The sequence below is a fragment of the Trachurus trachurus genome, assembly GCF_905171665.1.
Source record: "Trachurus trachurus genome assembly, chromosome: 10".
NCBI lineage: Eukaryota > Metazoa > Chordata > Actinopteri > Carangiformes > Carangidae > Trachurus > Trachurus trachurus.
The window spans coordinates 14,716,952-14,861,130 of NC_139894.1; the positions used below are offsets into that span (position 1 = coordinate 14,716,952).

Sequence of the window (144,179 nt, forward strand, 5' to 3'; positions counted from 1 at the left end):
GTCATACGTGTCTGCAGCTTTGTCACTTGAACATGATGCCAGCGGAGAATAAATGAAACATCGTATTGATGTATATGTTGCTCAGAGCGGTTGCCCCCATCAGCTGCCACATCTATCCATCACTGAGAGAAACCCTCCCCTTAGCAACAGCTCCACCAAGAGCAGCCAATCCGTTCGCAAAGGCTTTTTTTTCTCTTTTCTCTCTCTCTTCCTCCCTCCCTCCCTCCCTCTATCTCTCTCCCTCTCTCAAAGGCATAGCTGTGATTAAGAGATTGTGCGATGAAGGGCATCCAGGAAGCGATGGGAGGGCAGACACGGTCAAACAAACTGGTGCTCCCTGGTCCAGCAGCAGCAGCAGCAGCAGCAGAGGCGAGGACACCGAGGGCAGAGAGTTTGCATAAAAAAAAGTGCTGCATGAGCCCTGTGGTGGTGAGAGGCTGTAGTCCTCCTCTGTTTTCACTCACAATGGCCCATACAAATGGCTGCAAATCAAAATGGCTGTGCTGGTCAGTGTGGCTCAGCCCACTCAGATTAACTGGGTCAACCAAACTGGTGACAGCTGGCCAGACGGCAAATGTGAATGGAAATAGGGTTTGTATTCTGTTTCTTTAGAGCAAACCAATCTACATATGTACTAGTCATTTAATCTGTTGATTGAGTCACATGAAGCAAAGATAATCTGTATTATAAAGCGTTAAAGTGTGTGATGCCTTGAATATTACTCATAATTGTGAACATTAGCCTAATATCCACCTAAACCTCCAGCTCACCTGCTTCAGGTGTCTGGTCCACAGCTCTGTTGTATTGGTCCACTCTCCCACTCTTGCAGCATAATTTCCAGCTGCAGCAGGCAGCTGTTCCCACCGAGAAAACTCTGAAAACCTAAAAACTCTGCGTGGACAACCTGCTGAGAACCACACAGCTGACAGACTCATCTACAGACCAGCTGGTGAACACAGTGAAGCCTTGAGAGTAAATTGGTAGAGACCACAATTAGAGCTAAAAGAAAAGTGAATGTTGGATTTATGTTCCCCTTCATCAGAAACATGACTGCAAATAAATGATAATGTTGCTCTGTAAAACTGTTGGATGTGTAAACAGACAGCTGTTCAAATATATTAACCCAAAAGGTGAATGTCAACACTGCAAGTTGAGGACAAGGGGTTCAGCATTTAGGGAAACATGGATACTGGTTTGGGAGATAAGAAAATTGATTCTAGCCTACTCTTGTATCTGTGCAGTAAATTGAATGCTTAGCTTAGCATAAATTCAGAAAACACAAGGAAGTGTCATTTTATAGCTGAGCTGTCCGGCACCGTAAATCTCACTCAGTGATAAGTTATATCTTTAGCCAACAATATGTGCAAAACCAATGAGTTTAAAAAAAGACAACAACAACAATTTACTAACTTATAGACGGTTGTCAATACGCCTGATCATTTCTTGGCTTTAGACGTTGCCAGGCAATCAGCAGAGACTTCATGAAGCTGCTACGCCCAGCCAAGGAACACTCCTGCACAAAAGCCACTGTAAAACAAGATACAACACGTTAATCAGTGAACTGTGAGTGCTGGTAAGCAAAATTTAACTTTCCTTAACAGAGGTGCCAGTCGTTCCCCTCTGTTTTTACTGTTACGCTAAGCTAACCTGCTGTGCTGGCAGACAAGACAACCAGAATGGAATCAGTCCTGAAAAAGGAGCAAACTGCAAAACATGAAACAGTTTCCTTGACACTATGATTTATCTCACTCACTTGTGACATTATTGTAGGTTTCAGAGGTCAGAATCTTAAAAAACAAACAAACATACAAATAAAAAATACATACACAGACAACATCAAACTTACTGAAGTCTGTAAACAAGGGTACCAATAGTGCAAAGATGTGTGGGAGTGCAGAGAGTGTAATATAACAGTAAATTGTTTGTTTACGTGCAATTCTTTTTTTTGCTGTAAATTAGTTACACCTCTTCAGATTTATGCTGTAAATTTGCATTTTCCATTGCGCACTCTCTTCAGACAAATCTCAAAGGGCCCGAACCATGACAGAGATATTTTGCAATACGGCTCTGTCTGCCACTGCACACGTCTCGCCAGTCACATTAATGTCTTGAGAAACCTGAGAGCAAATGGTTGCAACCACTCAGTCTGCACGTTGCAGACTTGAAATGGCTCCAGGTAGAGGATAAGATGTGCCGTTTCATCGTGCACGCCAGACATTTAGAAAAGTGAGGGTGTGAAGCATCAAAGTCCACTTTATTCAGAAATGTTAAAACTCGTTTACTGTGCCGTGTAAAAACCTGTTTACGCCTTCGGCCTCATCCAAATCTGCACTTTAATGTCAAGTGTTGTTTAGTCATGTTGAGCTCATGCTGAGCTCATGCTGAGCTCATGCTCGGGGTGAACTGGGGTGTTGCAAGGGGGTTTTGGGTTCAGTGTAATGCGACCGACATATCTTGGGACATGGGAGACATTCAGTGTTGAAAGGCCTCTTGAATCTCTGTGTGGTTGGCAGCTCTTTGCCCTGCTCGGCCTGCCAACGTGAGGCTGCGCGATTACAGACTTGGCAGACAATGGCAGCGAGCACCCGCATGCTGTCCGTTCCTTGGCAGCGTCCTGCTTCACCTCAGCAGCTCTGTCTGTTGCTCAACGGCTGTAAACCTCCTTCCTGACGGGCATAGAGCTCCAGACAGAGCTGAGATTATTACTTTATGAGGGACAGGTCAAATCAGACCGATACAGGTGCTGGAGGACGGTGACGTCTGAGGGTCAATAATGTGACTCTAAAAAAAGGCTTCTGTATCTGCACGTACAGTAAAATCGCCTACACCCTGCCCGCTCTTATCGCTTGGTCATTTACTCTGCACTTTTCTATATTGACAGAGCTGCTCCCTGAGTAAACACCCAAATGCATTCACTCTGCTAGTTGCTTTACTGTAATATCCAGGCACGTTTTTTTTTCTGCAAAGCTTTGAGTCGACTGTGAAGTCAAACAGCAGAGACAAATATGTGACTGTAAGTGTGTTTAGACAAAAGGCCTCCAGCAGCTTTAACTCACTGACAGAGGTAGAAGAAGGACAGGGGTCTCTTGTAAAAACACCTTTGATAAAGTAAGATTTTGAAAGCAGGATTTATAGGACTATTGGATCATAAAAGCTAATACTAACAGATCAATCATAGGGCAATAAAAATAGCAGATTTTGGGTTACCAAATTCTTAAAAAAAAAAAAAAACATAAACAACCGTCACAACACTTTACTCATTTCTAAACCTGACTCTGACTTCTCTAATGGAAAGTTTATCTTCTGCTGCACATCTGTTTATAAACTAAATATTAACATTTACAGCTCCAGTCATACTACGATAAAACCATTTGTTAATTTACCCATACAGTCTGACTTGCTGTTGATATGTGTGCAAAACTAGTACAAATAAATATCAGGGAAAAAAGGCAAATATTGACTGTTACATTATAAAATGAAAAGGTGATTTCTGTTATCAGTGTGGCCTTTAAATAAAACATATCTGTGTTATATTCAATACAGCAGCTATAAAAATGGATACTAAAGGTTTCACTCTTCATCGGGTTAGATAAATGTTAGTGACATCAGTCGGCAATAAAGGATCTTTGGTCCCTCAATTTTCAAACTTGAGCCATGTAAAAGTATAAAAGTTAATAAATCACTAATAAAAGGTTAACCACTCTATTGAGTCTGCAGTTGCAAGTTTTAGGAAGATGGTGTGTTTTCAGGTCAGATGCCCCCACAGGAGAGACAGTTCAGGATAAAGCCAGCTGTGCAGATTAAGTGTGATGATAAAAAAAAAAGGATTTCGCACATACTGAAAACCTAAAAAATGTTAAATTGTTAAAAGCATAAATAAAGTTTATGTTATTTTTTTTTTTACAGCTTATAAATTCTGTTGCTTCATCCCAAAGTGAACTAGTCTGCAGGTCTCCTCAGGTAGCTGTTCAACTTGGTCCCCAGGCACAGTAATTGTTGCTTGTGGTTAAACCCATGTTGTTGTGCTGTTATGTAACGTGATGCATGTTGCTATATGGAGTGGAGTTAGTGTTGCTAGGCGCTGCCGTGGCGTAAAATCGACTCATGTGAAAGACGGTGGAGCCCACATTGTTGCGCACGGCTCAGACTGACAATGTGCAGCCTTGTGCTGCAGAGGTAATGAGAACCAGCACGCTCACTGATGTCATTAGCATTTCTGTGTGTCTGATGTTTCCCAAACAGCACAAGAGCTGCAGTCGCAGAAAACATCAGTACGGGAAACTCATTTATTTAGAAAGTCATTTCTGTAAGGATGAAATCCATAACTCATGACGCCAGTGCTTTGGCTATGAGTGATGTCATGTAATAAGAAATTAAACTGTCAGCAGATTAATAAAATATTTTCTAAGTATAAATATATATGTTTGTGTGTGTGTGTGTGGGGTCAACATGGCCCAGAAACAGGTCAATCTGAAACTGTTCTGACTTGTTTTTGTTTGTTTAACCCCATGTGAGCTTTGTACTGTGATCAATTAGGATATGAATGTGTTACCTAATGTCTGAATGGATTTAGCTTCAGTCAGAGGACACTGTTTTGATTTGATGAAGTGTAGGTTTAGCAGAGAGAAATGCCATGTGGCTCTCACCTCGGGCACCAAGGCATTCTGGGAGCTTTTGAGTCGGGGCTCGATCATCAGAGCCGACAACACAGTTTATAAAATGATTTTAAACAAGAATGTTAAAAAAACAACAACAATTTATCGACCTGATTCTTGGCACGTATTAACTGTTTGTTTACCTACACTGTTCTTTCAGTTGAATTACTAACTACTGAACAAACAAACTAAATTTAACCAGATCAATAAAGAGCTGCTTTTATGTAACTCCAAAAAAAAAAAAGCTGACAGCTGGTCCTGGACTCATGTCAAAGGCCCTCCGCCCCAAATACAAAGGAGCAAGAAACCTCTAGACAAAGGAATTATATTGTTATTGTTGTGTCTCTTTGTAGTAATTCTGCTGTTCTATGTTTTTTTTAACATATTTTTTTGGTTGTTTTGTATCTTTGTGATCCTTTTTTTGTTGCCTCTTTGTGTTTCGTGTTTCTTGTTTCTTTGTGTTAGGACTGCATGTTAATGAGGCTGGTTTACTGAGCTTCTTGGTAACAGTCTCTCCAGGTATTTCTGGTAGGCTACTTTTACTGAAGCAAAGCACTAGAATCGGGGTTTACTTTTCCTACAGAATATTATCATTTTGACTTTTGGCCGTCTCGTCAGCGTGGAGATGCAGCTGTGGAGCTGGGAACACCATGTTCTCTTCTAGCAGAGCCTTTTCTAACCGAACCCCCACAACACATAGGCACCGCCCCCCTCCCTGCTTTTTCCTCAGTTTTATGATGACCTGGGCCTCAGCGTATCTCTGTGCTCCCTGTTGTTTGGGTTACAAAGGCGTTCTTTTGCTGTCGAAAAACTTAGCCCTCTCACATGCCGGGAGGGGGAAATACCAAATTCATTTAGGAGCACAAGAAGGCCTGTTTTATTTATTTTTTTGCAGAAGAAAATCCCTGCTCCCACGGTGTTACACTTCTAAAACCCCCTCCTCGGAGCACGCCTCTCTCTGCTGCTGCTGGTCACCACCACACCACGCTCACTATGTGCCTGCTCCGTGCAGAACATAACGGGGAGGAATGTATAAGGTTATGTAAGAGCCGAGGCGAGTGGGTGTGGAGTCCAGCAGGAGCAGCTTACAGCCTGACACAGACTGTCTCTGAGTGCAAACAATCCCCTCAGCCCTGCCTTGTCTACTGTGCACACACACTCTCTTAAACATACCGCTTATATGGGTCAATACAACCGTCTGTCATGCTCACAATACACACATGCATATGGAGGCAGGGTGGGGTTGTGTATCATGTCATCATGTAAGATTTTTCCACCAGTGGCTTTGTGTTTTATCAATGTCTCTGTGTTCCTCAGGTCCTCATTCACTCTAATTATCAGGTAGCAGTAAGTGATAACAATCAGGGAGGGGTCAACCCGCAGGTGGATCTTCTGCCCTGAGAGACACGGTCTCACAGTCGGATAAAAGAGAGGACCAGTTCTCTGAATCCCTCTCTCTCGTTGCTGCGTTCAGTTTAATCTGCGAGTCGAGGGCGAGGCAGTGGCAGCGGCGCGAGGCTTTGTGTGCGGGTGTGTTTGCTGACATCAAGGCCTCCATTGTCAGTGGTGCCACTGGCAACCCAAGACAATCCACAGAAAGCACACTGATCAGATTTCCAACATTAAAGTTTTTTTAAACGAGAGGTTTAGTGTTTTTGTTCGTTGGTAAGGAACAGGCATGACCTCGAGAGTCCTGTGAGACAAAGGACAGAGAGGAGCCTCAGGCTGTTGTAAACGTTCAGAAGCTGTTTAATGAACGAATCCAAGTCACAAATTGTGTTTTATTTGTTACCGAAATGTTTGACATGATTATGTAAAACCATGTCTTTTAACTAGAAGTCTGTTTATACATTTGTCTGTTTCACATTTCATCTGAGAAGACATCTACCTGATCTGTGTACTTGAAGGCAGCATGTCACTTTAATGATGTAGGAAACATCTCATGTCTAGAGTTTAACATTTGAAATGAAATCTTTTGCATATTCATAGTTTATTTTTATTTTTTTAGGGGAGACCGGGGATGGTTGTAACAGCATCACTTTCACCAACAAGGGATAACATTAGAGTTATGTGATCAATATAATATAATTACTCTGATTGATGTTATTTTTCTTTATTTACTTTTTTTCTTTCTGGATTGTTACTTCTCTTTTAATGACATGTATTGTCATGTATTGACCGAAATAAACGAAACGAAACAAATATCATATGTAGCCTACCAACTCACTCCCTGATCATGCATGTGAATTTGCATGGTTCTATGAAGAAGTGTGTGGGTTTTACAGCCAAAAAACATTGTTTCCGGTAAGAAACTCATCTTTTGGACCAAGTCCAATTTTGACCAGTATCGATACCGTTGACGTTTGAATTAGGTAACTTGTACAAGATGAAAGAGCAGGTTCGTAGGTGAAATGTGAGTCATTTCATCAATGTTTATTTCAAACCACCTGATACAGTTGGTCAAACAATGGCTGACAGGGGTGGGGATGGTTGTAACACCTTTTATCTTTGTTGTTTTGTTTTATTAAGTGTCAACCATCTGTCCTGGAATTTTACATGATTAGCTGCTTCTGAGTTCCTGCTGAAGGTTTCCATTCATACATGTAATTCGCTGGTATTATCAGAATACACCACTGTCACTGTTCTTCATTTACTGAGTTGTTTTCTAGGTAAATTCATGCAAAACCACTGATGCGCGTTGCCTTCAGGGACAGTTTTTCAGCAAGAAGTCTCTGCATTTACCTCTAAAACAACTCCATCTCGTAATGTTCCGTTATCATCTCATAGCGTGGTGAATGTGCAGGTCACAACTTGTCCACGAGAGCGTTTCGGAGTTGTTGGATTGTGTATTTGATGAGTTTGATAAGGGAAACCAAGAAATCCCATTAGCCTCCGTAGCGTAGCTCTGCAGCAGCTCGCGGCTCTGCTCCACCGTTCTAAAAATAGCATGCCCCAACAATTAAAGGTAACAAACCTACTCCTAAGACTATAGGGATTATGGCAATGGGTCAATTTGCCAAAATGTTGAACTATCCCTTTAAGAAGTATAAGCATTGCTATTTGTAGTGGACAAATGAGGGTAGGCTACTCTGTGTCAAAATTTGAGAGCCCTACCATGAAAACTCTGCAAGTTATAGGAGCTGAGACCATAAGTGTTACAACCATCCCCGGTCTCACCTACAAGTTTTTCAATGATTTTTACTGTTTTGTTTTGTTTTGTAAATGAGGAACTGGTTGTGGCACTAAACGTATGCAGGGAATACTTAACCTTTGTGTAACTAGAAAAACAAAGATTTAAGCAGATTTCATGTCTAGGTGACTGAGCCCTGTGAAACAGGTGCAGGCCTGCTGAAATGTTAACAATAATTCAGGTTCTTTCATACAAACTGGCAAATATCTGTTTTCAACACTGACAATTAAACTGATGCTTCACTTCCACTTCTTTCACTGCTTCATTTTGAACTGAAACATCACAAAAAACATTTTAAGACATTTTGATCAGTTCCTAGTTTTTCTGAACACAACTTTCAGTGTTACCACTTTTTTTTTGTTGCCAGTTGCAGCATTTACACTTTCAGAGCTTTTGTGTCAACTGACATTTTCACTGATTTCGTTTCATCTTTCTGCTCTTGTTGCAGGTGAGCCCACGAACTGGCGACTCAAATTCTCACAGCACTTTGATTTCAGACTTTATTTATGTTTTTAGCAATTAAAACCTCAGCTCCTTCCAGTGATTCAGTGGAAACTGATGCTCAAACTATTTCAGTGTTTCAACTTTAAACTACAACTTCCACATAACATTCATCATGCACGTGCTACTTGCATGATATAGGCTGCTTTTATTTATCACACTTCAGCCGACAGTGCAAACCGCCTCCAACTCGAACGTTTGGACGAACACCCTACTCCTGTCAGAGCCTCACTTCAACCTTGACGAACACTCTTGGAAGAGCTACAACTTCATCTCATGTGGCAAGTCGCCGCATTCGCATCTGCAGTTTTATGTGTCGGCCTCCTCTGGTTTACTTGACCTTCACGTAGCAAGGAACCCAAAGTGCAAAGTTTCTTAATTGTTGCCAGATTTCATTAGTATGTCAGAGTGAGTGGGTTTCTTGTGCACGTGCTGGCTGCATGTAGGGAGCTGATTCAGATGTCAGAACAAGGTCAGCGGCCTTGCAACATAGCCAGGGTCAATTTTTTAATTCCCCCCCCGAGGTTTCTATTTAGAGCTGTAGGGTGAATCCATCATGTCAAATATAGCAGTGGATTAAACACTATTTTATGTCTCCATATTAACACGAACAAAGGAAATCCAACACCTGTATGCAGCCTACTATTTCAAAGAGCTGCAGCTTGTATGATTTATCAGTGCGTTTTAATATAGAGCCATGCTGCGTATCCAGACTCCTGCAGACGTGTCTGGCTGCGGAGAGGGAACACCTTCATCTAAAAGCCTCCTGATCATAACAAAAGAGGGCTGTGCAGTCTCACAGGATGAAAGCGAGTCTGATCTGCCTCAAACACTAAAACATTCCCCCCAAAAGTCCAGAGGACAATCCAGACAGATTTCAACGCTTATTCCTGCGCGTTTAAGATTCTGGTCAGACAGTCTCCAAAGCAATACAACAAACTGTTTTCAATAGGAGCTTAGAGAAAAGGAAGTATCTAGACTGAGCTTTAGATGCAAGCTAAGTGAGCAGGACTTCCCCCTTCTGTGTGTGTTTTTTTCCTTTTTTCAAAGAGGACTGTTGCATAACCTCGAGCCAAGTGCCGTTAACAGAGGCAACAGATGTCCTCGGTGACACCAAGGCGATGTAGGAGGCGTTAAGAGAAACTCATTTCAATGACAAATATTACACAGAAAGGGAAGCATTACTCATTTATAAAGCCTTTTGGAGGATGTGTAAGCACATTGCAGATTATTTTTGAAAGAATTAAAAAAAAAGAAACATGTATTTAGTTAAATAAGAGCCCCCCTCCCCCTCCCCCTCCCCCTCTGCTTACACGTGAACTTCTTTTGATATATTTTTAACATGTACTGCTGCGCTGAACGTCTCAAATGCCTTTGTGTCTCCACATAAGAACAATGCCAAACTCCCAACAGCTTGGCCTCCCTTCCTCTTTCCATGTCAGTCTGTCAGTAGGTCTTGTACAGACTTGCCCTCGTTTTAAACCAATCACACTCTTCTGCCCCACTATAGGAGGCCAATGAGCGGTGGGCCACGGCAGGGGCTTGGTGAAGGGGGCGGACCTGACAGCTCAATACCATGTATGATGTAAGGAAGCTTGATTTACAGGAGAGGCAGAAATTTCCCAACACTCCCGAAGCCCTGAGAGAAACGTGATCACGTCACAGGAACAGCGTGAACCGTCGGGGGAAAGTTTGCCACGGTGAAGAAACAGCACAAAAATACTGAACCTCTGAATTTAAAGTCAACTCCTCAAGCACCAATATGAAGAACATGATTAAAAACAACAAACTTTCACTACACACAGACCCAAATCTGCAGAAAGCTACATGTTTATCAGTGCTGCCTGGGAGATAGAGCCCGGACACAGTCGTGACTGAACTGTAGTAACCTCGTGGGGGCTGCACAGGTTGCACTGTGGTTAGGATCATCTGTACCATGGGGCCCTGCGAGGGGCGACGACTGGTGTGTCACATCTCAGCACAATGAAGCATCTCACACTGAGGCACCAAACAGACGCCCAAACTACCCCCAGGAAAATGTGGAGTTAGTGGCTCAGAGTGTTCATCTTTAATCTAAGATGGAAAAACAGCAGCTGTAATTAATATAATAACACTGATTTTTACTGCAAAACTGCAGATTGAGAGATAAATACAAGAGATAATGAAGTAAAGCCTGATTTAATGGCACATTTATGTCTAACTATCTATGCTGCCACGTTGAGTGCCATCCTATCAGTGTAGGCTTCATTATTGTAAGGGCTCATGATGGTGAATTTAGAGAATTCCTCATGGGAATTTCATGTGGATGATGAATCTTAAAAGGGTTTAGTCACTGAGGGCAGAATTTCCCCAACGTGAACAGCCGCCCTGTGGACTCAACAGAAGTCCTAACATGTCTCACATGATGCCACCTCCTGGTATTTGGATCAGTTACTTCTCCACAGGAGGCTCTGTGCCGTCTGAAACAGCACTGTCACAGCGGCAAGGCTGCAGATAAAACATTTGTGTGTGAGTGTTGTTGTTTTTTTTTTGGATGTGCTCTGAATCCTGTGAAGAGATTCTCACTCCAAAGTAGATGCATCTTTGCTCTTGTGAAGGATTGAAGCCGAGTTTTCAGTGTAGCAGAACACGTCCCTGTGTATTTGTACATGGAGCAAAACAACAATCTTATATGAAGTTACTGGTAACTAATGGTTCTGTGCTTTCTGAGATAAAAAGTGAAGAAGTAGAGAGAAGAAAGTGGGCAGCAGATGATCCTGATCGTTTTACTATTAACTGAGTCACTGTCATTGGTTCCCCCTAGTGGATAAAATAAAGTCAGAAAATACTGACGTACTGTAGCTGCCGGAGCTGAGCTACTTCTTTATTTATTTGTGTGGGTGAAAATTATTATGGACAAGTTGTGATAATAAAGACTCCCTTTTGTCCAGTTTGGGCATTTTCAGCCATATTAAACTAACTGATATATTCAAATAAAAAAAATCCCTTTATTTCATCTGAGTAGCATGAGAGTGACACTGAGAGGATCTGGTTGGCTGCTTTTCAGTCATTAACCTGAGAGTTTATTCTTGACAATGGACTCAACTGCAAGGTCCACTTGGACGCTTGTTTTGTGGCGTTTGACAGTATTGAATACCACACTCCTAATCAGCAGATTATTAGATAAAGAAACTATAATTTTGAGGATGTGGACTCATAGTCGATGTGAGTTTACGTATATCAGTCATGGCACAAACATCACATTCCTCAGTGAGTCTAACTATGGCAGCACTGAGAGGCCACTCCATCAGGTACAGCTGGACAGTCTGATGCAACCCAGTACAACAGCTCTGCCACAGTCTGCTTCTATGACAACTGTGACGTGGGAGAGTTGTGAATAAAATTACATGTTTAAGCATCAAGGTTGAATTTTAGGCTGAGCCGTTGTATTGGAAAGCATTCGATTGTATTGTTACTGAATACATTGGCCTCTTATATATACATATTTAAAACAATACCACAATGTGCAGCAGGGGATCGACCTGAAAAACCATTGGCTACGATGCAGAGAAATCACGTGTGTTCAGAAAAGGCAGCGTCAATGCAGTGATCACTGTTATCAGACATCGAACGATTTATCAGCTGACTGTGATAACGAGCTGCCTCACAAGTCTGGATGAGAAGACTCGTTTTTGGATATGCTGAACGGGTCATGTTCACTTCGCTAACAAGATCAACAAAACGTGTAATTTGATTGATTGAAATGTTGCACAGCAACAGTAATCAGGAAAACACTGTGGAAGCAAAGAAGCGTGTGGATTCCACATTTTGCAGCTATGTAGTCAATTATGTTTATATTCTGGCAGGACTTATAAAAGCTGGACTGTACTGACAGAAAATGAGAGGGGATGATGAGCAACAGAAGTTTCCAGCTGGGGTGAACCAGTAGCTTTGTGATGTGACACCGGTGCGAGTCCTGGACTATTAAACCCCAGGGACAACAATTTATTGGATTTATTTATCATACTACACATTCTGACCCTGTGAAATTAAATGTTCCTGAATGTAAATGTAAATTTTCTCTCCACATCTCCGAGGAACAAATTATGTGATTTGAAAAATATTTATTAATTCAATTGAGGCCAAAGGGATCTTCTGAAAACCGTCGTTCTAATAACCTGATTGACAAAACAAGGAGAAAACTATGATTCACAATCATGCTTTATTCTTGTTGATTTCTTATAAAAGAATCAAATAAAAGTCTCTTTCAAGATCTCACACGCTTGCTCAGTCTTTCAGTCTTGCTGTATCCCGTTTTTTTCTTTAACTAAACTATACTTTTCTTTACACCTTAAGTCTCTTCATCTTAAATATCTTTTATTAGTTTGTGACTTCAAACCAAAACTTCATTGATTGTCAACACAAAATCTATCTTAGCACCAGTACAATAAAACTGTACTTTTGCTGTTTTGAAATACTGTTTTTGAATGAGGGAAGAAAAATCTCAGAATAAAGGGATCCTAATAAGTACATTTCAAAATGAAGCACCAACCATACAAAGCAACTTTTTTTTCATAGATAGGCTTGTCAGATACACAAGAGGTCAAATATATTAATGACTATTAAATTAAGCACAACAAACAGTGTAAATAAAACACTGCAACACAAAGCACTCTAGGATCTGGAAACACCATATCGGGACGTTGGGAGGGGACAGTCGTGGCTGCAGTTAAGAGGGCGTCTCAGCTCCTTAGACACAGGAGCAGGCTCTGGACTCCAGAGATGGTACAACTTTTCCTCTGAGAGAGATCCACAGGATTCTGTATCAGTTCAGGAGGAGTGCAACCTGGGAGGTGGAGAACACTACTGTCTGTCCGGTTCTGTAAACAAACTCTCAATCTCAAGGTCCAAAAATGACATGATTTTATATACTGCGCGTAGGGACTGGGACAGTCAAAAAAAAAAGGGATTAGGTCCGGTCCAGTAGTGATCTCTGGAGGAAGATAAAGTGGAAAAATGAGATGGCGAAAAACAGAAAATGGAAAATGAAGCTCTGAGCTGGGTGGTGTGATTATGTTTGAATGTCATGTGCCATGGGGTCTCTCCTCTGTAGGTCTCCAGGTCTCGTAGGTTGACTGAGAAAACCATCTGGGCCAGTGGCCTCCCTGACTTGAGCGTCTCAGCTTTATACAAGAGTTCACCGAGATAAAAGTCTCGGATCTCCCGTCGAAAAAATATCGCTTTCCCTCAGGAACAAAGTCAAACAACAAGTCCCAAACATAATCCGGCCCTTGCGAAAAGAATCCATTTATATAACCAAATGTGTTACCCCTGATGGCAAGATATACATATACACTACCATGTACATACATAATCATAAAAAAAGGTTTGCTCAATAGTTCTCATGTATTCAAATATACCTATAGATAGGAACCTGAAAGCTGCTTTCCTGCACTGGTACACTCCTGTGTGCAGGTCCGTGTGATCACTTCATCACCTTCTGTCTGAGGTCAAATGTTATCAGTGGAGTGTCAAGTCATTGCTGTAGCTGGAGTTAAAACCCACGACCCTCGTTACAATGGACGGAGAGGTTTCCTTTGTGCTGCTGCTTGCAGGAGGAGACTCGGGGCTGACGTTGCACGGTTCGGAGGAGCGCGCAGCAGGAGAGGCTATCGGCTGCGAGGCTTCCCTGTGTGTGACATCGGCGTCTCTTCCTCCTCTTCCTCGTCCTCTTGTAGGATGTGAATGGACGAGCCAAGTAGTCTCTGGAGCTCTGGGACACAGCGAACCAGATCCACGAGTCCCTCCTCCTCCTCTTCCTCCTCCTCCTCCTCCTCCTTGTCTTTGTCCTTCTCCTCCTTCTTGGTTTTGCCTCTGTAGGGTGAAGCTAAAGCGGAGCTCACCTGGCTGACCGATACCTGCTTCCACAGCTCAGCGTGCGACAGACTCACCACCTCCAAGTGCGGGTAACGTGCCCGGAAGATCCGCGCCGACATCTTCAGACGCTTCAGGACGTCTGTCAGGAGGAACCAGTTGCAAAAACTGCAGGAGAGAAATGTTTGGTGTGAAGGTTTCTATGTTTATTTCATCATCGACATACTGAATTACACTGATCACTAGGGATGGGAATCGAAAACCGGTTCCTCTTCGGAACCGGTTCCAACTTGGATCAATTCTTGGAATCGCGTGCGTGTCTGCTTTAACGATTCCCTTATCGATTCCATTTGGTTCAGAAACTCGCACATTTGCAAAGAAAAAACAAACAAACAACACACGCTGTGTTCGGGTCAGAACAAAGCAAACACGGCGTGGAGGCAGAAGCCTCAGTCTGGGGGTTGAGTGGTGTGACAGCATCGCCTGTGCACCTATAGCACCGGCCGACACTGTGTAGTGTGGACACGTGGGCACTCTAGCGTCAAGAGTTGATGTCACTGTTTAGGGGATTGTTATTTTTGCAGCCTCTCCCCGCCGCGACCCGACGCCCGGCGGGTCGTGCCGGTGTGCTGGCTTTAGTTTATCAGCTCCAGGTGTTTTACAGTTGTTCTACCTGGAGCCGATCGCTAGGTTACACAGTGCCCACAAAGACCCGTTATTCTACCGGACTGAACGAGAGATTAATGACGTTACGTTACGTTACGTTAAAACCAATCATCATTATAAATGAGGGTGCTTAGTGTTTATAGCCACATGTCACCGTTTGTTCTCCCAAAATAAAGTTTGTGACTTGTCCGCGTGGAGCGGAGCTGCTGACAGTGACGTTTCCTCATCACTAACCTGTGAGGACAGGACAACGTCTCCTGAACAGGCTACATGTCTATTCTTTCTGTTTTTCTCTCTTCATTTCCAACCACCTCGTTTCAGGTTTTGCTCGTAGCCACGTGAAATGGTAGCTGCGCCCTGTGTCTTTTCTCTCGCGCGCGCTCTCTCTCTTTCGCTTGCGCACTCGCTCACTCCGCATAAAAAGGAACGTTATGAAAACAATAACTAGTGAGAAGAATACAGATGCATAAAAACCATGTAATGGAAACATTGTTAAATTCCTCCTGTGAGCACAGCTGCCCCACAGCCACAGTGGTCTGGTGTTAACCTGTCCAGGCAGGTCGGTCCTGTCTACTTTTTTAATGTTAGAGCCATTAATGCAGTGTTTTTCAACCTTGGGGTCGGGACCCCATGTGGGGTCGCCTGGAATTCAAATGGGATCGCCTTAAATGTCTAGTAATTGATAATAATAAAAACAAATTAAATAAACTAATTAGGTATTTTTCTAAAATTATGATTAAAAACACCACAGATGGGGCAGTGCGTGGCGCAGTGGTTAAGACGGCCGCCCTATGTAGAAGCTATAGTCCTCACCGCAGGCATCCCCGATTCGAATCCGGCGTCGGGCAGACCTTTCCTGCATGTCATTCCCCCTCTCTCTGCCTCCCCCTTTCCTGTCTATCTCTACTGTCATCACTATCAAATAAAGGCAAAAAAGCCAAAAATATACTAAAAGAAAACAAAAAAAAAACACCACAGACAATCTTTGTTTGTGATTTCAAAATGGGGTCATGAGCCAAAAAAGGTTGGGAACCACTGCATTAATGCAAACAAACCCATTTCTCTTTTATTCCCTCACCCAATGAGAATCGATAAGGAATCGAATCGATAAGCAATATCGATAATGGAATCGGAATCGATAAATTCTTATCAATTCCCATCCCTACTGATCACACTGCACAGATGTAATGATGTAAACTGCAGCAGTGATGACGTTGGTGCAATTCAGTGAAATACTGGAGGCAGAAAAAAATAAAGCTCCGAGCTGAAAATATTGCGATATATCCATGAGTCACAGCTACAGTATCAGTATCTACTCTAATTATGTACTACGTGTCATAGATTCCTCTTGTTTTTGAAAGCATTGTGTAGCTACAGCCAAACTGAAATGGCAAATGATGAATTTCAAGGGGAAAATGTAAATGGCTGTAATTCTAATCAGTCAAATGAGTCATGTATCTGACTCATAAACATAATTTCTGTCATGTTTGCAGTGTCTGTACTTGTACTTGTTAGTCTTTGTATTTTGTTTTTGGTGTCTTTCAGTTGGATACTTTTCTGTTGCTTTATATTGTCTTGTTATAGCTTGTATCTTTTTAGATTTTAGTTTTTTAGTTTTTGTTTTCTGTCCTCTCTTATGTTTGTGATGTTGAGGGTTTGTATGTTACTGCCACCTGATTATTTGTCATTTTTTCTTAAAATGTAAAAAAAAGAAAGAAAAAGCAATTAAAAAAAGTAAAAAAAAATAATGAGAAAGAAACAGAAAGGAATTAAAAAGAAAAAAGAAAATTTCTGTCATTAAAATAAATGGTGAGGATTTAAATTGACCTCTGTCTTTATATCCCAAACAATGACTGATGTTTGTGAACTCACCCCTGTGTTAGCGACACCTGTACGTGGAAGCAGGGCAGGAGCGGCTCGGAGGAGAACTCAAACAGAAGACAATCTTTGTCTGAGTCCCGCTCAGTCGTGTTCTCCTCCGGCTCCTGATTCTGCTCAGACAGGAGGAAGTCCCAGCACGGCTCCTGGTCCGTCTCTGTGAAGACAAGTCCACTGAGGTGAGAGCAAGTCAAGCGCACGGACAGGGCTGCCTCTGATACACGTGGCTGCGTCGCCCTCTAGTGGCCCGTCAAGTCACACCAACCACACAACCGGTCAGATCAACGGATACTAACTTCATCGTGTCAGCCTCAGCTTGAAGTGAAGTAGGACACATGTATATGACAAAAATGTTCACACACATTGTAACATTTACTGATGAACTGTTCTTTTTCATTTAAGCAAAAGGCGAGGGACAGTAAACAGAGAGACATTTCAAAGAAATTAACTTGTTTGGTAAAATTTTAAATTACTATTGAATCTTTGAAATTATACAGGAGTGTGTGCAATATTAACAGAGGTTAAGATTAAGCAAATCTGGCATTGTTAGGTAGATAAAAGCTGTAAGACACAAGGAATATAATAAGGCAGAAGCTGATGTGCAGATTGTTCAGATGGGACATTGAAAATGTGTAAAACTATCACCAGTGGTGATCAAGCTCACCTACAGCAGAGACATATGTGCACCGACTAAATTAAATAATATACAAACGAGCGAGTGGTGATTAACAGCTTACAACAATTGCTAAATGGATTTTGGAGACTTGCTCTTCTTCTTCATCTCAATTATTTAGGTGTAGTTTTAGAATTGGAGTACAGCAGTGGAATATATTAGTAAGTGTGGAGATAAAATAAGTTTGTGTGGTTAAAAATGAGAAACACATTATCTTTTATCTCTGGTCTCCTTCAGTTCTGCCGTGCAACTCTAATCCTGTTCTTCCTTCACTGAATAACTGGTTCCCTGTGGCTGTTTACGGAGCAAGGCCAACATCGTTCCACATCCCAAAGGCCAAGCCTGAGCCTACAAACTCGCATAATTTCCCTGCAGCAACCTGGTCATTTGTTCCAACTAGTCTCAACCTGTCTGCTTCACTGACAGCGGGGAACTGATCTTAGAGCCACCGTTCACAAAAACACCACGTTTACAAATTCAAACTAAAGATTTGATTGAAAGAGATAAGACGTTGGTAGAAATCAGATCAGACCGATAAACATATTTCAAGCTTTCTTACCGAACAGGGAGCTGCTGTAGAAATCCCAGGGAAAACTGGATTCCTGTTCAGTGCGGCCTTCCAGGTCAGTGAAATATTCTAGAAAAGGGAAAAATGTTAAGTCTGTCTGTCATTTGTTCTAAATCTGCATTATATACAACAACACGTGGATGGCAGCATGCTTTTTAAGTTGTGAGAAAAAAAATCTTCTGCAAATTTAGAGCAGTTTTGACTTTGTGGTAGTTGTGCGTCTGTCTGTTGTCCCATGTTACAGAGGAACCGCGGCATCTGAGCAGCTCCTGAGCTTTCAACTCTGTTTGCCTGAGATTCTCTGTGTGAGACGAGCCGACTGCACAAAACATCTCCGGTACCGTACACCTCCGTGGCAACAGAAACAGCGGTAGAAGTGTTGACTGATTGATTGACTCTCGTTAGGCTCCTGTGAACGGTCCTCAGCATCAAACATAACCATCAGTAACGGTGTTGATATAAAGTTACAAAGCAACAAGGCCTCGTCTGTGACAAGCTGTGTGCTCTGAGGTTTCTAAGCAACAAAGATGTGTAAAATATCATTTAATCAATCATCCAAATCCTCAGTGATCAATAACTAAGAGATCGTTAGAAGCTTTTTACACCAAATGGATGAGTTCCTCTAATTAAAGGTTTCCGCTAACTATTGGCATAGGTGGTTATTAGCACTGTAATGATACCCTGATAACAGAAAGGTGTTTTAGTATTTAAAAATATGGATGCAGAAATGTGGCCATGGTGACTCAATTATTCAACTTCATTTTAACCCCCTGCTGATAAACTAAGTCACTAAGCACATCAGTTTTGCTCAAGATAACACTGCAGAGGAGGATGGTGAACGAAGAGACAGCCACAACAGAGAGCTGATGAGATGAAGAGCTGGAGATGACACAGTCTGCCTCTGTTTGAATGAAACTCAACGTCCAAATATGGAGGTGAGCTTCAACTTTTCTCTGCTGCCTCTCTCGAAAAATAAAAACCACTTGACGGCATCTCAACTGTGTGGAAATCCATCACAAGTCCTGCTGCTGCGGATCCTGAATACGCAGGACCAACGTCCAAGGATAAATAAATACTGAGAAGAGAGGGGAGAGGGCTGCAGCGTAGATCTCAGAAGGTGCTCTTTGGATGAGATGTGGTATGGAGACCAACTTGAAAAAACTGAGAAATCCAAGGCAACTCTTCGCGATTTAATATTTAAAAAGCCTTTATGAAAAGAACGCCTACATGTTTCGGCCTTCATGGGCCTTGGTCAGGGTGATCTCTTGGATTTCTCAGTTTTTTCAATATGAATAAATACTGTCAAGTCACTTTTGTGCATTATCAGGCAATATATTATTGATCAATCAAATTCTTAAATTGATCGGTCATTGCTTACTCAATACCATGTGAAAGAAATGTTTAATTAGTTTTAGTCACACGTCTGACAACAAGCCTCTCAAATATGTCCTGTGTGGATAAAAGATTTTGCCGCATACGGTATACGCTGTGTTGTTTATTGCTCACTGTGCCACATGGGATGTAGTGGGAGTCAGACGAGTTTATTAATACGTTGACACATTGGTTGAATAGCGACTGTAAAGCTAGAAAATACTTTTTTTTTTACCTATTTACATGTCTCATTTATTATAGCCTTTGTGTTGAGTTGTTTATCATGACTGAAGTGACTTTTTATCGCACCTTTACAATGTAGAAACGTTTCTATCCATCATACAAAATTGATGGAAAAGGAGGCTAAATAAATCATTTTTAAAAAACCACCTACCAGTGAGGAAGGTTTTCATGCTCAGGCTATGTGCCAGTTTGACCGGCGTGTGCCCAGAGTAGGTGGCCAAAGTCGGGTCTGCTCCGTGGTTCAGAAGCAACCAGACAATTGGTAAGTTATCGCTGGCTACTGCATCATGAAGAGGCCTAGAGAGAGAAAGAAAGAAAGAAAGAAAGAAAGAAAGAAAGAAAGAAAGAAAGAAAGAACACAGAAATGAACTCTCAGGGATTGTACAACTTTGGGCAGGACCTGAATCTGTTTGCAAGACTGCTGCATGTAAAGTCTCAGATGTGTAAAAAATACTACAGCAAAACAAAACTGAGTCTAACTTTCAAATGCCACCATTACCAAACACATTTAACCATCCAGTGATGTAACTAACAAGCTTGTAATTGATTATTTCAACGTATTATCATTTTATTTCACGTGCTGTTTGTCAGTAACCCAGAACAGTACTCCAATAATAAACCTTACCGGGTCCCATCCTGAGCACTACAGTTGACATCTGCACCGTGTTTCAGCAGCATCTGGACAATCTGCGTCCAGCCTCGAGAGGACGCCTCGTGGAGAGCTGTGTAACCGGCGTTGTCTCGCCGATTGACCTCCCTGATGTCCTTCTCCAGACAATACTGAACTACATCCTGCAGAACATGGGGTCGGACACAGACGGTGTCACATTAACATGTTTCACAGAGGTGCGCTGATGACCGAGGTAGAAATCACATCAGCAGTGAGCAAGTGGGACTTTACCTGATAACCCAAACGTGCAGCGCGTTGTAGCAACGTCTCACCAGCATTTTTATTCACAATCAGCCGACGAACCTCTGGAGGAACGGGTCTTTTGGGTGGCGACTCCGAGCCACTGCTTCTTCCTGATGAGCCTTTCTTATTGGATGGGGATGATGGTAAACTTTTTGGAGTGGGTGGGGGGCTGTCTGTTCTTTTAACATCAGCTCCCACATCATCCAGGGCGAGCGAGGCGCCTCGCTTACCCAAACTGCTGCGTTTGGTCTTCGTCTAAAACGCAGATTTATTGATTAGTTCCCTGTGTAAAAATGGAAGCTCTGGCAATACAATGACAAGTTATGGCAGTAGTTTCAACATAGCAAAGTCCTAAGCTGTATAAAAGTAGCTGCCATCATAAATGTGACACACATGGCTTTTATCTAGCCACAGGGGGGCACTGTAAGCTCATGTATTTGTGGTGCGTTGTGCCTGGCTCCCTCTATTTCCAATCAACAATAATCCAACAAGCAGCATCGGCAAATGACTTACCTTCTGCTCATCGCTGTCACATAAGTGCTTGCTTTTGAACTTTCTCTTTCCTGAAGGCTTATCGTTGCACTCTGGAGACGCCTCGCTCTCCTGGTAGCGGACTGATCCTGAGCGAGTGAAGGAGGGTCTCCGGGGAACAGGCTCTGGACTGGAGGCGGTGGGACTTGGACACTGATCCGCCTGTGGGTCTGTGATCACAAAATGGATTGGAGGTTGTCCTGATTGGTCCCAACCAGATGAACTAAAATAAAAAATCCCCTCCTTGTATCTATGTTGCACTGATGCTGCTGTGGAGCAGCTTCATTCCTCTTTCTCGTGTGCGAGGCCTTTTCGTGGAGCTTGGAATATTTTAGGCACCGTTTTTTGCCAACATCAGACAGACCGCTACTTCCTGCACCAATCATCCTTGGCTTCGTCATCTTTTCTGCTGAAACAGGGTAACTGCTGTCTGTGAGCTACTCTGCTGTGCGTTTTGCAATCCTATGCAGAAATATGCTATGTTTCTGTAAATTCTCTACATATACACTCCGATATACGTCACATCAACAGGTACATTATGTAGACTTGATGTGCGTAATAACACAGTTGGCAGGCGCCTCAAAAATAAGCTGCAGACAGCACACATCATGTCTTTATAAGCCTTATTGTTTATTAGGGGTTAGATTTATCTCAATATTTTGTATTTGCTCCTTGTCATATAATTTATAAACTGCATTTGTTAAACAGTTTTGTAAGTGTAAAGTTTTGTTTTCATATAAATGTATTTGATCTAATTCTCACACATTCCTGAAAGGAGACTCCAGTTACTGGGAGCATCTGTGGCGTGAGAGATGAATTGTAAAAACAAAAACAAAATCTACAAGAACACAGTAAATTGGTCAGCGTATTATTTCTAGTTCAAAAAGAAGCACTGAAATCAAAGATCAAGCAGCTTAACTAGATTAAATCATGAAATGATGTCGCTGCTGTTCTGAACAGACATTTCTAAGGAGAAAGTGAAGAAAAATGTTATTCCGCAGATTTGAAGGGGGCAGCAGCTATTGTCAGTTCAGATTCATTCATCAGATATTTTTTAAAAGAATGAATAATCATTTCGTCTACGAAATGTCAGAAATGATGACAAATGCCCATCACAAGGCAGCAGTGCCAAATGTTTTGTCGCTTAGTCTGGACAGCGGCCAAAACAGGATTAATATATAATGGCATTAAAACAGAGCAACTCAGGCTTATTTGTGAAGCTGTTACCAACTAATGTTCGGTGCGTTGAAGGACTCAAACAATTATTTTTACATTAGACGTTGTCGTAATTTTCGTTATTAACTAATCTACCATTTATTTTCACTATTCATTGTTTGGTTAATTGTCTTTATTCGTGAGAACAACTCAAAAGCTCAGTTTACAATTATGTAAAACAATCAGCAAAGTCTCACACTGGTACCGTAAAGACAGAATTTGGTAATATTTGAGTTTTTTTTTTTTTTTTTACCAGATCACTAAAACAATCAATCAACAAAACAGCCACCAATTAAATCTCTGTCAGCTAACTAATCATTAATTGACTAATCCCCAACATCAAAATGTTCTGTCAATCAGTTGCTCAATCAGCTTTTCATCTTAACCCTGCACTGTGTAAAAATACCGAGGATGCTACACTCAGATTTCATTATTAACTAACAGCTGCAGTTTTTATTAACCAATGGGCTGTAAATAGGAAAATAAAACCTTAGTGATCTTTGGAGAGAAACTGAGAAACTGTACCTGCTGGAGTCCCACTGTCCTGTTTCTGGGGGTGTGATTCTTCGAGGTGCTCCCCATCTTCAAGTTTGTCTTTCTCAGTGATGTAGTCCCCTGTTTGATACTTTTTGCTACGACAACGCCGGCGTTTCTTATTAGCAGGAGCGTCGCCCTCTGCGCTGGCTGTCTTGCCCTTGCCCAGATGCACTCGCTCTGGCAGCGGGTTTGAGCGGGGCCTCCCTCTCGGACGGCGGGCAGGCGGGGTGGGAGTCAGGGGGGGCGATGGGGAAGGTGGGGGAGGAGGCATCGGTGGGGGTGGGGGAGAAGGCGTTGCAAAGCCCCAGAGGTCGAGTCGAGCTTCATCTGCTCGCCGTCGCCCTCTCCTCAGTCTGGGGAAGGAGCTCTCTGTAGCATCTGTCTCCTTACTGGATACGGCGGAGCTGTTGACAGAGACTGGAGTCTCCTCGGTCCGAGAACTGCTGCCACTATCTGTAACTGATTAAATCAGTGGATTGTTACACTCACACCAGCTTCTTTGCATAGAGGTGTGACTGAGACATCAAAAAATGCCACTCAGACACTACAACTGCTTAATACACTCAAAGCACCACACCAGCCAGGCTATTTATCTCCAGAGCTAGATTCTTGAGTAGTCCAACAGTAATAAAAACAAAAGACCACACGTTTGACACGACTGAAGGCATGATTAAATCTGTGATAGACATCAGAAAATGCAAGTTTTTTTGTAAATTGTATTAACTGTCACAGTTTACAAAAAAACAGACTTTACCTGGTTTGTTGTGTTTGGGTTGCTCCACTTTGTTGGGACTGATCTTGTCCCTCGGAATCGTCTCTTTTCTCTGTGGGGAAAGTTTTCCTGCTGATAGACTCTGCTCCAACACAGGTGCACATTGTTTCTTCTGCTGAAACACAAAAGGGGACTGAGTGACTGCTGGGACTGTGCATGCTGTATTGGATGCTATTGATCACAGAGCTTTCATGAGATGGAGACAATTTGACAGGCCTACAATAAGGCCTTGGAAGTTAAATTATCAGGTATGGATAAATATTACAAAGGGGAGTTCAGTCCGCCATATTTAGCTCAAATCTTATGGCCGATTGTTACCTTGAATATTTTCCTAAAATCCATCCAAACAGATATAAAAAGAAATGAAGAGACATTTTAGACACTTGAAAACATGTGCATAAATAACCTTAACCACAATTTACCTTCTTTTGACAGGACACTTTGGTTGGAGTGTTTTCCACATCTTGCTTTTTCTTTCCAGCCTTCTTCTTGGACGAATCTGTGGGTGACTTCTCCTTTGCTGGCTTCTTAGGACTGGTTTTCTTTTGTTTGACTGCAGCAGATTTTCCTTTGGTCGGCGACTCCTCTTTGGTTCCGTTTGTTTTATTTTCAAACTTGTCGCCTCCCCTGGCACACTGGCCCGTAAGAATAGATGCAACCATGCCCTCCAATTTTTCATTGGGAGGACCCTCTGATACCCCACTTTCTTTCTTCAGTATTTCCCCCTCTAACACCTGGGCCAGTTTGCTCTCTATCCTGTTCTCATTTGTTGATGCATTGCTCCCAAAGAGAGGAGACTGGCTTGCAGGCTTTGAAGAGCCTTGCTTTGCTTGTGGTCCCATGTGTTCCCCCTGACTCATGTGTAACTCAGTATTATTCTCCAAAGGCTCAGAGGCATTCGTCCTCTCATTTCTCTTCTTAGTTTGAGTAGAGTCCCCTTGAGAAGGAACACTAGGCCATTTTTCTACAGACCAGTACGGTGGATGTTCAAAAGCAGAAGAGTGTTTGGATTGGGTGTCTTGACTTGCATTGAGTGGGTTCGGGACATCAGCTTTTCTAGATGCGACAGGTGAAGCTTGAGTATTACCCTCTGCGGTCAGTGCTGTGGCTTCAAGAGCTTGCTGCTTTACAATGGATGCAAGATTCGATAGCGGGGACTTCATTCTCTCCCATTTATCATCCTCAGATTTGGACGGGCTGTGATGAGCACCCTGAAACTTAGATCCTTCTGCAACTGTGGCGCCCTTGTTCTTTGGGGATCCGTGCGGGACTTTTCTCGGAACAGATGAGGCTTGGTGAGCGAGATGAGATGGCTGCTGCCAAGCTGGACTGACAACAGTGGTAGTAGAGTATGGCACCGTTGCTTTGCTTGGTCCAGACTTCTGATGAATCTGAGCATTGGCAGAGCTTGACAGGGCAGTTGTTAGGGCTCCTTTGGAAGGACAGTTCTTAGTTATGGCTGTGCTGGTGTTTTTAACATGCTTGACGCTGTGAGCATGTTGGTTGCCCTTCATCAGACAGGATGGCTTCTTTCCTCCTGAGGCCAGATGTTCTCCTTGGTCAATTATGGATATAAACTCCTGCTTTGCAAAACTCTGAAATTCATCGGCAAAAGTTCCTTTTCCATCTTTGCCCCGCAGAGTAGAAGCCAGTATGGGGCTAGCCACACCCACATACGTTCCAGGGATGTTTTTTATAGGGTCTTGTGAAGATCCTTTACCCCAGGTTGGTTTGGACTCAGGGACCTGGTGATTCTGAGGCCTATTTATCTGCTTCTGATGAGATCCATTTCTGTGGGTATTAGGCAAGGCAGGGTATTGCACGGCAGGGCTGAAAGTTGTTGAATGAGTCCTCTTTGAGTTCAGAAAATCTCTCTGATTTGACTCATTATTATGAGTCTCCAACATAGAAACTGGAGGGTCGTTTATGCATTTTGGACGTTTTGATTTAGCGGACAAATCAAGAGGTACATCTCTTGATTCAATTGAGCAATCTGTGTGGTCCTCTGAAGCAGAGGGTAGTGTTGTTTTAAGAGAGCCCATGGTTGTCTTGTCTATGCCGTTTCCTTTCTCCACATGGTTCAGTAGTCTGCTCTGAGAGGTGATGCTGGCCAGTGCAGAGCCACAGCAAATGGCAGCAGTGGGAGATAACGTATAGCGAGTGGGTGCTGCAGGAGTTAATGACGGGTGCTGCAACGGTAGAGCAATAGCTGGTGACGCTACCACTGAGGCTAAAGATTTATGCTCCCCTACGGATTTTGCATTCTTACTTGATGAATGGTTTGATTTAAGTTTTGCAGTTGATGTGCCTGCTTTTTTCTCTGCAGCAGGAGTCCGGCCCACAGAGAATTGATAGGGGTAGGTCCGCATGAGTGGTGTGCCTCCGACACCTAAACTTTGAGGCTGGATTTCTTTCTGAAACTGACTGGCTGTGGCTTCTCTCAAGGCTGCAATCTGACCCAATGCTGGTGGAAGAGTGATTTTACAAAGTGGAGAGGAAAAATTAGTAGAAGGAAGGAAGGCAACTGGCTGGGCTGGTTTAAACATGGTGGAGCACTGAAACCCAGGTGGCACACTTTGCACAGATTGTGTTTGCGGGTGTGATTTCTTACTGGATGTCACATTGCTGTGACAGGGGCTGAGTGAGTCCTCGCGGCCGACTTTTACGCCACTTGACCACTGAGGAGTGGGGAAGACACCGGCACCATCAGACTTGAGTTTAGGGGGCTCTGCCCTTTTGTCTGCTCTCTTCTCTGCGGTCGTGAGGGCTGAGCCTGACATGGGTGCATTGTTGGACTGTTGAGGTGGAGAAAGCTCAGGGCTGTGGTTGTAATTGCTAGTGTCCAGGCAGGCTTTCGTTGTCTTACAGTCTGTTGTTGGAGTGGTCTTGTTTTGCTGACTGAGGGTAACATCTCCTCTAAACTCAGGGGGTAGCGTCTGGGGGGGATTTCCCACCATACTAGTGGACGCTTTATTTGGAGCACTGATCTCTCTGCTCACCGTGCCTCCATCCCCTACATTCATTAGTGTAGGATCCACCTGAGTAATAAGAGAAGTTCGTGAGGCCAGTGTTAATTAGACGAGAGGAAAGAATGTTGTGATCTAGTAAACTAACTGTAATGATAATAAAAAAAACAATCACCTGCATAGGTGTTTCTTTAGCACAACATGCCTCAGGGGGTGGCTGAGTCAGTCAGGTTAGAGCTTTCCTTGAAATACAGTGAAACGCTGCAAAACACACAAAGAAAAGAACAGTTGAGGTGATCGCCATGAGAGCTGTTGTCATTTCAATTACAGAAAAGGCCCTCATTTAATCCTTCATGTGGGACGACAATCTATTCTGTGCAACAGTAACTTCCCTTCTTTGAGATGGGCGGGCAGATATGTTACAATTTCCTTGGAGCAGAGAGACAATTCAGGTTAGCAGAGAAGTGTGGTAGACTGAGGAACATGTTTGTTCTATTTTGTTCCCTTTGGTTTTTATATGTTTGTGGGCAGCCAATACAAACATGTTGCCAATGTTCATCAATAGTCTACTCAAAATGGGATATTCAGTGAGAGAAATATGAACAAATGCAGTCGCAACACAAATGGATTACAAGCCAGCAAGCCCATTCACTCTCCATGTTATTGTTCAACATTATTTTAGGGGCAGTCTAACTCCTTTTCAAACATCCCCACCACAACACATTCAAACTCACACTCCTCTTTGTAGCAATCATACAAGTTACTATGGCACATGATAAAAAAAATATCATAGGAAAACATTTACAAACTCGCAAATATAGGTTCTCTTCCGTCAAGTGCGAGGCATATTTAAATATCCCCTTCAGACATGTCTAAAGAGTATATGCTTTGAATAAATAGAGTCTGATGTCACCAGAAAGTTCACTCAACAAGCTAAGAAATCTTAAAATCACATACACGCTCATTAAAAGAAAAACACAATCTGTAATTATGCAAATATTTTCGATCTTAGAAGAAGTTTAACCTCTGGGCACAAGATGCCTCTTGCTTCACTGAAAAGTCTGCTCTCAGAGTATGTGCAGTGGAGGGCTCACATCTCGACATCACACTTGTATATAAGGTGCCTACTGGACCATGATTGGCTCCAATCCAGTTTTGATGTTACAAATCCTGCTGGTGTGTGCATGTCTCAAACACAGACCTGCGGTGCAAAAATGAAAAAAAAAAAAACTTTCCCTCTTCAGCAGATTAATGTGAAAGCAGCCTTCTCGTGTCAAACGTTGTACATATATCATGCTGCACGGTGAAGGTCAAACATTCAAGTCTAGGCACAATGAGCAAAACATACTTGTGAGTGGTGGAGGGACTTTAATCTGCTTTACTAATTTTAGTGTGTCCATTGTATCTGAATATGCCCTGTGCTGCTTGGTTAGAAAAAAAATGAACAAAATATAATCAATGAATACTACATGAGATTTTATCAGCACATCTCAACATTAAAGGTTAAGGAAAATTGAGATATCCCTTATTTTGACTGAACCCTGTGATTTTCCACTGAGAAATGCTTACAGTCACTTCAAACACGGGTTCCTACTTTGGGAGACCGTGACCCCCCTGGGCTCCTACGCCTGTCCCAATAGGCCCATCAGTAATCCATCCGTGAGACAATCGGCTGTGACTGTCCTAATGATCTTTTATGAGTGAGTGGCAGCTTCAATGTGCTCTGGGTTGATTAAGTGATGCACTCTAGTGAAAGGTGGATGAGTGAATGTGAGCAAAGATTTTGTTACTTGCTTCTATAATTAAGGATTATCTATCACTGGATGGTTAATTATTCATGATTACAGTAAGGAGGTAAACCTCAGTTAAATGCAATTTCAGTGTGGTCCGGCAATGTTGAGCATTGATCATTGTTATCAAAAATTTAAACATGAAATTCCGACTCCCTCACTTCTCCAACAAAAGACAGACTGTACAACCATCCTTCACCGAACGATGCTAACTCTGGACATGTTAATGAATCAGTTCATCTAGACTGATGTCATGTGAAAACAAACATTTGCAATATTCTCATACACACACAGGCGACACACACACACACACACACACACCACAGCAGCCTGGTACGTAGGTAGAGGTGAGCGCAGGCGAGCGCATCTGCAAGTAAATGAGACGACTACACACAAAAAAAGGAAGAAAAAGGGACCGGGCACAAAATCTATGTCAAAGCTTGCGGGAGGAATGAAGAAAAAATGTTTCAACCCTGGACTCAGTGAAACATGACGAAGATGATGCACATAATGACTGACACACCAATCTCTGCCGGAATCTGCGAGCATGGACTGAAAAGGGATCCAGCGATGCAGACACCGCTCAGTGCAAGGAAAGGAGGGTCTGCATTCATTACCGTACAACAGTTGCTTACAGCTAGTTTGTCTTTGTGCTGCGATCATACGTGGTCTATCTACCCCATGCCACCACAACATTTGAATTCATCTGCTCCGATGTAGGCCAATAAAATGTACATGCAGTAGTCCGCAATAGGCTACCACGCCGTGGGCAACACCGCGCAGACGAAACAAAAGTCGAGGCTGACATTATTACCTTTGAGAAAACAGCCTCGAAGAAACCAAATTATTGTGTCCCCCCCCGGTCAGCTCTAACTGTCCACCACCACGGCACAAAAGACACACACGTCCCAATGTCACATCTAAAGTGCACAATGGACCACATGCATGTTGAGGCATCGGGGCTTCCACAAAAACAACACGTTTCTCTCTGTGTTGTAAATATCAGCACGGAAAAACTCTGGAGAGCTCCGGGTCGCTCTCTCTCTCTCTCTCTCTCTCGCTGGAGATGGCGAGCAGTCACCATAATGAGAGACTGGGAACTGGCTCTCAGGTGATCGCTGCCTCACACAGAAACAAACTCATCTCTCTTATTCGTTGTCTAAAATAAGGGATCGACACGTTTCGTGATGAAAGACAGATGTTTTTTTTTCTTTTCTTTTTTTTTAGGGGGGAGGAATTATAACAAGTGACAGGGGAGCCTGAGCTTTCTCCCATCGAGTGGCTGCCTGGGCTGCGTCGTACAGGAACACAATGTGGCAATGTGTCACATCCCCGCCTGATAAGGTAAGTCAACATCAGTGCAAAAAGCCACAGTGGAGAACCACGAGAGAGCCAAACAAACAAAACTCCTGACCATCACCATCATCATCATCACTGCCTCATGCACACACAAAACAGCAGACAAAGTAACATCGACCTTTTTCTTTTTCCTTTTTACAAACATTAGTCGGTTTGAGCCTCTGGTAGATAGCACAGCCACTGACTGCACTGAGTTGGGGGGGGGGGGGACAAAAAAAGTAGCCAGCTGGACAAGTAAAAGCCGACCGGGTGACAACTTATTACAGAGGCTGGTCCTGCCGGAGTGGACACGACAAGGTGGTGCATGGGGAAACAATGTATCTAACTCCACGGACTGACCACCTCTACCTCCACCTCCAGCAGCAGCAGCAGCAGCAGCAGCAGCAGCACCGCGGGTAGCTTCTTCTCAGCTCCCTGCGCAGCGCAGCGGAGTCTCCGCGAAGCCCTCGCTCTGCTCCCGGTGGTTTTTTACATGTTGAGGCAGGCTACTGTTATTTATCCCCGGACGACCTAACGTGAAGTGCTCCCGTCTCCCGGATCGGCCCTTCGGCTGACTGGACTGACTGACTGGCTGACCGAGCCACTTCGGCGTTGAAAGGCTTTTTTTTTTTTTTTTTTTTGCTGAGCCCCCCGACCCACCGAGCCTCTCCTCTCCTCGGTCCCCCCCTTTAAGACTCTCTCTCTTTCGCTCCCCCTTCTCTCTCTCAGAAATATTGAATAATTCCCAAGCTAATCAGCAGGCGAGATAAAAGATGTCTCATGACACAAACACTTACGGACCCGCTCGTCCAGATGGCATGCGAACGACGTTACGAGCAGCACGACTCGGTTACGGCCGTGTCCAGCCTTTCGCCTCGGCCGTCCGTGGCTGTTCACTAATCTCGACGGTTTTCGGTTCTAAAAAGTCCGGGGGGCGGGAGGAAGGAGGGAGGAGGAGGGGAGGGTAGAGGGGAGGGGGGGTCGCCAAGACAGTCCGTTCCGTATCTCCAGTCTCCAGTCTGGTGGGAGAGAGAGAGAGGAGAGAGAGGGGCAGAAGGGTGCACGCTGACAGCATGGGAGATGTAGTGCTCGGCTATCCACGCCCCGGATTAGACGCTAGAGAGGCTGGGAGGGGTGAGGACTGCAGGTACCGGCATGCAACGCGAGCTCCAGCCGCTCAAGGGGAATTGGGGATCGCGACCAAAAGAGTGTAACGGTGCGCTAAACTGAAAAGGGGCTTATCGGGGTAACGAAGTAATAAACTGTATTTATCTTCTTTGTTTTTTAACTAACGGAGGCTCCGAGTATCACTGAACCCGTGTTTGCGTTTCACAGTCAGTCAGGTCAATTAACAGAGTCAGGGCAGTGTGTGATGGTTGCTACACGGAATTGCCAAAATATATAAAAAATAAAAAAAAAGGAAAGAGAAAGAGAGAGAGAGAGTGGGAGAGGTTTGGGTCCGTTGCAGGGAAATTAATACAAGGAAGCAAGAGCCCGTCTGCTGAAGGCTTTCCTGTTACACGCTGCAGGCTGCAGGCTGATGGACTACAGCTAGGAGAAGATGGAGGGAAACACCGGAGCCTGCTCTGTGGTGGTTTTTGTGCAGGATTTTTTTTTTAAACCAACAACGTTGTGAGACATGTTGTGTTTGAAATAAGTTTCTATAACTTGTGCTGATGCCATGGCTGTATCTTTCACTGAAGTCTGATGAGGTTTTTGCTTCAAATGCAGGGCCCCCATGCAGGCATCACTGACCTCCATCAGCTCAGTGGTAGGAAGGCCCTGGAAACACAAAACATTTGCTTACAAGATGACAGCTGGCGTTTTTAACATTTCCATTTCCGTCTTCACACTGGCTGATATTAAATGAGCTGCCTTACAATTTCCACATTTCCTTGCAGACCCAAAGTGATATTAGGAATCTGTCCAGTCAGGATTGTTGTCTCACTAACACATTTCCCTCAAATTTCTCTTTGTGTCCTTCCCTGAGAATAGTCAAGTCAGTTTGGTTTATATTGTGCCAATTCACAACAAAGTTATCTCAAGGCACTTCATAAAGGTAGACTAAAACACAGTTAATTCAGCTAAAAGGGCAACTCCTGCATGATAGTTTTTCTCCCTCAGACTTTTGGTCTTGATTCACTATGACTGACAGTAATGGCCTGATTACATCCCATATACACCATGTGTGTTTTCCTGCAGCAGTTGTAAGGGCACGAGGCTGTGCTCTCATCAAGACCAAAGAAAATGTCTGACAATAAAAACGAGTGCCACTCACTCTGCAGTACATCTTCAGCTCACCGTCATTCACATCTTGCAGTGCAGTGTGTCAAAATCACATTTCCTGTTGTTATCAGGTCAGGTTTTAACTGGATTCACTTGGTTTCCAACAGAGAAGCTATGGCTTCAGACAAGCTCAGAGCAAAACAACAATTTGGATCAAGCTTATGAATTTACACTTCTAACCTATAGTAAAAAAAAAAAAAAAAAAAAAAAATCAACGCTTAAAACAGCTGCTGCACTGAGTGTAACATCTGAAAACAGACAGGAAACTAAATAAATAAAACACACTATAGCAGCCATGGGGAAGAAACAGCTCTTAGGTTAATATAATGCACAAATGAACTTATGCAAAAATCATATTGACATCATTATGTCCTAATTGAATAAAAACTACCTGTACCTGTAACTATTTTCTCTATTTTCTCTTAGAACAAGTGCACCATGATCAGTTTTTCCTTAAATTAAGTGTGACTGTAAGTGCTGGAAAACAGGGGACCAACATCTCATGCAGGTTAGATGTGAATCACAACACATCTGCATCTTCGAGTCCCACTTAAGCGGACAGATAAAAGTTTGCAGTGACACACCAGCCTCATGAGCAGAGGGATGCACGTATGGTCTCGCCTGATTCTCCCCCAAAGATAAACAACCACAGGATATTTAGCTCTCCTATTCCATAATCACATTTTGGCTCTGTAGTTAAGCAGTAGGCTACGGGTTACCCTGTCGTAATTAGGCCACTTGTCTTACCTGAATCCTGAAAGCAGTGTAGGCCTGCTGTTTACAGGGGTATCCGCTCCTTTAGGCTAACAAATTTCCTACTTTTCTCAACACTTGTGGTGCTGAGGAAATAACCGTTCAGCACACACGGCGAGGCTGACATCGCCGTGTTGCCTCAAAGAGTTTGTTTACTACCGTGCCCGATCCGTGTCGTCCCCGGCCACCAAGGCGGTGCAGGATAACGATCCCTCGTCCATCCGCCGAGAGCAGCACGAGCACAAACTATTTCGCTGCTTTCCTATCGCGGAGTGGATCGGTGTGTGTGCGTAATGTGTGTGTGTGAGAGAGAGAGAGAGAGAGAGAGGGAGAGGGAGAGGGAGAGAGAGAGAGCCTCTAACATGCCCTTCGCCATTCGTTCAGTAATGGCTGCGTGCAAGCAGCCAAATCGTTGACAGATGGCCAAATGTGAAATTGGAAAACCAAAACACACCGATCAGTGGAAAAAAAGGGGGAAACGCCACAGAGAACCGTGTCGGCGTAAAGCAGGAGTATCACAAACTCGGCAGCTGACACATCGCATTGTGTCTGAGCCGGGGTAACCCGGAGACCTCAACGACCGCGCAGGAGCTATCCCGGTAGTGACCGGCTGCTCCGGGCTTCACCAATTATAGACTTTTGCTTCACAGGCTCCACATCGCACGTCTGAGGCTGTGGGGTTTTAAAAAACTTGTTATGCATACAATTATAAATCTCCCGAGCAGGGATGTGGTATTCCGCACATGCACTGTGATAACTGCGATAGAGCACAGATGAAGGCACGTTGTTTATTTCGAAGGCCTGATTTTTTGTGTGTGAAGTATGTCGTCTTAAGTGGGCATACATGGTCATCTATCTGTGAGTCATATCGGAGATTATCGACCCTATTTAGGCCGCATGGTTTAGCTACAGCGACGAGGATGTCCCGTCTAAGTTCGCGGTTCACCTGGTCAATATTGGATGTCGAGGTTGTGAAGGCGGCGGGGGGGTGGACGCTGAGTAAAAAAAAAATCAAGCGCATTATTCTTCCATCTTGGTAAGTAATGAATTATTCTACAACAAACGAAGGGAGGATGGCAGCCTATCACAGAAACAGTCAAGGGTGATGTTCTTATTTGCCAGGTGAATGGGCGGCCCGATGCGCCGTCCAGATGATGTTAAATATGTCTGAAAACGAGACACATCACTTCATATACAGTTACTGTGTCAGCGTTTGGGCAGCCGACCGCATCCACAGCCGAAACGCATGGACAGCAGACTCATGTAGGCTATGTCATCTCGACACACAACTTGGCTCTCCATACATGTGACACGATCCTATATAATGCCGCGGGATAACAGCGAGACATCACCGCAACTACTGTGGCTCCTGCGAGACACCGACAACTGGAAAATACAAATATCCAGGTCAAAGTTTGGCAGAGTTTTACTCGCCCTCAATACCGTTGTGCAATGCCCCCTTTAATGCCCCCTGCTCGCCCGTAACGCCTTTGTTATTAGTAATCGCATGGTATTGCACCGTCTTACCTTGCGCTCCGAGCAATCTACAGCCACAAAGCCTGCACACAGCGCAACAAGCTATTGTTGTCTACACACAGGCTTCCGTGAGGGGTCAGGGATGTGATTTTGAAGTAGAATGAATACAGTATGCAATTTTGGCTTGTCCTCGCGATCTTCCCTTATTGCCAGTTTTCGGTCTGCAGCAGCTGGAGATGAAAATCGCGCACCCTGGGTCCTAGCGCCGGGTGAAGCCCTACAGGTGAATAACAAACAGCCTGGTGCTCGGTGGGCTTCAGTCTTTCATTGAAGGGGACTTCGCTGGAGTCAGAAGAGAAGTCCTTCTATAGGACAGGTTAGTCTTTTTCTTCAGCCCCCAAAACTCATTAAAGGCTACTCGCAGGGCATTTAAAAAGACTGTGAAATATATTTTTGAATGAGTGGAGTCTGATCCAATTACACTGGCTACATATATTTTAGTAATATATAGTCTGCTTTCATACTGGAAATTACAATTTACAGACTGTTTACACGAAACAATTTAAAAAGCACTTCTTTAGCCATAGACTCACATGCAATCATGTACAGCCATTTATCATGGCATTCATCTGATTTAATTTGCAGTGAGGCCACTTTGGTCACTGTTCTTGTTGGGAAGTTGGTGAGCTCAGTCAAAAGTAGGGATGTTTCAATATGTTTTTCACTATACTGCTCAGTGTATCTGCCCATACTAAAACCCAATCTAATTATATTTATTTTTTTCTACATAACACAGCTGCACAGTTCAGACAAAGGCTTCAGTCATCCTACATTATAACTAAATGTCAAGCAGTTCCTTATGTTTGACAGCGGAGCAACTCTTGGAGTGTGTGCGTGTGTGTGAAGTTGTGACAGGAAGCTTTGCGTTAGAGAGACTGGAGTCAGAGACCCTCACTTCATTTCCTGTGTGTATACTGAAGTTTGGACACAGTTTTCACAGTCTCAGTCAGTCTGTGTTATCACACCCTAACACAAGTCCATCACACACATTGTCCACCATCACCTGTAGATAAGACATCTAGAACATGCAACTTCAATAGCTTAAATGTCAGAATCATCAATGCCTGCAAACCTGTGGACAGGTATTTTTTTTTTTTTTTTTTTTTTTTACAGTACTAATAAATCAGAGATTGTCAAGGTGTTGATGCTTGTGTATGATGAGCAGATGAAAAACTAAAAGCTATTCCCGGTTCTCTTGGCAACATGACACAGACCAACAAAATGAGACAGACTAGATGTTCCAAAAGAACAAATATAGATGTTGGACAAAAACAGCACACAAACAAGCCTAATAATCATCACAGGCAGCATAGTGGACATAGAGCTCCATACATCTAGTCTTACTTTTATTTATTTATTTTATTTGGGGGGGGGGGTTTTGCTGTCAATTCACACCTGTTGCCAGACACTTGAGGTTAGAAACTTCACCACATTAAAACCTCCCACAGATCAAGACTTAAACTACTAGGGTGTGAGTATACTACCTACCCCTCAAGAGAAATGCTGGAGCCGTACCTCAGATTTTTCCTACAGGCTCTGACAAAAGCAACACTGTCAGAGGAACAAAAATGAAGTAAAGGCCACTGTAGACAACAGCTATGGGTACAACAGTGTTTTTGACATTTTTACCTCATGGTTTGTAGCCATGCAGATAGTTAAGATTGTACAATGGAGACAGATTTCAGCTATGTTTCATAGAAACTGAAAAGCGACAACTCTTTTCAGAAACAATACTCTAACCACTCTGGATAATCTGCACACTTTGCTGTGAACAGTTTTCATTGAAAATATTGTATTTGCTACTGAGGAAAAACACCCTATGGAAACAGTTGACAGTGTGATCTGTGGATTATCCTGAGTAACTGGGACACTGCAGCTGTAACTTTTCAAACTTTTTTAGCAGCACAAATTCAACTGGATTCATTCAACCCCTTTACAGTGAGATGGGGTCAGAGGTTTCAGGGGAGATATATAAAAATACAGGCATATAAAAACTAACCATTAAGAGCACGATGGTCAATCAGAGGGTGGATGGATAGCATTGACAGAGCTGGCATGCACTGCATGTGTCGACAGTGTAAAGCAGCCCCTTTGGTCTACAGTTACTGAAACCACAAATGTGTGCAAGAAGGAGGCCATCAAAACAGCCACAGGTGCAGCAAATGGTGTTCTCTGTTAAACTGGGAACACACTGCACAGTTCAAATACTTGTGGTTTAACTAATTTCATAAAAAAAAGACTGATTTTACAGATACGCAAAACAAAGCAGGTTACAGACAGTGTGCACCTCAACTTGCAATGTGTTTAGGCTATAAGATCATATCTGAATGTGATCCTGTGCCTTCAGGTGATTTACCACAGAAAGTTAAACCCACTGTGCTTGCCTTGTTTTCCAAAAGTTTCTTCAAATAAGTTCAAATTAATGGCAATGAAACAAAACATACAAAACTGTGTTACTCAGGTCAGTTGATGCATGTTGACTATTAAGGATAGAGTGTAATGCTGGCTTGACACACATTACTGTGTTTTAGTCACATTTGGTTTGTTAACCCAAGTATTACTGATATCCTATGGAGTTAGCAACTAGCAGCACTTCACTATGGAACAATATATATATTTTTTTTTACAAGTGGTCTATATATATATATATTTTTTACGTTCTCTAAAAAGCATTGTGTGAATTCCTTGAGATCCAGCAAACACACTGAAGGCTTTTCCTCCTCATAAGTCTACAGATATTTTTAATTAATAAGCATTGTTTGTATGTATGTATGATTATGTGTCTACGGCCTTCTTCTTCACTGACTTTCCTGGCCCATTACTGCATTTTTGGCACATCACTGCCTACAGTCCTCCACATGTGGGGTATCTGCTGGTATCTACCAGCAAACATACGCCAAATGCAGGAGGGCAGCAGGCACAATGTAGGCCTATATGAGGACACAAAAAATAAAACAGGAAACAGAAATGAAAATAAAGGCAATATTTTAAAACATCTAGACCGGCATAATTTTATCCAGCAAAATTAGCCACCATGATTTTTTTATTATTATTATTTTGACTGCCAACGACACAACCTTTCTCCCTCAATTCATCATTTCAGATCTGGGAATGCAGCCGGCTGACGGCAAAGAGCAGCCCCCTTTGATATATGGACAGATAATCACTGTAAAATTAGTTATCTTTATCACTTTGCATTGCATCAACAACATCTGGGAGCTGAGTCTGCGTTTGTATGTGAATGGCACAGTAAGTATATCATACAAAACAGCAAAAAACCTCACAGTCTACAATCTGGATGGATTGTTAAGTTAGAGACTGTCACACACATATGCTTAATTAATACTTTGAATGTGTGTCAGGTCATGGGACTTACCGGTATGGCTTGGCTCGGTGCCATCTTTGTGGATACATGAAGGGTGCTGGTTTATTTGGACCCATGTAGAACTCCACCACCACCTGTAGATCAGGGGAATACTGTGAAACTATTGGCAGGAATATGAATTGCAGGTGAGACACGCTCATCAAAAAACTCCAAAGGGAACCTAAACCATCCTGTTTAGTTTCATACTAGTCCACTGAGTATCAACTGGAGTGGGTAACTACGCCCAAAAACTGAGCAATGAGCCGGAAAATGCAGCAAAAAAGGACTTCAAGGAAATGCTGATGTGAAAAATCAAATAAAAAGATCAGCTTTACGGAAGTTTTATGAGAAAGGAAATGCATTCAATGTGTTTGTTACATATAAAATATTCACACTGTTTTTGTTGAGACACTAACTCTTTTCATTTAACTCCACAGAGCAACATGACCATTATCCAGTGGCATTCAGTCTCAAAATTACAAGAAACTGAAACAGGATCTCTAAAACAAACCTGAAGTCAAACATTTAACATCAATTCATTACCAGGTAGACGAGAATGACATTATATTACCATACATTCACTAAACAACTTTTTAGAAACTGCCTCAAGGCAACTGTTCCCAGAGACAAGCCTACATTTTTGCTCACAAGACTATAAACACAGATTTAGATCTTAAACAATCAGTCAATTAATCAATTGTAAAGTGAAAAGGACATTTTAATATAAATAATTTATCCTAAGTCATTCATCAAGCTAAAATGACAAACATTTTCTGGTCCCTGGCTCTCAATAAGGATTTGTTAGCTTTCTTGGTTTTACTCTGGCATACTGTATATCTTGTTTTGGTTGGTTGGAGAAAAGCTAATAAAGTAAAATTCAGACAATTGGGACGGGCATATTTCATAATGTTTAAAATTTCACATTCCTGAAATTATTGATCAAGCAAGAAAAATGAATTGCTAGTGAAAATAAGATACAGCCATTTATGGATATAGCTTGCATTGTACTGGACACCAGCAGATAATTATCATTGATATTTCCTGCCACATGCACGTATTGTATGTCAGTTAAATTCAGAGCCTGTGGAACAGATCTAACACATCTTGAATTTTGATCCTGCCCACATATGAATCTGCCTTCTCTATTAATTCTGGCCTGTTGTGCTGGAGCCAGGATCAGTGAGAATACAAGCCCTGGCTGCCGCTCAAGGTGCGCTATTGTACCCCACATGATAAACAGATGCAGCTGTCATCCCCGCATTTTCCATTGGAGCCTTATGGCCCTTCCCTCACTGACACCTAAGGAAGCTTGAGAGCTTCAGTCAAAATGGCTAAAAATGGAAGAATGATGCTAAAGGCAGCGACAAGTGAGAACAAGAAACTCTTTGGTATGAAAACTGCACAAATAGACAGTGCTTCAAGGGATACTTCACCCAAAATTGATAATTCACCAATTTTCTACTCACCGTCATGCCAAGGAAGGGTTTGGAGAACTTTTGGAGTCATCAAAACGCTTTTGAAGTTCCAGGGGGGGTCCGGCTGGCAACAGATTTTCATATAATGGCGGTGGATAGTGGTCACTTTGGAATCGTCCAAAACACACACTATGAAACATCCAAATACCTCCATACTGCTCGTCCGTACTGACCCAAGTGTCCTGAAGCCGCAAAATGAAAAAGTTGTTAGGAAAAAAGAAATTTGATCTCTGTTTTTAACCTTGTAGCAGAGATTTGCTGCGTGATGTTCTTCCGTGTCACGATCATACATCCAATGGTTTACAACAACAAACGAACATCTCGTAGCAAATCTCGCGCATGCGCACAAACATCAACAAAGCCACAGGGAGCTACCACTACAACAAGGCTAAAAACAGAGATCAAATACATTTTTTAGAACAACTTTTTCATGTCACGGCTTCAGGACACTTGGATCAGTACAGATGAGCAGTATGGAGGTATATGGATGTTTCATAATGTGTGTTTTGGACGATTAAAAAATGAGCTCTATCCGCCGCCATTATATGAAAATCTGTTGCCAGCCGGACCCCCCCTGGAACTCCTAAAGTGTTTTGATGACTCTGAAAGCTCTCTGAACCCTTCCTTGGCATGACGGTGAGTAGGTAGAAAATTGGTGAATTATGGATTTTGGGTGAAGTATTCCTTTAAGATGCAAATCTATGATTATGTACACAATGTCAACTTTCCATTTTACTGCCTTTATTGCAAGTGTGGATAAATGACCTTGAATTTTTTTAAAAAAGTGTTTGGAGCACAGCAGATGGGTATGGCGTGCTACAGGAAGGAACCTTGAGGCTGCTGATGCATCAACCATAACACGTTTAAGAAACTGAATCCTCAGTTACGCTCTGAGGTGATCTTTTTCTCAGGTAAAGCCACATACCACCACCGATGTGTAATGTTTAAACCTTTGAAGTGGGCAGTGTATCAGTTGTAAAATATTAAACGTAAACAAAACACTGGTTGACTAAATAACAGTGCACGCCTTCACTGTTTTGTTGAGCATGGTGTATGTATGCTGTGTGGGAACTTATACGGCATGTGAGCAAAATGCTGCTAATTATGAGGCCAAAGGGTAGCCTATGTCCTGCATTCAACTTTTCATATCTCAGTCCCAGGCAGCCCTTATCTAACTTAAATGACAGCTCAGTGTTTTTGACAATAACCTGAGTGCTGTCACAGGCTCAATGACCTAAGCTGTCATCGGTGTAGTAGTATTCAGAGGAAACGACACGTTTATGTTGTTAAAATCTGGACGAGATAGCTTTCTTTACTCCAAACGAAAGCCCTGGCTTCTGTGCACGCAGGCGGCGCAGCGCGGCGGACAGGACGGGCAGATCCAGGATCCAGGCGGACGGTTGCTTGGGTTCATAGCGGGCAGCTGTGGGTCGATGGATGTCAGCTACCGTGACACAGAAGTAAAACATCCCGAGAAGGCTCGACTCGCAACCGAATGAGGCCATCAGCATTTTTAGACGAAGCGCTTGGTCGGTATCAAAGTGAGTTGACCTCGTGGGGGGATACTGAGGCTGACCGACATGTTTGTGTGTCGCCAAACCCACAGTGTGAAGCCATGAGGCGGAAACATAAGCTCGGAAAGACGCAAGCGCCGTCAGCGGACTGTTCGTATTCTGCATTCATCGTATCGCAGAGAAAAATCAGGGGCAATGTGGACCCTTATGAAGCCATCCCGCTTCCGTGTTTGCCAGCTGGTTCCATAGTGTAGCGGTTATCACGTCTGCTTTACACGCAGAAGGTCCTGGGTTCGAGCCCCAGTGGAACCAGACGATCTTTTCCGTCCTGACCCTCCTTCCAGTTGGCGATCATAAATTTACAGTGTAATTTAATTACAGGAACGAAATATCAATAAATACCACTTTCAACGGAATCTCTAAAGTGGAGGGAAACAAGACTGTAGGAAGCAAGGGAGCAATGATTGTCCCCTGTATAAGGAAGGAAATACACAATGAACTCAAAAGTATTTCTGCAAAACATAGCAATAGGATTCTGAAAAGCTACATTTTTGTTCAAATCATGCTTTTCGCGTAATCCTGCGGACAAATAAACAAACACGGGTGGAAACATAAACCCCTTGGTGAAGGTGATAATTAGCCTTATCCCATTGATTGTATTCCTCAGTGCTGCACAAATGTTACAAGGAAAACTGCCAACTTTTTATGTTTGCTCTCTCCACGTGACTGGCATTTCTACACTTTGCAGCAACAACAAATTGGATGCTAAAATATGAGGTGTTTCTGAATTTAAAAAACAGACAATCCAAGAAAACAGCTACATAAGTTGAAGATGGTTTTGTGCTATGGCACCACACCCCACAAAATATGCAACATACAGTATAATGGTATATTTCCCAATTACTGCATCAAGATACTATCTGCATCTCTGCTCAGATCATATTTTCACCATCAACGTCTGACAAAGGTTGTTTTATGGCCCTAGGCCTACAGTACCCACCAATTTTCATTAAAAAGAAAAAACCCCACCAAAAAAACAAACAAAACAAAACTGTTTCCATGTCAAGACAAACAGCCAACTAAGCAATGGTCCTGGAGGAAGCAAACAATGACAGTTAAGATAAGAGATGCTGCTCAGAGCCTAACCTCTCACCAAATTAATATACATGCCCCCTGCTTATTTTGGCACAAATACACATAGGCCAAGTAAAACCATGTCCATGTCCTCACCAACCACCCTCCAAAAATATATAAATATGACAAAACGGCTACTGACAAATTCTGATATAATGTCACACACAATTCGCCTACAAGTCTTTGGAGAAACGGTGTCAGTGTCCGGAGGGTGCAAGCACCATCATAAATGTTCTGATATGATGTTAGTACACGTCTATAGAGGCTGGAGTGTCTCTCTGTAATATTACAATCAAATAATGCTGCAATGTTCACAAAACAATTGGTAAAATGTTATTAGGCCTAACTAATAAGACATTTAAAATCATTACATTTATAGCATATTAACTTTTCATAGAGGTGTAGTTACCATATGAGAATTTGATACTCTAATCAAAGGTGTTATCATAGTTATTTATATGAAATACTGTTAATATAGGCTACTTGTGTGAAACTGTGCCCATTTTTCCACTAAGAGCTGTAAAAAGCCAAAAGTGTAGATGCACAAATATACTTGGGAGCTCAGCTGACTAAGTACTGACTTGATAAATGTTCATAAAACTTAATAAATAGTTACAATCAATTAACCTAATTAATTTAGATAAAGTTTGTAGCCTGTTGTCTGTTTGCTGCAAGGTTTCTAGTAATTAGCTAGTTCTTGTCAATACAACATTTATAAAAACAACTGCATACAACCATAAACCATATTCTAAACATTACCATTAAGACATTCATAGTAATTAACCACAGTGTGTGAACAGGTGTGTGACTATCCAGGTGCCACACTCCAACCACCTCTCATTGTACCAACTGCTTCACTACAGCACATAACGTTACCATAAATACATTTAGCCAAATATCAATTGCATGTGGATCCTCCATTCGGTTATAATTATGATTTCCAAAGGTCTGGTTTCACCTCTGACCCAAACGTGTTTTTAATAAGACTAACTTACAGGAGTTCACTGACAGATACCAGCAGCAGCCCCACACACACATAGCTTAAATATGATTTAACAACCTTATCTAGCAGCCCATTGAAAATACTTACCAAATCGTCTTCTGTTCGTACACTGGGTCCTAGGGAACATGAGACTTATTGTTTGACTTTGATGGGTTTCATATTATTTTAGTATTTCACAAGACGCAAGTAAGTTAGCTAACAGCGGACAACAGCGCCATCTATTTTTGCGACTAACTTACTTTGCCTGTTCTTCAGCGCAGCCCAGCCCGCTTTCAAACAAATATCGTCGATGTTTTTTTTTATTTTTTAATCATAGACCAAAATAAATAAAACTTTAGTCGGCTGAGGGTGTCAACCGCAAATACAATAGAAAAACTTGCCGTCTTTGGTATTTGAATGTGGCCCCCCTTCCCCCCCACTAACGGATATGCCTCGGTTCAATTTCCTTCTGGTGTTACATTCATTTCTGTCCCCAAAATGGCGAACGTAACTGCCGCTGCTGCCGCCGCCGCGGCTGCTGCAGCCGCCGCTGCCGCCGCGAACAGAGATCCAGCCGTTGACCGTTCGTTACGGTCCGTGTTCGGTAAGTCTGTACCGGGCACTCTCTCCTCAACCGACCGTTTTCTTTTCACGTTAGATAACAAAGTAATGGTGTAAAAACTAGCGGCTAACGGATGGAGGCTTCAGGCTAACGTAGACGGTATCAATGTGAGCTAACCAACCGTCTTTGAGCTAACTAAACACAACGAGGGGACAAAACTTCACGCCGCACACACACACGCAAACGAGTAAATACAGTGGTGAAATGATGGAATGTTCTGTGTTTATTGCCATAGTAACGTTTCTTTGCCATCATTATCTCAGTGGGAAACATTCCGTATGAAGCCACCGAGGAACAGCTGAAAGACATCTTCTCTGAAGTCGGACTTGTAGTCAGCTTCAGGTGAGTCAACAGTGTGCACATCCAAACCCATGATAAAGGAAACAATAATAATGTTGCATTGATCTCTACATAGCAAAATCATTGCCTTTTTTATTAAAAAACAAACAAACATGTGATTTCCTAATTTTAGTTGGTCTCAGACACACTTGGCTACAGCTAATACATTTTTTGAAGTATTTTTGGGGCTTTTTTTGTACCTTTTTAATTAGACAGACACTGAAATGGGGAGGCAAAGAGAGGGGAATGACATGCAGCAAAGGACCCCAGATTTAGGATTCAAACAGGGACCAGCTGCAGCGAGGACTGTAGACTCTGCATATGGGGCGCTTGCTTAACCCACGTTTTAATTCAACAGCCCTGCTATCAGTCCTTCATTCATGATCATTGTGGAGCTGCTATTTATGCGGCTGTTGATAGTAATAACAATGTGCAAAAACAAACAGCATCTGTCTGCCCCATTATTAGCTCTAAAATTAGGATTTTAGATACTTAATAGTTTCTAAATGCAACTTTCAACAAGTGGAGTTTGTCGTCATCATCGTTTCTGTCCTCTGGTGTCCAGGTTAGTGTATGACAGAGAGACAGGAAAGCCAAAGGGATATGGCTTCTGTGAATACCAAGACCAGGAGACGGCCCTCAGTGCCATGCGGAACCTGAACGGGAGAGAGTTCAGTGGTCGCGCTCTCCGTGTTGACAACGCAGCCAGTGAGAAAAACAAGGAAGAGCTCAAAAGTTAGTGTCTATCCTATTTTGTCATAATTTCAGTCAAATGTTTTGTATTTGCTTTGATTTGATTAAAAATGTCTGTATACACTCTCTATCATAACAACAGGTTTGGGAACAGGAGCCCCCATTATTGAGTCTCCTTATGGAGACAACATCCAACCAGAGGAGGCCCCGGAGTCCATCAGCAGAGCTGTGGCCAGTCTGCCACCAGAGCAGATGTTTGAACTCATGAAACAGATGAAGGTAGGTTAGATTTTTTTTTTTTTACTAGCCACTGTTTCATCTCCTTACATGTGACATTTAAAAAAATATATGTTATAGGTCTTACACTAATTAAACAGGTTTCCTCTCCATTGCTTTACCTATAGACAATTTTAAATTGATTAACTTGGCATTTTCAGAGAGAAGTTACCGTAGCTACTTTCTCACAGTCTGACTCACCTCCAGGATGACAAAAAGTATGCAGATGCTCTTCCTTTGCTTTCATTAATGAATACTGTATTGTGCAGCCGGTCTCTCTCAGCTCTGCCAAAAAAGCCTCATCTTTGCACAGCTGGCAGTCTGCTTCATTAGGCTCAGTGAAACAACACACTGCAGACATTTTTTCTTACTACTGGAAGTGGAAAAGGGTTTTGTTGCACCAAAGCTTGTGTCAGATGGACAGCTCCATATGCTGATGAGTGTCAGTGTATGGGCTCCGATCCTGACACCACAGATATTGTTGCGCGTCTCCTTCTATACCGTTTTGTGCTGATGCAGCCACTCTGGTATTGGCCATGTATCTGAATTATATTTGGGTGCCTGGAAAAAAATAGAACCCCATATCCAACCTGCCAGGAAGTAAAAGTACACAAACCTTTTTTGTTTTGTCAAATGAGTCTACGAGGAGCAAAGTTTTGCCTTTTTATTTTTTACACCCAGTTGTGATTTTTTTCATGCATTCTGCAATGTCATATTTTGAGATTCTGTTTGGTGAAAATTTGATTTCTCTCTTTCCAGCTGTGTGTGCAGAACAGTCCCCAGGAGGCGAGGAACATGCTGCTGCAGAACCCTCAGCTGGCCTATGCTCTGTTGCAGGCCCAAGTGGTCATGCGGATTGTTGACCCTGAGATCGCCTTGGTGAGAGAAGCCAGATTTGAGAATGAAGAGATTATCTGAAGCTCAATTTTGTTTGATTTCAACATGGTAACTTGTCAAGAGATATGAATGAAAAGTTTTTGATGTTTTTTTTTTTTTTTTTTCCCATTTTCTCCATTTACAGAAAATGCTTCATCGTCAAACCACAGTCCAGCCTCTGATTCCCGGCGGACAGGGTGGAGGAGCACCGCCGGTCAATCCACCTCCCGCTCAGCCCAGCGTGCCAGTGTCTCAGCCGCAGCCTGTGGTCAGTAGAAAAGTCTTTCATGCTCTGAAGTAAAATTTGCCTGCTCTTGGCTCTGAAACAGGATGTGCTACAGCTCTAATATTGGTAATCAATAGATATTCATCAGCATGATCCAGACAGTAACAGTTGATAGTCTTGTTGTGTTATATACTACGTATGTTGAAACAAGTTGTAGCCTACCCGTCCAGGAGAAGTAAAGCTCTGTGAAACACAAGGTTGTTGTCAAGGTGAAGCTTTGGGTTAATTTATTTATGTTTTCTATCGCTCTTTTTTTATCATTTGGTTTATGATCAGCCTGGAATGCATGTCAACGGAGCCCCTCAAATGATGCAGCCCCCCAACATGGGTGTTGTCCCTGGACAGATGCCAGTAGTACCGGGCCCAGGACCAGGCCCAGTGGGACCTCCAGGTAATCATTAAACCGCATTCACACCTGCATCCCCATCTGAGCTGCTTGTGATAGCACGCATGTTCCATCATTGTGATTGTGAGGTCATTGATGGTTAATGCGTGAGGTATGACTGTTTCATTACATCCGTCCCACTTGACTGTTTAGTTTCATGTCAGCCAGAAGAAGAAATCCTACTGAATAACAAGATGTGCAGAGAATTTCAGGTTCATGTCATGTTTGAAAAAAGTTCTCCACATATATTTTGCTCTTATGCCTTTTCTTATTTTTAAAGATGTAATGTATGCCATTCAAAAGTCAAAGGGACATCAACAACATGTGGTGCAGGCAGCTGTTGTTGGAGTAATTACACACAAAGCTTACAATCGTTCATTTTTATCAGTAGCAGGTGATAAAATGATTCAAGTTGCTCTTCCGTTATTGTAGCACCTACTTGTACTTTTTAAAACTACAACCTTCGCTTCAGTTCATCCAGTGCCATAAATTTAGGTAAAACACTGAAAAATATTTTCGTACTACAGTTAATGCCTTTACCTCATGTCAGTTGAAAGCTTTGCACATGTCATGGCTCACTGGGATCACTAGGTGTCACCAGAGGCCTGTTAGTCGACATGCTTTTATGCGAGCCGCAGTAAAATCAGTTTTTGAGGAAGTCGCTCTCACAGTTTTTATTCAGCCCAAACATCTGGTTTTACATTGTCTGTGTAACATATTTACTAATGTCAAGCTTCATAAAGTTCCCTCCTCACCCCTCTGCCTGTGTGTGTGTATGTATGTATGTATGTATGTGTGTGTGTGTGTGCACGCTAGTACAATGATTTCACGAGCATGCGTCAAACTTCTCTGTGAGTGTTGCTTTGCTCTCTTGAGTCTTGTGTCTCCTGTTCTTTCCACTTTAACGCTGGCTCAGGAAACCTTCAGCATTCTCCCACAGGATCGTCTGGGCAAGCTGCTATCGAGCGTCCTCAAGGTATCACTGTACTCCTTCAGTTCAGCGGTCAGGTCATAGGACTGTAATGGAGTGGCCACTGTCCAAATACACAGCAGGGATTTTTGGGATTTAGTGTTGGCTTACTCCTTTTTTTTTTTTTTTTTTCATTTTTCTAGACTGCACATGCACTTTAATCAAACATGAGCCGTTTCACTTTCAGTTGTTATCAGGCCCGTTTATGCGAAGATTATAATTTTGGAGCAGTAGCAGAATGTACCATGTCATGGGCGGGGTGGGGGTGGCAGGTTGATGGTTGCAGTGCATGTGATACACATTTGGACCAGGATCCTGTGTTTTTTCTGCATGATTGCAAGTTTTGATTGTTGTTAGTTTTGTTTTAAATTCATGTGACCTTCAGTTCAGGGTGAAATTTAACTGATTTATCTAATATGTTCAGAGAAAATGTAACTATTGTTATTGGCAGAACATAATGATACGAATATTGACATAAAAATATGCAACTGACGTTTCGTACTAGAAATGTTCTGGATGTGTAGAAGGTACCAGCAAAATTAACAACATTAAACAAATGCAGAATATAGAGTTATATCTGAGCTAATTCCACAATAGCAAATCCAGTAATAGTGTGATTAGATAAGTAGAGGAGAGAAAGGAGCAAAGACCAGTGAACATGGGACTGGATCAGCAGCACTCAGAATGAAACTTAAAGTATTTAGAGCAGAACCACATGTTTAGATGTATTGTGTGATTTTCATCTTTCCCTGTACCTTTTATCATTACATTTTTGCATTTTTAGGAGGAAGTGGTTCATGTTTTCGTGCCACAATGTAGAAATGGCACGGGTCAACTCCAGATAACGAAAATACAAATTCATCAGTAGCCAGTTTGTGTGGACAGACCAGACTTTCTTGCTTCCGTCCTCCTCTAGTTGGACTACAATTTACGGTCTGATGGCCATCAGTACAAAAGAGCTCTTAAGATACCCCCTGTTGCACCTTTGGATGCTGTAAAGGAAGCTGAAAATGCTCCACAGGGCGTCATCAGTAGAGCACAGCGGCTGCTTGATTGTCAAGCAGACTGCAGCACTTGGGCATGTGTGTCTCTGATCTCAGGCAGGGCGGTTAAGCTGGGAGCTTTACAAAAACATTTAGGCAGATTCTCATAATTCAGGGTGGTTCAAACCCACAAAAACAGCAGTGAGGGAGGCTGTGAGTAAGGGGACAGATAAGGAAGAGGTGCAGTGCGACAGGTGTCTTCCTGCTTCACGACATGATCAACTTTTGTAGCAGCAGTGACTCGCAGCTAGTGGAGGCTGCTAAGATATGATGACGGCCCAGATTATAGCAATTCAAAAATTGTCAAAAATTAGAGCCATAGCTTGATGTGACTTTATCTCCAATGTAAATAAATATCTATAAACGTTTGCTTGTAAATCAGATAAGGTTTTTACAGCTCTTTTGCTGTTCTGATCTTTACCACACACCCTCCCTTACCTTGACTCTTATCATTTAACGCCATGTTGATTTTAATGAAGAGTAGACTGCATCAGGTAGTCTGTATTTCAACTTTTGTTTGCCAGCTGGTATGTGATGCAACCACGTGTTCCTGTGCTTTAAAGCTATGCAGGAGCATTATATAACAGAATGGACCATCTATACCTATACTTAAGACACAGGTGGTGACATGATATTTGAGTAAATTATTATGTTTCAATCACTGTCAAGGGCAGATGTCAGCCTTTTGTGTTGAGCTTCACTATGATATTACATTCTGCTCCTTATATACTATGGATGCAAGTTATGTTGTCACTTGTTGATGTACATATAATTAGACACTAACGAGACTGAATGCTCACACACCCACTGTACATTATCTTCTCTCTGCATGCCTCCTGTCGTGATGTTCTTATGGCAAAATTACATCAGAGTTACAAGACACAAGTAGGAGAATATATATTCAAGTCAGGTTTTCTGTCTCCGTGTGGGAATAGACTTTTTAGGCTTTTACAGCATGTCATTATTTGAACCTGCTACTCCCCATTAATATTGATGGGAGTCAATTCTCTACCCTTTTTCCTGCATTTTTGTGTGTTCCTGGTCACACTCCTGATGTCTCCCTGTGTGCCGGGCTGTGGCAGTGTGTGTACTTTATTGTGTGCTTAATCAACCCCATCAAACAGCTCTGGTTGTTTCCTCAGAAAATCCATCCTGGGCAAACACTCACCTCTTTCATGTTTGTGTTTGATTTCCCTTGCTTGGAGTTTGAGTCCTTTTGTAATGGATTAGTAATGAAATGTTTCCTGCCTGGTCAATGAATACAAACAACTAATATGTAATATGTAACAACATGTGTTGTTGCAGGACCAGGTGGGATCCCCCCCAGAGGCCTGCTGGGAGACGGTCCTAACGACCCCAGAGGAGGGACTCTCCTGTCCGTCACTGGAGAGGTCATTGACCCCAAGTAAGTCGTTTAGGAGGGCGTCAGTTTAACCCATTAAAGATGTAATCCTTCTGTTATCATGCATTTCATGGTCTAGGACCTTGTGGATGGCGTCTTTCACTAGTTGTTTTTTTATTTCTCATAAGTCTGAGGATTCATTGATTTCATTGAGAAAATAATTAGCAGAGCACTAGTGTGGTTTTTGTACTGAAAAACAGTAAAGCAGCTATTTTGTGGGAAACCGTACAGACAGGTAAGCGGTGTATCTGTTTACAGTGGAGCCAAACAAACAGGTTCTTTAGGAGAGCTCTGTCACCCTCGCAGCCGTGATTTGATTTCATGGCGCACGTGGTGAAACACGTTTTCCACACAGGAAATGACTTTGAGATCTTGCTGAGAAGTTTCAGGTGTGCAGCGCAGCGCCGTCCTCTGCTGCTTCCTGCTCCGTTGGTCCTCGTGGTGCGGAGCCGCCGCAGCAGAAGGAAATGTTCCATTTGTTGAGCAGGAACTTGATCCAGCTCTGAAAGTCTATCACCAAAAACCATTAAAAAAGTGTTTGATTTCATGAATAATACATAAGAATTTTAACTTCAACCCTTTAACCACCACTTAGTTTGTTGTATCTCGTCCTTTTTCTCAGAGCAGCAACCTCAGTCAGCGCAGGGCCTGAAGCACAAGAGACTCCTTTTTTAAAAATCTGTTTTATTGTTGTGTCTAAACCTTTAGCCGGGGCTACATGGCCGCTCCACCGCCCCACCAAGCTCCACCTGTGCACATGGGTCAAATGGCAGGTGGACCACCTCCGGATATGAGAGGACCTCCAATGGACATGAGAGGCCCGCCCATGGTTGAGCCCCGAAACATGATGAGTGACCCCAGAGGGCCCCCCATGATGGAGCCACGGGGGCCTCCGATGGAAACTAGAGGTATTTGTTCTAATAACGCTCCTTTTGGTTGTTGCTATGGTACCATTGCACAAAATGGTGCCTATTTCTTTATATTCAATATTATCCTTGATTATGTTATATTTGATTATATTATGACAAAATATAGTTTTTTTGTTTTTGTTTGTTTTTTTGGCTATAACTACTTTTTTACAAGTCAAAAATGAAACGGTGAGAAATAATCTACACTCCAGTGATTCACTCAGGATTCACAGAGGTTCGGCTTTGTTCTCACTGCAGGCCGTGACCCGAGGGCGATGGATGCTCGCGGGCCAGTGGCAGCACAGAGGGTTCCCATGGCAGGACCGATGCAAGGCCCAGTTCCACATAGCATGGGTCCAAATGCTCCCCCACCCGCAAGACCGGTAACAGCTGCACCTTTGTGTCTTTGTTTTGTTTTGTTATTGTTGGCTGTAAGTGAGCAAAGCAGGTCTCAGTCTCTCACAGAACTGGTTCAGATTTTTTTTTTACAGGACTGAACAGAATACCATATAATTTTGTTGTTTCGTCAGTGACAATTTGTGAATACACAGTCATTTTACATTAGAGTAAAAAAAAAAAAAAACATCGCAAAAAAGTGGCAATGAATGATGGTGTGTGTGTGTCCTGCAGGGTCCTGGTCTTTCTGGCGCTCCACCATCAGGAGGTGGTTTCAGTCCGGGACAGAGCCAGGTCTCCACACAGGACCAGGAGAAGGTGGGTGTCACAGATTGACTTTGAGTAACCTTTATGGTGATATGTGAGTATTTAATGCCATTTCATGCTGCCAAAGATATAAATGTAAGCAGCAGTTGGACGTGAAGTGTGTTGAAGTTGTTGTTGAAGTGTCTCTGACCAAAATGCTCCATGTCTGCATTCCCGTTCGCTGATTGCAAGTCATTCTGAGTATGCGTTGCCTGAGGAGCAGAACAGGTCTTGTGTAAATGCAACCGGTATTGTTTGGCTTAAAAAAAACAAAACAAAGGAGGCCTAACCCTGCATTGTGTTTCACGCCTTGGCTGCATAGAAAACACATTTCACTGAGAGCTGCTGCATCTTTTTTCTAGGCTGCCCTCATCATGCAAGTCCTGCAGCTGACCCCAGAACAGATCGCCATGTTGCCCCCGGAGCAGCGGCAGAGCATCCTCATCCTCAAAGAGCAGATTCAGAAGACTGCAGGAGGCGCGCAGTGACGCCGTGTGGTGGAGTTTCTGTCTTCTTCCGTCATGTCATGTTACTTTTCATCGTTGATGGAAAATTCAGTTATTTGGAAACATTTTTGCATCGTCACCCAGCAACTGTTTTTATAATGAAACATTTTTGATTTCAGGACTCCTCCCTAACCCAGTAAACTTCAGCTTCAACGTGTATGTCGACACCTCAACTTAGTTTGGAACGTTGTATAGTTTTGTTTTTATTGTCTGTTTTCTGTATGAGAGAGTAGTTTCTGCTTGTGGATTCAAAAACAAGCCAAACTTTAGAGAGGATGATGAAGCTGAATGCTAAACAGAGCTGTAATGTCACAAGGTTTCATTCTTTTCCTCCAAAGCCAACTGTTTTCATGTTATGGCTCTGGAAACTGATTGTCTGGATATTGTTTTGTCAATAAAAGTGAAAAAATATAAATACATGGGCTGATTTTATTCATGATTTATTCAGATGGAGTTGTGAGTATATACAAGAAAGTCCATTACAAAAGCACTTTCTGAAACAATGGGAAAAATATCAGTAGACACAGGCTACGTGACTGACCGTCTTCCTCCTGTCTTATCACTCTGACGAGGAAGTAACAGGTATTTTAACAGATTAGAAGGAATCATTCTTTCCTAAGAAACATATTTCCTCATCCATGAAGAAGGACGTGACAACCTGGTCACACAGAAAGAAAAAAAAAACATTTTGTAGAGCATATAACACAAAAACAAGACATGGTATTTACAGTGTATCTGTTCAAAGGCAAACTGTCTGGAGAGGAAAAATAAAGGCTTAAGGAAGACGATGCATGCTGGTTTACAGCTTAAACAATTAGCTGACTGACAGGAGATGATTAATCATTGGATTTTTTTTTTTAACAAGAAAACAAGGGTCAGTCCTTTAAGCTTTGAATATGATGTACTGCTTTTCCTTATGGGACAGTCTCCTCAATGTTTGTGAGCTTTGGACTCTTGGTAGGATAAGATTTGTACAGACAAGAATTTTTCACTATTTTCCAATATTTACAAGTATATCACAGGCAGTTTTATTCCATCAGGAAAAATAATTGTCTGCTGTAGTAGTAAATTGCAAATTACCATATATACATTAATCTGTCTTTGTGCAAATTAAAATGTAGATTTCCACATGATGAACTAACAAATGTACAACTGGGATTTAAACCCACGAGGTCCTGATTTCTCCTTAAAGCAGAAGTAAGCGATATTTTTGTGTTAATATAAGTCTTAAATAGTTATATCTTCCGACAGCAATCACTTACATAGAGTGTTTGGACCGAAACACGGGTCTCTCAGTCACTCTGCTCTGCTCTGAACCGAGGAGAAAACTTTTCTTGTATCCTACAATTTTTATCCAATGAGGAGAGAGAACGGCGCGTGAATGTGGTGACATAGGGACGAGGCCCAATAGATCCATGACGAGGGCGGGGGCTGCTAACTCCGTCGGCTGACAAGACGTTATGGTGCGTTCAAGGCAACTCGTAACTCGTGTTTTTCCGACCTGTGAAGTCGTACCAGTTCGATCTGGTACGAGTTCACGGGTCGGAAGTTACGAGTGGCCGTTATAGTGACTTTCACAGGTAAAACAGGTCGGAAAAACACGAGTTGCGGGTTGCCTGGAACGCTACAAAGTCGTAAGTCGTGACTTGAAGCTGTAACTTACGGTTTCAAAAGCCTGCCTGGAACGCAGCATTAGCCAAAACGACCGGATCGCTTACTTCTGCTTTAACCATAAAACTATTTCTTTATAATTTTGTTCAATTGTCAGATCACCAGCAACGACGAGGGTTTCACCACAGAGTTAATGATACACTGAGTTTACAGGTGTAATTGACCGTGTAAGTCATGAATCATTTTTTCATCACGGTTTAAGGTGGAAAAAAGAGGTCGGCCCCTGAGGAGTACAGAAATAGAAAAACATGCCATGCCTCTTCATCCGTGTGCAGCGTAGTGTGTCAGAACACACCCAGTTTGTGTCTCAGGTTGTCAGGTAGCTTTGTCATCGTTAACCCACAGCGAATCGAGAAAAACTTCTTCCTCTTCCCACACGCTGTTTCTCTGCTCAGAAGTTCTCCTTGTTGAAGTAAAACTTGGTCTTCCGAGGATCCACGTCAGAGTATTTGACACATTTCTTCTCCAAGACTTTCGCTAGAACCGCAGGACCGCACAGGAAAGTTCCCACCACAGACCTGAGGGCATGAGAAGAGTGAGATCTCAGAGGTTAAAGGCCCCATGCTGTGCACTTTTCTCTGGGTTTATTTACCTGCTGATATCCCTAACAAAATGTATCATTGGTTTTGAGTACCTGTGATCTGCTTAATATAGTTTATATTGCCCCTTTCTGTTGCCTCTTTCTGGAGTTCTAACAGGCACAGGTCATTTGGCCAATCAGAAGAGAGAATGAGAACCTCTCCTCTGATTGGCTGACTGTTTTAGAGTGGCATGTGGTCGGGCCAATCACAGGCAAGTAACTGAAACCTAAGCTGCATTCATACAAATTGAAAAAAAACAACTGGTCACGGTGGGCGGAGTTACCTTGTGTGTGACATCACAGAAAGGAGGAAGTGCTATCTGCTCGTCTTAAAGAGAATGTTCCTACAAATGGGCGGTGTGTGTTTCTCCGTTTATGACCAATTTGATGCATGGGGCAGTATATACGTGGCCCAGAGACCTCCCCAAGCATGAAAAAATAACCAAAATCACATTTTTCATGCCATGGGGCCTTTAAAGTTTTCCTGAGAAGTATGCATCGCATGCAGAGGGAAGGAAAGTAGCTGAGCAGATTTACAGAAGTGTTTTGTTTTAGTATAATTCTGCTGCTGTACATTTCTACTCCACTGCATTTCCCTTGTGAATTTCCTTATTTCCTCTCCATTGATTTTCCCCTAGGGCATAAATAAAGTATGTATATATATCTGGGAGAGAAATAATGTACTTTATAAGTTTATAATACACACCTAAAACTCAGTAAGTTATCAAACTTAAAGGGATAGTTCAACATTTTGGCAAATTGGCCCATTGTCATAATCAGGTAAATTAATGCAAAACGCATGTTCCCGTCGGGGGCAGTTCTTCAGCAAGCAGTCTCTGCATTTACCTCGAAAACAACTCTGTCTCGTAACATTCTGTTATTATCTCATAGCATAGTGAATGTGCAGGTCACAACTTGTCCACCAGAGCGTTTTAGAGTTGTTGGATTGTGTATTTGATGAGTTTGATGAGGGAAACCAAGAAATCCCATTAGCCTCCGTAGTGTAGCTCTGAGCAGCTTGCGGCTCTGCTCAGCCATTCCAAAAAATAGCTTGCACTGACAATTAAAGGTAACAAACCTACTGCTATGACTATAGGGATTATGGCAATGGGCCAATTTGCCAAAATATTGAACTATCCCTTTAATAATAAGGATTTAAAGAGATTTTAACATTTTTCTCTTACGTGGGGTTCTCTTTGCGGACTTGTTCGAACTCCTTGTCCCAGATGGGTCGGCCAAAAGTAGTTTTCTGTTTGAGTCCAGTAATGGCGTCTAAGTCCTGGTCGTAGGCCATCTTCATGTGATTAGCCTGCGAGGAAAACATGAGGGGAGAAGACACAGCTGAGTTTGGGGCTGAAATTACCTCACATTGTTTATCTGCAACCCCGAGTGCTGATTCACACACTCACAGTGCTCTGATCCCATCCAGTCAGATAGAGTTTGTAAGTGAGGAAATCCCCCATGCCCCTCTCCTCCATCTCCCTCTCCAGCACCTGCAGGAGGTCGGCGAACCACTCGAAGGCGTACGTTTCTCGGCAGAGCCAATAGAAGTAGATCTGAAACCAGGAAACAGATGCAGGAGTGTCAAACAATGTTGCTCTTACAAAAGAGCTGGCGAAGTCGCTGATGACTCGTCGTCAGACATGTATGGGTGTATTGTGAGGACACACAGCACTTTGTGTTTCAGAGACAATAACTTCTCTGCAGTGTGTTATTGTGAAATGGATACACTGGGTTAAAAGTCAAAGGCAGGCATTATGTTGACATGAAGGTTGTCACCTTTCTGGTGCGCAGTTTGGGGTTGGATTCTTTGAACTTGTACCAGATGGACTTGAGGATGGAGGCGAAGGGAGTCACTCCGATGCCGGCACCGACCAGCATGCTGACCTCATAGTCGAACACGTCCTCGCTGGCTGTGCCAAAGGGCCCGTCCACACCCATTCTGAGAAGGGACAATAAATTAACTGTGTTATCAGGGCGAATCTAAACCCAAACATGAATCAAAAGTCTCATTACGGACACCGATGACTCAACTTCTGCTGTTTGTCTTGTCAAAGTTCAGTGTTGACTGCGGAGCACGGCAGCTAAGAAGCAAGTATCTCATCAATGTTTAAAGGCTGGGCTGGTTTGCACAGTCCAGCCTTAGACACAAAACACACGCAGTGCTGTTATTACCTAACTACAAGGTCCATTAAGTAGTTGTTCTGGAGCTTTCAGCCACACCAGATGTGTTATTTCTCAGTTTTTAATCAAACATGGATGAAAAACCCAGAAACAAATGCAGGACATTGCTGTTTTACACTAAAAGAACATCAACTGTTTTCTCTGTGTATCTGTGCAGAGGGAGAGTTGTAGATTAAATAGTTAAAACCCCTCAAAGTTACACAAGTCCCCCAGCCAGAGGGAATCACATCCTTTTCCCTCGCTGTTTGTTTTGTAGATTTTTAAGTGGGGCAGCGTGGATTTATTTCTGACTCTAATAACCACACAGATGGTGGGGGCCCGAGTGTGATGTTGTTTTGTGACTAGATTTCAAATCATATGAGCATCAGTGGAATCACTGGAACATAGCTTTCTACAAATCTTTTCCTTCTTCTGTTCATTTGTGTGTGTTTTATTTTTTAATGACAATATAACATACAGGCAGAAAATGAAATGCCTCGTCTTATGAATTCATGTGGCTTTGTACAAGTGGAGATCTGCAGGATATTTCTCGGAGCACTTTTAAATCAACAAAAATGATGATTTTTGTAAATATACAAATAGATGTCTTTTAAAAAAGATAACACAAGGAACAAACAAGCTCTGAGGAACGCTGACTTCCACCACGGTGAGTAAGAAGCACTTACTTTGGTCCCTGCGCTCCCTCCGGTAGCTTCTGCATGATGTCGATGAGTTTGTCGGTCCAGTCGCCGGCCGAGCGGATGTGGACGCTGAAGAAGTCCTCCTCGGGAGCGGAGGTCATGGTGAACGGGTGCCACTCCAGCTGGGAGATGGCCGGGCAGTTGAGGAAGACGTACTGACCCACCTCCATCTTGAAACCGTTCTTTACCAGCTGCAGCTCCAGCACTTTGGACGGCCGCATCACGATCTTGAATGAGTGAAACAAACAGATTTAGTGACTGAATAACCTCTTCGCCTGCGGGGACGCTCAGAAGCTCAGCGAGCCGGTGAACCGTGATCAAACGTACCTTCCTGTATGTGACTCTCTGCATGTAACGAATGAAACGCACCAGACGTTCACAAAGATAAATAACCATTGGACCAATCACCCACATCCACGTCTGAAAAGAAGCAAAGAAAGCTGTGATGAAATGGCTGAAAATTTACTCATGAAGCTTTTATTGGACTCTCAGTTGTAATAATGAAGCAAATTTAAGTCGAAAAAAAAAAAAAAAAAACCCAAACAAACCTGCGGGAACCCTCCTGCAAACTGAGGGATGGGACACTCAGGAATCTTTCCCCAGTCATCACTGCGGTCTTTACAAAAGGTGAAGTTGTGCGGCGGATCTGTTGTTGTTTGACTCCTCACGATGCGACTGCAGGCGAGATGCACAAGTCAGACCAGCTCTGAATAACAACAACAACAACAACCACGCACCATTAAAGACAGACAATGATGTCCTCCTCCTCACTCACCCGGCGCCGTGAAAGACGAGACCGGCGAAGAAGACGACGAAGAGGTGGTGCGTGTACCAGAAGACCTCAAAGTAGCTGCGCCTGATGACCTCCATGGAGGAAGTGATGATGAGGATGAGAGCCAGAGTGATGATGACACCGGTGAGGCCGGCGATGGTGGTGAAGACAAAGTAGGTGGGGATCTGCTGTGGATCCTGAGACACGAGAAGAAGAAGAAGAAGCGCGTTAGTTACAAGATCGAGAGAGAGATATCTGAAATATCTGTGTTAACACTGCATAATAACCACACACATTCTTTATTTGTTAAGTATTCTTCCTACATTGACACTAGATGATGGATTCCACATTTATAAATCAAGTATTAAATCAATTAAAAAACATTCATTAGATCATTTATAAAGTGTAAAAAACCACTGAAAAACAAGTTAACTAGTTTGTAATGATTAAAAAAAATGAAGATGAGATGATAAAGACGAGCTTAAGTCAACTGTTGACTTTAACAGCAGTGTCTCTAAATTACATACTAATATCAGGTGTAGGAAGAATGGTTTAGAAATAATTAATGCTAAATAGTTATTTTGGAGTGTTACCCAATTATTGGATGAATTAGTTCATGGTACCCAGAGGGCTGGATGTAAGGACTTTGGAAAGAGTTTTCCCATTTTGCAATACTTTCTACTTTAATTCTGCTAAATTTTGAAAATGTAGGAAAAACAAATTGCCACATCACATTTATCTGACGGCTCATTTGTGTTTATAGCTTGTTTTCCCGATTTTCAGAAATTGAATCTTGTGTGAGATAAAGGCAAAGAAGACAAGAAAATCCCACAAGCAGAAGATACGAGATGATTGTAAAAAAAAAAATAAAAAAAACAAACAATTCTCCACATTTGGGACTTTATCTGATTAGATGAGCTGATGACTCACATAGTCTGTTAAGCGTATCGGGTTCAGGTAGGTGGTGTTTTCTCCGTCCTCCAGGTTGGACAGAGCAATGCTCAGTTTGTCGTACACTCCTTGTCTGCTGTTGTTGTACCACTCCACATTCAAAAGATGGGCAATCATATGAACGGCTGTCAGCAGAGCACAGAGAGGAGACATGTTACTGCAGCCTTCACACACACACACACAGCTCATTTGATCATACAGTTTGACTATTGTATTAACGTGTGTTTTGCAGTACAAATCAGCAGGCTACACCTTTTTAGGGAGTTTCTAAAATGTTGGACTGGTTGGAAATGTTTACACTACTGGTCCAGATTTTTCTCTTATCTCTCTAATGTGGGGGACACTTTTAAATGGACTTTGGGTCAATATTTATTTTGGACTTTGTTTGCCTTCCTCTCTCCGTGCTAACATGAACCCACAACAGTTTAGCATTGTGTGTGCATTTGTATTTGTGTGTCTGTGTGGTGAAGAGGAAGGACGGTGGGAAAGAAAGTCAAAGTCTGCATCACATTTGAAAAGAGACGCATGTGAATTTTACTGCAAAAAGAGTTTTTTTTTTTTTTTAACTTATTCTGTGTCTGAACCATCTGGACATTACTTATAAGTTATGTGTTAATGTGAATCACAGCAGAAACCTCAGTGTCTGTCCCTGTGGACTGTGTTGCATTTCTTTAGTTTCTCCCTCTCGCAGCAAAGACTTAATATGATGTTACCTCAGATGTGCAACTATGACACTGGCAAACTAAACGTTGACAAGAGATAAAAAACATTCTTTCTTTGCAGAGGTCAGGTCAACCCAGACGTCTTATTGAAATGCATCCAACCAGTACATGCAGTGTCTCACCTGTCATCAGTCCTATCATGTACGCTGCCAGCTTGTGGAAACTCAGATTATGGTCTATTTGTTTCCTTATTGTTCTTCCACAGCACTGAAAGGAAAAGGACAAGAAGGAAGTGGACGGTAAAATATTTAGAAATGGACATTTCTTCCCAGAAAACTACCCAACCTTTGTCAGACACCAACTTCTATGAAATCCTTATTTAATATTAAAGAAATACTTGACTTGTTTTTGAGCAAATTATTTCATGCAGACAGGCAAAACTAAACAGTTTAAATGTTAAACCTAGTTCAGCAGAAAACTGGAGCAACAAAGAAGAACATTATATAAATAACTTGACAACCTAAATACCAAAGAGTGTAAGGTTATAAAACACATGGGTGTGAAAACACTACAGATATGCTTCCCGGGAGCGGAGAAACTAGTTGTGCGTCAGTATGACCATATGAATCTGTAACAAACAATAGGAGCGTTTTCACCTCGCCCTGCTCTGACATGTAGCCTGGTCATTAACTTTACCATGAAGGTGCCACGGATCAGAGACAGCAGGTTCCTGCACACAGGCAGCAGGATCAGCATGCAGTTGAAGTTGAGCACAGCAGCAGGAGCTCTGGCCCAGGCCAGGGCCGACTGAAATAAAACACACACATTTGCTCATTAGTCTAAGTACTACTTAATCATACTATTACTACTACTTTTTTTTTTTTTTTTTTTTTTTTTTTTTAATAAAACTTTGTTATGCAATCTAGTTATTGCATAACCAATTATCAGTTCCTTTATTTGCTTTTATATTGTCACAAATGACTTTTTCAATACTTTATGACAAATACTATTACATAACAATCAAATAATGTGATTAATGATATCAGCTATTTTTTCTTCAGAGGTGTCCTTTAATCTTGAATGTGTTACACAATAGGTAAATTGCTGATATTAGGCTATTGTACTTTAATATGGGCTGTTGTGCTGTGTACTGTAGATGACTTTATATCACAGCATCACATGGGGCAGCTGCACTCACCCCCAGCAGGTGACGCGTGTAGAAAAACTGCGGCCCCAGATCGTAGTAGAAGTAAAACCAGACGAAAAGGAAGATGTTGATGCCCATCCAGACCACCTGCAAACAACAGCCACCACGTCACACAACACTCAACTATTATACCGCAGACTTTCATGGGAACTCGCGCGTTAATCCTGGTAAGCGTTGGTTTCTTTTATCTCGTTTATTATTATTCCCGAAGAAACTCACCAGTATGAAGGCTGTGAGTCCATGGTTGATAATCCAGTTCCCCATGATGTTGAGCCCGTGTGAGTGTCGTGCTGTCTTCCCCCCTCAGTAGTACCAGCAGCAGCAGCAGCAGCAGCTTCCCTGCATCCTCAGCCTGTTGTTTTATATCACACCTTCCTGTCCTGGCCCCGCCCACCTGCGCAGGTGAGAGACTGAACGTGCAGCGAATGAAATTGCGATGTGGAGGAAGTTTTCATCCCCGGAGCTGAAAAACCACATTCCTCCTCCTCCTACCTACCTGCTGGACAGACTCAGCCTGGGAAGGGGAAAAAAAAGCGTCACAGGAATGAGGAAGTTATCCGTTACAACATTCAGGAAATGTTGCCCTGCTGGTGACGTAAGGACAGATAAAGTTTTATTATTCAGGTAAAAAAAAAGAAAAAAAAAGAGTGTTATTATTCAGGTAAATAATAAATAAATAAAATAAATAAATAATAATAATGTATTTGAAAAAAAAAAGACAAGAATAATTGATAAGGCTTCAGATTCTTTTATTTATTTTCAAGTAATACAGCAGCAGTAAAGGCACCGAACAAACTGTGACATCAGACAAAACATAAAAAATAAGCACAGTGTGAGAGCACTTCAATAAAACAGGCGCTCATTCAGTGTCACTCGTGTTAATGCAACATCAAATGTAGGATTATTGTTGTTTTATTTTTTTTAAAAGATACACCTAAAGGATTTCAACAGATATTCTTGACTGACTTTTTTGTAAAACTAAAAACATTTGTTGTTTTTTTTTTTTAATGAAGGCAACCAGACCGGAGAGGTGAACACAAGGCAGCATTCATCACAGCAGGTTTATGCAGTTGGGTATGAGGAAGATAAATTCTTATAACCTCCTCTTGACCTTCTGCCGTTTGTCTTTGTCTTTTTTTTTATTTTTTTAAAGTCTGTGTAGTGCAGACGCAAACGTGTGCAAAAAAAGAGGGAAGGGGGCCTTCCATGGAGAGAAAACCCTGAGAGGAAGTAAACTGGGGTCTTCCCGGTCAATGGTCAGTCTTTTATTCGGCCACTTTGGGCGCACTTGGCACGTTTCCCACACACCTGGCTCAGGCCCGTACCTGACCCACTGCTGCTCTCTCAAGGCCGCCTTTGTGCATCGCTGCATATCTCAGCACGCTACATTCTTTGGCACACCGGGGCCTCGTGGCGCCCTAAGTGTACGTAACCATCCTGAATACGGACAATCAGGAGTTAACGCACAATCTTCATAGTTCTGTGCACTTGAGAGAAAAAAAATGGGTGAAAGTTTGTTCTCTATCACATCTCCAACACAAAATCATCCTCCATGATTTCTGGGCACTTCAGCTGAGCCAGCATCAAGCCTCACTTTTCCCATGATGCATTTCTACATTAGAGAGCCTCAGTTTTTGTTCTTCCTCAGGCTGCTTCCATTATGTCGTCAACAATAGCCGTCTCCCGCTCACCCAGCTGACCGCCGAGGTCGCGGTGTTGAGAGTTTTGGGAGCCCAGGAGCTCCAGCGGCTCCTCCGGCGCCAGCACCATGGTGGCGGCGGTGGAGTAAGAGGGCGGCATCCTCCCTCGCCTTCCCCTCTCTCCCTCGCTGCCTCTGTGACAGCAGACGCACTGCAGGCAGTCGTGGACGTTGTACTTGAAGAGGCGTCGGCAGGGGTGGCAGAACTGGTAGAAGAGCAGCATGAAGAGCACGGCCAGGCTGTAGCAGATCAGCAGCTGGACGCACAGCAGCGGGGCGCACACGTACTCGTAGAAGTCCGACTTGAAGAAGTACCAGAGCGTGATGAGAACGATGTTCTCCACGAAGCGTCCGCAGTAGTACATGGCCAGGCGCCCCCAGTGCTGCTTCCTCTCGATGAGCTCCCGGTGGGACAGGTCCAGCTGCACCGCCGACCAGCAGAAGACGTTGATGCAGGCGTAGAGCAGCGTGAAGCTGCACAGCACCACCGTGGTGCCCAGCTTAGAGAAGTTCTTCTCCACGCCCTCCGTCAGCGAGCCTCTCCTCGCCCAGAACTCGACCCAGGGGAGGAAGAAGAAAAAGAGCAGGTTGGCGGCGCCGACGAGGATGACCCAGTAGGTGAGCGCCGTGCTGAAGAGGACCAGGGTGGTGATGCGGGTGGCGATCTCCAGGCCCCTCCACACGATCATGCACAGGTAGGCGAAGGGCCGCAGCCGCAGCTTGTAGTCGTCGTATCTGATCTGAATGGCCAGGACGCTGCACACGAGAGCCCCGTAGACGACGGAGATGAGGGTGATGACCATCAGAGCCACTGTGGAGACAGACAGAGGTCGCTGGTTAACCATCAATTACATCTACAGCAGAGCATCACTGCACTCTCAAACAATGTCTACAGCTCATTAAAGGAATAGTTCACCAAAAAAATGAAATTTAGTCATTATTGATTCACTGTTTAAGCTGTAAAAATGTCCTAAATGACATCACTTCGAGTAAACTCTGGACTATATCCCTACAGGACACTTGGATTGCAGCGGATGAGAAGTATGGAGGAATATTACATGGTTTTTGTGTAGTTTTATGGACCATTTTGTGTGGGGCGCTATTGACTCTCATATAAGGATTTCGTTGGACTACGATCCCCCCTCCCGGGTCTCCAGATGCACTTTGAGGAATAAAAAACGACTCCATCAGCATGAGGATCAATAATGACTGAATTTAATTTTTTGGTGAACTATTCCTTTAAACCTCTGATAAACAGGTGCCACAAGTTTTAGGTTAGAGCAGTAGAACCTAAATACAACCATATCCATCTAAAGGTTACTTATATAAGATAGGCCTACCAGACCAATTAAAACTGAAGCAGCAAAACTTAATTGAGCCGGTGTGTTTGGATACTTATGAATTATTTTAGCAACAGGAAGAATGTGTTATTTTCTCCCTCAAATGGCTACACACTGACCTGGGAGCTTGAGTGAGAAAACGTGTTCTTAAGTCTAAATAAATGTAAGAATTCAGTTAAAGACAGTCCACTGTAAAACTTAAATTAGGGGGAAAAAAAGCTTAATGCATTTAGACAGTATTATCATGTCCTATCTACTCATGACTCAAACCCTCACTTCTTTAGATCTCACACTTCTTCACTGATCTGATCTGTCAGCTACCGAATAAGACTTTTATGAAGTGTAACAAAATCTTCCAGTGGCTTACCTACATTTACATACACTATAAAACTGGCTGTGACATTTAATTTTTATTTGCACGCTGTTCATTCAAAAATGATGAGTCACTGTCTCCAAGAGCTGCGGTTTCAGATGAGCTTCAACCCTTTCCAAGAATATAAACCTGGATGTAACACAGTCATTCGAGTGGCGATTACATAAGATGCTGTTATAATAGACAGTGACTTTTAATCATAATCTCCCAGTCATTCTTACATCTTATGGGCTGGAAGTATTTTTCCTGGATGGTGGCGTAGAGCTGGAGCGTCAACTGAGGCGTGGAGCCCAGAAACGCCTGAATGACGGCGGTGCGCTTGAAGGCGTTCCTGTGAGCCGCCAGGTTGCGCTCCGACTGGCCGATCTCCAGCTCCATGGGCGTCTTCTGTCCTTTCTTCAGACTGATCTTCCTGGAAATGGTGACGTACGGCTCCTCCTTTTTGCCAGACTTGAAATAGACCACCAGAGCCTCCAAACACCTGAGGACGGGAGGAGCTGAGTTGAGTCGAGAGTGGAGGAACATTTTCACACCAACAGAGGGCAGTACAATGTTATGTTTAAGTCAGAGCACACCGCACTGGTGGGACATCAGGGCGTCTTGTTTTGTAATCACCAGTCATGGTGAATATGTATGAACAATATAGTCTACAGAGCACATTCAGAGGTAGAATTAAACACAGTAATAGGCAGAAAATATCAGCAGTTTACTGTTGCAGCTTGTTTTTGGGGTAGAAACTTAAAATGACTCATTGGATTATTAATATTGGACACAGCATTCAGCACAGAAATGTTTTCCCATGTAGGGAATCCAACATAAACAGACCTGTCTTTGTCGATACAGCTACATAAACACACACACGGTAACAGGACTCCACCAGAGGGCAGTCAGAAGAAAGCAATCATGGTCTCCTGTGACCTGAATGGATGTAATGAAAATCTCTGGGCGTGGTTCTTTTGCAAGGTTTGCAAGGTAAGGTCCATGTGTTTAGTGGCAATAGAGGGACAACCCACACTATTCACACAGGAGGGAGGGAAACATGTTTTTCCACCTTTTACAGATGAAAAAAAGGATCTATTCAACAGCCACAGCGAAGAAAAAAAAAAGTGTTTAAAACGTCAACCAATATTGGGGATTTATACTGTAGTTAAGTCAAGTTAAAAAACAGACATTCTTTTATTTTAGGGGATCAACTTAAAAAGAAATCCCACCAGAAACAAATCCCCAGAATACCATCAATCAACCACCAAAATTCAAGCTGAAACAAGTGAACTGCCTAAACTGGAAGTGCAAGGTTTCCACCTGCCAACAAGAAAAGGTCAGCAATTAAATCCCTTAATAATGTTGACTTGAAACTCTCAGGGCTGCACATCTGCGCACAAACCCTGCCCCTCCGAGGATTCCCACCGCTGCTCTAAATCTCACATCACTCTGCAGGAATGTTATCTTTTCTCTCGGAAACCTCCAACTTTGGACATTATAAGCATTGACGCACAGGAATCCCAAAATGAATCTGCTTCTGCGTGGTTAAACTATGAGCTATGTGCTGACCCTGCGCAGTCAGCACAGCAGCCAGCCGTTTTCAGATCCTGTTGCTTCAGCTGCTACTTACTGTGATTCTGACTTAGTGCTGAGTTTCCTCACTAGTCCATGAACTGTGTTTGACTCAAATATCTCAAGGCTGACAACGGAAATATTGTCATTATTTGCCAGCAGGGCCTTATCTCATCACAAGCATACAGTACACACACTTCTTGTGTATTCACTCCCACGACACAAAGGCAGCTTTATTGAACAATGGTTTACATTGGAGTAACATAACTCAGAAACCTGATTTACTGACATCTTTTCCCTGGGAATGTGGCAGCACAATGGGCTGAGGATCAAGTATGAGGGTGCTGAACTGGAGCCAGTGTGCACTTAGGATTCTGTACAGCAACTGAGCAGCAGCAGGCTGGATTTCACTTAGAGTTGAAAAAAGAAAACAGGATGACCGGGGAATGCATTAGCCAAAAGAATCAATACGCTGACTTCCAAGGCTCAGTCTTATGGATTTATAGAAAAGGGAAACACGCAGGCTGCAGCTCTATTTGCAGTCTAAACATGTCATCTGTTCTCTCAGTCACAAACAAAAATATGAACTAAGAAGCGCCGTCTTTCACAATAAGATGTAAGGCATCTCCTGTCACAAGTGAAATACTGATATTCTCTGAGCGTTGCATTCAGGAAATTCTTTCGACAGCTCTTTAGCAAGATCATCCTGTTTTGGTCTCATGGGATTACCACATGCGGCTCATCACGGTCTACAACACGACCTTGTTAGACTGTGAAGTTTATAAAAACACAAAACAAGAAGTTCTGCGTGCTGAGACCGGTCCTAGCTGCCGGAGTAATTATGTAGTTACTATCCTTGCTTTGGGTATTCAGGATCTAAAGGAGACAAGTCCTGACAATGTCCGCCCTCCAGCAGATACCAGACCCCCTCATTTGCATTTCTGACTTTGACTGTCTGTCACATTACTAAACAACTAAAAACAAGCTGTTCAAAATGTAAAAAAAATGATAGTCAAATTCCTGTTTAATAACAGACATAGGATGTTTGGCCGTGGAGTCAGAGGATCAGCAATTACACCATCCCTAAGTCACACAGGAAAACTCCCATCTGAGGCGAGAGGGAGCGGAGGTGATTTGTTTACAGCAGCACAGAATAAGACGTGCTGGAAACAAAAAACACAGAGCAGCAGAACAGACTGACCTGTAATGTCCCAACAACCCTGCTATGTGCTTCCTGGTTGCGTTACAGCTCTGCGCAATAAATGATAACCACAAGAAGAGGATGGAGCAAATATTGTTGCATAGGCGGCAATATTAAAATCTGTTCCATAGTCACGGCTGCTTTGAATCGCCGCAGGATCATAAACCAGTGCATGGCCGACAGATGCAGCTGCTTTTGGTTTGAGGTTGCTCACATTTTTCAGCAGCTCATACCTTGGTTGTTGGGTTTTTTTTTTCCACTAGCCAAACTAAACAAAGCTATTCATCAAACCCTTCGCCAAACAACTTCAAATGCACTTAAGTGTAAAAAACCTCCAGAGATCAGAGGAGAGGATCTGAGACAGGTACAGGAAGCACATGTTCTGCTCAGGGTGTAAAAAATATCACTGATACAGTGACTGAAACTAAACATATACTTCAGAAATTAGCAGTTTTCCTATTTGTCTCTGATCTTTTTTATACATTTAATGGAGATATAACAAAACAACAGGAATAGGCATCTTCTACCGGGTTATGCATTCATCACTGAGCTTGTAAATGTTCCTTATCAGATTTTCTTTACTTATCTGATTTGCATTTCAGTTGGTTTCCTTTTAACTTTAACATAGCAGTGTCACTGGATACTGGGTATGAAGACTTGCATACAAAACTGTTGCAGAATTACATATCGCTGAGGCTTTTATTACAGAATCACAGTGGGGCAGACCACAGACCACAGAAAAACTGAATTTTGGCAACACCAGACCCCAGAGCTGCAGGTGCAGGGGTCTATCATACACCTTCATGTGACTTTATCTCTGATGTGTTAATAAATAATTACAGACCCGTGGCTGAACCCTAGAGAGAGCCTGACCTTGATCCAGTTTTAGTGGTAACTGTAGAGTGGCAATAGTAGTAGCAGGTACATCCAAAGTATTACAGGTGCAGGACTAACTAACAAACAGACTTTTAGAAAAAGGGTGAAGTCCGCACACTGTTGTAGCTCCTCAAATGTTTATTGTAGGCTATAAGATCAACGTTTCGACCACATAGATCTTCATCAGGATGTGGGCAAGATCATTTGAGGAGCTACAACAGTGTGCGGACTAACTTCACCCTTTTTCTAAAACTCTGTAGAGTGGACCAGCATGCGAGTTACTAGTCTGCATGTGTTGTTTTGTCGCTTTAGCTCCGAACCAGAACGACACATGTAGCTTTAAGTAGCACTTGTAGCGTTAGTGAAGCAACAGCGAACAGAAGAAGAGATTCTCCAACAGTGATGAACACACAAGACAATCCCACAATGGGGCCTTTCTTTGAAAAGACAAAGAGGCCGACCTCAAAACACATGGTGCAGAGAAATGAATGCAGATGCCACAGGGATGGACCACACCTGTGGACATCTGGACAGGTCGGCTAAGGACCAGGATATTTGCAGAAGCTGCTAATCTCCAGAGAGATACCGTGTCTAAGTAGTAACAGTAGTAGCAGGTAAACCAGGAAATGCACAAATAAGGCGTGAGTGGTGAGACACTGCGCTTTATTGTTTCTGATTTACTACTCAACAACAAGATACGAGATAAGACAATTTCCCTTCCTTTGAAATGAATCACAAAAGACCAGTATTTCCTCTGTAGCTGTTCTTCATCATTATTGTTGGCCCTTTATCTTTATTTCCATTTATGACAGTAGTCTTTTAAATATATTCACCTGTTGTATTTTAAGATAAGCCACAAATCATTTGAGGCTTTTTACAAACACTTTGTCCTGCAAAGCTTCTTTTTCTTCCTGTGGAAAGTAACCTGTAGCTGAAGCCCAGGCCTCAGGATCGCACCTTGTAAAAGAAAAGAACACACCCTTCGGTCAACTCCGCCTCTAGTACTGTAAATTCAGAGCAACACCTCAAGGCGCTGTTGACAAATCAAAGTTCAGAGCGAAGTATAAAGTTTAGATTTGAATTTCCGGGGTCTAAGGCAGGAATCTACACCTACTGCTTCCTACATGAGTCATGTATCGTCAAACTGGTATCTCAGCTGCAACCTGGCACTGTTCAAATAAACACCTCCTTAAGGGCAGACCTATAGCAGACTTGTCCTTTTTAGGCCTAGACTTATTTACTACTTCTAAATCTACTGATCGATCTCATTTGCATTCCTCGTACTCCGTTGATTTCCAGAAACCTTTCCAGCAACATATATATACTGTACAGCTTCTCTCTGGCCTCTCTTGTCCTGCTCCAGCCACACCTCACTGGTCTACAGCACCAAAGCCTTTGGGTGCTATTATCCTCAGATGAGGTCATAACAACCGAGTGGCGTACATGCCATAAAATGTGAAGGATGTGTTACTAGAGCGGACGCCAGCTCTGCAGTGTCATTTGACAGACTGGAGTCTAGACGGCAGGGGGGGGGGGGGGGGGTCAACTGTGATCCAGAGGACATGACAACACAGTTGAAGAGACTTCAAATTAAAAGCTGATAGAGAATATTACAGGAATAGTGAGGCGATCTCTATTCCTCACTTCAGGTTGTTGTTGCATTCAGTTGTCCATCCTCTACTACACTGTGATGTTAGTGTGATTCTCATTCAGTCTAAAAACACTGGTTCAACCACTAGTAATCATTAATAATTTGGCCAAATTGATGCTTTCAGATGTCTCAATGTGTTGGACTAAGTGTCAAGAACCCTTCATTTGAGAGACTATCGCGGTTTACAGATCATTGCTCTGTTGACCTACTAACCGATTCATTAGCTCCACTCAGCATCCTGCATGTTCAAATGTCGCTGCAATGCTTTTAAACACCCGAGAAATGTTCAGTCTGTATTCCAGTAATCATAGCCTACTGCACTATCGTGAACAGAAAATGAAAGCTGTGTAGGGGATAGACTAGAAATGAAACAAAAGATGCAGGACTACAGCTCTGGGTTACCATTTAATCAGTGAATTATAATCTCAGTTGATTGCTTTATCTCCAGGAATTTCTCACAACAGCTCTCCCTGTCTAAGAATTACAAATCCTACACCAAACCCAAAGATATTCAGTTTACTAGTTAGTACAAGACCATGAAAAGCATCAAATACTGTCACCCAAGAAGCTGGAACAAGCAGAGGTTTGGAATTACTGCTTGAAAAATGACTATAGTTATCAAAGTAGTTGCAAGCTCATCGGTGAATCATCTAAATGGTGCAGCAACACCATAACCCATAATGATAAAACACTGCAGATCACTGTAGGGCTTTTTACGCACTCGGCACAGACTGCCAATTTGTTCATCCAGATGCCAATTTCCATTAACTGCCCTGCACTGTAAATGGAAAGTGGTACCTGCCTGTCCAATAAGACTAATGCGAATGAGATACGGCGTATGACTAATCAGTATTGAAATATATGATCCTGATTCCTCTGTGCTCTTCAATGAATTTCACTGTTAACTGTGTTTTTACACATTTTGGGTTATTTCCTACAATTCAACAGTGCTGGAATATAAGATAATTTTAAATCCTACACTGAACTACGTGCTTAGGTGCTTGTATCGAGTCAGTCTGAAATCACATGGAGAGACAGAAGACAGGGATAGTATACAACTGAGGCAACTGTTATGCTTTGAACAAACTACCTGCCAAGTACTTTGAAAAACTAAGACCCAGGAGAACTGGTGCTGCCAGAAAAGCAGTGGGTGCTACTCGGCATACTCGACTTTTATTCTGACACATGTGCACACATTTGTGTTATTCAATAATTCCGATATGGGTTATTGTGGACTTTTTTTTCCTTTTTCAAAAATGTATGCTCAAGTAAAATTTTCAATGCAGGACTTTCTTTCTCTCCCAAATCAGAGCCACAAACTGCTGTATGAAAGGTAAACACAACAAAGTATGAGAAGCACCAGGAAAACGACCTGCAGAAATGCAAACTACCGCTTTTTGTAAATTAACACGTCACTTAACATTCAAAAACCATGACCGTGCCTTTGAGTGGCACCACCCCACCCAACGCACCTGATGACTGGGCCGAGCAGCAGCAGGTGCAGGAACAGGACCAGAGGCCGGTCTCGACCCAGGTCCCTGTGGATGAAGGTGAGCGTCAGCTGGATGAGCACCGCGGGCAGCAGCATGAAGACGATGGTGAACCCCATCCAGATGTCATCGTCGGTCTTGTGGTACATGCTGCTGAGCACTGCGGCCATGACGAACTCCGCCAAGTAGAGCACGGTGGCCAAAACCACGCTGAGGGGCGCGCGGACCCGGCTGTGATTGGCGATCACCACGACCCCGTTCTCCGCCACCGAGGAGGTCTCGTGCGGGTCTATGTCCGAGATCTCACGCTCCTGCTCCTCCATGGCCACCTCACACATGATGATTAGGCCTATAGCCTATAAAAGTTTTGACTTGAACAGCTTCGACGTCTCTACGGGACTTTGACGTCGAACATCACTTTTTCTTTTTTTCTTTTAGTAATTATCTCCCTTGATGCGCCGTCTCTCCCAACTTTCCACCAAGTTGATCATCGCCGGTTTCTCATTGTATTCTCGCTCCTCTTCTACACGCCCATGGGCTCGCTCATATATCGTCGTCCTAAGTAGCGATACGAGCCTGTTGTGTGTGTGTGTGTGTGTGTGGCCCGTTTAAATCCGGGGGGAAACCACCCAGCTGTCCGATCCCTGAGCTGTCGGCGCTGCACCGTCAGAGCGCAGCGAGTGGGAACGGGAAAGTTCAGCCCTGCTGCTGCTTGTCAGTTCATAACAAAAGATCAACACACGGGCGAAACTCGGAGGCTACGTGTTACTGCCGCTTGGGGCTGGAGTTGTGCGAGGGTTGTTGCTGTTGTCGTTGTTTCTCCTCCGTGCGAGGGGGACACACACCGAGGGTTCATCCAGCGGTGGAGAGGGACCACAGGCCGGGGGAGGAGGCTCCGGTGTCTCCGTGTCGGCATGCTGCTGCTGCTGCTGCTGCTGCAGGGAGCTGCCTGGTGCGGTCAGTCCGCTGATGCACTGTCAGTGTGTCAAGTCAGCTAGAAACACACACACACGCAGCGTAACCGGAAGTGAGGGGCGTGTACTTTAAAAGTAAAAGAGATGAGAGGCATAATGATACTTTGTTTATCGTCAAAGAAACAGGCTATCTGTGACATAAATCTACATCCAATCTAATGAACTTAGAATAAAGAGTCATTCAACGCGTGTCAGTAATAAAGCAGGGAAGTGAAAACTTATAATGACAGGAAGAGCATATTGTGGACTGGCAGCTATTCTGGAAACAAATTATCATTGTATGCTATAAATATAACACAGACTACACTGTGGAAAGGTTTTGGGGCATTGAAAGTAAAGACTGCTGGGGATCACAGGCGCTCTTTTGCTCCCAAAAGTTTACAGTTTGACACAAAGGTGCAAAAACAAACAAACAACAAAAACCCATCCCAAGGCATAGGCTACTGTAGGATTGTTGAAAAAATTAAAATACCTTTATTTTGGCAACAAGTTTAAAAATCATAGCCAATGCATTGCAGCCACCAGCACTGGTCTTCATCAGGGCTTTCTAAGATGAGCTGAGATCTTGTATACAAATAACTGAGTAAGACTCTCTCTCTTTCTCATTGCACACTGGCAAGGAACCTCCTTCCTCCTTCCTTCAGTTCATTACAGTGACTGTGTGCAGGTGTGTTACAAAGTGACACTGCTTTCAAAAATAAAATGTAGCTTCATACCAAGTGCATATTCAAAGAGAGAAATCAGGGTTCAATAGCACATGTTTGTCTGGTCTCTGAAGCTACTGCTCTGTGGGTGTATGTTTGGGGCCGCTGTCATGCTGTGTATGATGAATAGGGACTGTTCAGGCTCCCCAGTGGTTTTGTGTGGCAACAAGAATGTAAACACCTGCACAGCGCTCTGCACGGCTACATGTGAAATAAAACTGAGTAGCATACGTCAGAAGATGAAGAAAATGAAATAATAAAAAAGAAGCTCTGATGTAACTGAGTACATTTACTTAAAGGGATAGGTTTAGCATTTGGGCAAATTTGTCTATTGCCATAATCCCTATAGTCATAGGAGCAGGTTCATTATCTTTAATTATTGGTGCATGTTGTTTTGAGATCCGCAGGGCAGAGACGCAAGCTGCTCAGCGAACACAATGGAAGTGAACGGTACAGGTCCCCTGTCCCACACAATCCAACAACTCCAAACGTTTGCACTCAAAACGCAAACGAAGTTGTGACCTGCACATTCACCACGCTATGAAATAATCATGTAACATAACGAGACAGAGTTGTTTTTGAGGCAAATGCGTAGCCGGAACTACATTCCAGACACGGCTGCTGGGCAGAGTGATTTCAAACGCGCAAGTATTATTTGCTTCGTTGTAATGTTACATAATTATACATTGATTATTTCATAGCGTGGCGAACTGCAGTCTTGATGTATTCAAAGGCGGGGGGAGGGGGGGGGATACGAGTGCTCGTGGTGGAAACAAAGGTCTCGATGTACTTCTACTGTGCTTGACTGCGACTGCTACTTCTACTTCACTGCATTTCTGAGACGACAACTGTACGTTTACATCTCTAAATTAATCTGGCAGCTGTAGTTGGTAGTTATTTTACAGAGTCAGATTATTTACAAAATATAATTGAATTGATGGCCCCCACCACTACCAGCTGCAACATATGTGCATAATAATGCATTGATCACATTGTTCAATATAGAAAAAGGGGCATAAAATAGTGGAAATAGCAACAGAATCTGTGGATTAATTGTATCAGTCACATGTAGGCCAAGTTATTTTCAGCATGGGGTATGTCACAGGTCACTGTGACTTTGTGTACTACTACTACTACAACTACAACTCATGCTGAATGAGGAAGAGTTAAAGTTTTTAAATCGTAGATGCCTCTCTTCTGAATTAAACACATTAATCAATAGGAAGAAGACAGATTTGTTGTGACTCTGTAGGGGAACACCACCACCACCACCGCCCTCTCTGGACAACTTTAGTCAAACTCACTGCTCACTGAGAAATTAAAGAAAGAGAAAATGCACTGGGGAAAATATAGCTGTTTTACTACATAGTCTATTTGTCGCTTTTCAAATGGAAGTGCAGAGGGTGAGGATAAGGAGATCAGTTTCTCTGCTCTTCCATTTTTAGTTCCAACCAGCAGGGTGGACGTGGCCTTGTTATGGTGACCTGCAGGACTCTGAGTGAGTCCGACACATGAACAGGTGCAGGCAACACACACATACACACACTGAATCAGCCATTTGAACTTCACTTCTCATTCACCTTTTTACACATTATGATCCTATTTGTCAAGGGTTCTTGCACATTAGAGTACACTGACATTTTGTGATGAAGGCAAAAAGAAAACCAGTTCGATCGATGTTTGCTCAGCTACTAATGCAAACAAGGACCGTTTGTTTCCAAGGCGTATGAGAAAGAGACAATCTGCAGTAGCTAGCCTAACATTTCCACTTCAAAACTGAACTGTGTGTTGCTATAAGCTGATGTCAACACGACCTGTCACCTTAAGTAACCTGTGCCCTTTTAAAAGCAGGAATAGAAAAAAAACATTTGTGGAATAGGTTTTAACTTTCGCTACAGTTGATATTTTGAAAAATCCAAAACAACAAAGGGAGTTCTTCCCCGAGTGTTTCACTGTACGTGGTTCAGCCTCGACGGCGCTCACCCCGAACATCCTGACCTCACCCTGTCTAATCAGATCTCATCTAAGTCAGTGACACGAGCCTGGCATCGTGAAAGGGGTCGACACAACCTATGCAGACTTGTCATTACTAATGCATGTGTTTGGTGAGGCAGTGGCGTGGGTCAGTGACTTCAGTCTGCCGAGGCTGTCTGCTCTGTGGAGACATGGGGAAGTAGGAGACGGAAACCTCATTACAGAGCGCCAGGCATGCCGTGGACATTGTTACCGGCCGGTGCGGTCAGTCAGTCAGTGTCAGGGTGCGGTGCGGTGGTTGTCAACAAGACTGAAATAAACAATTTGTCCAAAAGACGCCACAACATATCCTCTTTACATTTAATTTTTTAGAGGATCAAACAAAACACATAACATCTTGATTAGTGAGCTCACAGAGTGCTCGTAGGCAGATTTGTGTTTCCTTTAGACCGAGTCAGTGAGTGGGTTTCCTCCTGTTCCCAGCCTTTATGTCAACTGTCTGAGCCTTCACATTTAGCACACAGACATATGTGTCATCAATCCTTTCATGTATCTAGTGGTTTCTTTCATCATTCAGTCAATTGAATATTGGAAAATGACGAAAATCTGTTTAATTTGATATAAAATATGAAGTTGGAAATCTTCATGTTAAGACGAAAGCAACATGTTTCTCTTTTGCATAAAAAAAATACTGGAACTAATAATCATTTTTCTGTTGACAAACTTAAGGAATGATTGTAGATCTATTTGTCTCCCGGCTAGGAAGTAAACAAGCTCTAATTGAGCAAATGATTCTTTAAAGAGCGTTCAAAACAAAGAGAATCAATAATTTCTTTTCATCTATCTGCAGGCAAGACAGCAAAAAACTGCATTTCCTGTTCTTTTAATGTTGCAACCACAATAAAACAGAAGTTGTAAAACAACGTTAACTGTAATTGAGATTACTAAAGCAGCGGTCACTGGTCAGGGGTTTCTGAAACATGTGTGCAATGTGAACAGGAGGATCTGGGGGTGTGGTCCTCAGCTGCTGCTGTTTTTGCTCATGAGTGGGGGTGTTGTGTGTGTGTGTGTGTGTGTGTGTGTGTGTGTGTGTGTGTGTGTGTGTGTGTGTGTGTGTGTGTGTGTGTGTGTGTGTGTCTCAGTGTCAGCTGACACAGGGCTGTGGTCAGAGTCTGGGATGAGTCTACTCAGCAGAGAAGGGTGGAACCTGATTGGACACTGGTTTAATGACATAATGAGATAAGGCCTGAACACAAACCACTGCTCCCATCTGACTGCTGTCACTAGACATTTATTTATCTTAAGAATAATTGCATTACAGCTGCAGGAACGCTTCTCCTCAGTTCACTGTCTGTTTTCTTTTTTTTTTTTTTTTTTCAGATTTTCCTACATAAATATCAAGGCATGGAATTATAATTCACATGGCCTGGTGCATACAGTACAGAGTGAAAACCTTGGCAGAACAGACTATAAATAAACTCAAATTTATATGCAGAGGAAAATCATTCTGTCAAGAGCTAGAACATAGAGCCATTATATTATCTACAGGCTGTATGATATACTGTACAGCAGTCTGAACTGAAAATAGATCCTGTGAATACAAGGCCATCTAGTGGCTAATGCCACACACACTATGTGTTGTGAATTATTGTATTAATAACATTGCATAATACTGTCTGATGAGGCTCTGTAAGAGGCAGCCTAAGACATCATTAAAGACCTTTATCCTCTTTGTTTTCCATCTTCTTAGTTCCTTGTACGTCATTTTAATGCAGCTGTGGTTTCAGAGGGCCACATTACATTGTGTATTTTTAGTGTATTTAAAAAAAAAAAATTCTTAATGTCCTTTAATCATTTTTCTCTTAACATGTATATTGAGGTGAAGACATGCTGCATGTCATTGTTCTTACTGAGCTGCATAAAAGCTGTAAAAGCTAGGGACACTACTCTGACTTCAAATGAACTATATAGTTACAACAGTTGGCTAACAAACAAATACTTCAGTTCCTTCAATTAGTCATCTTTTTTGGAGCACTCTGAAATGTGCAGAAAATCTGCTTTATAAACTTGGCTGGTTAATAATAATAATTGTCTCAATACAAATAATAATAATAAAAAAACAGGTCTGTATAAGCTTTAGTGCCAACTGTACCTGCAGACTCATCTCATGTACATTGTTGTGTGGCACTACCTGCCCATGATTTAATTATCTCCCTGAGTGGCTATGTTGTTGTTGTGCGACTAAATCTATTCCAGTGCTCTGTTTGCTGCCACTTTCAGACTTCAGCGGGAGAAGGAGATCACCACACGTCACAGATCACACCACAAGACACTTTTAGTTCACCAGTGTGGATATTTGCACTTTAATTTGGTCTAGTTAAAAAAGGACCACGGCATCCAATGGGGTCAGAGATAAACTCGGCTGGCTCTGGGATTGGCTGGAATACCAAAACATCTCCCATGTACGTCCCACATGGGGTGACCAAAGGCTTAGCGTGAGCCTGATTAGTTTCCTACCTGGTGGGTACAAGATGTTAGTAGAGACACGCACCCAAACAAATGAATGGACATAGACTTACTTGTGTAAGTACTCTTTGAATTTCTCATAGCTTTTTAAAATTTGTACACATAATTTAGTCAGTTAGTTAGTTGTTTCAGGTACAAGGCACTTAGTGCCCATTGAATTTAAAACACTTTGTCTATGTCAATGGATTTACTGCATTGTACCCATGTGTAGGCTACTGTTCGCTTGTTGTTTGTGTGTATTTAAACCAGCATGCTATGATATATTAGTATAAATCTATAGATCACATAGTAGATATCTACTGTAGATTACTTTGTAGATGAACCTTTTAAATCAAGAGACTTTTCATGGCCATTATTATTGATTATACCTTAATCTTTTATATAATTTCACTGAATTCTTTGTTTTTGATAGTTTAGTTGCTCTTTTAAGTCTAACATCAATTAAATTTATATTTACTAAGATATGGACCAAAAAAACTAAAACAGTGTCAAAAAAGCAAAGTGTTAAAATAATGCAAAGATCACTCATTTGGACATTTTAAACAGCAAAAACAATATTTGATTAATTATTTTTAACATCAAAGTATTTTACATACACATACTTTTACCCTTGCACATTTAGTCCATTGGGATAGGAACATATTGTGTCAAAAGCTGCTGACATCAAAATTGTTTTTCTCACATCTAAATTAGCTCAATTTTTTTTTACTGGCTCAGATTGTATAATTTGCTGCAATTTCAGATTACTGTGCAAAAAAAACTCTTCTCAAACTCTTACTCATACTTTGACAGAAAGGTTGATGAACTCATTGACTACAGCCATAACAGATACGGGTCAGCTTGTGAACAACAAGGTAAAAGCGGGCCAACCTAAACTGGCTTTAGCAGATTACAGACCCTGAACAGATGCACGACAAAGGACTGTAAGATCTGCAGTTTGTTTTAGTGCGTGACCCGTCTGCCTCGGGCTCACCTGCTACATGAGTGTCACAAGCCTTGTGTTAGCGTCTGGACATGGAAGAAAGCTTTTACTCTCATCTTATTATTATATCATGTCAAAACTGGTTGATGAGAAGAATCAGGGGAAATATTCATGACAATGTTTTAATGGTCCTTAATGTTAACTGTTGAGAAACATCTTGTTTAGTGCTGACTAATTAGTAATCAAAGAATCGGTAGAAAAATTTAAAGTTGTATTGAAAGAAAGAATTGAGGACTGAAGTTAAATGTAGATTCTGGTGCAGCAGAGAGACACACTTGGCAGTCGAAGCACCACCTGGATGTCTGACCATCTGTAAAAGTCTGCTAAGCTCACAGGAGACAGACACAAAGCATCTTTGTGCCGGACCTGGCCATTGCCCCTTGTGACTCAACTGGCTCGCTCTATCAGCATGTGTGTGTTTGTGTGTGTGCGTGTATCTATAAGTGAGTCATACTAAGGATGACCATCTGTTTCCAGGTACCAGTTCCAGGGAAGATGGTGGCCTCTGTGCTCACCTTGCTCACCTCAAGTAAACATGTTCAACCTGCTGAGCAACTGCTGCAACTGGGTCTCAAAAATACAAGAACCGATCAGGTGAAAATGAAAATAAAAAATAAAAAACCATGAGAGATAATGACTGAGTACCTTGAGAATAAAGCCGTATGTTGCTTCATTAACTCAGATTCTGTCCTGTATGTACTTGTCTGCAGGAAAATGACCATTCTTGTGGTTGGTCTTGACAAAGCAGGAAAGACATGCTCTATCAAAGGAATGTCAAGAGGTAATTTAAGAGTATTTTTTCTGATTTAAAAGCACAAAATGCAGGTTTAACCAATACTTAACCAATATTTTCCTGCATGTCTCTTTAAGTCCCCCATGCTGTGGAAACAGGACCCACCTACGGCTGTGTGCGAAACGAACTGAGAGTGGAGAACTACCTGGTCACCCTGCTGGATGCTGGAGGATCAGCAGATTCAAGAGGAGGCTGGAAGGACCTCTACGGAGAAGCCCATGGGATCATCTTTGTGGTGGACTCCAGTGACAGACAGAGGATACGGGAGGTCAAGGAAGTCCTGTCCGACCTGCTGAAACAACCACGAGTGGCAGGAAAACCAATATTAGTGTAAATATCTTCAGCTTCATATGATGTTAAATGTGATCTGGCATCATGTGTAGTGTCAACAGTGCCCTCTGGTGGCTAATTGAGATGGGAGAAAAAATACAGACATTATAAGGTCACTTGGGTCTGTGCTCAAAACTTTTTTTGTTTGTTTGTTTGTTTCAGATTGGCAAACAAACAGGACAAAATGAATGCTTTGCTGGGAAGTGAGCTGATAGAGATTCTGTCCCTTGAGAAGCTTGTGAACCAGAGCCGCTCTCTGTGCCATATTGTAAGTAGCTGCACTGCTCTAAAATCCACTAATGCAAACTGAATAGCAATGATGAACTCACGTTTGTGCTCTCGCTCTCAGGAGCCTTGTTCAGCCTTAATGGACCTGCGTCGCTGGTCAGACAGGAAGACTCTACGAGGCCTTCGGTGGCTACTTCGTGCGGTTTGTCTGGATTATCCTGAGCTGTGTACTCGGGTGGGCCAGGACAGTAAGAGACCTGTGGAGTCAAAGGAGAGGGAGAAGAACGGGAAAACTGAGAAAATTCGCAAAAAGACCAAGGTGGAACGGTAAGAATTCATAGCTCAAATACTCTACAGGTCAAAATATAAATGCTTTAAGAAAAAAAAAAGAAAAAAGTTGCATATTAACCTTTTATGTCAAATGCCCTCTCACAGAATGAGATCCAGCAAGTCAGACCTTCGCCAGGTTCATCGGCCCAAAGACAAGGAGAAGAAGAGCAAGGGTGAAGGAAAACTGCAGCCCATTCGAGACATGCTGCAGAAGGTGAGAGACAGAGTTTACAGTCTTTCCTCCAGGCACAGTTCAATGTGTTCATGTTATTACTGTTTCTATCACATTAGGTATAATTTTCTATAAAATGTCCAAAAAGTGTCAAAAACCAACATGTAATCAAAACTGCTGGTGATTAATTTTCTACCAGCTGATGAGTTATTCAGTCATTGGAGCACAACCCACTGTGCCTATGGTCATGTTAACTTAACTATGAAATGCTCTGTGATTATGTGGTATAAAATGAATGTGACACTGAATAAATGTTGACTCAAACCCACGTCTTTTCCCAGGAATCTAAAAAGAGGCTCAAGTCAAAGAAGAAGAAGAAGCTGGCGAAGGACAAAGATGGAGAAAAAAGCAAAGAAGAACAAGAAAAAGAACAGGAGGAAGAAGAGGAGGGTGACGGTAACGAAGGAGAGCAAGAAAACTCTGCTCACAGAGTGAAAGCCAGCAGTGCGCTCATCCCCCCGAAAAAAGGCAAAATTAAACGCAAAACAAAGGTGAAAGAAGAGACTCTGGACGTGCCAGAATCGCCACACAACGAGGAGAAGAAAGGTTGTAATCAGTTATGAATGGCCTTTTTTCTTTTAGACATAGGATCTTTAACCCTTTGATGCACAACATATGCACACCCCCTCTAATGCGCAACATGGGTCTAAAATGACCCGCATTCATTTTCCATGTGAATTCATGCTGGGTGAGTGTTTCTTTGTGGTGTCTTTTAAAATCAATATATTTTATGATTGAATCCTCCAAGTATCATTTGAATATCTTGTTTTTAATTAGTACAGGGTGTTATTTCCATTTTTACTTTCTTATTTTATGAACAAATTGACAAAAAGTCTCAGAGAGTGGACCAGTTAGCTAGCTAGCAGTTGACATTTCTACATTCTACTGTATTAGTTAACTACAGTAGAACATGTCACCAGCTAGCTAGCTAGGTAGCTGTTGACATGTTCTAGCTGGTGTCTACAATAGAATATTATTCTATTGTTGTCACCAGCTAGAACATGTCATCATGTTAACAGTTAGCTAACTTGCTAATATTAAGGTATTTCCCTTTATGACAAGTAATGTAGCTACTTATTCACGGTAACTAAAACCTTATCAATTATGCACAGTTATCTTTAATGAGTCATCAAATGTTTCTTTAGGTAAATTGGAATAATTGTAAAACAAGTAAATATGATTATATGTGCTTAAAAAAGAATATTTACTGAAGAAAATGATAAATACTGTGCAGTGATTTCAAAGATATAACATTGAAATAGCCTACTCAGATAGAATAAACTATGGCTAGCTGTTGACCACAGTAGAATATGTCAACAGAGCTATTAATGGGGAAAAAGGACAAGTAATGACTAGTCATTATTGTAATCAAGGAAACAATGGTCTGTTGTTGGTATAGATAGTGAGGGAATGCTAAAATTAAAGTATTCTTGCTATACTTGTTTTTTCAACTGGTCCACTCACTGAGACATTTTTGTTCATTTTTGTTCACAAGTAAGAAATGAAAAATGGAAATAATGACCCCACTAATAAAAAACAATATATTAAATAATACTTGGAACATTCAATCATAAAATAGATAGATTTCAAAAGTTACAGCAAAGAAACTATCACTCAGCATGAAATCACATTGGAAATGAATGTGGGTCATTTTAGACCCATGTTGCGCATTAGAGGGGTAGTGATACAAAATGTGTTTTTATTAAAAAAGTGAAAAAGTAAAAAATAAAATAAGGATGTATTATGATCAAAAACAAGTTAATTGAGGAATACCTGGAATTCTATATGATGAAATACATTTTTCGCAAAGATATAGCACAAAAGAACTCACTCGGGTCACTTTAGACCCATGTTGTGCATCAAAGGGTTAAGAGTGGAAATCTAACTTTTTTTCTTTTTCTTTTGTGTTTAGCTGAAGGAGAAAAGAAGAAGAAGAAGAAAGTTGTGAAAGTGAAAAGAAAGAACAAGATCAACTCAGAGGAGATGCCCAGAGGTTACTCTCAACCTGTGGACCTCTCTGCGACCTTTGGTGAGCCCCCTCCACTTCTTCCATCCACCAATCAAATACAGTAACACTTTGGACTCTGAAAAGTGATGAAATCCAGACTTTTTGTTTAAAAAGATGACCCTGTCTCCTGATAGATCTTTACCGAAAAGCAATACTGGCTCTAAAGGAACGTCAGGATCAGGGACAGTGAGAGTGGCTCCTGGTTGTGTCCTGCCACCTGTGTGTGAGGATGTGGTCCACAGACAGCAGTATACAACACACTACAACACACTCACTACGTCACTTCACAAACTCACTCACATGCTTCTTCTCACCAGGGGAAAGTCACGTTCTCACAGCTACGTCTTTTATTTCTATATAGAGACTTGTCATGTCAGTTCAGACCTGATTCCTGAACCTTTGGAGTTAAACTGCAAAAGCGTAGTGAAGGGCAGGTCTGCAGAAATACTGTATGTAACCATAGACAAAGAACATTGATAATATATGATCTTAAAAAGCTAAATACAAGGTAAATATTTAACATGTGTGCTCGGCCAAAACGTTGTATAATCTTGTGTCATCAGTCTTATTTGTAAGGGAAATTATTATGTTTTTGATTGAAATCCTTTTTTATGATTACTGGAATAATTTTCCAGTAATGATCGGTGCAGTGAGCAAAGGTCATTGTTAAACTGCAAACATATTTATGAAATTGTATAATAAACATTTTGTCACTACTTACATGGCATGTCTTGTGTGTTTACATTTAATGTTATGGCTCGTTATGGTTCTTAAAATGTAAACATTTAATTATACCAACATGAAGCCATGGTTTTGCATGTTGTTTATAGGGTGTCTTTTGAACTTCTGTCATAAAAAAGTTTGTTTTGGTCATTAGGTATTGAGGGCACCATATATTTAGAATCACAGCTGCTAATTGATAACTGTCTGTAGTTTTATTTATGGAGATGTAATTTACTGCTTTTGTTCTTAGGACCATAAACACCACATGAGCCAGGGCCATCAAATGCTCAAGCCAATTACACTGTAAAACCAAATGTTTAAGATCTGAACACATTGTTAAACACTTATCCGTAACACTTTTCAAACGCGTCACGGTGTTTAGATAATAAACACGAGAACATGTTTATTCACGGTAACACTTTTTAAACACTTTTACATGTTTATTCAGGAAAATGTGTTTAGGTTTTTAACACTTTATTTATATTATAAAATTATATTATATTGTATTGATCTATTGATTATACTGTAAAAATTGACTGAAAGGAAACATATGAACACCATGATTCCTTTGTCCTCCTTTTCCTCCTCTGCTGCCACCCCCCTTCAAAAGCTGTAAACCTATAGGGAAACACTGGAATAATGGAATAATACAGAATATTGTACTTTAAACGTCTTTATTTTAACTATTATTATTCTATGTTACATTTTATAAAATAATATACACACATAAAAATATAATATTAGCCTATATGAAGAACACATTCATACATTACAGGAACAAAAAACAAGTTAACAGGTCATCTGAGAAGTCCTCGTTCAGGCCATAATCTTTGAAAAGAATCTGAAATGGAGAAAAATGAAAAAGAGATTGTAATAATACATCAGTGGGATTTTGTATAACAGTAAACTGTTGCTGTGTATGAAAATAATGACCTGTATTTGGCTGATTTCGGGCCAGTGAACAGGTCCCCAATTGTGTGGTGCTGGAGGAACCTGGGAGTAGGTGGGCTACACCTTCGGATAGTTGAGATGGCTCATGTAGGACACCCCCAGGACAAGAGTGGCATCCAGGACGGTTTCTGCCTGGGTGAAAATGAAAAAACCCTCAGTCACTTCAGTTCAACATCAGTCATATTTGCCATGACGGCAGCAAACAGGAAACAGTACGACCTGTAAGTTTGGTTGTAAAATTAGTGAACAAACCTCAGGGGAAGTAGCAGCCTCCAAACACACGTCAAACTGCTGTCCAGCAACGCAGACGTCTTCCTCTTCGCCATAGCCCGCTCCTCTTCTTCCTTCTGCTCACGTGACTGTACGTGCGACCTGCAGTCCATCCATGCCTGCAGTGCGTCTGTCTGTAAAGCAAAAATAGCGTTTTACTATTTAATCTACAAGCATAAAAGACAACTTACATAAAGATAGTTTAATAGCTATTCTACAAACTTTGTAAGGTCTGTTATTTCTATTTAACAGGCCGTTGCTATGTATAACAAACTGTTGCCAGGGGCCACTCAGCCGTTACTATGGACTCATAGCAACAGCTGTTTATAACTGCTACATGCAGTTTTTCTTTCAGAGGCAATTTATAGATCAAAAAGATCGCTTTTTAATCACAATTTGTCTTAAATTATTCATTTCACCCATAAACAGCATTACAATAACCGAGTAGCCTAATGAATGAGCAGAGCAGGTTATCCCTCACTTAACTAGCAGTTAGCCGTTGGTTAGCCTACCGTTGCCGGCCATTAACTTAGGGTTCATATTAGAGACAATATGGAAGAAAATAAGCGAAAAGTAAACAGTACGACATGTAAATTTAGTTGTAAAATTAGTGAACAAACCTCAGGAGAAGTAGCTGTCTCCAAACAAACGTCAAACTGCTGTCCAGCAACTCGACGTCCTCTTCACCCCGCTCCTCCTCTTCGTTTTGACGGCTCAACGGCAGACTGCTCACGTCACCGCGCGTAAACGTGCCCTGCGTCACGTCTGTCAGGCGAGCTGACTTTACTGAACGAGTTTGACCCGTGACCTGTGCTGTGTCTGTCAGGCTGCATAACCTGTCTCACTTACTCAAATGATATTCATTTAGGCTAGCAGAAATAAATAGGATAAACTGGGTCAAAATTTCACATAGCTAATCACCATAGACACATTTTATTTCTCATTTTTGAGGCCATGTTTTTTTATTCTGTCAGATTTGGACTCAGCACCCCTCAATACCCCTAAAATGCCAAAACTTAGCACCTACTAAGCACTTAAAAAAAAAAAAAATTCTGCCATTGATTTACCATCAAAGTTGAGCTATACATTGAACCAGGAGAAAAATACAGATATGTAGCCTAGTTATTGTGCATCGTATCAAGTTGAAATCTAAATGCCAGTCCCCATTCACTTTCACCAGTGCAATAACACATGTGTTTATAATCAGAACACTTGTTGGTTTGAGGCGTTCTCAAGGTGTTAAAAAATAGAAAAGTCTTGGCTGAAACATAAAAAAAAACACCAGTGTTGAAGAAGAGAACACTTCTGTCCATAGATAAACACCTGGTGTTTAGGTCTTACACACCGGTGTTTAAGTTTTAAACGTGTCACATGTTCTACGGATTTACAGTGTACAATTAGGCTATACTTCTAAACATTGCAGACTTTTATTTAAATGCCCTCAAATGAGGCTTTACTGAAATGTGCAAAACTGCTAAACCTTTTGTTGTGTTGCCTAGAGACAGAAACGAAATTACATTTTTTTGTGCAGGCAAAAGGTTTTTTTCTTCTTCCCCATTTTCCTAATAACCTGCTTGGACACTGAGGCCAAAATGAGCATATTTTTCTGTTAGATCACACTTACTGTGTAATCATTTCATTAGGAATCAGTAGGAGTCTGTGTTTATACAGACCACTTTTACTTTGGTAACATTTTCAGTAGGCTAATTTTTTATGAGCATTTTGTGTTTCAGTGCTTTTACTTAAGTGAAGTGTCTGACTATTTCTACTAGTGCAGATGAGTTGATTGATATTATTCGTCACTACCAAAAACATTTGGACACCATGAGCCTCCAGCAGCTGGGGCCCAGGGGTGATGGGGCCTGCTCCTGTTTGACAGATAGATAGAGACATTTTGCGGATATAGAAGCTAAAATATTAACCAATCCACTGTCAAGTTTGTGTTATTATTGATGGCGTGTGAAGTGAAGGTTAAAGTGTGATGTGCGCTGCTGCTGTTGGATGCAGCGCAGAGAGAGAAAGTGGAGGGGTCCAACCAACGCGTCGCCATTTTTGTGGTTCATCCAGAAGCCCATCCTCCTCCTCCTCCTCCTCCTCCTCCTCCTCCTGTGGTGCATCTTCGCCGGGGAAACCGTCCGACTTTCATTCAGCTCAGTGGGAAAGCGACAGGCTGCGTGCGCGCTACGGAAAGATGGCCTCACCAAGGACAATAACTATCGTGGCCCTCTCTTTTGCTCTGGGATTGTTTTTCGTGTTCATGGGCACCATCAAGCTCACTCCGAGGCTCAGCAAAGATGCATACAGTGAAATGGTGAGTAGAAATCGCGAAACGATTAATAAGTGTGTGTGGGGGGTAAAGGCAAAGGCCATTGTTCTGTGTTGTGCTGCAGACGAGAAACGCTCTCAGGCTCGAATAATGTGTGGATATGTTGACCTAAATAGGGAAAGATACGGGAAATGAAACCCCTCAAACTGGCTTCCTCCTTTAATCTGCGCGTGTGAAAGCTGTTCCCCACTGTGGGTAATCCTGTATCAAAAAATGTTCAGATCCCCAGCATCGCCTTTAATAACAGTTAGCACACATGTTGGTACTATATGTATCAAGATAAACATCAAAGCATCTCGATACTATCATCGATTAATCATAATGGGCACATTAAACAATCCGAAATGTGCCTGCTAGTCGCTCATGAACGCTGAAACCGAGATGAATAATGAATGAATGAATGAATGGATGTAATTTTGTGAACGCATGCTATAATGTAGCTTAAAGGTGTAACACATCTGACGGATACCGTAAATAACAGGTTACAAGTTGCAGCCTATTTAATTATGTTGTAGTTGCTTTATAAGCTTCTCGTTATAAATATCAGGAGCAACTTCACAGCTGAGGAGCAATGGCGGCGCATTCGAGCAAATTCTCTGAGATGCACTTGATCCACTGATGATGAAATGTCCTGAGTGGAAGATGATGATGATGGTGATAGGATAGGTGGCATCATGCTAAATCCTCACTAACATAAGAGGACATTTTACAGAGTGTAGTAGCCTACACAGGTTGTGATGATGCTTCCTTGAGCCCCCACAACAGAGCATCATCTGTTGTGCAGCCATTGTGGTAAAATGGAGGCATGTTAATGTGGAGAGCACTTGGTGACCTTATGTTATGTTCATTAAATGGCCTCACTGAAAGACAGACATTGGTGGTGGGTTTTGCATGACCTTAGTGAGATATTGGAAGTATTATTATTGAATTATATTTTAAATGTGTGTACTTTTTCCTTTGCAGAAAAGGGCATATAAGAGCTACGCCAAGGCACTGCCAGGCCTGAAAAAGATCGGGATCAGCTCCGTCCTGCTCCGTAAGATCATCGGCTCTCTGGAGGTGGGCTGCGGCGTGGTGCTTACCCTCGTGCCGGGCAGGCCGAAGGACGTGGCCAACTTCTTGCTGCTGCTGGTCATGCTGGCCGTCCTCTTCTTCCACCAGCTAGTAGGAGACCCCCTGAAGCGCTACGCCCACGCTCTAGTCTTTGGTATTCTGCTCACCTGCCGATTGCTTATTGCCCGCCAGAGCGATGACCGGCCGGAGAGAGAGGACAGCAGAGAGGAACAGCACATGAATGACCAGGAAAAGAACAAGGTCAAGCAGTCTTAAAAATCCTCTCCACTTTGGTCCAAGCCATGACAAAGGGAACCTGGTGCGCCTCTATGGATTGTAGTTGTTGAAATTTTGAAGGAAACAGTCACTTCCAGAAATAAAAAGCCCTCACACGTCCCTGTCCCATCCGGCGGGATGACTGATTCCTCTCACCTTCTCCTCTGCACTCTTAATGTGAAACTGAGAACTCCTGATCCGTACATCCTCAACATAACCGTGGACAGTCGTACCTGTGGAAACTGATGAGCCCAGCTCATTGTCACAATAGTCGGCCCATTTTCCCCTATTTATTTCAATCCTGCTGTGTTTGTGTTTTTGTTTTAACTTGAGTGTGAATTTCAATTATGTTACATGTTGATTTGAGAATGCTATTTTTCATGAAGGAATCTTTGTAGCTTGTTTTTCTAATTTGTTTTTATACTTGTAGGTATGAGAGACTGATAATTTATGAATTTCCGTAGTTCAAGCATGTTTCATTTGGTCAAGACAATAGAACATCAACTAAAAAGAAAGATATTTTATACGAATCACACATGAACTATATGATTACATATCCACATCTAATTTTGGTGCAGAGCAACCAGAATGCTATTTTAGAAAGAAAGGATACATAAATCTTGGTTTCAGTTTTTATTTCAGTAGATTTGAGCAAAAGTGCGCATGAAATCCTTACTCCTGAAGTAAAATAAGCTGATCTGCTTATTCCTCCTTTGAGTTCAGTTAAATCACAGTGAAGTTAAGCTGCGAAGGACAGCAAGTGCTGCCTCAGGTATCTGCTGCTAGCTTGCACAGCGGAACATAATCAAATCAATGAGGTCTTTTTGCTTGTTAAAAATGGGATTTTACCTTTTGTAATTCACAGTTGTAGTCTTAAACCTTTTCAGTCTCTCTCAATGTTTTTTGCTGATCCAGTTGGTTTTATTTTGTCTCTCTAAATATATGAAAATCATTCCTTTTTACAGTTTTCCTTTGGGGATGAAAACTTAGTTGAAAATGCTGTCAGTTTTGAGATTTCACAATATTTCTGTAAATGATAAACTTAAAATAAAGAAATTGAGGTAAGACTGACTAAATATTGTTTGTTCACTTCCACTCTTACATTTCAATCAATCACATATAACTAAACCATCCTTAAATTTGCAATTGTATTGCTTTGTTAGAAGATTCTTGTGTTGTAATCTTGCTATACAATGTCTCTGGGTCCTTATTTCCTTCCTATTAGCAATATGACTGCACATGATCACAGGGTTTCCTGTCCCTTGTGCTTTTCTTGCCTTATGATGGATTTCATATTAATTGGTTTTGTGAACAAGTAACAGAAGTTGTATTATGACATTAGTGAGCATTGGAGGAATTAAATCTGGTTGGTGCAAATATACTTATTTTATTTTATTTATTTAAGATAATTTCTGATGGCCTCAATATAACCCCACATCGACAGAAAAGAACCATGACACGTCTAGTGTAAGGGACAAAAGCATAACTGAGAAACAAGGGTCTTTCTGTTATGTCTTGGGCCTGCATGACAAAACGGGAGCATGGAAACTGGACTGAGGGTCAGTAACATGTTACAGTTTAGGGGAGTGATCGGGGTCAGAAGAACCTACCTAATACTAAGGATTAATTGTGATTGTAGTATTTGCAGAACAGCTGCAGCAATTTGAGGCAACAAGTACATTTTCAGACCATCTGTTTCAGTAGGGTTTGTGTAGGCTTTTTTTTAATTTCCTGTGATAGTAGCCTACAGTAAGGAGGCTATTTAGTTTGTGAGTTTTGGATTATTAGTCAACCATTTGAACATGGCTTTTTCACAAAATCATAAAGCAGTTACCGGTACTTGAGAAAAAAAGACAATTTGACTAATTTTTGATGAAAAAACATTTAACAAATTCTAAACTAATTTATTAGAGACTGTATCCAGCCATACAAAATAATTTGCAGAAGACTGTAAACAGAGCGAGAGCTGTTGATAGTGAGGTCTGTGGTTGAATACAGAGTGACAGTGGCGCTCAACATTTTAAGACAGTCATATTTCAGTTCAACCACAACACCACAAACAGCATTCCCATCAAATGGAGTGATGCTACCAAGAATTGTCATCATTGACTGAGAAAGGCTACTTGTTGAATGTGTAAAAACAGAAAATAGTGAAAAGCATTCATCATGTAGGAGCCCACGTTAAAAACTCAATAATTTAGGTTAATAATAGGCTACCAGCAAAAGCAGGACATTTCGAGCTGATATTATGTAATGTCTGGTATTCAGTCTAAAAAAAGTCACTTAGGCTAACTGAGAGGTAGGCTACAACATTTAAAATGGCTTATGCTAGTTGCTTTTAGTCTTTTTTTATTTTTATTTTTTACATTTGACATGTAGGCTAAAGTGAAGTACTGTATGTAGATTTCTATATCAAATTTTCATGTTGTTATTGATGAGTAGGCTACTTACCGTCTGTCGACTTCCAGCAGTGGCGTCGTCCTGCACAAAAATATAAAAATTTGTCCCCCCCCCCCCAAAAAAAACAAAAAAAAATGACGTCAACGGTTGTAGGCAGGTTGTAGGCAAGACGGACTACAACCATGGATGTATTGACTACAACTCCCGCTCAGCAACTAAAAACGGATGGACTGTACTGCGCAGGCGCAGAGTAAACGGTCGCGCGGAGAATTTAAGTTTTGTTTGAATGGCTGAAGTCGCCAGGGTCGGGGCCCTGTGTTTCTAAAGCAATGTAGAAATGGCAGCATCGTTAAATTTGTCGGCGTCGTCGGATGCGGATCCGTCTTCGGTCGCCGACCAAAGCGTGTCGAGCCGGAGCAGCAACAGAAGTCTGAGGGTGGCCGAGAAAGAGAGGAGGAAGAACGAGGCGGAGGACCCGTTTGTTCTGGCCCTGAAGTACTTCTCTGACGGTAGGTGGTGGCCGGACAAACACCCGGACAGGCGGCGGCGCTGGTGTTGCCAACGGTGATAACTGCCCGGTTTGTTTTACGTTACGAAAGGAGAAGATCGGATAAATAACACAGTAAACACGAGACTGTACGCCAGTAATCTCAGTTTACACCACTTTCTCACGAGTTTTTAGGTTGAAACTTTTAAATATTTGGTAGCTAATGGTTGCTGCTGTGGTACTTTCTCAGCTTGTCCCCTTTGATTACAGACAGCTGAGGTGAAACCAGTAACATTAGCTGCAAACGGAAAATATACTACTAGATGGACAGATAGATCGATATACTTTATTAAAGACATAGGCTATCGATAAACCCAAATCGAGGTCCATAGCACCATAAGAGTTAAACACATACAGGATAGAAACATCAGTATTAAACATTAAAAATACTGCTTCTCATATGTGGTGATTTGGGTTTTTCTTTGTCACAGATAGTAAACTAAACTTATTATATGTGAATTAAGGACTGCCAGCCAGACGAAACAAAACTGGGGGGTTTAATTAGAAGAAAGCTGTTTAAACTTGTTGTTTTTATGGATTTAATCGTTTACCATCTGAACTTCCCCATGTGTTTTGGCCAGGATGCAGGAGTTTATCAGACAGAAGAACAAAATCAACGCATTGTTTTTGACAGAATTGCCTTGTCTCTTGCTATTGCTGTGAATCTGCAGTCTGTCATACCAACTCATCCAGTTTCCCATTGTGACATTGCCCTATCCTCTCTCTCTAGTTGAAGCAGGTACTCCTGTGGTCGGAAACGATGAGATCGAGAACAACCTGGTGCTGGTGGAGAGGGTGGCCTACAACAGAGGACTGTCTCCAGAGGCCATCTCTATTATGCTGGAGTTTGCCATGAGCCTCCGCATGGGTAAGGCAATCACTTAGCACTTAGCAGCACCAGTGTATTGAGTATAACTGTAATTGTTAAATGTATTGCAGAAGTAATGGACCTGTCTGTGTAGGCCACTCGTATGACGAATGCTGGATCCTAACATCATTCATGTTTTAGATATGGTCTCATGTCTTATCTGTGTGGTGTGATGACATATTTTTCACACAGTGGCACAAAGACTCTTTCATTCTTCTTTAAAGTGTAGAATGTGTGTGTTAATGTATTGGACAGGCTTCATATTTTCCAGTCACAACTTGGTCCGTTGCTTCCTGCCGCTGATGTTTTTTTTTTCTGCGAACTTCTCTGTGCAGGGACTAGTCCGTGTGTTCGGGTGCTGAAGTGTCTGATTCCTGCCACTGTGGTGCCACAGGAGGCTGTAGTTCGTGCGATGGCTTGGCTGGGTGTTGGCAAAATACCCATTGGCACTCAAGTAAGTGCAAATAATTTTGTTTGCACTTATACATATTCAAGCTCTGGATATTCATGTTCTGCTGCAAATAAAAAGCTTAATTTTACCTTTGCTCTGATAAATTGGTGTAATGTAATATTTGAGATGGAGTGTTTGTTTACCTGCCTCAGACTCTGTATTGTGTCATTGCTAAGATAGAGTCATAGTTAATCCATGTGTTCTTTTGCATGTGCATTATTCAGGTTATTTTCATAAAGTGGGTGTTGACCGTATTTGACATGATCGATGCAAAGGACCAACTGCGAGCTGTCTATGGCTTCATCTTCAGCTTTGTCACAGAGGAAAATCTGGTATGTTGTGTACTGATGATCTTTAGTATTATTGTAATAAGCTGTGTAGAAAAAATATGATGAAAGCAAAGCAAATAAAATTTGCTCAATATACTATTCAACTATTCATTGTTGCTTGTTTCGAGTAACACATTTAAGGCTCTCTAAGGTTATTTGTCATCTAAATTACATTTGTATCTATATGCCAGAGCTTTTAAAATGAGTGTCTAATGGGAAAGGCCTCCTTGTTTATGGAAGCTGTGCCTTGACACAGATTTGGTCTGATAAATAAAAGTTAATTTCTGCCTGGCTGGAAAGACGGATAATGGGTTTATGTAATTTGGACCTGTAATTGATACATAACAAATGATGTTTGTGTTGTTGTATTGTGCTGCAGTTAATCTATTTAGGAGCAGTGCCTCACAACCAGGGCCCTACTTCTAGAAACAGTGTTGTCTATGCTACTTAAAGTGAAAATCTCCCCAAACTGAAACTGGAAGTGGTCTGATGAATTCAGAGCTTTAATCTGTGTGTGTAGTAGTGTGTATAATGACATGACCTCTCCACTACAATGTGATGTGGGATCCACTGAACAACAGCTGAGATTTGATGTCTGTATATTTTGTCACATTTTTTCAGTGTCCTTTCATCTGCCATCTGTTGTACCTTTTGACCATACAACAAAGTGGTAAGTTAAACATTTTCACACCTGATCCGCAATTCTCCTGCTGTGTCCGCTATTTTCTCTAGTTTGCTCCCCTTTCTAGTAGTCCCACCACGTATGACTTTTATTGACTACTTCATTCATCTTCTCATTATAGTGCGAGTCAACCGAGTCAGGAAGCTGCTGGAACTACAGTCCAAACTGGTAAACACCCTGCTGGTTTGATTTCTTCTAGTGTTATTCATCAAAACTAAACACATTACTTCCTTGTTGATTTTGAAAGTCTGTTTAATGAAAAATTGCACAGTGTGTTTTTTTTGTTTGTGTTTCTACAAACAGTTACCACTTCCACGTTGTTGGTTTTTGTCAGTTTTTGGCATTATCAGTAAACATCAGTTAAAGTGAGGATGTCAAGTACAAGATTGTCTTGTCTCTCCACAGGGAAGGCAGCCGTTCCTTCTGCACCTGCTGTCGCTTTACAAAGTGTTTTGCCCAGAACTTGTGACTCTCTCCGTTCCATCACGAATGAGGGTTTGTACCCAGACTCTGCAGTTGTTGTATGCTTGTTCTGCTGGTTGACTATTGTGACCATCATCAAGTAAAATTGTCTGTTTTCCGGTTTCCTACAGAGTGGGTTTAAGAACCACATTTCCCCCTGGAAGTCGGCATTGAATGCTGTCCAGAAAAGGAACGGTCCTCCGGTTGCCCCAGGCATCAATCTGCCCATCACAATTAAAGATAAGGCCAGCTCTAGGAAAAGGGTATGTGTGTACGGTATATTTATGTGTTAGAGTGGACAGCTTACTGTGTTTGCAATCATTCCAGCTCCTTTGCCGCCCTGCCATCCACCTGTGGGTGCTGTGGCTTTGTTGCAGGGCTTATCATCACTCTCTGCTTGCTAATTGAGTGAAATACCAAAGAGAAATGGCCAGAAGACGATGCCAAGTGTAGATCTGCAACTAATATTCATGACTGATTAATCTGCTGATTGCGTATTTTCTTTATTTATCTAAATCCTTAAGATATTCAATTCATGTGCAAATCAGAAAATATGATTCAACCAAAACCATTAATTGATTAAATAGACAGTTGCCAATTATAGTCTTTTGTTGATATATTCATTGATTAATCAATGAATGTTCCATCTTTAGCCAAGTACCAGATTTGATGTATTGATTAGTTATGAAATTCATCTGAAAATAATTGATTTATTTTTAAGCAGAAATGACACAAATGTGTTGGTCCCAGCTCCTTAAATGTGATAATTTCCTGGTTTTCCCTGTGTTGTCATGGTAAATCAAATATCTTTGAATTTTGAACTGTTGATCCAATTCAGCATTGTGAGGCTGCATCACACACAATTTTCAAATATTGCGCAAAAAATCATTGAAACACTAGTAGTTATAGGCCTGTTGTGCAGTATTTATACAGTTCCTCTTAATTTAAGCTTTTTAATTTGAGAAAACAAAGTTGTGTACACTCGTCTTAATTTGTTAACCATTGCCCTGTGCTTTATTTTTCAGAAACACTGCCACCTTGAATTGCCAGTTTTGAGTTCTCTGGTCAATAAAGATGCTCAGACTGAGCTGTCCTCCAGTGGAAAGGTGGTCCCCCTTGTGCAGCTCCGCTCCTTGACTCAGCTCCTGGAAAACATGCACCGTATAGAGGTAATACCTCCCAGAAAAACATCTGAGACCGACATCCACAGGCCTCCGACACAGGGGTCCTCCCTGCCCTTTTACTGCCATACTTCTCAGTCTTTCACTCTTTCTACTCTCTCATCTTCCCCAGCTTCTACAGTTCAGTCTCAGAGCCCCAGCGCACCTGGACGGGGTACAGATAGAATATAATTTAAGCATTAAGTATGAGGCTCATTCATTATTGAAGCAGCAGAATAAAATGTATGCCAATTTATCCGTGTGATTGGGCGGCGTAGCTCGTCTGTTTAAAGTGTGATACATCCTCACAACCACTGGGTGGTGCTGTGCCACTGTTATAATTCTTATGTGTACATACCGCATGTATTGCGCCACTAACGACTCTGTCCTAGAGAAACCACAGCAGCGGTGGCCTGGGGCTGTAATTAGTTTATTAGATTAGAGCATAAACCAGTTTCACAAGCACCTTACTGTGATTTGTTTTTTAAACCGTCTGTTGCTCTCTTTGCAGATATCATCAGTGCTTTAATCTCTCCTATATGAACAATGAAAGCAGAAAAAAAAAAAAAAGAAGATGAGATATATCTGAGTAATGCATTGGTTACAAAGCAAATGGTCACTTAAAGAGCTCTCTCCATAAATGTCTATTGCCCTGCAGATTCAGTGACCTGATAAAATAATATAAGTCATTTTAAACGGCTTGCAGACTTTTATGCGTCATGCTACATAAATTCACCTCTTTCATTGCCCACAAAACCAACATGAGCAATAAAGATTTTGGACGGCATCAACTACATTTATGGCCAAGAAAGCTGTACTTTGCCATGTGTTAGGAAAGACGTCGCAGTACAATCACGCTCATAAAACTATTCAACAAAGGCATCGTCAGTGTCCCTCAACTCCTGCACTCTCCCTCAACTCCCACACTCTCGTTGTCAAAGGCAGATTGGTTCCTTCTCGGTTTAATAATACAGTTGCTCCATAATTATTCAAGAACTGAGCTGTGTCCATTCTCAGTCTGTTTTTGTCCCACTTTGATTTATTTATTATACTGACACTGTGTCTATATTGAGAGGCAGCTGTTCATGCACAATGAAGGCTTTATAAACTACAGAGAGGGATGGAAGATATGTCCCAATGCTGACATTGTGGAGATTACCAGATACTGATGAATTGGCTCAGTATCAGACTGGTTGCCCACTCAGAGAAAAGAAGGAAATGAGAAATAGACAATTCAGCCTCTTTAGCAGGGAAACGGATTTATCTGGGACGGATTTAAGTCAATCATGCTCTCAGATCAGCTTTTTGTGTCTTTTAACAATGTGATGTTTGACTTTGTTATCAAAGTTATATGGTAATTTCTTTTTATATTTTTCAGTACTCTCACTCTGTGCTGTCTGTTATAGCTATTTGATTATTGTAGCATCTCAATCACACCACTCATGTGTTTCCTGTTTCTTAATTTTACCTCCACCAGCTGCCTGCTCAGATGGGCTCTCTGCTGGGCTCCAGTCTGGCACTGCAGTACCTTGACTGTGTACAGGATGAGTCTGCCCTCCTACGCCTCAACTTCTGGCTCGGCTATGCGCTCCACGAAGGTAAGTGCGTCTTTGTTTGTGTTTATGTGTGTAGGGGGAGTGATAGTCTGTGACACCTCCTATCATCTAAACTTACATCTAAAGCAAAGCTGACCTTGAGTTGAACCACTACATGTTACTTTGTTGGCATATCAAAGGGGTTCTTTCAGAGAAGGGTTTTAAAAGACTGGGAGGGGAGGTCTTACTGTATGAAGATGCAGCCTGTCTGAAATCTTCTCTCTTTTTATTCCCTCGACTTTTTCACTCACTAAATACCTTTTTTGCTCTTTCTGTTAAGAATTTTTGTTCTGCGGCGATGAAGGAGGCTCCCAGACTTCAGAGGAAGCTCTGCAGTTTTTGGACAGGTTGCTGGCCTCACAGCACTTCCTCCAGGTGAGCCTCAGCTCTCAGGCCTTGATGACTATTTTCTCTAGTGCTTCACACCCATCATCACTCATTATCTCTGCACCCACATGATTGGCTGGCAGCCCTATGATATAACAGCGTTTTTTTTTTTTTTTATTTTGCCACACTTTGCCACCAGGAATCATTTTCCAGCTCAGAGGCTTTCCTCTACAAGTTCCTCAGTTTGTGGGACGGCTCCTTGTTCCGCCCACAGATCCTCAGCCTGCTCAGCGACATCCCTGTTGTCCCCAGTTCCCGTGAGTTTTGTCACTGACCATCTCTTCCTCCCTATCCATTGTGTCTATTTCTGTAACCCATACACACACTGCCCCCCCCCCCCCCCCCCCCCCCCCCCCCCCCCCCCCCAACCAAGCCTTGACTTGAATAAAATCGCAGCCATGTTCCCATGTGAACAGGGTCTGTCACATTGTGCCGTCATCTACTAGGAGTTGTGATTGTGGCGCTGTAACACTCAGTCTGCTTCCTCCTTAGAAATTGGACGACTTCTGTTTGAGCCCCTCATGCAGCTCTTCTTCACATCCTCGCTCTTTTTCAAGGTGGGTTTCTTCTCGATGCACAAATAAAATGAGTTTTCTCCTGCTACTGTACTTAACTTACACACCTTCTGCTATAGTGTAATAGAAGGGATGCACTAGAGTATTCATGCATCACATGCATCACATGTCCTGATCAGTTTAATGTTTAAACTCCTTAGTGACTCCTCTCCTTGTTATCTGTGTGTGTACAGTGCGGACTGATGGAGTGCCTACGCAATATGCTGTTGAAGTGGCTGACCTGGCACTCGGTGTATGCTCTAGAGGACGACTTGGACATCAGCCTCAACAGCCACACCTCCATGTGAGTCTCACAGCCACTTTCTGCTACTTGTTTATGCCCAGAGCATAAACAAGCAATAGACCTGAAACACTTTGTGAATTTACTTAAGAGCATAAGGGTTATGGCTCTTTAAGCTTCTACTTTCAAGCCAAAAAAGTCTTCTCACACCTCACTTCTTCCAGTTTAATAAATATCTTGAGGTGTTGGCTCCGTTTTACTCACCGTGGGTTAGTGTGATGAAAACGAATCCTATTACAACTGTCTCGGTTGACATTTTAGTTTAAATTAATAATTCTATTAATTTTCAGTAACAGCTTTCTTGACTGAAACCTGACGTTGGTCTGTGCAGTAACGTTATTCTGTTTAATTTAAGCCAATGTTATCCAGCAGCTGAGGTCCGTATTGACTTGTTGTGTTTTGCACTCATTTATTTATCACATCTTTTAACTGATTTATTTTCCTTTGGAGACACAAACAGTCCTAATATCCAGCTGAATGATTTTCCTAGTTAAGAGGTGGAGTCTGTGTCAGTTATCATTAAATACCTGGGCTTGACCCACAATAAATGATCCAGTAAGTGGAGGGATCCATTTTTATTCACTGCCATTTGCAAACTTAGCTCTGATACTTGAAAAATAAAGTCGAAGTAGAAGTTATCGATTGTGTGCTTGTTTTCTCTTTCTCACATCAGTCTTCCAAAGTTTGTCCTTTGTAATGTAGCGAGCTGCCACTTTGACTGATTTGGGCGTTTTTCCTCTTATCAGAGACTCTTAAATCACAGACTGTGACTCCGTGGGCAAATCAGATGACTGGTGTTACAGCTTCATCACTTAAGTGTCTGTCCATCCTTTAGAGTGTGTTTCTGACTCTCTGCTCTGCCCTCTGTCCCAGAAACATCACTCTGTCCGGATTTAAGGATTCAGTGATGGAGCTGGTTCACTTTGTAGGACGGCTGGCCTCTGTAGGCCTCCAGCTCGAAGGCTCTCACTCCCTCCTCCTCAGCTTCATCCTGGACTTCTACGAGACGGTGAGTGAGCCGACCCCCCACACTTGAACATGTATTTTACTTATTTTTCTTGACTTCAGTATTTGACCTTCGCTGTGCAGAATGATGTATACATACTGTATAGACTGTGACAGTAGACGGATGGTTTCACATCTGTCTGTCGATGGGGGAAAGATTCTCTGTGGGAAACTTGAATCTTAAAGAGTCTGAGATGCTTAGATATGAACATGAGTCTCTTCAGTGGAAGAGGAGACATCTTGTGTCTAGTTCAAATGAAATACATTTTCATTGCTCATAGATGCTCACATTTGAACGAAGGAGAAGGAGGTGATGTGATTTCAGGATTTTTTTTGCTATGGTAATTTACATTTTTTGTGGAAAAACCGTATCAGAGACATTATTACTCAAAGAGGATTATTTTTAATGTCTTAAAAACATGTCTGGAAGGGGTCTTTAACCATGCAAGGACCTCTCTAAGATTAAAAATCTCTTTTTTAGGGGTTTCCTCATCAAGTTATCGGTAATAGCAGCACACATAACACATACATTTTACAAATCATATAAGACAGACTTGGAAATTAAGGGATGAGGATGAAATGTAAGACCATAAATGTAAGATTAATGAAATACAGCAATAAATAGTGAATACCACAGTGACGTATAGAAACACAGACACATAGTGGATTCCAAATTTTTAAAGGAATAGTTCAACATTTTGGCAAATTGGCCCATTGCCATAATCCCTATAGTCATACCAGTAGGTTCATTACCTTTAATTGTCAGTGTAAACTATTTTTAGAACAGCGAAGCAGAGATTTACCTCGAAAATAACTCTGTCTCGTAATGTTCCGTTATTATCTCATAGCGTGGTGAATGTGCAGGTCACAACTTGTCCACCAGAGCGTTTTGGAGTTGTTGGATTGTGTATTTGATGAGTTTGATGAGGGAAACCAAGAAATCCCAATAGCCTCCGTAGCGTAACTCTGAGCAGCTCGCGGCTCTGCTCCGCCGTTCTAAAAATAGCTTGCACTGACAATTAAAGGTAACGAACCTACTGCTATGACTATAGGGATTATGGCAATGGGCCAATTTGCCAAAATGTTGAACTATCCCTTTGACAATAAATGCGTAAAATTAAGACGGATCCATCTGTATGATATTCCAACTAAACAGTCAGACTGTTTGCCTCCAACTGAGATTTAAAAAAAATAATACACTTATTCCCCTTTGCTGCGTGGAGTTAGATGAGAAAACTGATACCTCCGTCATATCTGTACACTTAATGTCAGCGGCCAGCTCACCTGGCTAAGCTTATAGGCTGTTAAAGGGGGAGGAACGGTGAGCCGCCTCCTTCTGAGGGACCACCAGCACCTCCAACACTCACTGATTAACACAAAACTGAAATGTAAAAATGTCAGTTCACCGTTTTACACGAGGATTATGTGCTCAACTATTTCTTTGCCAAGACCAGTAACTTCTTCTGGTTGCTTGGCAACTTCTCATAAAGTTTTATCTCGGGAGCATCAGGAGGAGCGTGTAAAAGGCTCTTTTTCCCTTGCTCGCTACACACCTTAACAACAGAAAAGACTTGCTACAAAGCATAAACAGCAGCTCCCAGATGCATTTGGCATAAAAAATTGGATAAAGAAAATAAGATACCAAGAATAGCTGCACAGATGAGCATGTACCAACTTATCAAAGCAGAGTCGTAATAACAAGCTTCATTAGAGAGATCTGCTCCATGTTAGTATCTATCTACTTTTCACTCTTTACTCTCTGTGGCTGTTAAATGTATATTTCTCCGTCTCCCAGGTGTGCGACACGTTTCTGAAGTATGGGCTCCCCCTCGTGGTGATGCCCCCACCTGGAGTCTTCTACCCAGCCCTGTTTTCCCCTGACCCCGTCTGCGTGGACCGACTGGCCTTCATCATGTATCGGTGAATACTCAGCGTTGCGGCCTGCCATAAGAGTATCTCGATGCATACGTTAGCTACACCCTTGATGTAATATGTCAGATGCTTATTCATATTTGATGACATAACAGAACTGGAATCAAATGGCTTCATTGCACTTACATGCTGATTTATTATTTATGATAATGAGCGGCTAAGAGGCAATACACTTAAGCTCTCTTCCCCTCTTTATGTAAAAACTTGAGTCATTTATGTCTCTGGGCTTTAATAACACAAATCCTTACAGTGTCGGCTAATTGACTACACCCCAGGGTTATGAAATAATTTTTACCAAAGTGCAAAAATGCCACGGCAAAAGAAAATTGGGAGGTAATAGCATATTTCTTGACCGCCCATAGAGAACAAACTGTTATGCAGAAATTTTGGATCACAGAGGTCGCTGGGTCGTAACTGCTGCTTTTCTGTTCAGGTACAAGGTGAACTTGACATCAGCCAAGAGTCAGGAGAAAGTCACAGAGGTAATAACAAGCCACTTTACCCGTGCCATACATGTCTGTGAATGAGACCATGCTGTGTTTGAATCAAAGATGCTGCAAGAATACATTTTAGTCCACTGCATTAAGCATTTGACAATGTGGGGGAAAAAACGTCAAAACCTGCTTCTGACCAGAGAAGAAGAGATCTAGATCTACATTTTGAATGCATTTCCTCTTATTACATTAAGGTTTGTAGATGCTGCCGTCCCCTACTATTGCCTGTTGTTTCTGCACCTTTTTGATTCACTTTTGTAGCTCTTAAGTTCACATCTCTCGGTCCAGTCATCCGCCTCATTTTAATACGCTCTCAGACTTGAAGTTGTTGATTTTAATACAGCTGCCACCGCAAGCTTTGAATTTACAAGTACATATCAGGCAGCCAGTGCGCTCCCCTGAAAATGTCAGTGGCACTTTTTATTAAGAGAAATGGACTTGGTAAATAGCATGCAAATTAATCAGCAGAGCAAAGTCAGATGTGAAATGATCTGAAGGTGTGGGGGAGAGATTTAGTTCAACCCTGTCTTTTCTTTCTCCACTTCCTTCCATTTCTTGATTCTACCTATGTTGCTTTCCTTTGCAGGCCTTTCACATCAGTCGCCAGACTTTCCGGGAGTTCAACCACTACGTGGTCGTCATGGTCAACTGTCTGTGGAACTCCAAAATGTTTCATCCAGGTATGGGTGAACAGGTGGACGAGGAGCTGCTCGTCAAGAGCAACGTGCCACAGTACTGGACAAGTTTTGACCTTGTCCACCACCCTGCTTTCATGAGCTACGCTGTCGAGTTTCACCAGCAGGTGAGTGCAAAACATCTTGTGACTGTGATTGAAATGCTTTGTCTGTGTACTTTTGTAGAAAACCCACCCCAAGGCCTGTGCTTATTGTGTGTAACTCTTGATTTATCAGCAAGCAGCCAGTTTGTACAGTTTGGTTAATAGACTTACAGCCAAGACAAGGAGACAAATGTGGTATTAATGTATCTTTCATAGAAGATACATTAATACAGAAAGACATTTTATTATTAATGGGAGCTGCATGAGACGCGGTTTTCTTCATGTTTAATAATACAAGCACCTTCTTTTGGTTCGGTCGAGCTGCAACATCCAGCAGTGATCTTTTGAGATTTAACAGGGTTGGCTGACGATGAATATTAATGTCCTGTCTTTATCAGTGTTGGCCAGGGGAGAAGGACATGGACCTCAATTCCATAAAGGTACGAGGGGTCTCCTTTTCATTTCTGCATTTATAATAAACTTCACATGTATTTGGCTGTACATCAGTCATATTTCAAAGATGATCAGACATTTATTTGATCACCCAGCTCCTTGTATTTCCTCAACCTGACTGTGTGTCTTTGTGTGTGTGTGTGTGTTACAGCAAACCAAGCCATGGAGCTGGTACCTGGAATACCTGCACAGCCAGGGATACAACGGACTTAAACTGTTTGTACCGACCCCGTAGCCAGAGGAGACTTCAAGGATGAGCATCTCACTTCCGCAGGCGGGCCTTTTTTCCCCTTCCTCCTTGTTATTAATTTAATAAAACATCATCAATATTTGTATTTCATCTCAACAATACTGCTTGGATGGAAGTCAGGGAGATTCTGATGTTTTTTTTTTTTCATTTAAACGTTGAGAGAGGCTCCTGCACCTGTTGCATTGCGATCCTTTTTCAAGATTCGCAATATATTTTTAATGTTGTTTAAACAATTTATTCATGCGGTGGAACTGCAACTCAGCCAAAACTTACAGCTGGGTCGACATGTTTATTCATAATAGATTTCCCACGTAGTAAATCACATGTGGACAGCAGCATGATGTTATATCAACAAAACAAAACCATATGACAGTAAAAAAAAAGGCCTATTTAGGATGATACAAACACAAAGTTGTAACTCACAACAAAGCCGATCTGTAATTGCCGTCGCTGGTCCAAAAGTGAATTTGAAATGTATTTTCATGCTCGAGAGGCTGTGTGAATCCAGTCCAGACCTTCCTGTCACAACAGATCAATAGGCCGAAACACAGGTTACTGTCGGTGACGGGGACTGGGAGCGCGCGGGGGGGTCGGTGGGGGTGTAACAAGACGTCGGAACCTCTAGCTCTCGCAGCTATGAATGAGAACGACGTCTCTGTGTGGAAACCCTGCAGCTCTGTGTTACCTGCAGCCACATCAATCAAAAGTGAACGGTGGAAAACTTTCCTGAAAGACCTCACACCTTCAGTGGATGCTCTAATTTGTTAAGAAGTCTCATTTTTTGGTTCCAAATTGAAAATAAAATACATTTTTTGGAGGCGGAGGGATCGAAAGAGGGCGGACAGTGCACCCCGATATCCCCCATGATCCTCGGCGGTGGGCCCGGTTTGTTGAAAGCAGCTAACAGGCGGCGGGCTGAACTCACAGCAGAGGTAGATGTTCAGCTCAGTGGAGAGGAAAAACAAACCACTTGCAACTTACTAATTTTTTAAAGGACTTCATATTTACAAGCCATGAGACGCTCTTGTACATATTTAATCTCTTCTTCTCTTCCAAGTCGGCCACTTTGCAAGTGATCCGATTATGTTTTTATGTACATAGATTAATCTGTTTGTGTGTGTTTTTTTTCCTACTCATAGTCTTATCCATTCAGTGACACTGCTTTGCCAGAATAGTGCAGCATTACAAAAAGGACACATGGTGTGCTCGTTGCAGAAACAAAAAAAATGTTAAAAACTGAGGGAATCATTTTAACACACTCATCTGTGAGGTTGGTGAGAGATATCCACTAAACTTTTCTTTTTACATTGCAGAAGCAAAATACTTATTCTGTAACATCTTGTCATGAAACATGGTGAAGATGCCACAGAAAAAGAGAAGTAACAGTTGAGATGATTCTTTCAATTTTGTCTTCTTGTCTTTCTTTTTTTTTCTGCAATATTTCACTTTTTTTGTATAATGTGAACACACCGACCTTGAACCAGATACAACATTCAAAATTCATTCTGTAGCCTACTGTTGATGTTTCTTGTGTTATATTCTTGTACAGCTTGCCATCTGCAAAACCTGGCTCTTGCACTCTGCTGAAAATAAATAAGTGTGAGACTTTTTTCTTTCAAGGCGAATAAAAATGTGTTGTTTCTTCATACGATGCTGCAGTATACATTTCCGTTTCCAGGGTGTGGAAGCCTTGTTCAGTCAACGTGAATGTTTTGCCAAACGGCATCAGTTGGTTGAGAACCTATCTATATGGATAGATACTCTTGTGCAGTGCTGTCAGATGCTCTGCCATCTGGAAAACAGCATTTTGCTTTAATTGAGGGACCCATCTGGATGGTTAATAGGCCCCTGGCTCCTCGGTTACTTTTGCTAAGGCAGGGTGAAATCACTGCACACCAGGTTCATCCAGAGATCAGTTTTTTTCCATGATGCACTCTCATGACTGAGACCAGGTCAGATAGGTCTTTTCTGATGTGTTTCTATATTAGATTCATTCATCTCAGTGTGATTTGGAAGAAACACGTGGCTTCAAGAGCTGTATCCCAAAGGCACCGTGATAAGTCTGCATCTTTTTCATTTAAATTTCAAGATCTGTGAAGTGTTATAGTGAAAAAGGCCTTCACAAGTTCTGAGAGCAATGTTTTCTCTTCTTGGAGCAGTTATATGCAAATTTTAACATTTAAAAGTCAGAAAATGTTGATATTTTTTTCCTTGGTTGTTAGACTCTGTTTCTCCACTAATGGATGAACTCGCTGACCCTCTGGCTTGTCAGCCATGAAACTGAAAGTATTGTCTCGGGATGGCTTGATAACACTCAAGAGTTTTTGGCTCTGGAAAAAAAAAGGACATCACAGCCTTATTTTTAGGTGTTGTGGGCTTTATTCAAGTTTTCACTCTGCTGTCGGAAATGATAAAGAGTTGCAGAGGAGATGTGCTCTCAGCCTTGAGCCAATTTTCATCCTGACAGGTTTTTGGACGCTTTCCCTCTGAGCAGTGACTTCAGAGCCGCCCTCCTGCAGCTCTCCCGACGCACCCGCGCCACGGAAGTTTTCTCCTCAGTATCTTTTCTCTCTCTTTTATTTTCATCACCGCCTGTTTCCAGCTCTGGACGACGACGATGATGATGATGATATCCTTTTGGCGAGGCAGTTAAATCCGGCTGATACGCGACTTACCCTTACGTGCGTCGTTGGCGCTGATGTTGAACGAGCAAAGCCACCTTAAAGGAAAGCAGCAGCAGCAGCAGCAGCATCAGTCTCTCTCCTCTCTGTCTGATGTCAGAGACACAGACTCCGCCGCCGGTGCCGCGCTGCGCCGCTCCGCCGTTTCAAATCTCCGTCTGCGCTGCTCTCCTCACTTTTCCTCCTCAGCTCTTTCCTCCTCGTCTGCATTCATCACGGGAGTAGTAGCTCATTTCATTGGCCTCTTCTTCGCCAACACATTCAACAGAGCTGTCCCGGTCCTAACCTGAGCCGGAGCCTCGCACCCAGAGGGAAGAAGGAAGGGAGAAGAAAGGTAAGCTTGTTGTTTCCAGCCTGCTTCTTTTTTAAGTGTTTACCGCAGAAGATGTGAGGGTTTTTTGTGGGGGGTGGTGGTGGGAGAAGCCGGGTAACCTCACCATCCAGGGCAAAACGCAGGGACATGGTGTGACAGTGTGGACGGGCTTCTTCCCTCCAGCGCCTTTGGAGGGTTACTCGTGTGATTTGGCTGCTGTGGTGCAGTTAGGATAGTAGGCTACTGTACATCGTCTTGGTCATAGTTTGTGCAGCAGGGGTTTTGTCTTAGGCGACATGCGTATGATGGATGTGTTGCGCCTGATGAGCTTCAGGATAACTACACTCTGTGGCTGTTGTGTGTGTGTGTGTGTGTCTATGTATGTATGTATGTGTGTGTGCGCCGGTGGAGCAAAAGGTGCGCAACTGGACGTGTTTGGCAGCAATTTTGGAGACAGCATCTCCCCGGGTTCACGGCGCACTTGTGTCCTGATTATTCTTAACAACTCACACTGTGAATGAGGAAGACTGTGTACGACACCACAGCTTCAGCTTCTCCATTCAGCTGCGGATCGGAAGGAAAAGTGCATGTACAGGCGCTGATTGACCGTGCGCCCCCGTGAGTGTGTTTGTGTGCGTGTGCGCGCGTCTATTTGAGCCCAGAGGAAAGGGAAAAGACGCCTGTCTGAGCTCTCTGTAAGTTTCCTCCTCTGTAAGTCTCCTCGCTTTTTTTTTTTTTTGCAGAAGAAAGGATCATTTTCCTGCCTCGTCAGACTCTAAAGGAGTGGAGGCTGAAGTGTGATGGCAAACTGAGGTGTTGAGCCGGATTTGAACACTTACAGCCCACGGTGTGCGTTTTAAGCCCCAAGAATCCTTTTCTCTGAGGGCCCCATGATGCAACATGGCGTGGGATAATTTTGGGAGACAGCTGAAGAGAGGAGAAAAAACAAAAAAACCGTCTGTTGCGTAGACGTCACCTATATCTCATCCCTGTTAACAAAGTAATAGCCTCATCTGCACCCAGATCATTGATGCACAACAACTTTACAGATTGTGAAACCTTCTGTTGCATGATGCATCATATGTTTCATCATGCCTTGCACACACCTACGTTTGAATCAGTTTGGCACATTTCTAATGGTAATAATCATAATACACAGCTGCTAATTCAGTGTGTTAGGTGTGGTCAGTGTCCAAATGTTGATTGTGTATCCCTTTCAAAGAATCAATACAAAAACAGAAATCTCATTCATAAAAGTATAATCAGCTTGGGTCTGAACATCAAAAGGCATCCCCCCTCTCTCTTTCTTACCAGGCTGGTTTTGTATTCTTTCATCATTGCTCATAAAGCCCAGTAACTCTCTGTTTTCATGGCTCTGTCCAGGATGAAACTGAAGGTGTCTGGGAGCTTTAAATGGTTTATTTTTGGTTAAATAAAAGAAGGAAGAGCTGGGTAATGTTCCACTCCCAAAGGGGGCATAAAGGGACACTGCAGGAACTCCTCCTCGAAGAATGACTTTTTATATAGCTCTTCTTCTGAAGGACCTTTCAGTGTTGCCAATCTGCATTAGTTTAAAATAGCTGAAAGTAATTTTCATGGACGGTAATCTCTCCCTGTACCTACACTGAGAAATCATTTTCCTCAGAACCTGAAGCCGAACAAGAGCTCATCAGACTTCCTTCAGGCAGTCCGGCTTGATGTGCTGATAGGATTGCATGTCTTTTGATCTCGGGGACTGCTGCAAACATCTGAGAATTTAAAATGAGAAATAAAAGCGGCAGTAATTCGGCACATATGTGGGTTTAATTAATGGTCGATAATGACTAACATGCAGCTTGATGACCGTAGCAGCTTGCATATTATGTTACTCTTTGTAACCAGATTTGGCATAGAGTGTGTCTCTCAAGGCAACACACAGCAGTGAACTATTATTGTGAAAGACTAAAAGGATTACGAGGATGTTCTTTTGTCACTGCCTATCTCCATCTACATGCCTTGTGGTCATGTTTAACGTTATGCATTTTCAACACTCTCCCTCGAGCTGTGTTTTGGAGAATAGGCTATAGATTAAATCACACAGAATCATCCCATTTTAATGTCCTATATTTATCATTATGCGGACAGTGCCGCCCTCACTTGCATCAGATAGTGCTGAGGCGGTGGTTTCTAACCTTTTTTTGTGTGCGTGTCTGATTTACCCCGACAGTCCTTTCACATGAACTAAATTACTTCTTCATTGACACCACCATGCTCCAAATGTGTTCATGTGAATTCACTTCAACCTGGATCCACAGACCTCCAAAACTTCATTTGGTGTTTTGGACACATTGGCCCAAACCCAAGCCTCATCACTTTCATGAAGGCTTTTCATATCACCTGACTGTAAATAATGACATATGTTTTTCTTTTCTTTTTTAGGTATACTTTAATGGCATTGAACTGGGCAGCAAGTTTTGACAAATGGGTTACAGTTAGTTTATCATTTAAACTGTTTACTCATAACTTTAAGTTTTCAATTTCAACCAAACCAATTATTTCAACCATCCATCAAAAATATTTAGTTACTCCTTAACGTTAATTTATGATTTAGTCACTTCTTTCTCTGTTAATTCCTATTTTTGTCTTATCATTAAGTCCTTCATTTTCACAATGTAATTAAGCCATCTAGCTGATTTTAAGTCTAATTTAATCTCTCTAATTTATATACGATGTTTGCCGATATGTCGTCTTGGTAACATTGACATCTCTGCTTCCTTGCTAACTAGATTTCACACCCACTCAGGCATGACTGTCACTTAGTAGTAAGAGACAGTCATGTATTACAGTGGACCCAATATGTGTACATGTTTTTTTTCTTCCCCCGAATCAACTGTCATGTCATGGGATCATCACACATCACTGTGATGCCCATCTGACCTACAAGTACTATCACATGCATCGCTTTAGCCTCAGTTACACACCTGTGAAGTTTTGTGACTGTATCTTGCACAGTTGGGATCATATTGCATTGATATTTTGACACACGCACGCACACACACTCAGAAACTTGCACCTGTGAAACCATGGGGCTCCTTAATTAACATAATGCATTTTCTAGCCCTTCACCATAACCCACCATGATAGAATGTCTAACGCTAATGAAACCCGGTTCCAACCCTGACTTTAAAGTCAAATCTTACCCCGCACACATAAATACACACCCACTTAAACAATACCAGCCTTGCTATCATAACTAGTAGGCCAATTATAGATTTTTATTTGCTTTAATGTGTTGTTGCTGCTGCAGAAGTAGCTCCTAGAGGAATACAGGTAAAAGACCTGTGGTGGGGTGTGTGTGTGTTTTTTTTTTCAGGCTTCAGTTGTTTCACTGTTTTTCCGGATCATCAAAGGTTAATCTTGAATACACATCACTCGGAGGCAGGCAGCTGGGCTCTTTCATGGGAAGTTTACATGTTTTCTGATGAATCTTAAATACGTATTTTGTGATTACATTATTTATGCCGTTATATAGGCAGAGAACAGTGGTAAACATCGTCTCAGGCATGTTTTTCTGTCCCCCCCCCCCTTTTTTTTAATTCAGGAGAGTGATCTGAAAATGTCATCCTCTGTTAAAGTCTGCCTCGGGTCTTCAGTAACTCTAGCGTAGCGTTAAGAATTAGTAACCTACCAACTGCTGTAGTGACATTACATATTCTTACTGACAAGAAGTTCCTTTATCTATATACAATGAAAAACTGATTTGTGGTCAGATGCTGTGATTTCATGGAAGCACTGTGATCATGAATATTTTAGTCCGTCTTGTGTGTGTGTTTTTTCCCCAAGCGGAAGGCAGTGATGAGTTAACAAGTCGTGACCTCAGTGAGACCTCTCGAAGCCGAACTGCTGTAGTGATTTAATTACAGCTGACCCCAGCTTTGACCTTATTGATGGCACCTTGCTCTCCAGCGGGGCAGAGGCAGCCCTTGTTTTCCATGTTGCCTTGTACTGCTAGTCTGAATATTTGTAGTGAAAGAGCTTCTGTTGCTCCACTTTCCTTTGTATTTAAAGGATAATTTCTCTTTTTGACATTTTCCAAACTGCTACTCTCTTTTACATGTAAGCATAATTAGCAGTAATGTACTGTATTCCTACTGGAGTCATGCACACAGTCAGCATGCTGATATCAGGGCTTATTTTCCTCCCCTCAGAAGAAGCCATTTGTTGCTGTTCTCTCCCTTCCACAGTATGGGTAAACAACTTTCATTAAACTTAGAAAATGCTTGATAATCCACTGGGTTTGTTTCCTATGAAGCGTTAATTAGGTTTAGTCAAAGTGTCTCTGTTGTGCCATTTAATCTTGCCTTAGTTTGATGTTTTAATTTCTAACCACGCATGCAGAGAGAAGGGAACATATCAGACGATCTCGTTGGCCGAGTAAATCAGTCTCTGTGAAAATGCAAGAGTTAGACGCACTTAATTATGTGCTGGCATCATCTGTGGTTAACTTAGCTTTGCATACTTGTGTGGAGATCTGTCTGGACTCAAGGTCTGGACGTAATCTCTAAAAATCCCATCACGTCCACTTCTTATTCGGGCTAGCTTTGTTAGTTGGCAGCACAGTTAAAGGTTAAGTGTGGTGTTAGTTTATCCGTTGTCAAGTCTCGTCTATTTATTTATTGTCAACTCCCACCACAGAAAGACAAGTGCTATCTGTGTAGCCAAGGATGGATAGAAAATAGTCCTCTGTGTCACATGTAGTCCTCCACAGCGAGACAGGGGCTTTGTCCCAATTCAGGGGCCACAACCTTCGGAGGATGCAACCCCCATCGTATAGTCCACGAAGGCTGAACCAAAATAAGTCAGTCAGGCGTATTGAAGATCTTAAAGCAGAAGTAAGTGATCCGGTCGTTTTGGCTAACTTCTGTCAGCAGATGGAGTTAGCAGTCCCCGTCCTCGTCATGGATCTATTGGCCCTCGTCCCTACGTCACCACATTCACACGCATCCCTTGGCTGCACACACAGAGAGGACCGCCCCTTTATGCCGTTCTCTCTCCTCATTGGATAAAGGTTGTAGGATACAAGGAAAGTTTTCTCCTCAGCTTACAGCAGAGCAGAGTGACTGACAGACCCGTGTTTCAGACCAAACACTCTATGTAAGTAATTGCCGTCGGAAGATATAACTATTTAAGACTTAGATTAACACAAACATTCCACTTACTTCTGCTTTAAGTTTTTGAGCCCTTTGGTGCATTTGCAGTGTAATCCTCTGGCTTTCTTCTGGCAGTGCTTGCTTCTATATTATTTCATTATGAAATAAATATCAGGATAGGTTTGGTTTGGTCGGGAACGATCCACCTGTGGAAGCCTTTATGTGAAAGTAAAAGACGTTGATGGTGTAATCACGCTGCTCTGATGCAGTCAGTCTTCAAATGTGGCCTACAGAGGATGCAAAACAAGCAAAAACAAGATTAAGAAAGAATTGTTGAATAATTTATCGTAGCATGTTTTTGTGGTTGCAACGTCCTTGATACTTAAACTGCAATGAAATATGCTTTATGAATACATTTTGCTAACGTGCTATTTCAAACAAACAAATGCTGCTGGTTGGATCTTGTAATCACATTGTTATCATACATAAAACTGAGAATATAGCCAAGTAGATATACTGTATACTCTAAACAGCACCCAGCATTCTTCTATCAATAATAATAAAGCCGTACTAAATGCCCATAAACAGGTGGATGCACTCTAGCGGAGTATCCACCCTTTTTTTTTTTTTTTTACATTCCTGACCACAGACCAGCTGAGTGTTGTCTTGTCCAGCCACAACTCCTTCCCAACAAAAAAGCCACCGGTCGCAACCAAACACCTCAGGCCCTGCTGGAATAAAAATATCTCGGTGTCCTGTCATGTGGCTGTTCCCCCTGAGACCCAGATGGACAGATAGTTGTTGTACACCTTGGAGCATCATCATACCGAGCTCTGTGGCTGTAGGACAGGTGTGCTCAGTCAAGCAGGCTGCAAACAGTCCCATATCCTCCCTGCACCTCTCCATCATCCCCACCCTGTGCTGAGAGATAGCAAAACGGACAAATGGGGGAAGAATGGGTATAGACAAGCAATTTGCTAACTCCATAAATTCCTGTGCCTGTGGTACCTATCCTTGGCCACGGTGACTGCAAGCTATTATTTAGAATCTGGTAACCGATGCTTTCCTATTAACATTAAATGGGTTGGTGTCTGCTGGTTGTCTCTTGCGACACGTTTATGCTGGTTATTTACTGCCCAGTGATGCAGGCCTTGCTCTGGGAGCTGCTCTAAGGGCCAGCTCATAGTGTGGCCCCCGCGTGGCAACTCATCCTTAATATTGCAAAGGTGGGAGTGTGGGGGGAAATGAGATCAGCGAGCAGTTACTTAATTTACAATTTACTAAAGGCAGATGGGTTAGAGAGTGTTAGAAAGGAGATGCAATATGTAGATTGCACATAAATAGGAAAGCGTGCCAGTATGTGATGGATATTGCATGTGTGTGTGTTTGTCTGTGAACAGGTTTGTGTGTGCTGTTGCTTGATGTTTCGCTGTAGTTCTGTGCATGTCTGTTATTATGTTTCTTCTGTTTGGTCCAGATTGAAATTTCTCTGCAGCTTTTGCATGGTGCCACATGAAATCTTGTGCTTCTGTACATTCGTATTCCACTGTAACGACACCAAATTCGACACCAATCCCTCCGACTTTGTTGGTCATTGTGTGAGCGTGTTAGTGTGCTGATGTCCTGGCTGTAGACACGTCATCTTATTTTTCCTGGTGAAGGGAGGATAGAAAGTTCAGACTGTAAAAGAGATCATACATTCTGCCCGGTATCAGGCAGCAGTGCAGCGAGCTACAGATGTGAGGGTAACGTTATTTCTTAATCCTGTCATCCTTGGCACCAGAGATGCTGGCTTTGGTTGCTTTCCCTTTTTATCTGGGTTTGTCAGCATGTGGGACAGGGGTTTGACTAAATATTCACTGCTTGAACATTCCTGCTTTTTATGCTGACTCACTCTCAATTTTGCCGTCTGACAGCAGCATCTCACAGCCGATGAATGATTAAACATGTGACAATTAGCCAGTGACGAATGGTCTATGCTTTATTAAAGGTTAAAACCATTGTTTCAGAGTTTCTAGCTTCCTCCCACAATTCTTTTGTGGTTACGTTACTGCTTTAATGGCTCATTCCAACACAAAATAAATCCCATCATTTAAATACAAAGCTACACATCTAATGAGTTAAAACAGAGTCTAATACATAAAACCTTTCAGGGTGGATCTTCAGCCGTTGGAGGACCCTCTGGTCAGTGGCATTACATCAGGACTTTCTCTTACAACTGCTCCAGTAATTCCACTTAATGGCTTCTGCGTCTGAGTTCAACATACTTCTTGTGGCTGCTGCTGAGTTTATTTCCCCTGTTGCAGCTTCTTCTCCAAACTCTTGTGAATGACTTGAGTGCTGCTATGTGCTGCTATACTGTTTCCAGTAAATCTTATTTGCAAGCGAAACCTATCGCTCTTGAGTGTGTCAGGTCTTGTTAGGCCAACGCAGTGACAGCTCTCTGCTGGTCACACTTCATCTTCTGTTCTTGTGCAAACATGCTCCAATTAAAGCTGACATGTTCTGATGTTCTGATCAGCGTGGCGTCATGTCTGGTACTGCGACCTCCGTCGTCGTGTCTCTGCTGTCCTCCATTACCTCCCACTCCATCTTTTGTTTCATGTCAGCACTCTTCTTAAAAATTCACAGTGCACATTGTTGATGTTATGCAGTCAATATGTCAGTCAGAGCTTTCTTTCTTTTTTTAATCTCTTATTTTTAGATTCAGGAAATGGTATGGATAATTGCTGTGAGGCACTTGGCTTCATATCCTTTCAGAGACATAATCAAGTATTTATGACAAATCTGAAATCCCTCCTCGTCATATATAAGGTGATGAACTCATTAGAAATGAGTCCCAATCTCCGCTTCTCCCCAGTATAACCTTTAAGCCATGAAAAAAAAACCACAAGACCATTTTCTGGCAAATCTTCAAAGTAGCTATTATATCTGTTTCTGGATTAAACATATTCAATGCATTGTTCAATGGTAAATGATGTGTGATGTGTAAACTGCACAGGTGGAACCTGATGACCCAAACATAAAGTATCTGAACTCATTAACTCACTTTGTTTAAAGTGTTTGTCTTTATGTGATCAGATGTGACTTTCGACATTCATGAGGACAGTTCCTCCTCTAATTACAGCTCCACAACAGCAGCCATTAGTGCAACACAAGCTTTACCACCGTCATTAGACCAACAACATAAACTCTCCAGTGCCACAATCAGTTTGTTTGTGTGATATTCTGTTTTACATGGCTGCTGTTGTCCCGTTCCCCACAACATTAATTCTACCTCTGCGCACAGTGACAGCAGAAGTCCCCTCTTGTACTTTTCTTTTGATTTTGTCTGATTTTATTAAAATATATTCTCATAAACATGGGAGGTCAACAAAGTGAAATGATGTGCAAACATCCTCATGATAATAATTTGTCGGATAATAAGCCGTTGCAGCAGGGTGTCTTTGATTTGGATTGCATGAAGCAAAAGAGAAGACACGATAAGGCAGTGTGTGCTCATTAGTATGATGGAGGTTGAAGTTGAAGTTAATGTACTGCAATGGAACGCGGCTTTGGAAATTCTTGTTTTTGTTTTTTTTTCTCTTCAGTTTTTCCAACCATATAAGTGCTTCTGAAATTTTGGAGTATTTGAGAATTTTGAGATCAACCTATTCCCCCTCGTCCCCTCTGATTTGTGAAACTATAGCAGATTAAATGCATTGAAGGCATGCTCTCAGCTGACAATCAATCACAGGGCTTGTTGTGTTGCATCGAGGATGAGGCAACTTGGTTGAGTCAAAGGCAGCCAGCCAGCACAGCGGGAGGCAGGTGCGATGCTGGATCTCAGTCAGGTGATAGTCGATGATCAGCAGGTGGGACTGATGCTACAGTACAGTGAACTTCAATTTCATCCTTGAAGCTTTCAAGTGTAGTCAAAATCTCCGCGGAGCCTCTGTTTGTATTCAACCACTACAGTTCATGTCAAATATTGCACTGTATATTTTATTGTTTATGATTCTCTTGTTGCCGTCCAGCAGTGAAATGACCCACAGAGAGCATCACAAACAAAAATATCCAGCCGGTCTTTATATCATGTTGTCCATACATCACTTTTATCTGTGAAAAATATAAATGAAATGCAGCTGAAACACTTGTCATGTGTAACTGACTGCATTAATAAAGTATCCAAAAGCTCCACTGCACAGCAGGTTTCATTGGTTATTATAAGTAATAAGAATCAAAGTCAAAATAGAGTCCAAAGTAAAAAATAAATCCACTCATGTTGCTGGACATGAATGGAAAATTAGGCTTTTTGAGATTGACAGTGCAAGTCATTAAAAAGTTTGGGCTGTTTGCCTCAGGACAGGACTTTTCTCACAGAGGTGAATTGTTGCAGAAAATCAGTCTTTTTCTTCTTCCAGTTTAATTTTACACTCAAGCATTTCGGCACTGATTATTATTTGTTTATCACTCAATTTCGTGTTTACTTTAACACATCACAGAAATAATTAATCATAGCTCAACAACAAAGTACAGTGCGGCTCGGCTCAGCTGTAACTTAATGTTTGTTGGTTTTAGATTAACTGTATGTATTATGTAAGATGTTGATGTAGATTTGAAACAGAGTGTGCATGTTCATTTGAGTTCGGAGGAGGTATAGGTCGAGGTGGATGGGATGGATTTGTTGACCGAAACCAGATTGTTGTGTTCATTATTGTTTGACAAAAGGTCTCTGGTACCTCCCCTGTGAGATTAATTTTGGGAGAGTTGAGTCTTTGACAGTCCGTCATACTGAGTTCATAACCTCATTGTTGAACAGTTTTGTATAGATAATAAAACAGCTTTCTCATGATGAAATTACATGGAAATCACACTCGACTATCTGTGGGTTTCACCTTGAAAATAATTGCGGTTCTCTAAATTCATGATTACCTGCTTTGTTTTATGTGATTTCTGACTCTGTTTGAATTTTTTATTCAGATGAACAGATGAAGAATTGAGCATGAACAGCTTGCAAGTTCAAAAGCTTTGGCCCTGACATTGTCCCACAAAACAGTGAAATGTGGTTTCCTGTTAAAATGAACCAGAAAAGAACCTAATGACTGTCTACATTATTCACAGTCCAGGGACTCGTGTGGCTCCTCCTGCAGAAGCTTAATTGAGCATCACGGGAATGCTTCTCTTTACTGAATGATGATAGGAATTTGACTTCCCCTTAGACAATAAAGCTCCGGTGTCTCTCCCATTTTGAGCAGAAAGGGCAAGAACAATACAAATTTTCCACGCATGCGTGGGTTTGTGTGTCTGTACTACGTGCTGAAAGCACAAACTGGCCAGGTCGATACAGCTCCAGATCCCGAGATCCAAGATCATTTCTCAAAACTGCATATTCCCCATCTATGAGGCTAATGGCAGTCTCTTAGGCTTTATGATTTATCAAACAGAAAAGGTCACTACGGCAGGCTGCAATTAATTCTGTCTGCTTTTATTTGGTGCTGCTCAGGGGTGCTCGCTCCATTAGTGACATATGCCATTACAGGGGTTGTCTTCAGGATGGGAGCAAAGGGAAGCGCTGGTATTCATATGAAATAACGGGGTTGAATGTTCATGAATGTTTAAAACAGCGTTCGGGACTTATGCGAGCGTCCTTGACCGGGTGACGTTTTTATTCCTCCAAACTCTTTTCACTCAATTTCTGAACAAGTAAGCTTGATAGATTAAATATGTAATGACAAGCTTTAATTCCTCTTTTAAAGAGATACAGATATGTGCAAAAAAAAGCAGATTTAATTAAAATAGGCACTCCTGCACACTGACCTCACAAGGTGCAGTGGTGGCATGGGCATGGAAATCCATCCAATAGGTATTTAGATATTTCTAAAAAAAATAAGAAAGAAAAGAAAAGAAAAATACTGTAGAACGGGAATGTCAACCTCATGGTAGTGCTACAACCAAGACTTAACATTGTATGGGAATCATGAATAATCTGTCCAACAGTTGAGCTATTTCCATTTGTGAACAAATGACAGTGACGTGGCGAGAATAGGAAGAGAGGTTTGTCTGTCAGAAACCTTTAGAGGAATACGCTAATAAGGATAGTTTCTTTCTATTTAAAGAATCGCATGGGTGAAATAAATGTTCATACATAAAAGTCAAGTAAATTAACAGCCTGGTGTGGATTCCCCCCTCAGCACATACAACAGCAGTGTTTTCTGCGTCTTTTCATTTTACACTTCTGTTTTCTGATGGCAAAGACTTTCCATCTTAGATTAGGCACCTTGCCTGAGGCAGTGTTTATTTTTGTGATGTTTGTGCTGTAGAAATATCTTGCATGATGAAAAAAAATCCCAAGTTATTTCAATATTTTTTTCATAAAGCTATCTGATAATCCCTCATAATTAATGCCCAAATCATTTTCAGGGCCTCTTGGCTCTGTTTTCAACATAAATAGTCTTGTCTCTGCACTTAAAGTATCAATCTGTCTTGTGAGCTCATGGCTGCCTTACTTAGTTCCTATGGAAACTGCTGTGTTAAAAGCTCAAACTTATTGCTATGCCGACCAATCCAGTAGTCTGGGAAATCTTACAAGATGGCAGAGCGCTTTACCCTGCTAGACAGCGTTTCCTTAAGTTAAATCCTGTTTTTTTTTTCTTTTTTTAACAGGGCAACAGACCACTGACCTGAAGTCAGCGAGTGTCGGTCAGCCATTTTACTTTGGGCTTTTTTCCCTAAAGATCCAAGAGCTGTGATGTAAACCTTGACCAAACTTCAGTGATTCAGACGTTCGATTATTTTACAAGCTTTGACCTTTCAGATTCTCTCCCATCATGTTGACCTTTCTGTATGCCAGTCGATGTTGCTGTAAGCCTTTGCTCGTAACGTATTAAATCCTCACGTGCACCCCAGAGGTCCTTGTTTGCATCACCAAATTTGCATTAAAATTGTTCTGTGAGTATCAGCCCGCTTCTCCTCGTGTTGCTCATACAAAGCACTCACTCTCCTCTCCACATGGAGGGACTGCTCTGACGGCTTCTTTGTGCACAATGCATTGGCGGCTGTGTCAGTACCAGGGCAAGATGTATGGAAATGCTGATGGTGCCTGCTCTTTATTTTTAGAGTCAATCTCCTGTTGGTGTTCAGTCTCAGGGAGGAGGCAGTGAGTCATATTAAAACCAATGAATGTGAATGTGAATTGCTGAAACCCCCATGGTATGATGGGAACTTCTTATCTCCCTACTATATTGCCTGGCAGTATTATAAATCTCTCTTTTCCCCACAAGACACATGACTTTGATCGGGCAAAATCTGGGCTTGGGCTTTGATTTGTGGTGATTTGCCACAGGGTGACTCTGGGCAATAGCTAAATTATTTCACTTTATTTGGCTTTTACATCCCAAATTGTTTAGCAAAGGGTGTTTGCTAAATCCTTGATACACCCACTCATCTAGCAATATCTTACTTCTCTTGCCGAGGCCTATTTGCTTCTTGCCAGCCAAGACATGCACATATTGCTAATTTGAATACATTTAAATCAAAATGAATTTATTAAACATATGTCACTTTTTAATGTATTCTCTATTTTTTATTTATCCAAGTTCTGAGATCTGAAAGGAACATCATGTACATTAGGGATTGTGAGGATATGAATATACACGGGGCACTGTCTGTACTTGAATGAATAGAGGCCAGTGTCATTCTGATATTATCCTGACAGTGATTTTGTCACTTCTATTATTCTTCTTTATCTTATTGTAGCCCTCCCAACCAACCCTATTTTATTACAGCATTGTCATGGTAAAACCCCTTACCTGATGACACCTCGAGCATGGGAGCTGAATTGGAGGGAGTCCACGAAAATATCAACCTTTTAATGTGTTTACTTAATATAGAGCATATGACTCTGACTAGGGTGCAGAGAGGCCTGATTAGCTTATTTTATAGCTACATTGTTATTGTTAACTTTAATTCTCCCATGCATGTACCTTTAACACACAATAGCCCTAATAATACCACATTCAAATAAACATTTGTGACTGCAAATACACGTTGCAACAGGAAGCAGTGTTTATTACACAGAAAGAAATATAGGCAATCACCCTTTATGTTTGACTTGGTGACCCTTTGAGCTCATAAAATAAAATAGAAAAATAAATAAACACCCGGGGTTTTGTAAGTCAGTTATGGTACCATATCGTTGGCGCGCTTGTTGAGTTGGAGCTCGTGTATCCTTGTGAAAGTGTTTCTCAGTACTCACGATAACCACAGTTTCCTCAAACCCTCGCTCAGAGGAGTAAGGTGAAAGGAGATGAAGAACACTAGTCCTGCTGACACGTCCTCGTGCAGCAGCAGTCTCTCTGGCGACAGCGGGGATCCCGAGCACCCTCTACAGCAGCAGCAGATCAGCGGCAGGCAAACCGGCAGGCAGGCATGTAGGTCGTAGATACACTAAGCATAAATTCAAAACACTAATAAACTCACTGTTCGTTCTCATACATTTTTCATATTGTTACCAGTTCAACCAGTGTTCATACTCACTCAGGAAACACGGCGCAAATCATTTCTCCCTCACACACACGCGGTCTCCTTCCAGCTAGCAGGGACGAGGCTAACTCTAGCTCTATACACAACGATAATGGCGTCTCGGACACTCAGTACAATTTCCCGGCTGAAACAGCTCTGAACTCGGCTCACTTCCACATTTGGTACCGGCAACATACAAACAGACCTTCCGGTTTAAGGTTTTAGTAACCACAGTAACTTTACACGGTTTCAAATAGCTTACAACTACTTTTCCATGGTGTTGTCCCTCTTTTTCCTCGTCTCTCCCTGTTACTAGCCCGAGCCTCGTCTCCTCGCTTTTCTTAGTCCCACCCCCTCCCGAATCCGGTAGGTAGTTGACACTCATCTCTGACAGGCACGGATTGGCTAATAACAGACTGATACCTGGTTACTCAAATAAACAACAGAAACGTCATGAGACATTCACAGACCATGAAAAACATGGGACATTTTAGTACCTTACCCAAAAGAAGTGCACTTATTAATTTCTCTGTATTAATTCAATCTTATTTCAACATAGAACTAATTTAACAGGCAATACTTCAATATTCGTAAACCCACGCACATGAAATAACATGTTATTTAAGCAGGGCGCTACACTCTCCCCCCACCAAAAATGGTCATGTCCTCATGACATATATAACATCATAAACCACATAATTTTGTTATGAACAGGGTACACAATCCCTTTAACCTATCCACTTATAAAAAGTGCTCTTGTGTCTCTTAAAAGGAGGTATAAATAAACCAACTTCCTTATCATCAACCTTAACTAGGGAGGCAGTATGGGTACTAACTGCTATAGACGTTGGCCTCCCTAGAAAGTCATAGGTTAGTCTGGTGGGGACCCTCTTTAGTCTCTGAGGTCGTCTTGTCTCGTCTGAGCTCTCTGTTATGTCTTGTCTCACAACAGTGTCATCTATCATTTGTGTCTCAGTTGGTTCGTCTAATGTCTGTGTCTCAGTGTCTCTTTCGGCTTCAGCAGTCCTTTCAGCAGGCTTATCTTGAACTGAGGGTTCATCTTCTCCAGCTGCTGCAGGTTCCTCAGCTGTAGCCTCTTGCGTCTCTGAGTTACTTGTATGGATAGTTAGATCCACGTCCAGACTGAAAGGTTCTGATTGATCAACTTTCTGAGGTTCTAGTTCCCTTGACTCTCGTGCTGACTGATAATTATACCATACACCAATTTCATCTTCTTCTGAGTCAGATGTAGACTCAATCTTGTCATCATGCTCAGGTGTGGGTAAGTCAGAAAGGTTACAGTTTTCATTTCTCTTTGCTTTGAGCCGTTTGCTGGCTCTCCTTTTAGGTTTGAGTGTATCTCTGTTCTTTTCGAGTCTCAGCTGTACTTCCTGTCCGATAGGCAGAATGTGATTTCGATGCAATACTTTATCAGAGCCCTGTCCATCCTCTGGCTTCAACTTGAAGACAGGTAAACCAGGAAGTTGACTCTCCACAACATATGGGGTAGCTTTCCAGCGGTCAGCTAGCTTGTTTTTTCCTTGTAGTCCAAGGTTTCGGATCAAAACCCTGTCACCGGAGACTAAAGGACAGAAACGAACTCTTTGATCATAGCGTTGCTTGTTTCCTTCATTTTTCTTGTTCGCCACACTCTCAGCCAGCTGATAGGCAATCTGTAGCTCTCGTTTCATGTTTTTCACATATCTCAAATAGGATTTGGTGGAGGTACCATCACTTGAGACTCCAAATGCCACATCTACTGGCAACCTAGCTTCTCGGCCGAACATAAGAAAATATGGCGAGTGGCCTGTTGACTCATTTAGCGTGCAATTGTACGCGTGCACAAGATGACTGAGGTATCGGCTCCATTTACTTTTGTCCTGTATCTCAAGAGTACCGAGCATGTCGAGCAAAGTTCTATTGAACCTCTCAGGCTGTGGGTCGCCCTGAGGGTGGTAGGGTGTGGTTCTAGTTTTCTTTATGCCAAGCATACTCAACAGTTCATGAATGAGGCGACTCTCAAAATCCCGGCCTTGATCCGAGTGCACTCTCTTTGGTAGACCATAGTGGACAAAATACTGTTCCCACAGAACTTTAGCGACTGTAGACGCCTTTTGATCCTTGGTTGCAAACGCTTGTGCATAGCGTGTGTAGTGATCTGTAACTACAAGCACATTACAGATGTTTCTGGAGTCAGGCTCAATTGTTAGAAAATCCATACAGATGAGATCCATCGGTCCCTCACTGTTAAGATGCGACAACTCAGCAGCTCTTTTTGGCAATGTTTTCCTCTGAATACACCTGGGACAGTTTTTACAGTACTTTTCAACCTGGGTTTTCATACGAGGCCAGTAAAACCTCTCTCGTATCAGGCCATAGGTCTTATCAAACCCGAGGTGGCCCGACTGGTCATGCAATGACCGAAGAACAGTCTCTCTGAACTCTTGGGGGAGCAACAGTTGCTGGCGAACTGGTTTGTTGGGTGGGTTACTGATTCGGTACAACACAGAGTCTTTGATCTTTAACTTTTCCCACTCTTTTAGCAACAATGACACATCAGGATGTTTTCTTTTGTCAGCCCGGTCAGCACAGTTCTGGACAACAGCACGCCACACTTCTCCAATGCATGGGTCTTTCTGCTGAGAATGTGAGATATCTGCTGAAGTCATTTTGGGCAGTGGCTGCAAACTCAAGGAAGACAAGTTACAATAGGCTCTGGGTACAGCATGTTTGGAGGAGCCCAGGAGGTCAACGGCTCTGTAACGACGAGAATGAGGTGGTCTGATGGACGACATGTGACAGACAGCTTGGACGTTGGGAGCAGGCATGGATATCCTTTCCTCACCAGACACATTGTTGTTAACATGAGGCCGCCTTGACAATGCATCCGCATCAATGTTTTGTTTTCCAGGGCGGTATTTCAGGCTGAAATCATACGTTGACAGTTCCGCCAACCATCTATGTCCCGCTGCGTCCAACTTAGCTGTGGTTAGGACGTAGGTTAATGGGTTGTTGTCCGTGTGAACTTCAAACTTGACTCCATAGAGGTAATCATGTAGCTTGGTTGTGACCGCCCATTTTAAAGCCAAAAATTCCAGTTTATGCGTGGGATAATTTTTCTCTGATGGAGAGAGGCTTCTACTGACGAATGCAACTGGACGCAAACCTTCTCCTTGGTCCTGATAGAGGACACCTCCCAAACCCTCTCGACTCGCATCAACATGCAGGACATAAGGCAGCTTTGGGTCGGCGATGGCCAGGACAGGTGCCTCTGTGAGACTTTGCTTCAACGTCTCAAAAGCTCTCTCACAATCTTCATCCCACCTTGCCCCAAACGGCTGTGAGGGGTGGTACCACTCTTTTGGTTCCATGTCTGGTGTTGAGGTCATTTTCTCTTTGGTTTCCTTTTTAATTTTTGTCTTTTTCCCTTGTCTTCCAGGCACAAGGCAGCCCTGGAGCAGCTGGTTGAGTGGATAACATACTTTTGAGAAATCTTTTACAAACCGTCTGTAATAGCCACAGAAACCAAGGAAAGAACGAAGAGTAGTGATGTTTTCTGGGCGTGGCCACGATTTCACGGCTTCAATCTTTGAAGGATCTGTAGCGATGCCGTTGCTAGAAACAACATGTCCAAGGTAGGTTACAGAGGGTGAGCAGAACTGACATTTATCCAAGGATAATTTTAATCCTTCCTCCATTAATCTGTCGAGCACTTTAAGGAGGCGCTGCTCATGTTCCTCCAATGTTCTCCCAAAAACGATGACATCATCGAGATACACCAACACTTCCAGTAAGTTCATGTCACCAACAGTTCTCTCCATGACACGTTGAAATGTAGCTGGTGCTCCACATATGCCCTGCGGCATTCGCTCAAATTGATAAAATCCTGCTGGACAGGTGAAAGCCGTCTTTTCTTTGTCAGCAGAACTTAAAGGAATCTGATAGTAGCCGCTTCTGAGATCAAGCACGCTGAACCATTTGCTACCACTCAAGCAGGTGAGCGCATCTTCCACACGAGGGACTGTGTATTGGTCAGGAATTGTCCTCCTGTTTAATGTCCTGTAGTCCACACACATACGTATGGTTCCATTTTTCTTGCGAACCACAACGATGGGTGACGCATACGGACTTCTGGATTCTGAGATTATTCCAGCTTCCTTCAGATCATTTAAATGTTTTCTCACATCTTCCAAATCACTGGGAGGTAAGCGTCTGGAGCGTTCTCTGAATGGTTTGTCATCTGTCACTCGAATGTCGTGTTGTGTGCTCCTCGCACAGCCAACATCAAACTCACTGCAGGAGAAAACATCTTTCCTCTCCATCATTTTCCGACATAGCCTCTCCTTCCACTCAGGAGGCACAGGAGAATCTGCGAAGTTGAAAGAGGAGGGAGACAGTTGAGGTGTGGGCGGCTTGGATGCTTTCTTTCCAGGGACTGAATTTATCACATCCACTCGATACAGGTGAGCAATCTGCATGCCACGTTTCAATGTCACATGATGATCTGACACATTTCTCACAGTGACTGTAATGCGACGACATTGAACAACATCTGTTTTTTCAACAACAGGCATCACGAGAAGTTCTTCAGGGAAACAATCTTCTTCTGGGCGGTCTATAAGAATAGCTTGACCAGAAAGACTGCCAGAAAACTTTGGAATGCCAACAACTTTTGCAACGCCACCTGGTGGCAACACAACGGGCTTGTCTCTAGTGAACCAGACTGTTCCTCTTCTTGGGTCAGCTGTGTCATCTGGAGTTTCCTGAAACTTTGCATACGCCTCTTTAATTACTGGATGAACAGACAGGGTGTGTAGGAAATTGTCTCCGTTTTGTGTTTTGCAGGACTGAAATAGTCTTCTAACCACAGCGGTGTTTGTGCCAACCACAATGGAGATCTCACCTTTCATTGCCGGATCTGGACACACAAGCACAAGTGTTTCTATGGTCTCAGCTACTCCTACTATGTCTCCAGCAAACTCAAGTTTTAAGCACATGTAACCATCATATGGATATTGGTCCGCACTGAGGCCCCAAATCTCCAGGCACTCAATAGGAGTTAAAGGCAGGTGCTTCAGATACTTGTCATAAAAGGAGCGGTACAGCAGGGTAACTTGGGACCCGCTATCAAGCAGAGCTTTGGCGTAAATGCCCTCAATTTGTACAGAGACAATAGAGCTCGGTCCAACTAAACCCTCTGGCAGATTAGCCTTGCTTTGTTTTTGCGTGTCACACTTTGTGGAACGTGTTTTCTCCGGAGCGTCAGGCCGTTCCTTTACTGAGCCCCTGGGAAGTTTCCCGTTGGCTGTTTTGTTTTCAGGAGACGGTTATTTACTTTTCTGAGATTTTCTGGATTTCCACACTCCCTCTGGAAATGACCGTCTTCGCCACACCTGTAGCAAAAGAAATCAGCACGGTACTGAGGTCTGGAGTCTCTCTCTTTTCCACGTGCATATCTTCCAGCAGCTTGCTGTGTGGGTTTCTGAGCTACATGCGGTGGTGAGCTTCCTGATGTGGCTACAGAGGCAGACAGCAGACGTGCAACATCACTTTTAAGCTCCTGGAGATCCTTCGTAAGGCTTTCCATTGCAGGGTCTTTTTCCACTTTTGCAGGTGCTGGTGCAGACTCTGGCTGTTTTGGCACCGCTGATGCTGTGGCACAACCTGCACATCTAATCACAGATGAGGAAGCAACCTTCTTTACTCTTTCTCTTTCAAGAACCATCCCCTCTTCTTCTCTCACATCACGAAGCAGCTCAGTGAAGCTTGGAGGAGGCTTTAGTTTGTAAGTCATTCTTATGCGAAGGGCAGCAAGATCATGAGTGAGAGCACCTCTTGCGATTTGTTCAATGCGTGCCCGGTTCATGTCAGCCACGTCGATTCCACCTTTCCTATGGACGGCATGCAATAGCTTGTCTAGTCTGAGTAAGTATTCTGACAGCTTCTCAGCTTCTTGTTGAAATGTGTTACGGAACCTCACCATGAGATCAGCTGCACTGTCTGTGGTTCCAAAAGCTGTTTCTAGGGCCGTAAGGTACTCACCGGCAGTGACGTATGGGTTAGTGGCTCTCAAACCCCGGACAATGTCTGCTGCTGGCCCTTTAAGACTCTCAGCAATTCTTTGCTTCTTGACGACATCAGAACACTGCCACTCATCCAGCATATGTGTCGTCTGTTCCGCCCAAGCGTCGTACTCCTCTTCTCCATGTGGAGTTGGTTTCATGCCTGAGAACAAGCGAAGTTTGCGATAGCCTTGTGCGTCCACAGGCGGGGCTTGACATTTTTCAACAAGTGAGGATATGGCATTCACAAGCTCTGTGTTCAAGTCTGGAGCAGTGGGTGGAGCAGGACTAGGGCTTAACAAGCCTGTGACGTCACCTAAAGTCATCCCTTCATTGGCTAAGAATGACACTAGCTTGGACTGAAAACCTTCTTTGTCAACAGGTACGTGGGAACGTTGAGTGTCAGCGATACTAATTACCCAAATGTCTGATTGGTCTCCCACTAACAACTGTTCAGGTAGGTCAGCATGAGTCAGGTCATTTGTGGTCTCAACTAAGACTGACTGCTTGTTAGTGTGTGCTAAACACCGTCCTCTTACTTTAGAGCGACCAAATATTTTAGCTTCATCAAGTACCTTATAAATGGTCTCATCAGTAACGTCAAGAGAAACCTCACTAAGCACAAGTGATTTCTTAACATCAATACCTTTGTCATCACACCATTTGAATATTTGTTCTGACTCCATTTTTTTTTTTAGCTTTACAAAAAAACAGTCACAGAAAATACACACTTCAAAAAAATTTTTTGGCTACAGGGCTATAGCTACTTAAGTTAGCGTTTCAGTTAGCATTAACTTTAGCTCTTTATTCACAATTACTTTGCTCACAAATACAGAAACCAGTAAACAATGTAAAATCCCGGACGATGCCCCCACGTGTAGCCCTCCCAACCAACCCTATTTTATTACAGCATTGTCATGGTAAAACCCCTTACCTGATGACACCTCGAGCATGGGAGCTGAATTGGAGGGAGTCCACGAAAATATCAACCTTTTAATGTGTTTACTTAATATAGAGCATATGACTCTGACTAGGGTGCAGAGAGGCCTGATTAGCTTATTTTATAGCTACATTGTTATTGTTAACTTTAATTCTCCCATGCATGTACCTTTAACACACAATAGCCCTAATAATACCACATTCAAATAAACATTTGTGACTGCAAATACACGTTGCAACAGGAAGCAGTGTTTATTACACAGAAAGAAATATAGGCAATCACCCTTTATGTTTGACTTGGTGACCCTTTGAGCTCATAAAATAAAATAGAAAAATAAATAAACACCCGGGGTTTTGTAAGTCAGTTATGGTACCATATCGTTGGCGCGCTTGTTGAGTTGGAGCTCGTGTATCCTTGTGAAAGTGTTTCTCAGTACTCACGATAACCACAGTTTCCTCAAACCCTCGCTCAGAGGAGTAAGGTGAAAGGAGATGAAGAACACTAGTCCTGCTGACACGTCCTCGTGCAGCAGCAGTCTCTCTGGCGACAGCGGGGATCCCGAGCACCCTCTACAGCAGCAGCAGATCAGCGGCAGGCAAACCGGCAGGCAGGCATGTAGGTCGTAGATACACTAAGCATAAATTCAAAACACTAATAAACTCACTGTTCGTTCTCATACATTTTTCATATTGTTACCAGTTCAACCAGTGTTCATACTCACTCAGGAAACACGGCGCAAATCATTTCTCCCTCACACACACGCGGTCTCCTTCCAGCTAGCAGGGACGAGGCTAACTCTAGCTCTATACACAACGATAATGGCGTCTCGGACACTCAGTACAATTTCCCGGCTGAAACAGCTCTGAACTCGGCTCACTTCCACATTTGGTACCGGCAACATACAAACAGACCTTCCGGTTTAAGGTTTTAGTAACCACAGTAACTTTACACGGTTTCAAATAGCTTACAACTACTTTTCCATGGTGTTGTCCCTCTTTTTCCTCGTCTCTCCCTGTTACTAGCCCGAGCCTCGTCTCCTCGCTTTTCTTAGTCCCACCCCCTCCCGAATCCGGTAGGTAGTTGACACTCATCTCTGACAGGCACGGATTGGCTAATAACAGACTGATACCTGGTTACTCAAATAAACAACAGAAACGTCATGAGACATTCACAGACCATGAAAAACATGGGACATTTTAGTACCTTACCCAAAAGAAGTGCACTTATTAATTTCTCTGTATTAATTCAATCTTATTTCAACATAGAACTAATTTAACAGGCAATACTTCAATATTCGTAAACCCACGCACATGAAATAACATGTTATTTAAGCAGGGCGCTACATTATTTAGACATGACATCTATTGTACGCCTGTTTGTCCTGGAAGAGGGGACATTTCCTCTGTTGCTCTTTATAAGGTTTCCTCCATTTTTACCTTGTTGAGTTTTTTTCTAGAGGGATGTATCCTCATTTAAACCTTCGGTCTGAAAATAGATGGTGTTGTAGCCGTGCACTCGGTTATGACTCTGTGAAGGAGTTTCACACAAATTGTGGCAATCAGGCTGTAAGTGTTTAAATTACTTTAAGCGTTGCCATGAAATGTGAATCTTGATCCCCGTTTAAATGGGATTTACTTCTCTGAGGGAGGTGGGTTGATTTTAATATCACCTGCCATGGTCAGTGTATCTAATATGGTCTGGAGCACCATGTGTGGTTAATTTTTTACCCCCTTCGAGTCACAATTACAGCCAAAGTAACAATCTTTCAGTGAGGTTTCTGGCACTTTGAGGTCACAGTCCCTTTGGTCTAAATCACTAATGTGACAAAGTCTTATTGTTGCGAAATGAAGGTATTGGTTGTTTCATCCAATTTTGCCTTTTAGCTTGTTGATCCTCTGGAGGTGACCAGGCATCTGACCCATGGTTTGATTGGACATCCCACTGATATGCTAAAAGCTCATTTGTTTATCAACGAAGGATAATTTGTTCATCCATTTGATAATTGGATGGAAATGTAAGAGAGGAAACCTTTTGAGGTTCATACCTCTGCATGTACCGTATGTGACTGATGCCAGTCCAGGTCACAGGGACCATTTTATCCCCCACCTCCTCTTATAATGTTAATCATGTGTGAATGGGGTTTAAGCCTCTGCTGCAGCTGCAGCTGTTGACTCGGTTGATAAGTGGGCCTAATCAACAAGCCAGACTATAATAACCAACAGGACAAGTAGTATAGAGAGATAATTTCAAATCCCCAAGGTCTCATGTCTTATCCATCCCAACTCCCCCAGTATATCCAGTATCCACTAAATGCATTGAGCTAGATTTCTCGTCCTATAGAGATATTTATAGAGGTCCAGATTGTCATACTTGATGGAATCTATTGATTGAGCCAAGAGCTTGTGTTTTCCAATGTCAGGTAAACATCAACTCATCCATCTGGAATATACTGGCACATATAATGTACACACATGTGGTCAGGTAAGGTTAGTGGTTGCACCTTTCGAAGTTCACCTAAAACACAAACTTGTTTGTTTGTAAGGCTTTGGGCTTCAGGAAGTCAGGACTCGCCTCTGTCAAAAAATACTTTTTCGACTCTACAGTAAGTAGACTTGAATACGTTTTAGGTTTAAGTTTTTGTGAACTATAAAGGGTTAGGGTTAGGGTTTTTATTCACTGCCTTTGAGTTTGAGACTGTTGAAGTTGTCACTGACAACGACAGACTTGGTAAATCTCAGATACATTTTTAATTATTTGTACCCTGGCGAAGCTTCAACTCCACCAGGACTGCTTTTAGTTGAAATGGAGAGATTTACTTATTAATCTGAGCTGCTTAAGCATCACTTTGTCATTACTGATTGAAATTACATGCAGCAGATGGAAAACACTTCACTGTAGCTCATTCTTTGGTAATTACACTGCCACCATAGTGAGCGGGCCTCTAGTGACAAAGATGTGTTAGTTTTTACAAGTTGGCTCATGATGTGAAGAAATGATTACGGTTGTACCTTAACTGGAATCTAGTCTGACAATTTACTTAGTGATTTATATCACTGACACTATAATGCTACTGTGAAAATGATGTGGTTGAAACATCTGGCCAGTCAGATACAGTCACTCCTCTGTAACATGTCGTAAAGCATCTGATCACAGGTGGACAGCTCTAAGTGTATCGTTCACACATAGAGTCCAAGTCGGTGTGTGTGTTTTTTCCCCCCTCACTTCGTCGCATTGAGAGTTTCTGATTAAACAACTGAATCTGGAAAATATTCAATTTTTTTTTTTTTTTTTTTTTTTTTTTTACATGTATGCACAAAGAATGTAGTTGTGGAGAGATGGTGGCCACAGTAAGACAAGGCGTTACGTCTGCAATCCCCAAACCAGATGAAGGTATTAATACTATATTAGTATTATATTAATAGTCAGTTGGTTCCCTAAATCTTCTAACAGTACATTATAAAATGCTGGTATATGCAAATGATACAGTAGCTGAAACGATACTGACATGCAAGTTGTAATACGATACTATTCACTTTCTTTGATTACAATGATGCACTTACTTTATTGTAGGACTTTACTCTGGTACTTCAATTTTAAGATTGAATATGTCCAAATATTGTCGGTATCTGCAACTATATCAAAAATCACGTAGCAGAACAACATCTACATTTTCAATCTAAAAAAGACCAGACAATTTAAAACAAATTGATTTCACTGGGATTCATTTTCCTTTTGTGTTTCTTTCTTTCTTTTTATTTCAGCAATACCAAAGTAGAGGGAGCAGTGTTGTATGGAATATCAGTATACGGTCTGTGATTTGATCCAAAACCACATACCTATATAGCATTTTTCTAGTCATATTGATTATGCGAACCACTTTAGAATAAGGGCAACATTCACCCATTCAGTCGTGCGTTCATAGATCACACCCATTCACACAGGAACCCTTTGTTGGAGCCTCCAACCTTCTCATTAGTGAACTGCCGGCTAAGATGATCGCCTCTTGCCATTAGGGTTGTTACTTGTTGTTGGACAGACATCTAAGTAGTGTTGATCCTCTCACGTAACTTAGCAGGAAAGCAAATACTTGTGTTTTTTACTCTGCATCTCATTTGCCCACTGAATGTATTCTTCTTCTTTTATTCCCAGACCTCAGTCTATATGCAAATGAACCTGACAAATAAGAGACATGAACTTTAGCTTGCTTCATAGATCATTCACTGATGTTTAATCTGCTGAGTACTGCAAAGCTGTGGGTAGATGGATGGATGGATGGATGGATGACAGAGTGAAGCAGGTGCTGAGCTGGAAGGACAGTGACCTCAATAATACCTGACTGTTTATCTAATGCCGTCAGGGCTTTCATTATTCTGAATGCCAGCCTTGTTTTTGCTGCATACCCCAAAGTCTGATTACGTCCTCCACAGATACAGCCTTAACATCAAAACTTATCTCTGGTATTCAGACTGGCAGTCCTTATCCCTGCACTCTTTCATGATCTTACTCAAAAACACAAGAGATTTGGCAAGGCTTGTCTCCCCATAGCTGTTTAATATAGTCCTGAGAGGAAATTCAAAGGAACAGACTAGTGTCTTTTTTTTCATCATTTTGAGGAAGAGTTATTTTGTGCTCAAGTGTGCATCATCTCTAAAAAGAGAAGAAGAAAGCAAAGAGAGACAAAGAAAGGACGGAGGGACAATCCTGGATTTATGCTGCTTATGAGATGAGTAGGTGTTGTTTTCTGCACGTGGGAGCTCGTGCATCATCTCTGGTTAGACTCAGAGGTAGTTGTGAGAGTTTTATTTACTCAAGTGTTTTCACCGTGATGTGAGGAAGCAGCTTGCATCATGGGGGAGCGTCAATGATTTATTTTTAGATATAATGTAAAACTAGATTTGATCATACTAGTTTTTAATACTCTCACCATATATACTCACATTTATAAACTTTTATAAAATTACACTTGTATCTACACTTCTGGTCAAGGTCTGCTCTGTTGGGGGGTTGCAATCAAAGTTCACAGAGAAGACTTACTGAAAAATTCTCACCTTGCCTTGGATACCTGCAGGAGTATGACTAGAATAAATAATTTCCAGAATAAAACTGTATGAAGAACTGTGGCAAGTTGTTAGAGTCGACAAAAAAAAAAAAAAACATTTACAATCCTGAGAAATTGTCTCTTAGTTAAAAAAAAAAAGGTTTTTGCAAGACCTCAAAAGCCACATAGGCAAATCTATCAAGAATTTGTGTCGGGCTATTTGACATTTCTGCAAAGAAGAACAGTTGTACAGAAAACATTTCTCCTATTTGCAGATGATATTGTCCTTTTAACTTCAAATGGCCATGACCTCTGGCAATTTAAGATGAAGGTTATGAAGGTCAGCATCTCTAAGTCAAAGGCCACGGTTCTCTCCCTGATAAAATTAGATTTCTTCACATATGGCCCATCTTTCTCTATTGGGTATTGTACAAAGCTCAGAGTGTGGCATCATTTTTTTTGAACACAATTGCTTCACAAACAAGAGGGACAGTTGACTTGCTTGATATTGTTGAGTTTATACTTTATTTATGAAAGGTGTTCTTTATTTTTTTCATTTATCTTGGCACATTTTGGAGTGTGGATCATGCAGACCATGGTGTCATGACTGGGATGGTCATGATGTTGTATATCAACCACAGACAGCACCTGAAGGGTTTAATTTTTATTTTTTACAATATATGTTTAGTTACTATTTGCATACAAAGTTGCCACTAAACCCATTATGTAACCGCGTGTACTGATGTGATAACTTGTTACCTGAAGCACAATTCACAATTTCTTTATTACAATATCAGGTTTATAATATTTAATTAGATCAATACAAAGTTGATTTGTATCTTTTTTCTGCCTTGACGCTTATTTCGGACGTTTGTCTGCCCTCCACAGCGCTGTCACATGTTTGTTTAGTTCATAAACTGATCATTTGTTTGGACAGCTAGGCTAGGATAGGCTAGATGTTTAACAGCAGGCTGGATAGCAGCAATTGAGCAGCAGTCTGAAAGATCGTATGTCACATGACTTTCAGATTGCTCACTAACTGTATTCACACCTTTTTCAGAGACCTACTAATGGTGAGAAGGGAAGGATTTCCATCATGTATGAAAGGTCATCTGCCATAAATTGCAAATTAAGTTTCAATTAGAGGTGTCTGGCACATCTCCTCTATCTCCCATTCTGTTTGTTTACAGATCACATGTCTCCTCTCTAGCACGCTGACCATTTCAGCATGATACCACTTACCACCCTGAAACCTTGACTTGGAGAGGTGCTTGTTGTGATCTCATGCCTTTCATTGCAGACGTGTTAAGTGAAGACAAACAGGCTGAACCAGAGCTTTTGTGTTTGTTTTCAGTTGCCATCTTTTCATCCAAGTACAAAGGTTGGTGGAGCAGGGATGAAAATGGACAATGAAATGATCTGCTGCACGCGGCAGCAACAGCACATACAGTAGATGAAATAAAAATCTGTCAAATGGTATGGTGTTATTTGAGGTGTTTTGTATTCTTGGTGAATACTTGAAGCAGACAGAATTGACAAAGTCTTAGATGGAGCTCTGGGCTGCAGTGTTTGCGATTTCAACACACAAAAGCAAAACACACAGACACACACACACACTGATTTTTAACCTCTTGATTTCTTTGCACTCAATTCTGGTTTGAAAAGAAGTCAGGCCCACCTCTGTTGTTTTATTCACAACAGGCCTTTGTTAAGGTAGTTATAATCGGATGAGTGTAGCCCTTTAATGGAGCTGATTACTGAGCACTGAACCAGTCAGTAATCATCCACATATTCACTAATAATAACCACCCTGATGAAAAGCTTTTACCCCTGATGCTGCTGAACAACACTTTCACAGCACAAGGCCTTCAGCTCAATTTGTCTTCCTACCTGCTGGCCCTCAACTAGAAAATTCCTGGGTGTGTGTCTTTGTTCCTAATCACATGTGTTTAGTTGAGGACCACTTGATAATTAAGGTGAGGTTATTCCAATCAACCCAAACATGGACACAAGTGCGTTTCTATGGTAACCACAGAGGCTATAATTTAATTTTTAATTTTGAATAAAAAAAATTAATAAAACGCTGACTCTTAAGGAGGGCGATGTGTGCTGGTAGGAAGGTGTGGAGCATTGGGGAGGCTCAGAGGAACAGGAGAAGGATGATACAAAGTCTTGAGTGGGGTGCGTGTGCACTTATCAAAGTCCTGTCGCGTTCCTGTTAAGAAAGCAGTGGCGATGAAGCTCAAACGGTGGTGAGTGTTCCCCATGTGGCCTTTTCATCCCCCCCCTCCTCCTCTCCTCTTTATTTTCTCCTCCCAGAGATGTGTGAGTAATGAGCCTCAGGCATGGCTGGCTAATTAGACCTGACATCACACCACACCACAACTTGCTCGCCGGGGGTCCCCTGGACAATTTCTGACCCATGCATGTACTTATTGAGACACAAACACACACACAAGCATGTGCACAGCTGTCTGCGCAGGTACGCTAATGCATACATGTGCACGCACACAAACATCACCTCAATTTTCAGAGAGCCTTTCGGGCCACACACTACACACAGCGCTGGGTGTTCAACCTGTGAGTGCCTCCCCTCTCACAGTTATCTCCTTTATCTAGCTTAAGTCCTAGCATCCACTCAAGCCACCCAGGGAGGGCCATGAGTGGGGGGCGAGGGGGGCTAATGTCAGAGCTCTAAGCTTAGAAGGTGCTTAGGGTGTCTTCTAGGGATAGTTAGGGGCTTTTTTGACGCAGGCTTGTGTGAGGTGCTCATGAATAGTTGGCACATTACACTGCATATATCCTTAGCAGGGCTCTGCCAGTTAGAAACTGAAAACAGCAGCTTCCCCTGGCACTAGATTTCTTCAGCTACTGAACTACTGTTTCCCTATATGCACAAATTCACCTATGCAGCACACAACTATACAACTATACACCACAGCTGCAGGTCAGAAAACAGCGTAATACAGTGAGCTTGTGTGTTTCGTAGGTGTAGAAAAATCTGTTGTTGAGTGGTTGGCAAAAACGTAGTGCCTTAAGAAAGTGCTCTTACCACAGAAAATATTTATAGGATGTGCACATTTAAACAGGTATCAGATAGATTAATTTTTTAAATGAGTTTTTAAACACTATTTTTTTCTGGTGTCCTCATCCAAAGCAACACACAGCTCTGCTACTCTGCTGATTGGCTCTCCTGACTGGAAGCAAACTGATTTGATTTTACTGCAGCTAATGTGCCTACTGTCCATGATTACCTCACTCAACCCCATATCAGAAAAGCCCAACTATTCCTGTGAGGCTGGGGCGCACTTGAAAACCAGACTTCAGTTGGAGTCTACTTGCACATGCAAAGGAACTCATTTATTTGGCCCCCGATCCTGTTTTCAAACGTAGCTGAGAGCACCACTGTGACCAAGAAGCCTCACACAGCTGCTATAGCGTGGCTGTGGCATGAAATTAGAGAGGTAATCTGGGGACACCGCAGTCAGAAAGAATGAGTTGCATGTTCCCTGAATGCTGTCCAAGTAGTTTAAAGCGGTGTCTAGTGAGAGACCATCTGGGTTACAAGTGAAGGGGACACACTCCGTTAGTTGGTTCTTCTGTGGGCGACAGGTAAGTGAAATGTTCAGTCAGCAGTAAAGAGGGCAGAGTTGTTGTGACAGGCTATGTGGGGGCTTGGAGTGTATTCGAATCAGCCATTGCAGAGTCAGTTAAGACAAGTGTGATACTGCTGTGACCTGACTGTTCAGTCTGCTGCACGGATCTCGCCACTGCTGCACACAGCTGGTTGAATCAGGTGATGCTCCTCTAAATAATGAGTAGGTTCTCTCGTCTGTGTTGCCACGTAATGACTCCCGATTTATTCCATATAGTGAAGTGGCTGGTACAAACCGCGTGCGTGCTTTTGATGATCCATGCTGTGTGTATTGTGATATTTACTTTCAGACTCCAATCCAAATGTTTAGAATAGAAAAAGGATTAGTGAGGATTACTGGGGGAAAATGGTTTTCAGTCTCAGTTTTTTTTTCTCTTCATTAGCCAGCCACTGATAACGCTAAGCAGCAATAATGTGTAAAGTTCAAATCAAATTTGACAGCCACCATTGAAATTTAAAGATAGAAGCCAGAGTCGTAATGTAGCAGCAGTGATGTCACAACCTGCTTTAATGCCCTGCAGAGAGAAAGCTGAGAGGTTAAACCACTAGAGGTCAACAAAAACAAGATTTTTAACAGCTGCAAAGTTCCTCAGTCTGGTTTTGATCGGACAAAAGCAGTTTGTAAGACATTTGTTGTTTGAAATGACTGGAGGATGGAGTGAAACGCTGGCTGTCACAGAGAGGAGGAAAACATGATATTGTTGAAATATATATATAGCATTTCTTTTATGTAGTCTCTCCTGGTTGGCATCCAAACTGTTGTCTTTAGTTTGTTTTAAGAACTGGCAGAAAGTTGAGTTGTATGAATGAAAAAGAATTGGGGGAAAAAATTAAAGCCTTGGCAGTTCCTCATCTCTGCACATTTGGAAAGTTGTTGTCTTTAGCCATGATCAGGATGCTTCTCAAACCTAAAATAGTTTTGGTCACATGATCAGAACTAGAGCTTTTATTCTCTGCCCAAAATTTGCTGTTTCGTTGGGCTCAGTTCAGGCTCAGACAGAAAGAGTTTTTTTTTTTTTTTTGTAAATTAAAGCAGAAGTGAGTGATATATTTGTGTTAATATAAGTCTTAAATAGTGATATCTTCCGACAGCAATCACTTACATAGAGTGTTTGGACTGAAACACGGGTCTCTCAGTCCCTCTGCTCTGCTCTGAGCCGAAGAGAAAACATTTATCGTATCCTACAGTTTTTATCCAATGAGAAGAGAGAACGGCATGCAGGGCTGTGTGTGCAGCCAAGGAACGCCGTGAATGTGGTGACGTAGCGACGAGGACTGTTATGGTGCGTTCAAGGAAACTCGTATTTTTCCGACCGTGAAGTGGTACCAGTTCGATCTGGTACGAGTTCACCGGTCGGAAGTTACGAGTGGCCGTTATAGTGACTTTCACCGGTAAAACAGGTCGGAAAAACACGAGTGGGTTGCCTGGAACGCTACAAAGTCGTAAGTTGTGACTTGAAGCTGTAATTTACGATTTCAAAATCCTGCCTGGAACGCAGCATTAGCGAAAACGACCGGACCACTCACTTCTGCTTTAATGTTTGAGCTGTTGCCACCAACCCATTAACTAATGAAAAATTGGTTCAATGTGAATTGTGTTGGTGCAAAAATGAAAATGGCAGACAGAAGAAATTGGAAACTGAGGAGTATGTTTGAATTATTTTAAATAAGCAAATACAAATAATAGGCTATAGCCTTTTATATATATATGCACCAGTTTCGGGCCATCGATCCTGTTGCTTGGACATATTTTTTTCTGGCTCGGGTTGGGCGCAGACAAATATTTTGAGCCCGATCATAGCTTTAATCAGAACCAAGGATCTCCTAAACATAGAAGATGCTCACTGGGATTTGTTTTTCCTGAACTGTCGTAACAGTTTTCAAAGGCATGGATGACAATGTTGTCAAAGGCAATGACAAAAATAACCTCCTATGATGACGCGTTGCCTATGAAACATTTCACTCGTCATTGTTGCAGTATGTGTCCTTCAGTGCCGCTGTGTGACTCAACAAACCAACCAACATCTGTAGCCGCTGAGCGAGGAATTCAGAGACTGAGAAAGTACACAGCTCCATTACTTGAATCCAAACAGTCAACATTATGTCAACATGTATTGTTGTACATTTAACCTAACGACACTGAAACAACCTACTGAATGCACTGACTTATTGAATGTCTGAAGAGATTGCCTCAAGTCATTGCAGCAACCACAGCAGCCAGTACAAAGCTGTGGGTCTTTGTGAAATAGAATAAACTTTACAAGTTTTGACAAGTTCTCTCAAGTTGGACGGCACATTTGTGCAGGCAGTGGTGGAGTTTGGTTGTGGTAAACGCACCAAACATTAAAATCAAATGACTATTTCTAAAACTTGAAACATGGACTTGAGATCAGACCACAGTCTCTGTGAACAATCCTCTGCCTCATCTTTATCTAACATTAGGACACTGTCAAATTCAGCAGTGAGCTGTTCAAACATGACTGACAGTGGAGGAGTTGGCTGTGATTGGTTTTTCTTCTGTAATGGTATATTGCATGTTCAAAATAAAAGAAAACTCATTCCGCTGACTAAAAGCACTGCTTCAAAGTAACAAGTATTACAGTGCAGTCAAAAGAAGAATATTTGTCTTGTGTAGTAGTAAGGGTAGTGTAGTAAAAGTTAAGAGTTTCTAAAGAACTATAATACTCAAGTACTTGAAAAATAAGTAAAACTGTGTTACTGTCCACATCTGGTAGAATTAGAGTGAGAGAGAGTGAAGCATGTTTTATTAAATTTGTCTTCTAATTTTGCCTTAATTTTTCTATAGGGCAGCTGAGAGCAAGGGGGAAATGACACACAACCAAGTCAGAGTTGAACCCACGGCCGCTGCAACCTAGCCTCGTAAACCAGCCGCTCCCGGAAATGCAATTCATTTCATTTCTGAGGGAGAGTCTGGCCTCATCCCCCCTGTAAGCGTTTGGGGTGGGCGGGAGCTGGGCGGGAGTAGTAGCGTTGACAGACAACCCCATTCAGCCAATCAGCAAGTTGGTGTAGTTACGGGGCTTTGCACCAGTCGGTCCCTGATTGGCCAACGTGCTGTGTCAATCACAGCGGCGACGCTGATTTGCTCGGCCTTCTGAGGGTTTCAGGCCAAACGCTTACAGCGGGGATGAGGCCAGACTCTCCCTCAGAAATGAAATGAATTGCATTTCCGGGAGCGGCTGGTTTACGAGGCTGCAACCAGGACTAGACCTACACAGTACGCGCTCCATTGGGTGAGCCACTGGAGAGAACAACATAGTGATTCTATACATCTCGTAGTACAATTGTAACCACAGTAATCTTCTGGGTTTCACATTTCCTGGTAATCCACCATCTATGATGTGGATATATTAATCAAAAAAACATCAGAGACACTAGTTTTACCCTTTTTAAAGCTTTTCTGTTCATAAATGTATTGTGAAAGTTGCTGAGTTGCTCTCGCCTTGCAAGCTTCATCAGACAAAAACTTTGGCAGGTTCTTTGATTTCATCAGTAGATTTTAATTTAAGATCATGCTTTATATATTTTCTGTATTTCTTTTTCTTTTTTGCTTTCATCCAGGATCAAGGCGCCAAGTATAATGGTCTCTGTGGCTCAGGAATGAGACGGTTGTGCTTTTAAAGTTATTCTGTGTTGTGTTTCTTCTCAAAGTGGTTACGTGGTGATTGTGCTTTCCCTGCTCACCAGACGTTAAGCAGCCATGTCTAAGCTTAGCATTAAAAAGACGCCGAAGCGTTACACTGTATATTCTGCATGACACAAAGACCTGTCTGTGTGACCTCTCTCTTTCGACAGCTGCCAGTGCCTGCGTATTATAACTATTGATTTGCAAAGCGGAGGCTAAATCACTGGTACGACTGGTGAATCTCCTTGTAGAAATGCTTCACAGCAATGAATCATAAATGCACCACAAGCTGGTCTCGGGGAGAATAGCGTGACTACTGCGGTTCATACATGAGGTTATAGCTAATGAGAGAGGAAGGCCAAACAGGTCTGAAAACAATTGTGTGTGTGTGTGTGTGTGTGAGAGAGAGAGGTGTCCTGGTGACTTTGTTCTTTGAGCGATTCTGGACAATTGATTTGTATTGAGGACTGAGAAAGCAGTCCATTCTTCCATCAGAAAAGGGTATCTAATGACTGTGACAGAGGCATCACATCGCCATTGATTTCTGCTGTGCTATCTTCAAAGTCCCAATCAAGACGGGGAGGGGGGCGGGCTGCAAAGCAGAAGAAGACACCTACGGCAGCATCTGCAGCTGCCAAACACCTAGAGGAAGGAAAAAGAGAGATGGATGGGGAGAGGAGGGGGGAGGAGTGGAGGGGGTGGCTTCTTCTCCCTGTGATAAAGGTGCATCTCCTGTGGCCTGCGTCTGTGCACGAGGCTGCCACCTCATTGAATAATGTGCCTGTTTGTTTTGCTGCTTAGCGGTGGCATCGCTGGCTGAGCAGTGAAGAATGTGGCAGTTTTTAACGTGTGTTTGCATATTTGCGTGTATCTACAGCTCAAAATGATACAGAGGTAGCCTCTTGCTTGCGCCTGTTTGCATAAAGTGATTTTGTTTGTGCATGAATTTGTGTGTCTGTGTGTGAGTGCTCAGTTGAAGGCTCACCGCTCTGAAGGATTTCCAAGCTGCAGCTCAGCTGTGGTCATCTCTATAGCAACTCTCTGTTCCTGTCAGGGCTCCATGACATGCTGAATATAATTAAATTGTGGCATGTAGGAGGGAAGAAATTCAAGTGTTTTTAAATGAAACTAAATGTTCTAATTACATCTTATGCTTTTAAAAACAACAGGGGGGGCTTAATTTAGAGGGAGAGGCGCCCCAGTCTGTGCCATCCAGTGGGAATGCTCTGTGGAACTTGAAAGCGATTTGTTCCTGCTCTTCTTTCATTCCTCAACCCTGGAATGGCTCTGATAGCGCAATGAAATTAATGTTTGGAATAAATGTTAGTGGAATTAAATAAAGGCAACCTCTCTCTCTTTCAAACCCCCAACCTCCATCCTTTCTCTTACACACACTCACTCGCACCTTTCCTCTTCTCGTTCAGTCAATACATCAAATGGTGACGTTGGGTTTGTTGATATCTGCTTCCGTTCTCTGATTAGTCTCTCGGCTGTGTGAAAATGACAAGGCATTGTTCAGCATTTTCTTGGCCTGGAGTGAAAATGAGTTTGGAGTTCAATTTTCATAAGCGCCAAACCCTGACATCTCACGGAGCTGTGAATGAGCAATAGCAGCCTATGGGGAGTTGCCAGGCGATGAGGGGCTGCAGTGTACGCAGCACAGTGCTGTACATTTACAAAAAAAAGAGCTTTGCTAGCTGGTTTATTGAGACCTTTGAAGTGAGATATAGTGGCTCATCAAATATGAATGCCATACCCCGGCTGCAGCAGAACTGCATTTGTCATTAGGAAATTAAACTTAATTTACAGCTTGCTCATTTGCTCGACTTGGATGAGACACTGGCTTTCGCTCCAGGAGAACTGATCAATTGGCAAACGTTTTAAACCGCGAATAGAAAAGAAACAAAAGACACTCAGCACATGGCTGCAGGGCTCGACAGAAACACACAGCAAATAAAATGTTCATGTTATCTCGCAATGCAATGCAATTACTTGACTGAATACTCCGCTGCCAGCTGAAGCTATCAAGGCTGAGTTCATTTCAGTTATTCTCTATTATACAGGCTCATCGTTTCACAAGGACAAACATAATATAAAAATACACCATCACCTTGTAACAGGAGCAGGGGAATTAAGTCCAAATATTTGTATGCTACCTTAAACTGGTGAAACTTTACTGAGAATGCGCCACAACAAAACTCAAACTGAAGAATTAAAACTAAATCTATTATATTGTGACAGGATAACATCTCTTTAACCTTGAACACATTTTACAGAGTGTAGCTACATTCTGATCAGTACATCTATTTACTCACCGCACAAAATATTTCACAGATAGAGGTTTTGTTAATACTAATTAATGTTGTGAGAAAAGTGATAGTAAAAAGTAAACAAATTAAATTAATTGTCTCTGTTGCTGTGATGTTCAGCAGCCATTAGTGTTGCCTCCTGTCAGTCATCCCCTGTGGCTAACTAAATTTAATGAGGATATGATCATGACCAGATATTTTGACTGGTATCTCAGTATTTCTTCTGAAGGATTATTAGTGAGAGTGTGATCTTTTATTTTAAAGGCATGTGTGCACTGGACTTTTGATATGATTTCATTTTTTTGACCTACCACAGACAGATTTGACAAGCTACGGTTTTCCTGTCTGAAGTCCAGACCACGGCAGCCTCCTCTCCATCGATAAATTTATGAACCTTGACTGGTCCCTTCAAAAGAAACCTGAGAAACATACCTGATCGCTGGCCTGTTGGTGTTACGCCGTCTTATCCTGCAAAGGTTGGTGTGTTTCCTTGTGATTAAAATGACACATCCTTGGCCTTTATCCCATATTTCCCTCTTGAGAATCAAGATGTTCTCCACAGGATCACGAGGATAGCCTGCAGTGCTAGCTAATTCGTCAGTAGCTGTAACTGTGATGACTAAAATGTCACCTTCAACGTCCCCCCACCTCCACACCCCTCCCAATTCTCCCCCTTCTTAACACGCTATGGCACCGGAAGCCCCAGCTAATGAGCAATTCATTGCCCCGTGCGCACTGTGCTGCAGAAAAACAACAATAACGGATGAAAATATGAAAGAATGAAAAAACAGTGCTGCCTGAAGCTGTGAAAATGTAAGTTAAGTGCTGACCTTGGTGGCCTAATGGCTCTAAATAGAGTCTGAATGTCAGCGTGGTCCAGAGTAGGGCAGCTCCTGCCCTAGGGTAATGGGTAAAGCAGTACTTTGAAGTTGTGAAAGGGGCGACAAGGCGATGGGCGACTGTTAGATGGATTAGAAAGAATGACTGTGGTGGGTGTGGAGCAGGCAGGGTGGCGGCGTGTCACCGCTCTCCTCCTCCGGGAGCGGCACTGCATCACAGCTCTTCCTCAGAGAAGAGCACAGATCCAGCACAAAGACAGGGAATAAGAAGTGTTTGGCTCTGATTTCATATGTGCCGCAAAATCCCTGGCTCTGCTTAGCCACAGTGCTCGGTGATGGGCTCTTTCATGCATATTGTTGCCAACAAATACATAGTGTCATTAGCTGGGAAAGACATTTATCAAACTGCGAGTTGACACATTCCAGGTGAATGGTTTACATTGCTAACCTTCAGCCCTCCATTTGTGATACCGGTAGAAAGAATGCATGCTTTTCGTTCCTCAGTGTCGCCTATGGATATTGAAGGCAGACTTTAACAGCTGTTGCAACTCTCTGCTGCAGTGAATTATATCAGAAACTAGTGATACCTCAACAAGTTTGTGGAAAGCACTGAAGCTGAAAGGTAAAAGTCGTCATCCTCAGCAGCTGATGAGTCATGTTGGAGACATGGAAATAAAGAAACAGCTCTGACCTTGCATTGCTGTGCTGAGCTGTGTAGTTAGTCATAATGTATGGAGAAATGTAAGATCATTCTGACATAATACTGTTAAATGCACTATTTAATTACTTCTCTACATGCCCCCATGTTTTGGGGTTTTGAAAAAGCAAAAAGGGAGACACCATCCTCCAAAATCCAGTTGTGTTTTCGACTGTTCAAGGGAAGAAGTTTAGTGAACAGTGGGAGGTCAGTGAAAAGACGTCCCTAATTTCATTGCTGTTACCACTCAACAGATTACCTGTTTTAATGAGCCTTCGGGTGTTGAGATGTGCATCAGGGTGACACAAGAGGCAGTCAGGGCTCGGAGACGACTTCCCAAAGTGCCTTTTAATTGAGCAGCCTTTCCTATCGGTCCCCAGACAGGCTGCCATGGGGAAAAGGTCTACCATCCAGGGTTTGTGAGTTTATTCTCTGCTCCACCGGTGTGGATGATGGCACTGCATATGTTATGAGGCCCCTAGATGTGAAATCTTAATCAAAACGAAGGCAGTTCCTCACAAGATCAGTAAAACCCAATGAGGTGGAGACCTGATGTGATATACGGGCTTCTCACTTGTAATCCATCTCATTTCCCCATGCATGAGGCAATAAAATCAACCTTTTATTCACCGTTGATGTCTTTTTATTCATCAAGAAAGAGCCTGAGTGGGACATGGAAATGAAGTGAGCTACATTCATGGACAGAAATTGAGTAGGGTGTGGAGGAGAGAGCGACAGGTGCAGGGTTCTCGTGCCATTGTGACAGATCCTCTTCACATGCCTAATAGACCTAATCACAAACAGTGTTCAGAGCAGTGATGCCCGCACTGTTTGAGTGATTTATTAAGCAAAACACAATCAGGTTTAAAGCGGGACTGCCTCTGCTGCACACACCAGGCGATTTGTTTGAAGTGTGAGTGGGTGTTAGATGCTGGAGTCAGTTTTTGTTGGGTATTTCTGTTCCCCCTGCTCAGTTAGGCTTGGTTGTATTTGGGACATTGATGAAAAGGGATGGGGACAAAACGTGGCTCTTTCCTATCTGAAGGCATTGTGTGTGTCATTGGGCTTTCAAAGTGTTTTATCAGCAGAGCGCAAAATGGTTGTGTGAAATTTGCTGTGCAGGCTTTGCAGAATTGGCAGTGGAAGAAGTCTATTCTTCTCAAGATGTCTGGCTCAGGGGTGTGGAATTTCCACCATTCGTACTTTGCTTGCTATGTATTTCTTATTTAAATGAAAGAAGCCTATTGATGTGGATCTCATTGGGCCCTCAGACATGGAAGGGTTATTTCATGCTTTATGTCTATCTCCTCTCTCGCTGATACCAGTGGACTTTGAAGTGTGACATTAATATGTAAATCTGCTACTGGGACCTATTTATAAGTCAGTTGTTTTCTCATGGTAAGTAGGTTGGTCTAATTACAAGTGTATCGCCGAGATGAACATATGTGTTACATAGGCTTATTATGGTAAATAGATTCTAGGTATTGTTTAAAGCCTGACGAGTATCATGACATATAGGCTACTTATTCTTTTTTTTCTGAGAGTTGAAAAGATTGATTCATGAAATATATAACTAGAGCCAACAAAGTTAGCTTATCTTAAAGGAATCACCAAATTCAGTTATTATTGACTCACCCTCATGCTGATGAATACTCCAGAGTAGTTTTTTATTCCTCAAAGTGCATCTGGAGACCCGGGGGGGGGGGGGGGTTCGTAGTCCAACGAAATCCTTATATGAGAGTCAATAGCGACACAAAAAGTCCATAAAACTACACAAAAACCTTGTAATCTTCCTCCACACTGCTCGTCCGCTGCAATCCAAGTGTCCTAAAGTGATATAGTCCAGAGTTTACTCGAAACAACGTCATTTAGGACATTTTTACAGCCTAAACAGTCCTGTATTGGATTGCATTTGGATTGCAGTGGACGAGCAGTGTGGAGGAAGATTACAAGGTTTTTGTGTAGTTTTATGGACTTTTGTGTCGCTATTGACTCTCATATAAGGATTTCGTTGGACTATGAACCGGCTTCCTGGGTCTCTAGATGCACTTTAAGGAATAAAAACTACTCTGGAGTATTCATCAGCATGAGGGTGAGGCACTAATGACTGAATTTCATTTTTTGGTGAACTATTCCTTTAAAAAACAAACAAAATTAGAAACGGCTCATATACTGTAGCTCAGTCTAATGGTAACAAAGTAGTAACAATGACTAATTAAAACTTTATGTGTAATGTATTTAGTTTATGCAAAAACCAACATGTAAATATTATAAGTTGTTTGTCGTCACAGGGATTCATCCGCAGGGCTGCGTCTTTGTTGAGTACACTATCTTCCTGGAGTTTCTGCTGGTTGCTTGGCAACCATATGGCGTTGATGAGACTCCAAGACATCACTTTACCCAGCCAAGAAATAGTCCTGTAAAACCACAGCTTGTG

At 42.2% G+C, this 144,179-nt stretch overlaps 7 protein-coding genes across 10 annotated transcripts; 4 read left to right on the forward strand and 3 right to left on the reverse strand.

Moving 5' to 3' along the window:
* Positions 1-12,630: 12,630 nt before the first annotated feature.
* Positions 12,631-34,379, reverse strand: bcorl1 (BCL6 corepressor-like 1). Of its 3 annotated transcripts, none has more exons than XM_083980457.1 (12): positions 34,227-34,379; positions 26,708-26,793; positions 23,989-26,604; positions 23,549-23,678; positions 22,783-23,253; positions 21,025-21,212; positions 20,500-20,766; positions 20,224-20,390; positions 19,750-19,895; positions 17,976-18,053; positions 16,738-16,900; positions 12,631-14,367 (listed from the first exon to the last, which is right to left on the reverse strand). In XM_083980457.1, the coding sequence occupies exons 2-12, from the start codon at positions 26,711-26,713 to the stop codon at positions 13,995-13,997; spliced, it is 4,605 nt and encodes a 1,534-aa protein (XP_083836583.1). In that variant the 5' UTR covers positions 26,714-26,793; positions 34,227-34,379; the 3' UTR covers positions 12,631-13,994. The 3 variants fall into 3 exon arrangements, with proteins under 3 accessions (XP_083836583.1, XP_083836582.1, XP_083836584.1); XM_083980456.1 differs by lacking the exon at positions 34,227-34,379 and adding an exon at positions 30,458-30,568; XM_083980458.1 differs by lacking the exon at positions 34,227-34,379 and adding an exon at positions 30,462-30,531.
* Positions 34,380-40,491: 6,112 nt separating this feature from the next.
* cstf2 (cleavage stimulation factor, 3' pre-RNA, subunit 2) lies at positions 40,492-52,117 on the forward strand. 2 transcript variants are annotated; one of them, XM_083980914.1, is made up of 12 exons: positions 40,492-40,615; positions 43,590-43,668; positions 44,231-44,400; positions 44,501-44,637; positions 45,394-45,513; positions 45,656-45,778; positions 46,073-46,187; positions 49,500-49,599; positions 50,305-50,504; positions 50,763-50,887; positions 51,135-51,218; positions 51,569-52,117. In XM_083980914.1, the coding sequence occupies exons 1-12, from the start codon at positions 40,570-40,572 to the stop codon at positions 51,692-51,694; spliced, it is 1,425 nt and encodes a 474-aa protein (XP_083837040.1). In that variant the 5' UTR covers positions 40,492-40,569; the 3' UTR covers positions 51,695-52,117. The 2 variants fall into 2 exon arrangements, with proteins under 2 accessions (XP_083837040.1, XP_083837039.1); XM_083980913.1 differs by lacking the exon at positions 40,492-40,615 and adding an exon at positions 43,197-43,308.
* An 83-nt stretch (positions 52,118-52,200) lies between these two features.
* On the reverse strand, positions 52,201-60,885 carry nox1 (NADPH oxidase 1). The gene is made up of 13 exons (XM_083980339.1): positions 60,639-60,885; positions 60,411-60,506; positions 59,909-60,019; positions 59,395-59,479; positions 58,530-58,675; positions 57,603-57,796; positions 57,376-57,502; positions 57,155-57,247; positions 56,813-57,054; positions 55,743-55,905; positions 55,373-55,519; positions 55,148-55,272; positions 52,201-53,901 (listed from the first exon to the last, which is right to left on the reverse strand). The coding sequence occupies exons 1-13, from the start codon at positions 60,681-60,683 to the stop codon at positions 53,775-53,777; spliced, it is 1,701 nt and encodes a 566-aa protein (XP_083836465.1). The 5' UTR covers positions 60,684-60,885; the 3' UTR covers positions 52,201-53,774.
* A 286-nt stretch (positions 60,886-61,171) lies between these two features.
* xkrx (XK related X-linked) lies at positions 61,172-71,579 on the reverse strand. Its single transcript, XM_083980915.1, has 3 exons — positions 70,586-71,579; positions 64,053-64,312; positions 61,172-62,929 (listed from the first exon to the last, which is right to left on the reverse strand). The coding sequence occupies exons 1-3, from the start codon at positions 70,939-70,941 to the stop codon at positions 62,064-62,066; spliced, it is 1,482 nt and encodes a 493-aa protein (XP_083837041.1). The 5' UTR covers positions 70,942-71,579; the 3' UTR covers positions 61,172-62,063.
* On the forward strand, positions 71,496-81,874 carry arl13a (ADP-ribosylation factor-like 13A; the record flags this gene model as incomplete). Its single annotated transcript, XM_083980916.1, has 10 exons — positions 71,496-71,555; positions 78,241-78,357; positions 78,474-78,544; positions 78,634-78,886; positions 79,049-79,154; positions 79,236-79,441; positions 79,550-79,658; positions 79,958-80,225; positions 81,589-81,705; positions 81,819-81,874. Exons 1-10 carry the CDS (start codon positions 71,518-71,520, stop codon positions 81,872-81,874), a joined length of 1,341 nt encoding a protein of 446 aa, XP_083837042.1. The 5' UTR covers positions 71,496-71,517.
* A 3,922-nt stretch (positions 81,875-85,796) lies between these two features.
* On the forward strand, positions 85,797-87,555 carry tmem35 (transmembrane protein 35). The gene is made up of 2 exons (XM_083980606.1): positions 85,797-85,939; positions 86,918-87,555. Exons 1-2 carry the CDS (start codon positions 85,820-85,822, stop codon positions 87,281-87,283), a joined length of 486 nt encoding a protein of 161 aa, XP_083836732.1. The 5' UTR covers positions 85,797-85,819; the 3' UTR covers positions 87,284-87,555.
* Positions 87,556-90,020: 2,465 nt separating this feature from the next.
* cenpi (centromere protein I) lies at positions 90,021-101,949 on the forward strand (the record flags this gene model as incomplete). The annotated part of the gene is made up of 20 exons (XM_083980219.1): positions 90,021-90,192; positions 90,961-91,098; positions 91,434-91,552; positions 91,774-91,881; positions 92,500-92,548; positions 92,682-92,728; positions 92,966-93,055; positions 93,154-93,285; positions 94,048-94,191; positions 95,660-95,780; positions 96,058-96,152; positions 96,304-96,421; positions 96,657-96,721; positions 96,913-97,022; positions 97,893-98,028; positions 99,820-99,944; positions 100,390-100,438; positions 101,037-101,252; positions 101,627-101,668; positions 101,833-101,949. The coding sequence occupies 20 exons, from the start codon at positions 90,021-90,023 to the stop codon at positions 101,914-101,916; spliced, it is 2,160 nt and encodes a 719-aa protein (XP_083836345.1). The 3' UTR covers positions 101,917-101,949.
* Positions 101,950-144,179: the final 42,230 nt, after the last annotated feature.

Coding starts and splice junctions, on each gene's coding strand:
- bcorl1 (XM_083980457.1), bottom strand. Junction 23,254..23,548: donor ACCCAAACACAACAAACCAG/GTAAAGTCTGTT, acceptor TGATTTAATCAG/TTACAGATAGTGGCAGCAGT. Junction 20,767..21,024: donor GTGACAGCGATGAGCAGAAG/GTAAGTCATTTG, acceptor TCTGCGTTTTAG/ACGAAGACCAAACGCAGCAG.
- cstf2 (XM_083980913.1), top strand. CDS start 43,203: ATGGCGAACGTAACTGCCGCTGCTGCCGCCGCCGCGGCTGCTGCAGCC. Junction 45,779..46,072: donor TGTCTCAGCCGCAGCCTGTG/GTCAGTAGAAAA, acceptor GTTTATGATCAG/CCTGGAATGCATGTCAACGG. Junction 50,505..50,762: donor GCCTCCGATGGAAACTAGAG/GTATTTGTTCTA, acceptor TTCTCACTGCAG/GCCGTGACCCGAGGGCGATG.
- nox1 (XM_083980339.1), bottom strand. CDS start 60,683: ATGGGGAACTGGATTATCAACCATGGACTCACAGCCTTCATACTG. Junction 60,507..60,638: donor GACTCACAGCCTTCATACTG/GTGAGTTTCTTC, acceptor TGTTGTTTGCAG/GTGGTCTGGATGGGCATCAA. Junction 55,520..55,742: donor CCAAACTGCGCACCAGAAAG/GTGACAACCTTC, acceptor TCCTGGTTTCAG/ATCTACTTCTATTGGCTCTG.
- xkrx (XM_083980915.1), bottom strand. CDS start 70,941: ATGTGTGAGGTGGCCATGGAGGAGCAGGAGCGTGAGATCTCGGACATA. Junction 64,313..70,585: donor CTGCTCGGCCCAGTCATCAG/GTGCGTTGGGTG, acceptor TCCCGTCCTCAG/GTGTTTGGAGGCTCTGGTGG. Junction 62,930..64,052: donor ATACTTCCAGCCCATAAGAT/GTAAGAATGACT, acceptor CTGTCTCCACAG/TGGCTCTGATGGTCATCACC.
- tmem35 (XM_083980606.1), top strand. CDS start 85,820: ATGGCCTCACCAAGGACAATAACTATCGTGGCCCTCTCTTTTGCTCTG. Junction 85,940..86,917: donor AAGATGCATACAGTGAAATG/GTGAGTAGAAAT, acceptor TTTCCTTTGCAG/AAAAGGGCATATAAGAGCTA.